Raw genomic sequence first — 122,000 nt, 5'->3', positions numbered from 1 at the left:
TGGACTTTTGCAATTCAAACATCACATGGTTTCACATCACTTCACAAGGTTTTGGTTTGTTTACTTGTGTTTTACTTGATGAGAGATTCTAAAAAAAAATAATTAGAGAATTTGTGATTAATTAATCTCAATTAATCGCACTTTAGTGGTATGAGAATATTTTCACCACAACAAGCCACATTTTTCAATGGGAATGAATTTGGTATATTACTGAATCAAATGATGGAGCCATACATACATTTAAACATGTTTATTTTGCATCAGTCTGACAATAGCACAATAGATCACAATGATGTCTATATTCAAGTTTTTATATCACCTTATTTAAACTAAAGCTCTTTCAATGTCTTGAAAATATTTGTAAAAGAATTAAGTTTTCTAAGAATTTGAAGTCCATTCAGAGTAGTGGAAACCCTGGCCATTGTGTGGAGAAAACCCTCCCTGATCAAAAGCAAACAGATGCTTTTGTTTGCTTTTGTTCAGGGATTCCTCCATGTTTGTTGTTGTTGTTCTCATCCTAGCTGCCACGTGTCTTGTGCATCAGTGGGATCGGTGGAGCAGGAACTCCTGCACTTACAAAGGTTCCCTGTTGTCTGGAGAGCAAACTGTTAAATGTCATTTAATTTAATTTTACTGAACACAAATGGAATTCGTCACTGTAATGAATCAGTTCTATTCCTTGAATGGGTCCAGAGTTCAGAAAGGTTAAGAACCTCTCTTCTACTGTCCATTTTTCGTCCCGGTTTCCCACCATTTATGAAGTAGAAAAAGTAATAATACACCTCCTCTACTGCCCAGCAGGAGGCGCTAGACCACCCCGTCCCCATATCACAAATAGAGGATGTCCTCTCGCCTGGTTTTCCATTTGTGTCTTTAGAGCATGTGGAGCTGCAACCCTGATGCCTTGCAGGTAGATGGTGTCTTCAAATAGTCGCTGAGATGTTTGTGACTTTCTGTTGCGATAACTACAGCAGAGGTGCACGGCAGGGAGGCACCCTGAGAGGAGAGCGCTGCAAACTTGTGTCTGCAGCTCACCCTCGATCGTTGTGTATTTACTCATGAATGTTTAATGGCGCTGCGAAACTTCTCCTTGGGCAGGCAGCCGAGCCTCGTCCCTGTTCGGCCTCAGCCCACTGCAGTTGGGTTAGTTCAGGACAGGCCTGAGTGATGGCGGCGATTTAGCGATGAAGGAAACCCCAGACCGCCGCGGCACCTCGATGAACGTACTCGTGCCGCATGCGGTAGCCCTCTGCCGGGGATTACTTTGATCTGCTGCGGCCTAAAGTCTGATCCACATCCCTCCATCCAAACTGGCAGCATCAATATGTGGATTTGATTTAGCCATAAATACACGCGGCTGTGTCGAAGCCTTTCAGCGGATTTTAAATCGATCAAGCTGCAGAAAGCTTTTTTTTCTTTTTTAATCTGGTGTCTGCTGCAGCGTTTATTTTGCTTTTCATCAACATTTGATCAGGTTTAGCTTTCATCTCCGGACTCCAGCGCGGTGGATGGGACACAAGCTGATCAATTATTTATCCCCACTTCTGTCTGGAATCAAATCATGATGAAACCACCGCCATGTAATGCGCGTGTCAGCAAGAACTGAAGGGTTAAATTCAGTTTCCCCCAACATGAGCTCAACGTCCTGCTGCCTCTCACTTCTTCAGTCAGTCGGTGAGTCATCTGTTTTGATCATTTTGGGCCAGTACGGTGCGCTCACTTGTTAATCTGCTCCTTCTCTGACCAGGTCCAAGTACTGGAGCGCTGGTAAGGACTATTTAGGTCCAGTTTCTCACCCTAACACTCGGTTTTGACCCTGGGTTTTGTGCGTTCACGTGTCAGTGTAGTGTGTCCCAATGCTCCTAAGACTGAGGTCACCACTTGAAATGATCCCTTCAAACTGAGGGAGCTCCGGAGCTGACTTGAAACCAAGTGGGAATATGAAGTGTGGATAGATTTCCAGGACACCAAAGTACTGTATTTAAAAACAGTGGGCTAGCATCCAGGCTAACGTTAGCATCCTCGTGCCTCTAACAGATCTATCACCGCAACATAGTGGCGAGGCTAGCTTTGGCTCCGCCCATTTCTTCTCTGTTGCTTCACCAAACCAAGTGAGATGATCAGCGCCGATGCAAGAGGTTGCAAAAACGTTGGAGCTGGCGTTTACAAAACGTCTCCAACACTGGATATGCAGGTGGAGGGAACTCGAAACCAAGTGCTCGTGTTAGGGTGCGATATGGGACCTTTATCTCCGACTTCTGTCGGTTGTCCATCCCTCTAATAAGGCTTTCAGTTTGGCACTTTGACATCTTTTTGCTCTTGTCAAATCACGTGGTCAACTTGGTTTCATTATGACCTTCGATTGTCCTGACTTTGAAGCTGAGGGATGAGGATCAGCTCCTCAAACATCTGCTTCTCAGTCTCTGTGCCGTAAGACATAGCTCTGGACTTTCCCATCGATCCTACTCTCACCTGTCGCCCTGAGCTTTATGCGGTGACTAGAACAGCCGATCTCAGGTGAGTAGCATCCGCTCTCCCTCAGAGAACTGGTAGAGTGAAGTTAGAACCTCTACAATTGATACAGATAGGTCCAGATGGGAGAGACTCAAAGTAGAACTCTGAAGTGAGTGAAGCTAGTCCTGGCTTGTCAGTTTGTGGTGAGGTATTCTGGGTATCTCCAACTCCGTGGAGCTTCTGGGAATGAGCTAAGCCCAGCAGGAGAGAATAGTCAGTGTATTCCCCCTGACCAGAACCTGAAATGGTTGATGTGATGTAAGTCTAGTTGCCACGTTTCTCAAATGTAACCTCAAGTTTAAAGGTCCTTTTTCAATCCCATCTATCCACATCAAGCTCATCCGTCCGTGCGCTCCTGACTTGTGCTCTCCCTCTGTCTCTCTCCCCCTTCATTTAGCCAAGCTGACACACTCCTCACTCCCCCCCTCCACCCCTCCTCCACGTACGCTCTCTCTCGCTCCCTCTGAAGAGGATTTGAGCCCATGGGTGTGTGTGTGCTGCGGGAGCACACACTCTCCACTTCTCTTTCGGTGAGTGTTTTGGAACTTTCACTCTGAGGCCAAACTGTCTTGTGGATGTTATTTTTTCCTGCTGGGATGGAACAGCATCTCTGAGGAGGCGCCGCCTTGAGGTATGTTGTCTCCTGCCGTTGCACTAAGCTGTTGAGTCCCGCCGCTGTCAGGAGGTTGAGCCCACGTCTCTCTATTAGACTGCTCTTTCTTTCCTCATCTGTTCTCTTGTTGCTGCCTGGGATCAGTCTGTCGGATCCACACGTAAACAGCCTGCTACTTCAGCTGGGCTTGGAGATGTCAGCGGGGAAATGATCTCCGTTTCAGAAAGTTCTTTTCATTCCGGCGATCTGTGGAAAGAGCCTTGTTGGTGGCTGCAGAAGAGGACGTTTAAACTCTGCTTTTGTCTCCCGCGCGCTCACAGATGGCCCCATTGAAATGGCTGTCCAAACAGTACAAGTGAGCGTCTTTAAGTCAGGAATCCTTCCGCCCTTGTCACATGATCTACTGTGACACCAGGGCTCTAAACTTTAGCTCAATAATGAGCGTCATCTTTTGCTCAGCTGTCACGTTCCCACGCCAGAGTGGCACTGTTCAGTTGGTCCATGTATTTGCAGCCTTGGTATTTAAACGTGAAACAACTTTTCCTTGGTGCTCAGTCAAACACATGTCCATCATGAGAAGAGGTGATCACATGGGCTGCTGTTTTTAGGATCACCTGACCCCACATCCACCCTGGAAGATCAGGACTCACAAGACGGCCACTTACTGAAGAGCTTTTCTCTGCAGGAGCAGGGGTTTTGATGGATCTGCCGCTATCGAGGCTCCAGAGGTGCTCACGCCAAACTGCAGGCCTCCTGCTGTTCCACCAGAGCAAAGTATCACTACTACACCGAAGCCCCGTGGCTCTTGGTTTATGTCATATCCATTATGCATGATCACAGAGGACAGGAGCGGGAAGAGCCGTTCCCGCCGCCGCCGCCGCCGCCGCCGTGTGAAATCCAGAAGGAAAATATGCTGACTCGCCGACTCAACTCAAGGAGAACATGAAACTTTTTAAAATCCTTGGGTTCATTTGCTCTACTTCAGATGTTGTATTCTTTTGCCCTGAATTCTGTCACATGGTGCTGCATCGAACTAAATAATCCAAATTTAAATCATCCATTTTTTTTCATGGCTGCAAAACTAAATGGAACTTTCCTGCCCAACATTGTCATGAGGAAGGGTCTTTCTCAGACCGATCCGATCTATTGTTGGGGCCACAATTGGGAAGGAAATTATTAGTTCTCTGCGATGCGCTTCGATGAAACTCAGTTTGATAGTGAGACACTGTCTCTCCATGGTGCAATAGATCTCAATAAATAGTCAATTGAAAGAGGAACTTGCACCTGTGTTAACAAGCTCAGACAAAGAACTGCTGGATGTGTTTCTGGTCCCTGACATCAGCGGGCAGCAGACAGCTGACTGGGCAGATTGGAGTGGGGGGTGGGGATGAGTGGGGTTACTATTCATCTGGGAAGATTTGTTTCAACTGAAATCTAATTAGAGAAAAGTGTAACCCACACCAACAGTGGTTTTGTTGAACCGACAGGGGAGACACACTTCATGGTGCTTCATTTATTTTATCCCAGCTACTTTTGGGTGAGTGAGAGCCATCAAAGCTTTGAAAAATTTTACGTGGCCCAGCAGAGCTGAGAACATGAGTAGTTCATGTATATTTCCTTGAGAATAGAGGGGAAAAGTGAGATTTGAAAAAGGATGAGCCTCCAGTAATTACAATGTAATGAAGGCTGTTTTGTTGTAGACCGCTCCGTAAATAGAGGTTTGTACCTCCCGTAGCTAAAGCTAGGGTTTTGGGGGCAAACTGGAGAGGCCAGCAGGAACAAGGACAGGGAGGTCACACTAGCATTGACGGGACGCAGGTTGACTGCCTGGTTGGTTCTCCTCTGAATCATATGAATATTTCCCAAACATTCTGTTCAAGTCACTGTATCGCTTGCCCCTTTTAGCACGATGGATATTCAAATGAGCTGGACATGTTGAACCCATCCTCGGATGAGGCTAAAACCCCAGACTGTTCTTCTGAGACGGACCCTCGGGACTGAGCAGTTGGCAAACTCCCCCAGCAGCTCACACTCGTGACAGGTGGTGTGGAGCGAAGCTGGCATCAGCAGCAGCAACATGTCAGTCTGGAACTCGTCCAGCTCGCTCACATTGAATTCAAACCTTTGCTCTGAGACTTCAGCTCCCCCCCTCCCTTATTCTCCTCAGATGAAACCAATACCAACAAACCTAGAGTGAGAGCCAGTACTGGACAGGTGTTCCAGCAGACAGAAGTCAGTCTTTAAGGACGACTGTCTGCGCTGGGGTTTCGATGAGGCTGTTCGCTGTGTGACCTCTGAGCTCCATAGAAAACTTCCCCTGGCTGTCGCTGGCACGCGGCTTTGCTTCCCTTCATGATCTATTATTGGACCACATTGGAGAAAGGGGGCTTTACGTCAGGGTATCTGGACCTGCAGCGACTTCTGCATAGGATCTACCTGTTTGGCAGTTTCTCTTTTAAAATCTGCTTCAATAATTCTGCGTGCTAAGTCAGGGGAAGGTATCCCACACTGTTGTATGGCCGTCAGTGGGGAGCACGCTCCACCATTAGTTGAGCAATGCCGCAGTAAGTCAGGAGTTCCTGGAGCGAGACAATTCTTGTGGTGGAAGTCGGTACTGATATCAGTGGGTGAAGGTCTACAAGTGCAGCTGTGGGAAGCAAGCGGAGTCGTGCTGCTGAGAGGGAGAATCGGGGCAAGTAGCAGATAGTACACGAAAGAAGACCCAGCCAGGGGGGAGTCTCTGTAGCCCAGACACAAGATGACAAGAACTCACTAGGTCAGACGGGGGGGTGGATCCTCTTGATGTTGCACAGCGTGATCCAGTTCTTGGTCTAGTTATATTGGTGTTCAGGGAGTAAATCGCACCCAGATGGGGTTGTGAAGCGGGATATGCTCCTCCAGATACATATTCAAACTCAGTTATGATACAGCTCGTATTTGTCACGTTGGAACACATCGAATTATGTCATTCCAAGGCCTCACTACAGTTCACTATTTCTGAAGATTAAAAAGTTACTACCATGCATAATAACCACCAATTTAAAGCCAGTATCAATGGCAGTGTTAGTGCAGTGTAAAAGGCGCGCACTCTCGCAGGGTTATTTGGGGAAGAGGAGCTGTTTTCAGCTCCTGTAGCTCGTCCACCGACCAGTGTGTCTCGCCTGCAGCTACAGTTGAATCCCAGCTGCGTAGGATTTGAGGAGGAATTGGTTTAGTATTCAAGAACCGACACTTTGATCTGCGCGAGGCAGTGGGTGAGAGATGATCAGTTCTTGTGATGTTTGCTTTATGCACATCGTAAAGTTTAGCATCGACGCCACTCTAGCGTTCCTGCGGCTAGCCTGGAAGTAACGCGGTACCATCCCACTTCCTGCTGTTTCGGACTGTGAAGTGCCGTCAGGTGAGTCAAGAAGTGTTTTTTGCTGCCATTGATAGACTTCGCTTTGGTGGAAATGAAGTGAGCAAGTCAGTGTCTTTGGTGTGTTGTTGGTTAGGTACTGGGGAGAGCTTAGCTTAGCGGAAGCTAATTTAAAACCAGCGGTGATTTCACTATTATCTCATCTGTCCATAGCGTTTAAAGGTCAATGGCATCATCAGCGCTGCTCTCTATGGAACCGCCTTCTCGCAGTCATCAGGTGAGGTCATAAGATTTATATGACCTCCACTGACTCACTGGATCAGTGTGTGGCAGATAAAGACTTGTATCTTTTGTTTCCACTTGCAGTGATTTGTTCTGCTCTTCTACCATTCCTGAACTCAACATGGAGATTAATAGCAGAGAACTGAAGATATAAAATATTCATCGCCTCGCATGGTTTTGTCGGAGTGGAAGTCACATCTGTTCTGTTTTGTTTTTGCGAGGAGACAGCTGGTCACAAGCTTGTTCCCTCACTTGTTAGCAGGCTCTCTTTGTCCGCTAACAATGGAGCGTTTGACCCCCAAACTCCTGAGGGCAAAGGTGAAGACTGTGGCTCGGAGATCGGGGTGTAACTGTACCTCCTCAGATGGACGCGGGCTGAGATCACCAAGGGTCTGCCGAGGGGGGACGGGGGGGGATGCAGGCGGAGAGACCAGAGTGGGAGATGCCGCTCCAAGCGGGAGGGTTGCTATGGCTACGGGGAAACGGGTGAATGAATGACATCACATTGGCGGGGAGGTGAGCGAGTGTGAAATTGATTTGGTGGCGGAGCGCGGGGAGGCGGCTCTTCTTGGGCTTCTGGTCGCCCTTCCAAACATTTCCTGCTCCGCCGTGGATCCGCCGCGACCGGTAAGAGCGTCTCTTCTCATCATTTCGACTGGTCCGCCTGCCTGGTGTCACTCATGTGGGACAAGCTTCAGGGGCGTAGATGTCAGGGGCGAAGCAGATGTGCTGTGCAGTTGTCACTCTTCCAAAAATACCACGCGTCGCCCGCTGTGGAAGAATGTTGGTGATTCTGTCCAGGAATGAACAGCTGATTCTGGCGGCGGGACTTTGGACACATTTGTTGCTGCTGACTTCAGAAGTGTGTCCGGTCAGTCTTGTTCACGCGATTCTCGCACGGTTTTCCAGACTAGAAAGTGTTTTATTTCCTAAACAATAACACAATCTCTCGGGAAATGGATCGTGCTGAACCCAAATAACAGCAAAGGCGCTGTTAATAGCCACTCCAGAGAGTTGCATATGTAAAAGCAACAACACCAGGGGGTTGTTGGTGGGGGTAAATCGGCCCCTAAGTGCCTAATTGTTTGTGCTAGTTTTATAATGGCAACATTTGTATTCAGGTTATATGAAGCAACAACTTGGTAAAGTGACATTTTTTTCAGTCCGACCGAAATACCCTGCTAGTTCCGAGTCAGTGCAGAGCAACCTGCTGTGAGCCTGCTGGCATTCGTCGGGCTGCGTGATTAATGACGGGGTTGACCTCTGCTGACCCCTGAGGGACAAGCAGCGGGAGTTGAAGGGTAAGGGCAAAGGCTTGCAGTGAAGGCTATCGAGTGAAATCCCTGAATCGGAGGAAAGGGAGTCGGAGTAAACGGATCAGATCTGTGCTGGAACTGCTGGTAGCTAAAGCTGCGTTTGATACAGTGGCCCTCGCCGCGCCACTTTTCACTGACTCAGCACCGATTTTATTGTCAAACTGTGTTGCAGACTTTCCATTCTGTTGAGTATGTGCTCTTGACAGTGGCATCAGGATCCCGCCTTGGTCAAATTCAATTTCCTGAGGGGCCAGGTTATGTGTTGTGACCATTGAGAGGGGCCGTCAAACCCAAGAAAGCAGGGTCAGAGAACATAAGAACTAAAAATTAAGTGATGACAGCATGTGTGATTATGAAATGACACTTTAAAAATGCACAGAAAATGTTGGTTTGTTGTGTTTAAACCGCATTCCATTTAAAAATTCTCGATGTGACATTTCAAAATGGACTTTCAATTATGATGTATTTTAAGGGACAAGAAATGCTCCTAAAATATCCAACGGAAATGACGAACACTGAAGAAAAATAATTGTTATGTTTCATTTGCATCTTAAAGAACCAAAAACAATGTACAAGACAAAAATGTCAGAGAGAAAAACCATGTCATGTTTAGTAGTTTAACTCCGGGAGGGCCACATAAATACAGTCGAAGGGCCGCATTTGGCCCCCGGGCCGCACTTTGCCCCGGTCTGCTCTCCAGAGTCTGGCTCTGCAGTGTGTTTCAAAACCTGTGATGACAGTCTCCGTGATATGTTGAAGGAAGGCAACATACAAACGCTGTCTCACTCTTAAGGTCAAAATACTTTGAGACCTGAAGATTTCCTTTGAAGATTTTATTCGTCAAGTGGTTTTTAGCATCCGAGGGTGAGACAGGTGAGGCAGGTGAGCCTTTCCCACATGTTACATGTTGATGTATTAGGTCAGGGGCTTCAACTCACTGTTGAGGGTCGCGTTGCAGACCCCTGAATTTTTTTTATTATATTTTATATATAATTTATTTATTATATACACATATACTAAGGTAGCTTCCAGCTCAGGTGGAGAACTAGTGGCACTGGTTGTGCGACCCTTTCCACCAAAAATGTTAGTGTTTTGGAACAAATAACTTCTCAAGAGTGATGAGGCTTTTGCTGGAGGAATCTACACTTGGAAAATACGCTGTGCTGTTGGAGCTCTCTGGCGGTTTTTATCAGCTTCTGAGCAGATCAGGCTGTTTTATGATGGACTGGAAATTAACCCCCGTGGGTAGGAAGGTGCGATACACAATTCCTGAGCTGTTACTGATGATTGAATTAGGTTTTTGGGACTAATTGTGTTTCCCTCAGCGCCACATTGTGCCTCGGATAATACGTGCCTCGACTGAATTCTCCCCAAAATATGTCACAACAAAAATCTCACTGGATATTCAGGGGTTGGACAAAATCTTGGAAACACCTTTAAGCTTTTTTAGCTTGAAGGTGTTTCCATGATTTTGTCCAACCCCTGTATCTTCACTATCACACTTAACACACTTAAACTGCCCAACGTCACTCTATCATGCCCCGGGAGTGAGGATGGGTTGTGTATGGTTTAATACCAACACCCCGTTGGTGGCTCCTACCAGCAGAGCAATGTGCACACAAAGCTCCGTCGCGTCAACTGCTGCTGTCTATTCTTGCTACTCAATGTAGACAAGACAGCCACGACATGATGTATAAGTGATTTGGTGACATGATATAAGTCTATGTGAGCATCTCCAAGAACGGACATTCAGGACACCCAAGCTGTGGCGGACCCCTGTGACAGGCATGTTAACAGCACCGGCTCGTGTCTCGGGAGACCAGAACAGATCCATTTACATATTCATTAGCATGTTGTCGTCGAGCCGTCGCCCTTTTAAAGCTCGATCCAGTGAGAAAATAACACGAGCTGGAGAGAGAAAACAGAGATTCTCGAATGTAAGAAAGGCTGATGCGTTTTATGTTCAAGAGAATTCCAATCTTTGGATAAGTACGTTTTATTGCAGATGGAGGGAGACATTTTTTATGTCAGACGGATGTTGAATTGGAGAAATGTTCCCTGGGTGGGCCACGTCTTTTTAAAGGGGACTGAGAGGCAATCGGAGTCAGGACGAGCTCGTCTGGTGAGTTGAGAGGGTCATGTGACGACTTTTTTTGTCACTGAAACGTTCCTCTGTGACGGAGATATGAAGCTTCATGAAGCACTGTCCTCATTTTCAGAGCCCACTAGAGGGCACTCTCTGCTCCACAATCTTTGGGCTTCATGACAACATCATTGTATTCTTGCGGTTACATAAGTCACCTCTCATCTTGCGAGTGATCCGCCTCTTTTCTTTTCAGTCTGGCAAATACATCCGTCTGTCCCATGAGGTGTTGTCTATCACTGCACCGTCATCAGAACTAACATACGCTTCTTTTAGAGAAGCTTTAAATATCGTCCTCACCTAGACTTATAGAGCACAGGTTCAGTGGTCTCCTGCCAAGACTAAATCCAGACTGACAGCTGGGAGGCCTGACCTACAGCCATGGACATTATGTCTCTCCAACATGGGCAGCTAAAGCTGTATACACTTGTTGGGAGGGAACACAAACAGCATGTTTTGGATCGACAATCGAGAAGACTTTTTAAGCGTCTGATTTAGACCCCGCAACATGGTCGCACACTTGATGCTGCGTGCTGGTGTGGAATTCAGGTCTTTTTTTTCGGTGGCACAAACCGAACACCCACTGTCCTCTCTTTGCATCTCATTCTGAATAGAGGCTCTGAATGTATTCTGAGGTCTTTAATGTATCAGGAGAAGGATGGTTCTGAGGCGGCGGTGGAGCTTCAGTTTGCAAACTGCACTCACCACAGCCTCAGTGGCAGCTGCTCGCAGCCGGGAGGTGGAGGAGCCACGCGGGCGATGAAGACAAAAGACGGAATAAGCCACGAACTCTGATCCAGGCTGGAAGATGTCACGCTTGTCAAGTCGCATGCCGCACTAACTGACCCGCATTCAACACCAAGAACTGCAAATCATCTCGTGGATGATTTTATTTTGAAGCATCCCTCTGCGCCCCCCCACCCTCCTCCTCCTCCTCCTCATCTAGGATTCCACTCGGTGCTGGCGGTACTCAGCGGTGATAATGAGCTGAATTAGTCAGCCGCTGTTCCTTGTGAACCACAGGCTGATGATACAGATGTCACCTTGCCTTTCTTTCCTCCTCCGTACTCACTTGCATCAGCGGCTCTCTGCTGCACAGTAGACCCACCATTGCTTACCTCACTTCCTGTTTGGGAGTGGGTCAGCTCAGGTTTGAAGTGCTGGTGCGATCACGGCCACTTGACAGTATGATGGAAACCTGCAGCACCTCTTGTCCTGTTCGCTGTATACGTTGTTGGAAATACACCTCTTGTCTATCTCCACGCGTGAGAATGACTCCCAAGGAACCGAGAGGGTTTTCACGGCGCGTCATAAAACCCGGAAGCCACCATGTTGGAGCTACTCACTGTGCAACACAGAACGGTACTGAAGGCGATTCTGTAGCATTTCCTCAAAAATATGGGGAATTACTGTCGCGGTTTGGTCTGTACGAATCGTTCCGATCGAGAAAAACGTCTGGATTTTTTATCAAGGAGAACAATGCCAGAAGGTGTCGGAAGAAAGGAGGAGCTTCTGGTTAGCGAAACTGACCCAGGAACGTCATGGTAAAACTGTGGATACCATCCGAATATTTTGCTCATTAAAAAAAAGAAAAAGTATAGCCTAAATGACTATTAATATACAGTCGAGTAGAGAGAAATACGCAGAACTTTTATCAGTTGATGCCAACCCACACAGTTTTCAGAATGTTCCCTTGAAAAGGTACCTCACACACACACACAATACTTGAGCACAAAATAAAATAGCACACAAACTCAAAATGAAACATCAAAATAATTGAATATGTCACATGCTCATATAAGGTGCAAATGTCATCGATGACTTGGTATAACAGTTCCATCACCCCTCCGCACACCATCTGGTTATACGCCTCCAAACTCCGGTAGCGTTTCACGTCCTCTGCAGTGTATGGAATAGCCGAAAAAAACAGGTCATTGACAATATCAGGATGTTTACAAAGAGTATCTCCAACATGGCGGCTTCCGGGTTGGAAGACGCGGTGATGACGCGCCGTGAAAACCCTCTATATCCAAGAAATGTGTTCCCTGAGAGTCTAATACATAGGCAGAATTCTGGGTCAGCAGCTTTAGCAATAGTCCGGCAGTGCCACAAAAAACTGTCTGATGTCTTGACCCCTTTATAAACATAAGTTCTCCTCATGGGCTCTGGATTGGTCCTCAGCCTTTGACGCCAGTGCCGGTCGCTGGCTGCCTCGTAACCATGGCAACGATCACAAGACGCGCTCCCCTCCTCCGGACCCAGGTGGCTCTTATCAGGACCAGCTCCATTCAGCCCTGGAGAAGATACTTTCCAGCCTCCTCCGTCTTGACCTTGGACCCACCAACAAGTCACATGTCTGCTCCATCTGTAACTAACTGTCACGCACACTCGACCACACTCTCCTAACTCATTCAGCTTTCCTCCCTCTGAGAATAACGTCTGTATTGGTAGCACAAGCGATTCCAACAATATTAATGTCGTATAATAAAAGCACAATTGCCTGTGTAAGAAGAAAGGACGTGTCTGTGCTGGAACACCTTGTGGTGCAACACGGTGCAGTGTCGCGCTCTCCTGTGTCCGTGCTTGACCCAATTTAACAGTTGAGGAGTCCGAGTTATTAGGACGTGACTCCACCCCATTATCCTTGCCGGAGATGAGCCAAGCTCCCTTCCAGCCAAATGTTTCACGCCGCGTTGGTGTCACCTTGTAGTCTCAGAGTTCCTCACTGCCTTCACTGCTCTGCCTGCAGGCGCAGATGGGAAGTTGTGGATTGAGTCGTTCATTCCTTGTGACATTTTGATGGAGAAGCGTGACATTGTCTGCCATCGTGGGCTGACATGGCGCCAGATGAAACGACTGTGTGATGAGGAGCAAAGAGACACTTCAGCGGTGGTTGTTTCTGCCTGTGCAGTTGTGGCAGGTGCATGTCATGAAGCAGCCATTAGCCCTGTCAGCCTTGGTTTCCTGGCTGGGATTTGAACCCAGCACTTCCTGCACTGCAGCGATTGTTGCCGTGTTTCTGTCATGATCAGGGACACTAGTATAACCAATGTGACTCCAGTAGTAGAATGTATCGTGAGAGTAAAAATATAATAATAAAATAAAAATAAAAATCATTGGATGTTGTGGAAATGCATAAAACAAACTCATTATGATAAAATATGATCCAAACACAAATTAATAAACGGTGTTCAAATAAATAAATAATACAAATATATATATATGATATAATATGAACACCATATATCATACTGTAGTATGATATATACATATATACATTGTTCTGAAATAATCAGGTGTCAAAAATAATGAGTGTATGGCCTCTGAAAAATTAATGAAATTAATTATATATATATAGTTATTATTATACAGGTAATAAAAATTAATGGTCATAAAATAATAGTAATATGCTGTAATAATAAGACAATAATTATAGTTATAAGTTGTGTTATATAATAATAATAATAAATGACATAATTGTTTAAACCACTGAGTAAAAAAAAAGGAAAAAATGAAAAAGAAATATGACCAGTGTATGATAATTAATTTTAAAAAAGTATCTTGATGTATTAAAATATATGGCTTGAATGTAAATTATATGGAATATTTGTGCTTTACTTGAAGTGCAATATTACTCCATTCATAAGACACAAGATCTTATGAATGTTTGTCATCATGTCACTTATATTATAAAAAGGTTTATTGAGTATTATACGCTGCAGAATTTGAAGGAACAGTGTTGACTTTTCTTATTTCCAATGATGTGTTACTGTATCGTGTGGTTAGGTTGAGCTCTTCTAAGAGCCCCCGCCCCCAGAAAGAAGTCAACGTTTCACGCCCCCAACTCTCTGCATAACATCGGATCCTTGTTAACATTAAAGAAAAGAAAAAGGAAAGTAATAAAGATCAAGTTACAATAAAGAATAACTTTATTAATATTGTTTTTGTCACAAGAGAAAAGGCTTAAAGTGCATCAATTTGCCTGAAATAAAAAAAAAAAATCATGAGTGGATGTGCAATTACACTTTCTTCTAGTACGGCAATAAAGAATGTTCCGAGGTCACATGTGCCCCCTCACCTACCTCCACACCCCCACAGAGGGGCTCGCCCTACTATTTGAGAAGGTCTCACATAACTGGATGAAGTTAATCCCCAACTTATTTTAAGAACCATGCCATGTTACCTGATTATGAACATGCTTTATGATGACTTATGAATGGACTAATAATGCATCGCATCGATTGGAATCAGAAAATGACCAATGAAAAACCTTGAAAAGTGATTATGCATGTGATAGTAATTCTTAAAAACCAGCGATGTTTGAGGCCCAGCTCTGTTTTGAAAGGCTGATCACGACCATCGTCTTGCATCAAGTCGTGCAGTCGTCTGGCATATTTAGCAGCACACGTGCGGCGCATATTAATTTCAGACGTGTCACAGTCTCTGCACCGGTGTTTACCCCGACATCACACTCATCGGAGTCATGATGTGTCTCAGGTTAACACTGTAGCAGTCGCAGCTCGCTCTCCTGACCTGATTTCCAGTGGCAGCAGTTACTCGAGCATCGCATCTGCGCTCTCTTCCTGCTCACTCCATGTTCGCTCACCTGCTTCCCACCGGCTCTTATCCTGCATGACGTTCCCGTGTTTGACAGTGGGCTCAGAGTATATCTCCATCAGACTGGCACAGATTCAAACCAAGTGTGTCAGCGTGTTTCAGAGACGCTATGTTTCTACCTACGCTCAGCCATTTTTGATGATGGCACGTGCAGAGTGCGGATGGGTTTTTGTTCTTTACTCTACCGACGCACAGCTAGAAAAATGTTTTGATTCGGCCCTAAACATTTTACCCAACATTCTGATCTGCGTCGATTCGTCATAACATTATGACCACCTGTCTGATCTTAAATAGTGCCCTCTTTTCATACAGGCTTTTAGCCAGGACTTTTCCCAGAGTGCACCCCCTACTGGTGTATCTTGGAGACGCTTTGTTGCTCTCACCCTCTCACAAAGCAGCAGCGCTCCTCCACCTCATTGCACGTCATTTTGACCATTGAAATGAGAGATGCTATTGGCAAAAGAACATGGCGGCGGCGAGGAAGGCTTCAGTCGGCTAACCTTTTCCTACAACAATCACTGAAGCTACTGTGGAAAAGAGTGGAGACAAAAGAGGGTATCCTCCAAGTAGAGCGCCCAGATTTTCCTGGAGCAGTGGTCAATACCTATCCATGACAAAATAATGTGTGTAAGTCTAAGAAGCCAGAGTTGACCACTGCTGCTCCAAGTTATTTACCGAATGTAACCTATTTTCTCGGAGCATGGCCACTGGGCACTTCCATCTCTGACCTATGATACGTTTATTTATTTTCATCTACACTCAAAAAGCAGCAGAACCCATCTGTTGCAAGTCACCACTGATGTCTGCAGGATAATATATACTAGATTGCAAAAATATTTACTTTGAACAAACAATCAGCAAACCAGATTCAACTTAAAGTACAAGTGAACACATCATTTAAGATGCAGCATGTCAAATGCTGTGAAAGTGATAGATAAACTAGAGGAAAAAAACAGAGTGACATTTAAGACAATATATGGCATATACAACAGATGAAAATGGTACGATAAAACATTAACATGAACAACATAGGCAGTATTTTATATTGTTTTTTGACTGTAAACGGAGAAAAAAATGTATCATTGCCAACATCTGCCCGGTTGCCGCACCAGTGGAAAATAACCTGTCAGCACGGTCTTAAGTACCAATGTGGCTGAGACGTCAAACTACGATACGTTGATTAAACCTTGAGAAGGTTGTACCTGGGAGCTAAACTTTTGGGCTCAAGGACGGTTTATTGACATTCCAGTTCAGTAAGAATGGAGCGATATGAGTGCCTGAAGCTGATGATGACAGCAAAACAGCAGCATAAACAGCAAACTACAAACTAATATAAGTGAGTAGCAAGTAGCAAATTGGCTCAGCTGGTCCGACAATTGGGCTGTGTCCCATTTCTCGCCCTAACACTGGTTTTTGACCCCAACACTGGGTGTCACGTGTAAGTGTAGTGTGTCCCAATCCTTAGGGACGTCAACAGGCTTTTAGCTAGGTGGGTGTCAGGGCGTCTGCAAAACATAAAGAAATGAACGCCCGATTCTCGACCATAGCTTGGCCGGCAGATTACGCCAACATATGAATTGGGTGTCCAGTTTTTCATGTTTTGCAGACGCCCAGACGCCCCCCTAGCTAAAAGCCTGGACGTCAATCACTTCACTTGGAGGGCACCTCATAGCGGAGGCCACTCAAAACCAAGTGCTCGTGTTAGGTTGAGAAATGGGACACAGCCTTGAACGTTGGTAACGTGACCACACACTGGCAGAGCAACAGAAGCGACGGTGACAATATTTTACTTTCTTTGTCATTTCTTTTTACGCTCAAACAAAGACACATACAGCATTTACAGACTGTTGTACGGTAATTCACTTCTATTAATTACGGTTTAAAGTGTATTTTGCTGTCATCATCGACATCAGAGGCAGATTTCGCTCCTGAACTGGAATGTCAATACATCAGTCTGAAACAATTTGTTTTGCTTGATGATGAACTTATGCCTGTTTTAAAACTTCGACGTCGTTGGACGTCATCGTCGACGGTCGCCCTGCTCTTTTCTGACCAGCCGAGTCCATTCAGTTCTCACCATGCCGGCGTAATTAGCTAGCATTAGCTGGCAACCACCCAGAGCACCATGGCCTCCGACTGGAGCCTCACAAAGACAGCCGCCTCCTCGCTCTCCATTTCTGCCTGCTGTTGAGTCATTTTCTTCCTCGCACGGATCATTTCAAACCCGACGAGTCATGCATGCAAATGAGGCTGAGGAGCGGAGCGATGGCCCACAGACACACTCCAGCACGTTACATCACACGCTGTGACTGCGCTCCGACCTCCGCAGTCCACGCTAACACTTCCACTTAAAAGTGTCGCTGCACCCAAACCGCACTGCAGCAGCGTCCCACTCCTCCTTCCTCCCTCCTTCTACACAGTTTCACACCCGCCTCTCGCCGCTGGTTCGCGCTTCTCTTGCTCCCCCTGCTGTATCCACGCTCGATCCCAACTCTTCAGTTGACGGCTTCGTCTCGTCGGCGTGGACTGAATGAGTCTCCGCGCCCTGGTTTCCTCCGCATGACTCACCGTGAGTGTGTGTGGAAGGTGAAGAGCATTGCGTCATCGGGGGGTGTGTCGGCTGGGAGGCGGGCGCAGCCGCCTGTCAGTCAGTGACGCCAGCGGAGCACGTGCGTCCGTCATGGTGCAGGGGGCTGCAGGCGAGGACAGTCAGCGCAGCCACCGCGGGGAAGGGACGACTGCAACCCGAGCAGCCGGTGAATAATGTAGAGAGGAGTTTGGATGGCGCGCGCGGAGCCAGATGAATAATGCATCGTGCCGGGATCCAGTGGAACCTGTGGCTGCCAAGCGTCTGACTCGCCGCCTGCATATCTGCGCGTCAACTCCCGGGGAAAATGTCTCAGTATCATTTCATCAAATGCTGTGAGTAGCCCTCCGTCTCCGCCTGGGTTTCGCTCCTAGCATGTTCGCGTGTCGACCGCCGAAACTTCCAGCGTGAGTGCGAGGTGAGTGGGTGTGTGAGCGCGCGCTGCGGAGGGACGCTGCAGATGCGGGAAGTTGACCGGTGGATGCGGCAGGTAGCGGCTGAGTGTCAGGTGGAAGGGACGGAGGGGGGGGTCTGAGGGAGGGCGATGCAGGTGTGCAGATGATTGACAGGTCAAGAAAGCGCGGCGAGGGAGAGAGCGCAGCAGGTAATGGAAGCAAGCAAGGTTTCACTTGTGTTGCAGATTCACAAGCCGACTGTCAGTGCAGCTCGCCCCTCACATGCTTCACCTCCAGCCGCGACACTAGCCGATGGAAATGGAGGCTTCAGTTCAAACCAGCAGCGGATCATCTTCAGCAAAGTTTCCCTCGCCATGATCTCCATCTTGTGCTCCTGCTTTCCCTGAAACGGTTCCCCACGTTTCCCTGAGGAACCCAGTACAAACACACCCCTGAGAATCGAGTTAGTCAATGATGAAGTTGTGAAAAAGGTTTCCTTGCAACCCAAACCATCAAATTCCAATGTTGTTTATTGCACTAAATAGAATTATTCCCGTGTCATGAAGATGAAATGTTGGTCAGTGAGCGGCTGGTGCCTCAGCTTCGCAGCTAGAAGGTTCGATTCCAGTATGACTTTGGTGCAAAGCTGTCTTTTCTGTGTCAGTGCTTATGTGCTTGTATGGTGTCCTCTGCCGTCCAAAACATGCTGAGGTCAAATGATCTGTCTGTGTGAGAGTGGGAGTGGTTGTCTGCCTTTGTGATGGACTGGCCGCCTCTCCAGGGTGTCCCCCGACTCTTGCCCCAAGTCGCTGGGATAGAATCCAGCCCCGCACATAAAACATTGTCCTCATTTTCAGAGCCTAGTAGGGGGCGCTCTGGATATTAAAACTGACACATAGATTCATTGGAAATGGTTGTTAAAATCCTAATATTATAGGACATTGAGTGCCCTCTAGTGGCCTCAGAAAATGAGGACACTGTTTCATGAAGCATCATCGGCACTCGTAAGATAAAAGCCATATTTTTATCTCCTAAATAAGCAACAGAATTGTGACGAAAAGTCTTCATAACTCAGAATATATTGGAGACCACCTTTTGCTGATTTTAGACCACAACTTTTCAGGTGGTTTTACTCAGCTCAGTCCCGTCCACAGTTCTATAAATCCAATGTGCTCTGTGCTGTCGTTCCTTCAATTCATAATAACGAAATTGTGCTCCTTTCTCGTGTGAAAAACGACTTGGCTCCACAGGCCAAGTTAATAACTGTATTTATATGAAAATGGAAATTGAAGCATTTATCGACCGAACGCTATTGATCTGGCCTGTCGGTGCTTTATGTTAAAAACAGGACCGCAGGAGGCTCAAAGCGAGTTTCCTCTTCATCACGTGACATGGTGAGACCCATTGGAAGTGGTGCTCATTCCCTCCACCCTGGTGTGAAAGGCCCCTCTGCATAAACATCACTACGCGTGTGACATCTGTCATGCGCTTTATGTGTCGACCAGAAGCCTTGACGGCAGAGAGGAGGTGAAGGTCTGTGTGTGGATGGCCCAGCGGCGACATGAGTCAAGGCAAATACGGAGGACGGGAACTCACCTTTCACATCTGTCAGCTGAAAGGACAGATGCCTTATTTATATATAAATATATATATCTATATATATATATTGGAAGCGTGAAGCGCATGGTAAAGAGTTAAAGTGTCTCCCACAATGTTGCTGTGTAATTCAGAAGGTTTTGTCGCCTGCTTCAGTGACAGGATGGATTTCCATTCTGCCCCACAGATGGAGTAGCGAGCATTGATGACCTTGCTGATCCCCTGACATTCACTCGACGGCCACAATTATAGTGAAATATGTATTCCCTAGATGTTTTCCATGTCAGATGGACCATTGTAAATAAAAATACACTCGGCTCCAAACCACCTCACGTAAAACCATTACTGCTCTCTACCAGTGTTTATCAACTGGAGGCCTGGGAAATAGGACAGTGGCAAAGATTTCTTGGCTTTTATTTCATTGAACTGTTGTACAAGTTCAAACTACACATTCATTTCTTTAATACTGTTTTAATGAGGAACAGTTACTTTTTTTCATGGCCTTCACGGTGACGGGGTCCCTACTATCAAGTCAAAAATACCATGTAAAAACATGGGACTTGGGGTTGAATGTGTGGCCAGGTTACTGTGTACAGAGTCAAAATATCACGCTCAAGTGTAACATGACTGTTCTATTCTGCCTTCTCTCCAGCGATTTAACACTGTAGGGCCCCATACAATGGGTTTTTGACTGCCTACCATGACTTTCCCAGTGTAGTTTTCTGTGGTTCCCATCGCCATGTAGAGAGGTGTAGCTTGAAAATGTCAGTGCTTTCTCACCCTCCACCTGGAAGGTAGACCTTTAAGGTGGACGGTTAAGGATGTTCAGCCCCCACCGCAGAGACCCTCTGTATGCTGAGAAAAACTGCAGGGGAGAACCCTGCTATTTTACTCAAGAAAAGCCTTGTTGTTGATATGTTTCCCTCAGAATCCTCTGGGAGAGTATGGAGGAAAAACCTTAAGACTGGCCGACTCATATTATCTTATTTCATATGTATGTAACTGTCAATACGACATAGACCGTCCTGGAGCTACATGATATAGTTTGGCATGAGCTTTGAGCTACATGCTAGGGATGGGCGATAACTTGTCGTACACGGTATACCGCCAAACACAATCTCCACGATGACAATTCTGCATCTCACCATAAATCCGATAAACACGCGGCTCACTCGCTGCATTGGACCTGCACAGGTGAACATGAGGAGACCGTGACGGCGGGCCATGCTCTCCAGCTCCACAGCGTTCCACAGTTGTGGAGAGTGTGGTGGTTCTAAAGTTAGTAGTTTTAAACTTATTGTTAATACAGGGAACGTTTGATAATGACACTGGTCGGCTCTAAGCCTCTGGTGTTTATTTTATTAGATGGAGTGGTCCTCATAGGTTCTCTGACGCGGCCGTCTACCTTGGTTCACATCAACACATGCAGGTCTCCCGCTGCCTGGCGCCTCGGTGAAACACCCTGGTGAAAATGGTTGGATATTGGACGGAGCGCCGCTCTGGTATTGGCAGCAGCGTCCTCTTCCACGTCCAAATTATGGTTCACTGACCGTGGAGGCGTCAGTTAGGGACCATCAACAAATTCTAAAGCGGTAAAGTATTAGTGAAATCTTCAATAAGGTAATTGTGAAAAGGTTTTTCATCACTCAAGACAAAGGACTGACAGTTTGTATAATGATTTGGTGAATAGAATATGACTAAATGATCATTTATTCACATGATTTCTAATATTCCTTCAATAGCATCTAGGAAATGTGTCCAGACTGCTCCATGTTTCAAGTCAACTGTTCAGAGACATGAGATACAGCAGGCAGACGGCTCAATTTAACCCCCAAATAAAGCTGGCAGAGCAGTCTGTCGGACACCAGCGGCTTCTACCAGAGACGTGAACCATTGAATTTCTCATCTCTACACTGAGTTCACTATTATATTTAAATACAAACAAGTAATGGTGTTGGTGACAAACCCCACTTATAAGTGAAAATGTCTTTTTCGTGATATTTATTGTCATCGCCGAAATTACATTTTTCGTCATAACTTTTTTGGTCCATATCGCACATACCTACTACATGCTACAGTAGCGACCGGAAGATCACGAATATATCAGCAGATATATCAGTTTTCCCATCAGTGTCTTGACAGTCCCTAAAAGAGAGCAGCCTGATGGAGCTTCACCACATTGAGAGAAGTGAGTTGAGGTGACTCGGGCTTCAAACCAAATGGACGCCTCCTTCATGAGGTGGGTGGAGGCCTCAGCTTTAATCCATGCTGTCAAAACACATCCTGTTTTTTAATCCTCAGTTAAGGCATCAAGACAATGCAACTTTAAAACAACTTAAACAGATTAAAATGCGCTTCAAACAAGGGAGCAGAATGAAGACATTTGAACTTCCTCTCTCTTGATAAAGACATTTATAAATCACAATACCTGATCGTTGACATCACCGGCTCTGAAGCACTAAAATAAATAGGAAATTGACGCAGTATATGAAGATGTTCCGAAGCCATACATTCAGATTGAAGGGTCAGTTTTTTAGTGTCCCATTATCATTCTGTTGAACATGAGAGTTATATTTTACTGCTGCCTCAGAGTGCGACTCTATCCTCATGAGAGCGACAACCACTGCATTATTTAGCATATCAGCGGAGCGCAGGTAATAGGGTTGTCGCCCAAAGAGTTGACATTCTACTGACACGAGTTGATTCCACTTGGAGGTTTTAAATGTGTTTGCTCGCCCCAAAGTGAAGTTCTTCAATCAAAACGCGGCGCGATTGAAACACCTGCTCCCAACAACAGCGACTTCAGGGCCTGGAATCTGAACACAAAACAATGTTTGTTTAGTAAGAGCAGATGGTGAGCCGAGCTGGAGCCGTGTTTCTGTGTTAGGTGTTAGACAGAGGGGACGGTAGCAGTTTACTGATTTGTGTTTACACAGATTCTTTTTTTGACTGAGATGTATTTTTAGTTTGCGATTGTAGCTTCGACTTCACCCTTCCTGACTGTCGTCTTCGCACTCCCTCTGAGGCCACCGCGGTTCTCTGAGTCAGCTCAAGTTATGTGAGGACACAGAGTGATGGAACCTAGCGCCTCCCTGGGGATGCATTTTTTTCAAGTTTAAATCTTTAAATTGAGCTGTTATGCTACAACGTTTAGCAGAAGGGAAGCCTGCAGTCGCGGCCGCACGCTTGAATGAGAAGCTGGGATTTGTCTCAAGCAGTGAATCACAGAGCTTCCTGTGTGCAGATGATACTGTGGGGATTGTATTAGAATGTTAAATCTCTATTGTCGCCGACAAATTAATTTGCTAAAACGATTTTGTTTTCCTCACAGTGACTGATTTTATTGAGAAAAGTGTTGTTAAGAAAAGAAATCAGTCGACAGACAGGAAGGTCACGACCATTGCAGATGTGTTTGAGGTGTGAGAGCGTTTGGAGACGCGCCAGTAAAAGAGACAATACGGCTGTTATCCTCTCCAGGACAGTGGAGCGGGACCGTGATCCTAAGAGCCAAAGTTGTTTCATATTGTTGTGCTTTCAGTGAGCAATGTTTTCATACAGATTTTAATTTGAAGGCCATTGTTGTGTGTTGTAGTTTTGTTGATTGTTCAAAAACATTTGAATGCACAGGTTTTCATGAGACCCTCAGAGTTTGTAACTTAAAATAAAGAAGATTATTGCATCGAGTTCCACAGGAGGGGATTCAGCGTAGATCACATGGATTCCTGATGGAGAGACATTGAGGACAATGGTAGCGTCATCCACGACAACACGGTTGGAAACTATTGGAGTTTGCTACTGCATGTATGAAAGATCCCGACCTTGAAATTGACCGGATACAATCGGCTGAAATGAGTTTTCTCCAATGTGTGGCGGGCGTCTGTCTCCCTTAGAGATAAAGTGAGGAGTTCTGTCACTCGGGAGAGACTCAGAGTAGAGCAGCTACTTCTCTGCTTTGAAAGGAGCTAGTTGAGGTGGTTCGGGTTGATGATGGATATGAAATGAATCGTCTTAAAAGGTAATGTACCTTTGAGCCCTGTATTTCCAGGGGAGGATGTATCTGGATCTGAACTCTTTTCCCCACTGTGGAGTTGCCCTCCACGGAGGATCTCCAACCCTGTCCTACTGGTCAGACTCCAGAGTGGCCCCAAATTCCTTTATTGAAAGCAGCAAGTATTTTTTTTAGATCAAGACATAAAGGAGTCAATGGAGGTGAAGAGGAGAGTGCAGCCTGGGTGGAATGACCTTCACGTTATGGGACAGTAGAGGGAGCTGCTATGAAAGATGGTTTGGAGACCCAAGAGTCAGAGTTAGAAGAGTTGGAGAAGAACATACTGAGGTTGTCTGTGGGAGGATGAGGACAAGATCAGATACCAGTGTTCCAGTGGGACACGTGGAGACGAAGGCGGTTGGGACGCGTGGAGAGGAGAGAAACTTGGATGAAGAGGAGGACAAAAAAATGAGGATATCTGCGGCTAGGGAGGCTGCACAATAGGCTGAGATGGCTGACTTGCTGTGACTGAGACTTCTGATGGAAAAGAATAATGTGCTCAAAATGACGTGTTACGTAAAGTTTTGCAGGATCCCTCTGCTGCCAACATGACAAATATAACTGTAAATCTCGGTCCAGACCAAAAGGCTAAAGAGGCTTCTGATAAAGTTTGATGAAAGATATGAGTCTGGCTGCAGGCCCTGGAGATCCTGTGAGTCAGATAGGCAAACAAGTTATGTGCAGTAGCGATATCATGTCCTGGAATTTCTGGGTCACGAAAGCGTCTCAGGCGGTGAAGAAGCACTTTTTCCTCCAACAAATATAGACACAGCCTTCCGATAACGCAGCACGCCGACTCCAGCGACACCTCACATGTCATAATTCTTCTCTTTGTAAAGTCTTTGTTTTCACTTCCCTGCAGCGGCACCAGGCTCACACTAATCATCCCGGCAGACTGTAATAGGTTTAGCTGCTGCTGAGATATTTTGGCTGCCATCCACCGCCAGCACCCAGTTTGCCGAGTCAGTAGAGCCGCTGGTGGGACTGAAGAGACAATAAACAAAATGCTGCCTCTATAAACTTGCCCTGGGGCTCAACAGACACGGACGATATCCGTTAGGGTGGATGCGCAGCGCGTAACTCCAGACGCTCTGGATGAATGTGCGCGATGCAAGAGCACATTTGTTTAAACTGCAAACTGCCTGCAGCTGAAACTGTACGCCACGTTGGTTCAGCAGGATGTTATGTGGAGAGGTAACAAGGAGGGCTGCCTCCCTTTCAACCCCTTGTTTACATGCAGGTTCTGTTTGACCGCAACAAAGAAACGCTGACGCAGCGATTTGATCAAACTGCCATTTTTTTCCTTCCCAGGTTGTTTCCAGCTATGTAACGTATTTCGGCAGAACATGGAGATAGACCAGTGTCTGCTGGAGTCTCTTCCCATTGGCCAGCGCCAGAGGGTGGTCAGGAGGATGCGCTGCGACCAAATCAGAGCCTACTACGAGAGAGAGAAGAGCCTTCAGCGCCAGCCGGGGGGAGTCAAAGCACGGGCCCCTGCTGCCAATCGCAAGAAGCAGCAAGTCAGATTCAGCCCGGCGGATGTTTTGCAAGACGCCATCATTCGCCATGACGACAAAGAAGGTAGGAGACGTTTTGCATATGTTTGATGTTGGAATGGAGCGATTGCAGCCACTATCCTTAAACTTGACATGGTGCTTTGGTCCTGGTGGGAGAGGTGGGGTGCAGATGTTCGTCCCTAAGGCTACTTGGAGATCTCCAGGTCGATCAGAGTCTGGGCGATGCAGGACCTGTCAGAGACTGTTGTCTGATGTCTAAACTTGGCAGGAACTTCCTGAGACAAAAGGGGGGTAGCCCAAAAAACACAGTGCAAAACTGGGGTGATACTACTGTGTAACCTGGAAACATTGTCTTAAAAGATGAATTGCCTCTGACATGGTCTACTCCAAATATGTTCCATCAGCGCTGAAGCTTTGTGAATTACAGAGTGCCGACAGAGTGCTCGCGGCGCAGGCTTTAAAATTCTCCTGGCGTCTCTCAGAGATCAGACAGTCAGCTCACTCTGGAGATCCTTGGACTTGTTTTTGAAGGGCATTGATTTCCTTTTAGGCGAACCGCCTCTTAGTCATTCATGCAGCTGTCCCGGTGCATCTGTGTGAGTTCTGCTCGCACTCTTTGCGGGTCACTGTGCTAATCTCTGTTCCCCGGCTGCCAGCGAAGTTCACCCGGGTCCGTCGGAGCAGCTGGTGCAAGACTGGAATCAATTTCCTCCAGTGGCTCGGATCATGTGTTCTGCCCCATCAGGCTGATATTGTCTCGGACTCCGGAAGTCATTTTAAGCGCGCTGACGAATGTCACCGATCGATTTTCCATCTTTGATATTTTGGATTGGCCAGATTAAGTTCCTCAGCCAGACAGTTCTCTGAAGGCCAGGTTGAACCAAGGTGACTCATGATTATGTTAATATCACGTGGCTGTGATCGTCTCTATTTCTGCTGAGATCAGTTGGAAAAGGGTGAAATGTTCTTTCCTGGGATGAGACCCTTCCCCATGTCAGGCTTTTCATGAACAGGGAACACCCTGTACTGAAATGAGTCACGCTACCTGCAGCCATAGAAGCCCGTCTACTCCTCCCTTTCCCCATAATGTCTCTGTTGAACGTCATAAAAAGAAGAATCTAGCAAAAGCAGCTTCACTACCGAAGCACTGCGTCGCTTGATTCGTGGCTTGTTTCTCCACTTCACACCAGGATTGCGACATTGCACCATAGTTGGTTCACTATAGCCATGTAAAGGCAACAATAGCGTGAGTGTTGGGTGTCTGACATGCATGTTCTTTCTTCGCTGTAGTGCAGCATGTCTGGCGGAAACGCCCGGAAATTTGGGATGCACCGATACCGATATGAGTACTTGCATTTGAGTGCTTACACCGTTACACATGAAGTTACCGAACCTGTTGTCAGTGGCTATTCTATGAGTATGAGTGCAAGTACTCAACCCTGGTGCATCCCGAGCCAGAGAGGGATCTCTGCTCTCATTGGTTCACCTCACAGTGGCATCACATCCCCTATTCAATAGATAAAATGTTCATGATCTACAGACCATGTGCGCGGTGAAATGAAAGGCAGAGAGAGGGATCGAAAGAACAAGCAACTGGAATGAGTTCAAACCCTTGGACCCCGGAGTGATCAGGTCTCGGGGTTGACCTGGCAATGCCTTGCCTGAAGAGCAGTGGAAGCTTCTAGTGAGAGTCAAGTCAGCACCATTATCATGGATGACTGAAGACCAAAACGTCAGTGCAAGTCAACTTGCTTTTGCCTTTGCACTCTGATTCACTTTGTGGTCATGAGGTGACTGAGCTAACAGAGTGATCTCATCTTCATAGGTCAGTCATGGAATTTTGCAGCCACACCCCAGTCAAATCGCACAACACTCTGTTTTATTCCACTGGAAATGAACAGTGTGCAAATCCTAGGATTTCATTTATGGATTGTGTGACAAAAGAGCGAGATCTGCGCGAGATATGTTTGGGTGACTCATCCTTCACCGGAGAGATAATGAGAAAGTCTTTTTCTGAGAAGTTGCTCAAGGAAGCGGAAGGGAACAGCATGTGATGGAAATAAAAATGAACATCTGCTGATGAAGCAAAGTGTGTACACGCCGGCGTGTTGTGTTGCAGTACCCGAAGGAGAACAGGATGAAGAGATGCCGGCAGAAAAAAAGGTGACACTGTGACAAAGGAGGAGAGCAGCAGCAGGTCAGGGAGCAGCGGGAGGTGCGAGGAACGTCGTCCCCCTTCTCTGTCACTGCCTCACACTTCCACTGGCATGTGACCTGACGGAGGCTCTCTCCAGTTTCCCTTTATATATTACGTGATTTGGAAAAGCAAGTAGGCAGACTTGCTTATGAGCAGTCTGTAGTCACGATCGCTCGCTGATGGAAGCGTAATGGTTAGACTGATATTCGCCAACAGCCATTAGTTTGTCAAATGATGTAAACACGGCAAAACAGACCGCCGCCCACACCTTCTGTTGCATCGCTGCTTGTGAAAGCAACAACAGCTTTCCAGGTTGTCAAAGGTGGGATTTTAATCTGCAGGGGCCATTATCACCTTTGTGCATTCTCATGTCGAGTCTGTCTCTTGCACGTAAAACCGCTCGATCCCTTTCCCCTTCCCTCTTGTGATGGACGATACGAGAGGATACGTGAGCTCGATTGTTTGTTGCACCAAGTGAGTATGGATAACAAAGTTTTCCAGGGGGTTGTGATGAAGGGAAGGGGTCCAGGAAGCGTGCTCTCCTGAATGACTCCGCTCTCAGAGAGAGTCTTGTCACCCTGCAGGGGCAAATCATTCTGGCTCCATCACATATCGATGTCATCAAGCGGATTTTTGTGTCCCAGTTTGACTCTGAAATCAGCTCTCTCTGCTCCATATTGCTGCATGAGGCTTTCAACTAAAGCGTGTTTGCCGTCCTGTGGCACTTCCGGCCAGTTTTCCTTACTGGACTGTCCCGCACGTAAAAAACAAGACAGTGCTTGGGGTCATGGTCATGGGTCATAGGTTGTAACAAAATATAGATCCGCTCAAATGTCCCGATACTTGATTGAACGATATTGTATTTTTCCTGAAACATTGCAATACTTGGTTGTGAGATTGTTGTGATATTTTAAGTCGGCTTTTTCAATATTTCAAACTTAGATACTTGAATATGCTGCTGCATTTGTGACGCGTTTAATACTAATCACATTTTTGTCCGCTACAAGTCTAACTGGACTGAGTTCAAACTTGTTTTCATGCACAAAATATTGATCATTTCCTCTTTAAAATTATGCCTGTTATCAACAATAAACAATATCCTCCCATGTATCGAGATACGTATCGTACAGTGGTATGAAAAAGTATCTGAACCTTTTGGAATTTGTCACATTTCTGCATCAAATCACCATCAAATGTGATCTGATCTTTGTCAAAATCACACAGATGAAAAAACAGTGTCTGCTTTAACTAAAACCACCCAAACATTTATGGGTTTTCATATTTTAATGAGGTTAGCATGCAAACAATGACAGAAGGGGGGGGGATAAGTAACTGAACCATCACATTTAATATTTTGTGGCCCCCCCTTTGGCAGCAATAACTTCAACCAGACGCTTCCTGTAGCTGCAGATCAGTCTGGCACATCGATCAGGACTAATCTTGGCCCATTCTTCTTTACAAAACTGCTGTAGTTCAGATTCAGTCGGGTTCAGTTACTTATTCCTCCCCCTTCTGTCATTGTTTGCATGCTTATGTGTCAACATTGGACCAAGAAGTCCACTTGACAATAGTCAATATGTGACGCCTTAGGAGCGAGAATGTGTTGTAGCTCATGACTGACAGTAGGAATGTAGATTGACCCGGTAAAATGAGACCCTCATGACTGCAGACACTGCTGACCTGAGGTTCCTCCAACTCTTTCAAGTCTATTGCATGGCAACCGATTTTATATCTGAGAGTTCAGTTTGTCAAAAATAAATAAATGTGTTGACCAACCCCTTCAATTCATTGTATCTATAAAGTGGGGAGCTACTTTTACAGCGAACTTGAAACAATGTCGGGATTGAAACATCATATTTCAGCGTTAAAACACACCCTGCTAACACTTGGGGACATTTATGTTCAAATCAAAAGGCCGGCATTTAGGTGAAGACAAAAGCAAACCGATGTGGAATACGTTGCATTTTCTACTTCTACACAGCGAAGAAGCGGTCTGGGATTACAGGCGTGTCAAGACTAGTGTCAACTGTTTGACAGAATGGGGTCTAAACCCACAGAGGTGTTGAAGATACACCAATATATTTCACAGGGATCCAATATAAAACCTCATTCCAGCAAAGTTTCTCATCCGGGAATGTGGAACTTTACCTTATTTCTAAGAGTAAAGTACTGAACTGCAGGTTTTAGTCAAGGGCTAAAATATGTTCACACGTGTTTTATTTATTTCAGAGTGTAATGATACTGTCGCTGTAAATATCGCCGACCCAGCGGGAGAAGATTGATTTAAGCACATTTCATCACTGTGGCGGCGGAGACCCAGAACATCAGTCAGAAAAATAATGGAGCAGATGAGTCTTCCATGTAACAGAACAAATTCTGAGATCTTTTATTGCGTTTTCGACTTCAGAGCTCATCGCAGAAACATGGATCAGCGACGGGTCACGGGGCCCTGATTCTATGACTGTGAGATAAGGAGTGCTGCGGCTGCAGGAGCGTTTGTCAAAGTGATGGATTTACAAGCTTTGTGTTCAGAAATAATGGCTCCCACGAAACACGATGGAGAAGGTCGTGCAGCAGAGCGACTCAAGGAATGGATGAACGGGTTAAATAATCTTTTTATTGTAACTATTATTATTTTATTTTTATTCTTTTGCGCAGCCTGGACTGGACCTGGGTCCTTTCACCGGCTTACTCCACTGTCCTCCTTCAGTCCAACGTTGAACAGAGATTCATTCTGATTCTGTGTTTGCCCTGTGATGACATGAGTGTCCCTCGCCTCTGTCCCCGTGTAGCTGGGATAGTCTGCAAATAACAGATCAGCCAGCGTGTTAAGGTGGCAGGTCTGAAGATGGAAAACCAACACTTTGTTGTGCATCTTTGAGGTGGATTTACTGCCTCCCTTGATATGTCACTCCTTGTTTAATCCTCCTAAACCCATTTCTCATCAGGGCTACTTTCTTACTCCACTCGAGCTCCGGCTGCCTTCCCCTCATTCCTCTGCCGGTTCCCTTCCGGTTGCCATGGCAACTATTCATATATCTCCCCACAACTGTTTTGCAATTCCCCTTAAAAAATGACAGCCCATTTAGCTTTGCGCCGTCTTCCCATTTCCCCACGCGCAGTCTGCTGATGAGGAGCCGGTGTTGAACCAGCGTTTGATATGATGGCAAACAGGAAATCACGGCGCAAGATCAAACACCGCGCGACAGGTTGAATTTCTGCGCTCAGAATGCGTTGCTCATTTTGCTGTGAAGCAAAGAGATCAACGAGAGCACTGCTACACCACCAAAGGTCAATCCGAGGACACTGGTCGGAAGATATATATATATATATATATATATATATATATATATGTATATATATATATATATAGATAGATATATAAAGCTTTCCTTTGTGTTTACAAAATGGGATTAATGGCTTGCACTGTGTTTCCATCAACGGCTAACCTACTTTTTGTACTGGTGCTTTTAGAATAAAAGCATGGTCCTTGATCTGACCCCTGCTGAGGTGAAAGACGCGTTCTGGAAATCTCTATAGAAGAAGATAGAATAGAAGAGGAGGATGAGATAAGATGCTGAGGTAAAGGAGGTCAAGGAAGACGATCAAGAAGTGGAGGAGAGGAATAAATGGATAATAGAGATGAACAGGTGGAAGAGAAAGACATGGTCGGGGACAAAGGAGAGATATGAAAATGAAAAAGGGTGGAGGGGAAAGTAGAAGAAAATGAGGGCAAAGGAAGGAAAAGGTAGATGAAAAGAAGAAGAAAACGGAAAAAGGGGAAACAATGAAGGAACAGAGAAAGCAAAGGAGAAATGTCAGATAAAGACAAGGAACCTGAAGGAATAAAGGATGTGTATTGTTGAAGGAAGGAAAATGTAGAAAATGTAGAAGAAAAAGGGGTCGGAAAAGTAGACAGAAAAAAGAGTGTAGTGGTAGAAAGTGAGAAAAGGAGGAAGTAGTTGCTTAAAGAAATAGTTGTAGAGGGGAATTAACTTGGAGAAAAAGAGGAAAGCAATGAACTGGAAAAACTTGAGATAAAGGAGAAGAAATATAGGAAGGAGGAGGATAAAAGCAAAAGAAAGACAAATAAAGAGTGTAAAAGATGAAGGAGAAAGAGAGGAAGATGGCGAGGAAGCAGGTGAATTAGATCCAGGTACCAGGTAGAAAAGACGTTGTAGAAGAAGAACAAGTATTCGCTCATGTTCCTTGCAGAGACTATATGAGATTAGATTAGATGGTCTTTATTAGTCCCACAGTGGGGAAATTCAATAAACAATGATAAAACAAGGGTTCAGGCTCATTGCTGCCCCCGCCTGGATGGGAGGATATCCCTCAACCACTGTCCAGGCTTCCACCTACAAAGTATTTAAAGGAGACATAACGCTAAAAAAAACCTCCAATTGAGATTTATGTCTGAATTGTCATCTGTCTGGCTGCGTTGTTGCGTCCATGTCTCGTAATGTGGTGCGTTATTAGCTTCTCAGACCTTGCTATTGCTTGGACCTTAACCAGCCAATGTTCTTTTTATTTATTTTATGGCGTCCTGATGTCAATATGAGGTGCTTGACCTTCGACCTCCCTTCAGCTACGATGGGAAATCTGCTCTAAACCTCCGTCAGGTTCTTCTGTCAGAGACTAAATGGCTGTTTACTGGCTGCCTCCAGTCCGTCTCCAGCTTCCAGACTGGCTGCGTCTTCTGGCGACTATTTATGACTCTTGGGCAGCACATCAGCCTCCGTGATATAAAGCCTGATGGGCAGGGAAGCCGGGGCTTTATCTATTCCCTGGTAAGTGCTTAGGCTCCAGGCGAGCCTTAATTGGAGGTTTACAGTCCTGAGCCCTTCAAGTGTATGAATGAGAGGGAAGTTAATTGTGCAGGATGACTTTACAGGCTCATTAAACCATTACGGAAGATGAAGCCGGTCTGTGTAGAGTTAAGGGAGTGTGAAGACTATGGTGGTGAGTTCATGGCTGTCGATAAGAGAAGGTGATTTCACACCGCCGCTCTGTTCTAAAAAGAGATGCAAGAACAGCCTGGTAATATTTTTGTGGTTTCTTAGAGGCATTTAACTTTCATGAGGGAGGGGCAAAGGCGAGGACTCTCATGTGATGTCAGTAGAGCTGAGCTTGAAGACAATGTTCTCGGCCAGCTGTGTTCCTCTTCTGTCTTTTGAGAGCCAAAACTGAAAGTAGTTTTCTTCAGGGTTCAGGATTGGCTTTGTTGTCATTGTATACCACGAGTAGTTACAAGGAAATTTCATCACTCCCGTCCGGTAGACACGCATGACATACAGGGGGGACGGAAGCCGCGTTCAAAGACAAGATGAAAAAGAAAACACCCGGCAGGAGGGAGAAAAAAAGCAACTCCCAAACTAGGCTCCTGTGAGCGGGGCACAGTGTGGGATTTGGAAAAAACACCTCTGCACATGAGCAACATTGAAGACATAATGTAACTCAAGGACTGCACATACTGTATATGAGAGGGGGAAGGTTGTTGGGATGGGAGTACTCCCAGTGCAGATATTGGTGGGGGAGCTGCTGCCACACTGGGCGCCGCCAACCAGCCTGCCATTCCACCCTGAGAGGGAGGGAGGCACACTAGGGGCCAAAGAAGGCGTTGAAAACGAGGATGAAGAGTCACGGGGATCCTGACTCTCTTTGAGAAGCCATCCTGAATAGACTCAGAAGAGAGTCATGAGCTGTTGAGGTGACATTTTCAGGTCCTTTTTGGACCTCAAGTCCAACTGTTGAGTTAGTCCTGGCCAAGTCTGTGTGTCAGTCTTCAGAGCTGCTCCGTAGCTTTCTGGACATGGTGACATCACCTTCCCATTAGTCTTCTGTGTGCGTTTGCTCATGCTTCACAGCGCCACGATCCAACCTTGGGTTCGCAGCTGAAAATGGAAGCTAGATTGTATCATGAATATAACATATATGAGATGCTTGAATAATGAAACGGTGTACCTTCCCTCGTATCTTCTCTGAACTGAGGACCTGGTCAGCGACCTGAATAAACAAGAGCCTGCACAAACATCTCCATTTAAAACTCACTGAACCGCAGTTTATCAAGTACAAGTAAGAGCTGAATTGCAACTGTAGACCTCGCTGTTGTTTCCGTTTTCTGTCTGCTGGGAACTATTTCTGTGTGTTGGCATATAGCTTTCAGTCTGAGAAGCACTCAGCCGTCTCTGCCTGCACTATCTGTGCCAGTGTGTTAGTGGGCTGTGATGTGTGACCCAGAGGCTGTCTGGGCGTCTGCCAGAACAAGACGCTGATACAAACACATGCGAAGCTTTAACGCTGATCCAGACTGACGTGTCAAGAGCAGTGGTAGGACACCGGGCCGCGATTGAGTGTGATGGAATGTTTGAAACGCTATTATTGTCGAAGCGTGTGGACGTCCGTCTTCATTCTGGAGCAGCAGGTGGGAATACATGTAAATCGATGTTCTTTTGTTTTGCAGTGCTGCGGCTTTTGAAGGAGGGAGCGGACCCCAACAATCATATTCCGTCTGGGGGTTCTTTACTGCACTTGGTAAGACTTGCTGTACACACCAGCGGGTGAATCGTTTTCATGGCCGCCATGCTGAATGCAGCAGTGCAGATTTTTTTAACGGACACCACTGTTTCTTCACAGTGCGCTCGGCATGACAACGTTTTTGCGGCAGAGGTCCTGATCGAGCGGGGTTTCAACGTCAACCTGCAGGATGAAGATCAATGGACGGCCCTGCATGTGGCGTGCGTGTGCGACCATGCTGACATGGTGCTGTTCCTGCTTTTGGTGAGAGACACGTACCAACACACAGCTTCCGCACATAATATTTTCATGATCAAGTCATGACCACGTCATCCGAGTCCAAGACCAATGAAGGAGTGAGACCAAACTTTGGAAATGCATGAGGATCACTTCTAAACAGAGTGCAGCATCGGGTCTGACTCATGAAACAAACTCGACAATGTTCTGAACTTGAATGATGAATTCCTCATATCTTTTATTGACATTAAAGCGCTCAAAATGTGCTGTTTTCGGCCACATGTCTGAAGTTCTGACACCACAGCCGGTCTCAGCTGCTGCTTCTCGTCTCCGCTCCTCCAGGTGATCAGCTCTGTTGGCGGAGCTGCAGGAGAAAACAGTGCATTTTCAGCCCTTTAAGTTAAATAAAACACTTAGCTTTCCTGGCGATAACCAGTAAAAATCCATATATTAGTCACGTTGTTGTATAAAACACAGGGTTCAGACTGCGAGAAAAAGTAGCGGCATAGTCTGGAAATTACGGTAGAAAAGACCAAAGTTTGGAACAAAATTATACCTTGCTCTGTATTCAATTTGGTCTCTGTCTTGGTCTGGCCTCCCTCATTGGCGTTGGTCACTGTATAGTAACTCTGGTCTCGGTCGCAGGGTTGGTGGTCTCGACTATCACCAACTCTCTTGCAACCTCCAGAGATAACATGCCCAGTAAAGTAAAGATGCAGGTAGTCAATACTTTGGATTCAAATTCTGAATTTTTAGGGTTGAATTTCAGACAAAGTGACAATCCAGACTAGTTCAGGTTGTCAGTCCTTTGTCACTGGCCTAAGTTGCCAGGGATTTTTAAACGTCTGGCCCCGGCAGAAGCAGTGCTTATTAGCTCCGTAAACAGCTGCAGGGGAGGAGTATCACTCACTCAGGGAGCCGGGTCTGGAGGTGTTGCCGAGTCCCGTGCAGCTTGGTACGAATGATTGGGTCCTGAGTGATTGCCGGCTGCCAAGTGTGGTGCTGGGAAGCTTCCTGGGAATATTGGAAAGGTTTGAAGGGCTGCCATCAGACGGCTCACGCTAGTTTATGTTCACTAAGTGCTTTTGGAAAATCACACTAGATCAATATCAGGAGTTTCCTCTCCTCCACAGATTTATCCGGCAGTGCGTGCAGCAGCACTGATTTATGATGTTGCTATTGAGCGCTTGGAAATAAAACACATGCCCATAAATCTGTTAAATTTAAATCATAGTCAGTAAAGAATGCAGATAGCCCATTTTCAGTCCAAAGTTGGAGCATTTGTTAACCTTAAATCCAGTTTATGAGTGACCGACACTTTACACTTTATGAAGAACCGTTGCGTAGTCTAGTAAAATTTTATAAAAACAAACGTAAGATGATGATTAAGATGGTTTCATCTTAAACCTAAATAACCAGGTGGAGTGAAAAACACCTGACACACGCGAGCGAAATATTTTCAGTCCAGATGCCTACACGGTTGAATAAGCCACACTTCTGTGAGCCTCTGTGATATTGATCCTCCAGTGCCAGAATCTTCTCCAGGCACCACTTGTCCCACACCTCTGACCTCACTCATGCGGCTAAAATAAGCTCAATAGGGCTGCAGTATCGGTCTTAACCGGGATTTCTGACTCAATCCACTCTCTGGTATCAGTCCCCTGCTACACGGAGGTCGTCGTGGTCAGTGTTCCTTCAAAACATTCTCTCTCCTGGCCTCAGTTCTCTTCTCAAGTCACCGTTCAAAAGTCATCTAACTGGTTAAGTCAGCAGTTGAATTTGTCAAAAAAACGGAACATCATCATGATAACACTTTTGATAGGAAAGGACTTGTATATGATGCACAGATTCTGGGTGATTTACTAAGATGTCACGTATATTTAGGAACAGGTGCAAAGTTTTGGAGGCTATTTTAAAATGACATCTTTCATGGTTTGAAACGTGGCTATTTTCGACAATATTTAAGTCATGAAAATTAACTCCATCATGTCAGAGTCCCTCCCACGTACGCACTGTTCTTGGCGTGACCATCATTTAGTCATAAAAATTCTCCCAAAACATTTGAAAATTAAATGTATTTTTTAATTGCATGGCTATGACTCATGAGTCCGTTTTGTTCAGCATAATCCAGCTGGGTTTGAAGAAGGGCTTGAAAAGCCTTTAGTTCTGTGATGCAGCGATGAGGAAGGACACTTGCTTTTTGTCTTTCAAACGGTACAAAAATAACTCCACCTCACCACAAGGCTGTCACCTCCTGCGTCACTCCAGCTATCTGCTCGTATCCGGTCTCCCACAGATTCCTCATTCGAGCGCTTATCGGGGCGCCCACCTTCCTCTGCGTATATGTTGGTGTCTGAAGAGAAGTGTCCTCTCTGTGGAGCAACTCTATCTGTGATCAGCATGTATGGACGTGGAGCCATTAACACATGTCCAGCTTTCTCCTCCTGGCTGCCTCTCATTGTGTCGTGCGCCCAGGACTTTTTGCTGACTGATATATTCCGCTCATGCAGACATTAAAGGGATTGAGGGTGGGAGTACATTATCTCCAAGTGTTGGGGTTAGCAGAAATGTTAAGTCTCTTATCATGTGACTCCAAATGCCTCCAAAAGCCTTTTCTCAACCCCATGCTTCGCTTTGTTTCGCTGGATTATTTGACAAGCTGTTGATCCGAATATGAAAAAACACAACACAGAATTAGGATTTCACCCCATGGGAGGCAAAATGTCTGCCCCCCTCTGACGGAAGAGTGAGCAGAAGAGTTATTTGTTTGACATTTTACTATGATCGCTGGAAAGAACAATTCCACTTTAGTGTGGAGATCAACAAGCTCAAAATGTCTCTGTGACGAACAATGAAAAAAAAACAGTTACACTTCATATACACTGACATATATTACCATAAATTATCCATTTATTCATGTGTGCATTAGCAGCATTAAGCCATTAATGAATGCTTATACTGTAAAACCCATTAGCGTCTGGTTAAGCCATCCTACTTATTTCCCAGGAAAGGTCACCCAAAGTTCACTGTAAATATCACCATAACTCCTATAACAGTAAATAAGCAAAAAATCTTTATTCATGGTTAATATGTGCTTCTCGATCTCAGGTGTCGGCACAGTTTCCCTTGCAGTTTTTACCCTGACCACATAGGGGCCACATAAAAGGCTACATTTGGCCCATGAACACCTCAGCCTTCTGGGTCTCTTTACTTTGGCTGCTGCCCCCGTGACCTCTCTCTGGAAGAGCCAAATGTTCTGGCTCTTCCACCCAGATGCTTAAAGTTATGTGTCGAGATCCAGCTTAAATTTAGTCTCTGTGGAATCCTATATTTTAACATCATTAATCGTGTTTAAATATACCTCTCTGTGCACCACTGACCTTTCTACGGTGCAGACAGCACCGCTGCACCCGCGGCTTATAGACCACTGCAGTTTATGCATGAACAATATCTATTTTCCTTCTTAAATTTAGTGGGTGCGGCGCTCTGTAGTGCGGAATTTACAGTGTATTTATTTTGAATTCCACCACAAAGCTTCTGTTTTTTTCTTGACCACATCTTATCATTGCTGCAGACCTACTAGCATCCAGCTCAAATGTTTCTTAACTGCTACTTTTCATGCTTTAAGTGGGCAGAAGTGAAACAATTCCTCCTTTTAAAATAAATGTTTCCACTTCTTTTTAAGGCGTAAACCCACACACTTTCTCTTGTAGCGTTGACCTACTTCCCGTGGTGGCGACGATGAATTTTAAACGTCTGAACTCGCTGGTTTGAAGTTAAAGATTAGCCACCAGCTACAGGCTCCACTCTTTCCTCCTTGCTGTTCTCACGCTGCGGTGCTTCATCCTCTAAATGGCCAAGAGTTTATTACACACACGTTTTGCTGGGTAAATAACAGTCTCACTTGTATGGTCCGTATGGTTCAGAGTCTCGTAGTCGTAGTGTCCTCAGCCTTCCTTCTGTGTCATGAAAAGAGCAGGCTGTGAAATGTCACCAACCAGCATGGAGTCCTAATGGCAGGCTGATGTGGAGAGGTTTAGTCAGTACGGGGGAGAAATGTTATGACAAGGTCATGACATGTTCATAACCTCTGGAAACGGAGTTGGGATAGAAACTTGGTTAGCTGGTCGGGTCAGGGAGCCCAGGCGAGTGTGGCAAGCTGACCGAATAGATGGAAGACAAGGTTGGTTGCAGGGGATCAGAGGAGCCGAGAGCAAAATAGATGGGTAAGAATGGGAACAAAACAGATGGTCAAGTGATGGGCACCTTGCATGTGGATGACGACATGAAATTCATCAGAATGTTTGGAGCTTTTATGGGAAACAACGGGTCATGGAGGGGCTGAAGAAAAGACATGGGCAATATAGCTTGCCTGATCTGTTCTGGAAAATACTTTTACTACCTTAACAACTTGGGAAAACTCTGAATTGAAAGCTAAAATAAAACACCCACTCAGTGTTTTTTCAGAAAATGTGTTGCCCTCTTTTCAAGCTTCGACAGCTTGCTAAACTGCTCCCAATAAGTTGCCCCACTTGTTCAAATGACTTGGAATGAGTGTTATACAATATTACATTTGTGTTTTTTGTACAACAAAACTACTTGTAATCCAGTTTATTTCAGATTTATTTCGGTTCGGTCGTCAGGCGGAAGAACCTCCCTCTATTGGAGAGGCGTCGCACATTAATCACGCCGCGATGCCAAGCTTGTCTGGGTCAAGAGTCAACTTGTTCAGTCCAGCTCGAGTTGTGTGTGGCTCCCAGCCAACGCCAACCTATTTATATTTGTCAGCAATTCTGGTATGAGTAATATCCACGTACGACCGTCATCAGGCTTTCTGAGCCGCCATCTGTCCGCTGGGTCTGAGATGAGCGCAGTAATTACATCTCTATCAGATATATAAGGGAGTGAGTCATTACTCCAACGGCTCTTTGTTAACTTTTGAATTATTCAAAGCTGTAAATCACGTCAGCAAGGTGAAGGAAACGCTGCTTATCTCAAGTGGGTTCAATTATGCTGCGATAGAGACAGTCGAGTCGTAATATTCCTCATTATGACAGTGAAAAACAAATTACCTAGGGATCAAACCGCATCATTCATCATGATGCAACTTGGATTTTTTGTTATTTGGATTTATTCTTCTAATGTTGACCTTTTTAAATTCAAATATCTTTATGAATTTTAGACATAAGACATGTATGACAAACTTACAGGACATACATGACCAAGGCTTGCGGAGTACAGAATATAAAGGTCTATACATAATTAACTACAACAAAATTAATGAAATAGTTTAATAATAACAACAATAATAATAGGTGCAAAATGGAAAAATTCAGATATTAACCCTTCCCTTACCAGTGTTGACCTTTTTGATTGATATTTTTCGGCTAAAAAAATGTCTTCCACATAAAGGTAGCTCCTCATTGTAACATTTTTATTCAACATGAATGTTCTAGAAAATATGTTACACATTGATAAATTGAATGTCTAGATTTCGACTTTTCTTTTCTCAAATCAAAGTGGGTTTTTTTTTCGACAGTCAGATAATAAACATTTCTCTTCCCGTTCATTTCAATGCATACGTACATGTTTTTTTTTATTTACAGGAAAGTCAATATCCATTTAAATAAAAACATGTTGGGTTATCAAATTTAGCAAAAGTAATATTCTTTCTATGTGTTTAGCTAAATAATAATTTTACTTTTATTTAATGACTTTTTTTACATTGTGTTTAGTCTTTACAGCTTCTCTTTTTTAATATATATATATATATATATTTTTTTTTACAAATTCTACTGTCAGATTAGCTCTTATTGTTCTTCTTATTTACAGACAAAACCTTAAAGCTTTCTTCTTCACTTGTGGAGTCCACCCTCTTCCTTCTCCTCATGAGTGACGGCGGTCTCCACCAAGTGACTCGCTGACGGATAGATCCAGACGCATCTGTCTGTCACTTGATAACTTCATCAAACCGGACCTTTATTGACTTCCACTCGCCGACTTGTCTGAGCGAGCACGTCCCATGTGTGAGAACCAGACCTCACCGAAACAAAAGCGGCGGCGGAGCTGTCTGCATTGTTCGGTGCTCATGATGGGGGGGGGGATGGTTGTGCAAATATCAAATCGAGATAAATATAGCGGGCTAAATTTAACATGAGAAGGAAGTTGGGGGAGGGTTTATCGAGTGCGTGTGCAGGTATTTATGTGCTCTGGGCTTAATAATACATTTTCTGAGATAATGAATTTTAATTAATTTCCTTTGTTAGCACTAAATGGTTGCTCACGGTGGGAGCATCAAGATTGGAATGCTTTTCTTATTCCAGTGTAATTATTCCATGCAGAAGAGCTGACTAAGTGAACTGGAGATAAACCTCATCTACTGTAATGACAGCCATTAAAATGATGCTGGTTGTTTAGCTCACTGTCTTCTCTTTCACCTTCACTTCTATTCACTCAATGGTGGTTTAGCTATTCCGGTCTCTGACCTAACCTTAAGTCTGGTTCAGCGAAGGATTGTGCTGGTGCTGGAGCTCCACAAATGCTGGAATTGAGTGAGTTAAAAATCATGTACAGCGGTGCCTCGGTTTTCAAACGTCCCAGAGGTCGAACAAATCGGAGTTCGAACAAAAATTTCGAGATTTTTTGCTTCGGATTTCGAACGAAAATCCATAACTTGAACGGCCCCGAAGAAAGCCAGAAAAAACATAACGTGTGCGGACTGATCAGCTGACCCACGACACGCTTTGTTATTGTGTATAACACAGCCTCTGTATGCAGACGTGTCCCGTTACCTACATTTACTGACTGTTTTTTCCTCATAATGAGGTGTAAAACCTTTCCTGTCTCCGCACTGGACCGTGGTAGAGTGTCACAGGGGAGGTGCTCGCTCTCCACACCTCCGAGGCTGGAGCGCTCACTCCAGGGTTTGATGTCCTGTTGTGGGCTGGAGCTGGGACAGGGATGAGGCGAGTCTGGGACAGAGCGTGACTTGGTTTATGACTTTGTCACAGCCAAACTGCACAGAAGCGCACATTCAGAGCTGGACACGCACCGGGCACCTCTTCACTTCTGGAGAGACGTCACTCACTCGGCAACCCCTCCCACATGCAGCGGCCACACACATAGAGGAACAGCCACCTGCAGCAGACACTCTACATTCACTCCTACAAAAGCCTATTTTAAGGCTTGGAACGCATTATTTCTTTGTCCATTCATTGTCATGGGAAAAATGGAGTGGGAGGGGCATTGCAGCTCTGGGAATCAGAAAAAAACCCAAAACTTTATTATGCAGCGACCAGCATGACTCCTTCTCTCCGACAGATTAAGTTAAAAAAAGGAGAGGAAAGCCTTGGCCTCCTTCCTTTTCCTGCTGCCCCCGTGACCCAAATTTTGTGAAGAGGAATAAAATGGAGAGAATGAGTCCATCTTCATTTTTTTTTTTTCAAGGCTTCAAATACTCGAGATCCGTATGAACGGCTCGGCATTCCATCGGAGCACTGAGGTTAACTGCTTTTCTGTTCCTCCGTCAGCTGGTAGCCCATTCTCGCGTTAACACCCCGCCGCCTGTTTTCCTCTTGTGTTCCCAGGCTCCTCTGTCTGCCTCAAGTCCAGGCCATAAATCTTCTTGCCTCTGCAGTGGGGTGGTTAGGATTCTATTAGCTGTAAATATTCAATAAGGACCCTCACGTAAGGTCCCTGTTATCAGGCCAGGTCCAGCCTCCACTGCTCCGCCGCTCTGTCTCTTGTGCGTCAGTCACACCATACCATCTTTATTTATAAAGAAAACAACAACACAAGTGTAAAAAAAACCTATATATATATATATATATATATATATATATATATATATATATATATATATATATATATACTTTTTATCTATATAGATACTTTTGTATTATATATTACTTTTATTTAATATCTTACTTTTATTTAAATACATTTTTTTACATTGTATTTAGTCTTTACAGCTTCTCTTTTTTAATATATATTCGTATTTATTATATTCTTTTTTTTTTTTACAAATTCTACTCTCATATTAGCTGTTATTGTTCTTAAATGTATATATATATATATTTATATATATATATATATATATATATATATATATATGTGTGTGTGCTAATGCTAAGACTAAAAACTGCGCGAGTGCTGCGTTTTAAGAAGTGTTTTAAAAATTGTGGCAGAGGGAGGACATTCCATAGCGGGGGCCACAGACGGAGAAAGCCTGGTCTCCACCCATCGTCCTCTTAGTTTTTGGCACCTCCAGGTGAAGCTGCTCAGGAACATAAGGGGTTAAAAGAGTTAGATACTGCTAGATACAGTGGGGCAAGACCATTTAAAACGAACAGAAGAATCTTCAAGTCAACTCTAAAAGTCCCAGGCAGCCAGTGGAGAGCAGCTAAAGTGGAAGTGATGTGCTCAGCCAACCAAGAGGTTTATGAGTCTGCGCCGGACGGTAGTAGTTTAGCTTTAAACCAACACAAATTGGCTTTCCTTTTGTGCTCTGCTAGTAAAGCGTCACAGCGTTTGCGCAGATAATGAGCATGATGGAGTTCCTCGCCGGAAAACAATCCATCATAACCAGGTTGTGAGCGACGACTGTTGCTTCAGTCATTAACAGAACATGTGGCGGGGTCTCCTGGGTGTCCTGCGGCGTCACACACGGCTGCTCAGGCAGACTCCTCCATGGGTAAATACGCATTCATCTTGTCAGGCTGGCGCAGACCCTCACCCCTGAGCCCAGGTTGGAGTTCCTCTTACAGCCCCCCCCTCCTCCGGCAGTCATTTAATGAGATCTTTAATGCACTCTATTATCACTAAACGTCTGGGAGATTCCTCTCAGGTAACCCTCTGGTACCCTGAGATAATTGGCCTCACTTCATCATTGATTTGTGACGGATGAGCCGAACTCAAATCATTCCTCTTTCTCTCTCTCTCTCTTTTTTTTCTGCTTGTTTTTGTCCAAGGCTGGGGTTAACGTCCTCCTGCAAGATGTGAACGGAAACATTCCCCTGGACTACACCTCTGAAGGAACGGAGACCAGCTATATCCTACGGAAGCATCTGGAAGACAACGGTACGGAGCGATGCTTCTTTTAGGCCGGTCAGGATTAGATGATGGGAGAGGCCGGGGTGGAAGTGAGTTGTGATTTCATTTCCCCTGCGCTGCTTATGTGCTTTAAATTCTCTTCATATGCCATTTATTGCCTTAACTTTTAAGGCTTCACAGCTCTTGACAATTAAAGTGTAAATCGAGAGGGGCCAAAAAATATGTATGTATATATATATATATATATATATATATATATATATATTTGACAATAGCACAATAAATCACAATGGTGGCAAAATTCAAGTTTTATATCGCCTTATTTAAACTACAGCTCTTGTTATGTCTCGAAATATATTTGTATAAGAATTTCAATTTTATAAGAATTTCAAGTACATTCAGAGTAGTGGAAACCCTGGTCACTGTGTAGCGAAAAAGCTCCCTGAACAAAAGCAAACAGGTGCTTTTGTTTGCTTTTGTTCAGGGACGATTCCTCCATGCTTGTTGTTGTTGTTGTTATCATCCTTGCTGCCACATGTCTTGTGCATCAGTGGGATCAGTGGACCAGGAACTCATGCACTTACAAAGGTTCCCTGTTGTCTGGAGAGCAAGCTGTTCAATTAAATTTAAATAAAACGATTAAATGCGATTAAAATATTTTAATGCTTTAATAGCTTGCTAACTAGCTTAACTTGTTAAAGTCCCACCACTAATATATATACCACTATATAATATACCACTATATATATATATATATATATATATATATATATATATATATATATATATATATATATATAAAATTCTTATTATTGAAAAAACAAGGACTGTATAGGGATAAAAAATAAATACTTTTATAGAAAATTCTGGCTCTCAAAACAAGGTACATAATTGGGCAAAATTGAGATGCATTGTTTTTTCCTTATGGTTTTTAATAAAATAAATACGAAGGACAAAAAAAAGTGAAATGGCAATTTTTTTTTTTATTAAAACGAAACAAAATGGTGAATAAATACACAGATATAACTTTCTGGGGAAGAGTTAGCGCTAAAACAGTGACTTTAGGCATTAATATGTAGAGATTTCGGAATGAAGACGTGGGAAAGAATCCCCTTAAGCCTTAGTTGAACCAGTAGTATAGCAGGGTTGCTGCATACTAAGGAAATGTATGACTCTTTCAAGTCAAGTGTGCTACCATTAATTGTAGCGGAGCTAAAGCCGCAGGGGCTGGATTATGTGTGTGTGTGTGTGTGTGTGTGTGTGTACACGTACGTGTGCGTGTGTGCGGCGTGTTGGAGAAGGGGAAACACACCCACAGGCCTAATGATTTCTGATAGTGATCCAACCACTTCCTTCCCACTAAGCAAGTAGGAGGTCAATTCAGGAGACGGGACTGTAAAGGTTAAAGGTGCTGGGGAGTTCAAGTTACACAGGATGTTGGAAGAGGAGACAAAAATTTGCCCGTAAGTCCTTAGATAGCAGAAATGCTTGTCTGAAAGTCTGGTTGTAACATGCTCTGTACACAACATATGACTATACAATCAAAACATATATATTTAAAGCTACACAAAAGATCTTATAAACAATGTGCAAGAAACAGAATGAACAGAATATTGTGCCAAAGAATCATTCACTGTTACTTTTTCGGGGAAGAATTGTATATTTTTATTGCCGCGGGAAGAGAGGATCTCATGTGGCGCTCAGTCTTTCAGATGGGTCGTCTCAGTCTCTTGGTCCTTGTGCGTCTGTATTGGACCAGCAGCTGATGGAGGGGGTGGGTGAAGTTGTCCAGGATGATCCTTAGTTTCAGGAGCATCCTTCTCTCCATAACCGTCTCCAAGGAGCGGGGTTTCCCTGTAACCACCTTGACACTTCACAATGAGGAAACACAAACACCTGGCATCCGTGTCCTCTGTTGCCATAGCAACCATTACTCAGCGAAGTCCTCTCCGTCCCATCAAGTTTGGGTGCTTATGGGAACCAGTCCACAATCACTACACGATGTTTCAGGTGTGGACGTGTCATCCATGCACGCGATGAAGACGCAGCGACCAGCCACCATGCTGTCGGACGTCAGGCAGCTCATTGCCGCAGGGGGGACCCTCGATCAAGCCAACGATGATGGGGTCACCTTGGTAGGATCCCAAGGATTATCTTGTGGCTTCAGCACTTCAGTGGCTCACCTTTAAACCGGCCTCCCCGCAGCTCCACATCGCCTGTGCTAGCGGATACCGGGACGTGGCGTCTCTCTTGCTGGAAAACGGGGCGGATCCTCATCCCACATGCAACAACTCCTGGACGCCGCTGCACTTGGCTGCCAAGTACGGACAGGTAGGAGACTTCTTCAGCTTATGCTAAAAAACGTCGACCCAGTTTTGAGTGTATCGACTCACATGGCTCTGCTCTAATGAGGGACTATTGATGCGGCGGGTCTTCCCTGCAGGTACGCTGCTCACTCGCTGATAAATTGGCTCCATTGATGAGCAGTGGTGCGGGACACGTGTTTTAGATTAGCGGTTTGATAATCTCTCTTCAAGGACTGAAGGGATTCCCAGGGATGTTTATTACAGAAGCCTTGAAAAAAATAGCTGTAATAGTTTTATTCCTGAGTTTTGAAGACCAATTAAGGTACATGTGAAGGTCATCACACACTTCCAGGGTCGGCCCGTGTGTAGCTGAGTGCTGCTGACTTCAGAGTGGCAGCCCAGAGGATTGGATCATCGATTGGGTTTCCCAACAGGGCTTAGCAATCAGGTCGAGCTGGTGCCGAGGCGCCGCCGTTTGCATACCAACAACACCCAGAACAACTTGACACTTCCTTTCAACTCCTGTTTGTATCGACGCTGACTCTGACCCGTCATTGGAACATGATGTTATTGGATGACAGGGCGTCGAAAAGGGTGGCTCGCTCTGTGATTCTGCGGGTTGTTTTACCTCTTAAATGTGCAGTGGAGACCATATCGGGAAGATGGTTTGGGGAGACTGGAGAAGGGAGGTGGCAAATGAGGACATACTGTAGGTTAGTGGTCCCCAACACCCGGGCCGGGGACCGGTACCACTCCGTGGATCAATTCAATTGGTACCGGGCCGCACAAGTAATAATGAATGATTTCCGTTTTGTGTGTTATCTGACTCTGAAGGATTTTTAGTTTGAAAAACCTTTTTAGGTGAGGTGTTCCGGGCATGTCCTACCGGGAGGAGACCCCGGGGGGAGACCCAGGACTCGCTGGAGAGATTATGTCTCCGATCTGGCCTGGGAATCTCTTCCCGAGATGGAGGAGGTTTGTGCGGATCGGGAAGTTTGGGCTTCCTTGCTCCGAATACTGCCTCCGCGACCCAACCCTGGATATGCGGAAGAAAAAGGTGAAGGTGACGGTGAAACCTTTTTATTTTGAAAAGTGACCGGATTCTCTAGGTTAAGCCGAGGTCACTTCAGAGCCAAAATGTTACCCACAAGCTCGCAAAATTAGTCAGAAACAGACGTTTTTTGCAAAGGGGAAGGCAGGAGAAGTGCCTACGACTTCCAAGAAGAAAAACAAACAAGTTTGAAAGTATTGAAATATGTCACTCCCAGATGGGACCGTCTCTGGGCTCCCATTGATTTAACCATATGGTGATTTAAAATTTTCATTATATTGGATTTGGTGGTGTATCTGTATGCTATTTTGAAGGCATGTTTAAACGTTTCCACAGCGACCAGAGTCAGTGAGCGTTGGGGCAGGAGGAGGAGAGTTTGTGAGTCTTAGTGGAACGTGCAGAGGCCTTATGTGACCGTGGCACCTTCATACCCCCCGGGCCACGTTCCAATGGTCAAGTGCTGACTGGTCCTGCGGTGATAAAAGGGTTGGGGACCACTGCTGCAGGTGAAGGTGGACAAAGCCAGCTAAAGCGGCAAATGTGCGTGGTGATGGACAAAGCTACCTGGACTCTCCCGCATGTTAAATGGAGGAGTCCAGGCTATTAATCATCATCTGCCTGTTCTGCTGACGTGACTCAGACTGACAAACTGTTGCCTGGAAACGGCGGGCAGCAGCTGTAACACGAGCCGGAACATTAAACCCAGAGACCCCTTGTGCAATGTGGCATACGTGCGAGATTGACCCCTTAAGAAGATATATGACCCCATTAGCTCAGCTAATTAAGCTGCTCCCACTTGGTCTCCTGATAAGTTAAACCTTGGCACCCGAGCTCGAGTCACGGTTGTTAAAGTTGGATCCCTCCGAGTGAAGGCGTTTTGAATCGAAGGAAGAGGATGAAGAATACAGCCTTCATTTAAGAGGAGTTTTTTGTCTGTGTGTGTGTGTTGTGATCATGACCTTTCTGTGATGTTTCCGCTTCTCTGAACCGTTGAAAGTTTCCCAAATGCCCTGTCAGCATTAATGTGGTGCGAGTGCAGCAGACAGGAGTTATGTTCCTGAAGCAGCAGCTGGTGCGCGAGTGGACCGGCTGAGTCAGCAGGTCTGGCAGGTGTCTTTGCTATCAGAGGCCAACAGAAAAATTAAATAATGCTATAGAACTGAAGGCCTACCACATGAGTCCAGATGGAATATTCCCATAGTGCACTGCAACAGTTGAAAATGTCTTTCATTTTAATCTGGAAAATGGAGGAGAAGTAGGCCTCAATTCCACATCCTGTCCTTTGAATCAGTAGTTTTTCAAGGTCCAAACCTCAGTCCAAACCAGACATTTGAGACTTCTAAGTTGAGATGCTTGTTCAAAAATATATGCAAATGTGGCCCCCAGTTCTCCTCGCACATTACGGCAACGGAGGAAATGAGAAGTGGAGCGTTTATTAAGACGTCTCACAGCCTCAGTGGATTTTCACATCACATCATTTGGCACTTGAAAGCATCACTTTCTCCTGCATTTTGAATTAGAATCCACCAAGTGGGAGTTCTGAGGATGGAGAGGGAGGTGATGGATGCTGTCAGCCGCTACATGTCACCGTGAAGAAGGGTGCACTTTAGGGGGCTCCCGCCGTGACACGTGACGCCCATTATTACCGAACCCCCACAGTCCGGCGCCGACACTTTCTGACTCGGGTGTCAAATCGCAGTGTGTGATATGATAATGTTTTGCTTCACGGAATGGATTGAAGAATGTTCCCTTTGTTCCGTATTAAAATGTTCTGAATAGCTTTTAACAAGGAGGCGCTTTGGTTAGATGAAATATGCAGCTCATAACTGAGATTTTCATGGGTTTAATTAACACAGTCCTTTATTCTCTGGCAGACGAGCATCGTGAGCAAACTTCTCAGACATGGAGCGAACCCGACTCTGCTCAACTGCCATCAAGATAAACCAGCCGGTGAGACATTTCTTTACTTTCTTTACTTACAGTTGTGCTATGTATTTAAGATTATATACTGTAGATATATAGAATTCTTCGAATTCAATCGCGCCAAAAAAAATTCTCCCGAAGTCTGCAGTCTGACTCCACCACCAAACTGGCTCATACTTGAAAATAAAAATACAATTGTTGGAGGGTTGAGAACAAAGACAAAATAAAACGAGGGTTCAATAAAATGTATAGACACACTCTAATGTCCTCAAAGTAAACAAGTGCGTTTTTGAAGACTGAATGTGAATAAACACAACAACACAAAAACACACAACACGGCTCCGCTGAGCTTGCTGGTGAGAGTCACCGGGTCAGACATTGCCAGTGGAGTGGAGGTAACCAAATAAGCCTCTCTTGAGCGTGTTGATATTGAATGGTCTGAAAGCATTTACTCCGCTGGCTTCAGTAAATCACTGCCTGCCTCTCTCTCAGCGGTAATCAATAACTGCTCCAAGCTCCTGGAAAATGTGACAACCCCTCAGAGGCCGAGGCCATCCCCATCACTTGTGCTCCCCCGTCCCTTTTCCAGGATGATGAAAGAAAGATGAGAGTCTGGGGGCTTGTCACCTTCCATGAGTCCGTTCCCTTGTTTTCCAGTGTCGGGGTCCGACCCTGCTCACTTAACGCCGTCTCCATAGCAACCAACAGAGCGGTGAGGAAATGCCTCACGTGGCTTTGTTTCATTTCTCCCCTCCAGATGTCGCTGCTTCAGAGCCCATTGCTGAGCTGCTGCAGAAAGGAGAGGAGAGCTGGCTGCTGAGACTCAAAGACCCCTCAACTCCTCTTCCCTCCACTGACCAACGCTACGATGGAGGTTCCCATGACCTCACCAAGCCTGCGAAAAACTTGTAGGGTCACATGCTTGTGCCCATCTTTGACAATGAACGTGAATTTACTCCTAAGATATTTGACTGCAGGAACTCCCACGGCATCTCGATCTCAAAGCGGGACAGTCTGCTAGAGAAGTGCGCCATGTTCCGTGAGGCAGGGGGAACGCTGACTCATCAGCCCAGCTTGGAGAACGGGCTGGACGGCCACTACAGCTCTGGAGCCAGCAAACTAGAACAAGTACCTCTTGTTTATTTATCTTAAATATTATCATCAGTAGCAGTAGTAGTAGTACTACTACTAGTAGAAGTAGCAGCAGATTGGCTTCCACCATTGAACTCCACTTCTCTGCCTCCTGTTCCACCCTGTCTGCACTCTCTTCTTCGCATCCCTTGCTCTCTGCTTCCCCCTAAAAAGAAGGCTGATATTAAGTCTAATAATCTTCCTTCACAGGTCAAGTTGATGCCACCTGCGCCCAATGATGACCTGGCGTCGCTCAGTGAGCTGACAGACAGCAGTCTCCTCTACGAGATGCAGAAACGCTTCGGCAACGACCAGATTTATGTAAGTTTTTGTGATCAAATTAAACTACTGTGGAACCGATATGGATACAAAGACAAAGAGAAATGCTCATGGGTGGTTGGCTGAAGTGGGGGGATGTTTGGCTCGCAGTTAATTCCAGGCTTGGCATCACATCATAACTGTTTTATACTCTACAGTGCGTTTCCCATTAGAATATATAAAACACTTGACACCAGAGAAATTATTCACAGAATTTTTAAAATTTGTTTTGCATATCAAGAACAAGTTCTATCTGATACAAAGGAAGTCAGGCAGCGGGTTCTGACCCGCCGACGCGGAGGCGTGCTGACCATTACCAAATCAATAGTGCTCAGTCTAAATGGTAAGAGTCAATTCACAGTCGTCTTCAACTCCAAAATACCTGCAAATCAATCTGGCTTTTTCTTTTAATAGATGTCATTTTCCTCTCCTCTTGAGAACAGTTTTCCACCGAGGGCCGAGCTCCACAAAAGACTGGAATCAGATCAATGTCCTGCTCTCAGCGAGCAGGCAATATGACTGTTATTACAAAAAGCCAGATGGCAGTGAGGTTATCACAGCAGGGTGCGGGGATAAGGGGGTTTAAATAAAGGCATGTAAAATGGCCAAGGAGGAGTGAGAAACAAATAATGCGCCGAAAAATGGTTTTGAAGAGAAGATGGAGAAATCATTGAGGCTCATCGTCGAGTGTTTAACGTGAGATTTAGAAACAGATAGTTCGGGAGGAAAGTTATTTTCATTTGTTTATGTAGTAGTATAAAATATTCCAGATCCATCTACTGTCTTTTGCAGCTTCAAGACCTAAGTCACACAGAGCTTTTATATAAAATGTAAATATGAAGTCAGACATTTAATATTCAACAGTGGAGCCTGAAATATGACAATGAAAGAGGAATGCAATCTAAAAATACAATTTCAAATGAAGACCCCTGAAATGGATAACGTTACACCTGTATTGAAAAAATGTGCTTTTAAAGAGATTTTTTTCTCTTGGAAAAAAAAATATATATATATACATATATATATTATTTTATATATATATATATATATATATATATATGTGTGTGTGACACCATCATTGGAGATTTTAAAAAGTGCCTTGCTATGTCTTCACATCCTAAATCCACTTCGATGATTATTGTATCACTTTTAAATAATCATTAATGAAACACTAATTCAGCACATAATATATCCATTACTGTGGTGACACTGCTTCACCTTTACATATTATTTACATTCACAAAGAACAGCTTATCTTTATGTTGGAGATATTTTTTTTTTTTTGGCAGAATTTTATTTGCTTTGGAGATTGGCCTTAAAATTAGCATTCTCCATCTTTAATTTTGTGGACTTTCACTTGGACAAATTTATATATTTCGTATTTGTTTCTGTTTTGCTGGTTTATTTTTATTTTTATTTTTATTGCTTTTCTCTTCCCCCCCCCAAGAAAATAACTAATATCACTTTATATATATTTTTTCTCTTTTTTTTAAATTACTCTGAAGCAGGTTTCTCTGGCAGATAAAGAAGTGTGAGGTACAGAATGGAAACCAGGGCGCTACAGAGGCAGTCGATATTCCATATGTTCCCTGCAGGGTGGTCAGAGGTGGAGCTTTGATGAGGGTTCTTATCCATTCTGTCGGGATAGGTGAAGGAAAATGTTAGACAAAGAGGCTAAAATCTTAACTTAATCTGCAGTAAACACTGGCGAACATCGATTAACAATATCTTTTTACAACACTAGTGGTCAAAGAGCTGATACGATGTTGGATTTTGAATTAAAAACAGTCATTTGTTGGTGTCATTAACCTCAAGTCGGGACCTCGGGTCACGACAGCATGTTACAGAATGTTAGCAAGGCCGGTGCTCTCCCACAGGACCAGAGGTTAGAGCTCCGGCAGCCTCGGGGTTTTGGGTGAGAGACAGGAGGTGGGCAGTTGGGGGGCGAGGGGTCATAAAGTGTGAGTGGGTTATTTTTATCTAAAAGCCCCCTGGGTCCGTCGGAGCGGTGTGTAGGAGTGCGGGGTTGCTGGTGTTCTTGGAGAGAGGGTCATTATTGTGGTGAGAGTCGATGGTGACGAGAGAGCAGCGCTCGTGAATGAGGATCTGCAGAATTAATGAGAGCAGCTTCCACGGCAGAAGTGTTAACAAGTGAGAGGAGGACCTGTGTGGTTTTTGATTTTCATCTGGATGTTCTCATCTCATATGTATGCTTTTTATTATTATTGTTATTTTTTTTGTTTTAAAAAATATTCTTAAAATATTTTTTCAGATTTTGTTTTTCATGTGACATATTGGAAACATGTCAAAATATACTTCAATCTTGTGTGTACTTTGGTTTTGTCCATAAATCTTTCATATATTCATTAAAAAAATATGAATTGCTCATGCTGCATCACTGTAACGCTTTCACCAAATATTTTTTTTGAATGTATTAGGTCATCCATCTTTTTCCAAGTTTCTTTCCACCAATATTTTGATACATTTTGTTTTCCTCTACTTAAATATTCTTTTTTCTCATTTAAATGTAGTTTTCTTTCATTTTGTTTTATTTATTTATTTTTACATGAACTTTGATTTTCTCGACTTTTACTTTAACATATATTCTTTTTGTAGTTAGTAGTATCTTTTTCTTCATTACATTGTCCTTTCCCTATTTTTATTTTTATTTTTATTTTTTTAATTTTTTAAATTTTTATTTTTTTGCGTTTTGCGTTCATCATCTTTTTCCCTACTACATGCGATTTATCTATTTATTCATTTTGATCTTTGTCATGTCAAGCTTATTTTTTTATACTGTTCGATTTCATATTTATGTACATTGAGCTTTATTCTAAAGTGTTCGTCATTGAGTTTCATTCATCTTCTTAACTTTGATTTTTCATCTGATTTTCCGGACGCACTATTTTGCCGTTCTGCTTCTGCTGTTTTCTCTCAACATGAATCCTAACTTATCTCTTGCAGACGTACATAGGACACATTCTTCTGTTGGTGAATCCTAACAAAGTGCTCCCCATCTACTCCACTCTGGTAAGAGAAGCGCTTCCTTCCTCGTAAAAACAAACCCCAAATGTTTGTTGATCCTCGCTAGAGCATCTTGTGAAAGTCAAAATCTAACGGATGTTGTCTGTAAAAAGGACGGATGAAATGCACCCGGCGATAAATAATTAATGCAGACTTCCTGTCAGTGATACGCAGCACAAAGCTGTGCATCACAGGAGCAGCAGCAGGACACAGAATTGACTCGATATTTAGTTCAGTTTTGCTAAAAGCTCAGAAGTCATTTTCACCCTCACTGCTGAATGAAAACCGTGCGGGCTCCTGTCGACAGGATCAAAAGAGTCACTGTGTCGTGACAGAATGAAGCCAGACACCCCTCGGTCTGCCCCCTTTTTTCTTCAGCTGGACTCTCTCCAGGTGTCTCTATTGAAGGAGGAGCGTGGAGCAGAGAGCGGGTGATGTGAGCGAGACATATGTCACGGCATCTGTCATCTGCTCCACTGTCTGTCACCTCCTCTGGCCTGGTGGGACGACGCCCGTCCTGCTTCTCTTTTGTAGAGCTGCAGCTCATCTGTGGTGCTGCTCGCATGCCGTGTTCAAACTCCTCACTCACTGGCCAGTTAAACTTCCTGAAACTTTCAAGGGTTATGTAACTCAAGCTGTCTGCTTCTCACAGGTGAGTCAGCTGTACCTGAGCTCCACGGGCCGCCTGTGTTCCTCTCTACCTCCTCATATCTTCTCGTCCGTCGAAAGAGCTTTTCACATGATGCTGCAGGAGAGACGACCCCAGTGTTTTATTTTGAGGTACATCATCCGCCCGCCCGCCTGTCTGAGCCAGGACTTCACTCGTGTGGGCTGCCGAGTTTATTCAGGTCGGCTCTCAGTTGTGGCACACATTTGACTAGAGAGCACTCGGAGAGCGCAGACCTCCTCCAGGCAGCTCACCCCTGCCCACATTGTCATCCATTGTTATCGTCCTACATTCATTTTATCTGTTCCTGATGCTATTATTAGTCATTAATATGAGCTCAAAGGGACAGCAGGTGGTGGCATAACCCAGTGGGAAGCAAGCAAGAAAGTCGGGCTCATGCTACTGACCACGGTTATTATAGTTAACGAAAACTAACGAAAAAAATGAAAACTAGACTTGTACATAATTTTCAATAATTAAAATAAAATAAAAATGAAAGTTTTTCATAAAACTGTAACCAACTGAAACTGCATTGTCTCTTTACAAAACTAATCAAAATGAATTAAAATTTATTTATTTATTTATTTATTATTTAAGAATCATTTTGAGATGATTTAAAGTCTATTTATTTTGGCTTGGCTGGTTTTATGACATTTCATCTTTTGTTTTTATCACTTTTTTTTGTGACTATTTTTGCAACTTTCTTCTATCTTACTTCCATTTTGAAGGAAAGAAAAACAAAAAACAAATAACAAAAACTAATTAAAAACTAAACTGAAACTAAACATTTGAAAAAATGTAAACTAATTAAAACTGAATTTGAAAGACAAAAATTCAACAAAAAATGAAAACTAATGAAAAATCTCAAAGTATTAGAACCTTTCCTACTGAGTGATGGTGGCGCTACATATTGTCTCCACAATGGAGTCACCCATTCCTGAACCCATGAGCAAAGAATTTAGATTCTATTTCAGTTCTTTTGCTTCCTTACAAACAAGTCCAACAGTTTTAGACGTGCAACTGTCTGACATGCTTTCCAGCGTGTCCCTCCCTCAACCTGGATTAAGCTAGGTTTGCATGGAGCGCTGTGAATCCCTGCCTCCTCAGATCCGCCCCTCTCTCAAATGCTGACGACGACGAAGTGTTTCTGAGCTGCCAGACGTCTCGCTCTTCGTCCTTGGCTCTGCTGAGGCAACTAGCAATTAAATCTAGTTCCAGTCCTCCAGTGACATTCCTGCTGAGTTGTAACCAATCTGGCAGCGTTAATGCACTCGGGCACTCCATCTCCGCCTCACACACACAGGAACGTCACTCTCCCACGCAGAAACGCTCCCGTCTTCTCGCACTGCTCGACTGGACAGTTTTTTCTGTTTGAGAACGCAATCCGTGGTTAATCACCGCGCTCCCTGGAGGATTGGCCGCTAACAGGACGCCCTTGAAATCTAATAAAACTGCTAAATGAAAAGGCCTTTTGACCTCATCACAGCAGTGAGCTGGGAACGATACACAGGCTGAGCACCTCGTCGCCGGAGCTGAAGTTCCTGACCTTCTACAGCTTGGGGCTGTACCACCTTACAAGTCCTAATACTACTGTAGCAGCGCCAACAAACATTACATCCACCGAACTGAACCAGTCAAAATGGCAACATGCGGTGTATATTATACTTCCTGGTCTATTACTAGGTGGGCCACGTCATAGACAGGTCAAAAATTATATCCAGGGAAGCTAAAAACCTTCTGTTGCTAACAACATTGGCCGTCATGACTGAACTCTGACTTTGCAGTGGCCCCCTTACCAACCAATGGCCTGAGTTGGCTCGGCCATATCGGTCTCTTTTGGCAGTGGAAACGATCTTTATTTCCGTTACAACCAGTATTGCCACGGTTACCGATTACTCCCTTAGTTACTTTACCGATTGCTTGAATTTAAAAGTAACTAAGTTACATTACAAGTTACTTGTCAAGTTACATTTAGCATCGGACGACACCTCTCATTGACTAACGATATTTCTATGTCAGATTCGAGATTGAGTTCTTGAAACAAGGTAACCTAAGAACAAACATGAACTGAAAGGGGCCCAGCGTTTTGATTTGTACCTTTAAGCTAAACTGTTTCCCTTGCCATGTTTGAGGCACAATCTCAGCCATATGATTGTGCAGTCAATATTTTATTTTGTCACGCTTTAACCCATTGGACATGGAGTCAATAGCTTCCCTTAAGTGATTGCTGCTGTGACTCACGTCTCTGGAGGAGCATTTTATTTTTGACTCTTGAGAGAAAGCAGAACATCACATCAGTAGTGTTTCTTCCTGCACCAAATCCAGAAAAGCCTAAATCATATCATAAGTGTGGTTTAACTTGACTTATGAAGGGGATTAAAAAACTGCTTCATAGGTTTGAGTCCACACTTTTGACACATTTGCGAGGCACATTTTCTTTTACTGGTCATTTCTGCACGTTGGTGGACAAAGCACTGTTAATACTGTCACCTGTAGCAGACACCAATTCAAAGTAATGGATGCGTTTTCAGGTATAAACACGCATCTCTTTCCTCTGTTATTTACTGCTGTGTCTCCGGCAGCTTGACACGTGACCTGCCTGAAAACGTGCCTGGCATGTCTCGCATATGATAATATTTCGCTTCCCAACAACGGCAACGATTGTAACACACTTAGATAAGTAGCTTTAATCTGAATACTGGGTTTGGAATGGTAACATGCTAGATTACTGTAACTGAAAATTAATAAGAGTAATGCGTTGCTGGCACCAGTGGTTACAACTCGAGACTAGCTGATCCAGACAGCTCAGTGGAAAACACCATTATTAGGAGTGAGCAGCGAGGATCAGAGCAGGAGTGTATCAGAGTGGAAACCAAGAATGTTGGAGACGGAAGAGGAAGAAGACAAAGAGGTTCGAGGGTGTGGTGAATGGTGTGACTTGGGAAGATGATCAAGATAGGTGAAGGTGGATCACTTGGTCAGGTGCTAAAGAAAGTTCAATAATGATATTGTTCCGTGTGTGTGTGTTTTCAGTGGTGAAAGTGGTTCTGGGAAAACAGAAGCCTGCAAACACATTGTGCGCCACCTGACAGCCAGATCCACCTGCAAGGAGTTTGCTCTAGAATCCATGATGAAACATGTAAGTGTCACCCTCAGTGCTTACTGTAAAACATCCCCATCTTTTCCAGTTGCTGAAAACATGGCGTTGCCTATTGTGCTGTCCACAAACACCGAGACACCTGCACTAGTTTCTTCTTTTCACTGCCTCCCTTTTGATCCCGAGACGCGATCGCTGCTCTGCTGACAACAAGGACAGATTATAGATTTGCTCCGTCGCTGAAAAGCTTTTCATTCGTCCGCCTCGATTTCTCAGCGATTAAACGCGGTGCTGAGAATCATTTGAAAATGTGTGGAGTTTGGAGGGAGCAGTGAATGGTCGACACAAAAGACTGGAGTCGTACTTTTTCCACAATGAGAAAGAGAGTTTTTTGTGTATGAAGTATTTTTACTTTTTGTGCAGTGTCTCGTGTTGAATATTTAGATACGCGTAGCTGTTGCTATGTTGCCGGACACAACAGGCGTGCGGTGCTAAGCAGCAGCTCTGCACCTCCACGGCGAGGAAACACAACAGTGTGTTGCCTGGAGAACAAACGCGGATGAGCTCATTCTTATTCGCTTGATATCTGGGTCAGCAGCGTCAGCCTCATAAAACCGCTAGCTCGGTTGCATATGGACATCTAGTGGCGGCAAATGGCATGGATTCGCTTAGACTGACGGGCCGCTGTGACACGCAGGTGAACTGCATCCTGGAAGCTTTTGGACACGCGAGGACTCCGTGGAACCACAACTCCAGTCGCTTCATAAAACTGCTGACCGTGCAGTACTGTGACAAGAGGAGGACGCTGGTGAGAGGTACGGAACACTGGAGGGCCTTACTTTCACCGTTCTTCTGTTCCTCACACGAATTCAAAAAGATTGGAAATGTGAGAACCAAATAATCCGAACAACACATCAATAATTCACCGTGGATTCTGAAAAAATAATAATTGGAATTGACTTTTTCTTCACAAGAAGGCGCACTGTCGAAAACCACCAGCAGGGGGCGCTAAGCGCCCACATCTGAACATGCATCACTGCCCTGAAGAAGTGACACTGTAGTGGTGGTGGGATCCAAGACTGCGGTCAGGTCAACAAGCAGGGCTTGCACAGAAATTTGAATTAAAAAAAAAAAGATCCTTCTTAGTTGACAAGAGACAGAGTCGATATTCTTGTTCAGCAGGTCAAGTACTATAAGTAAGCAAAGTTTCATGCATTTTTACTTGAGAAAAATAGATTTATTGTACAGTAAGTGCGGTGGATCACTGTTGTCACATGTGTATATTTTAAATAATAAAAAAAGATCCTTCATAGTTGACTTTCTTCTTTCTGTTTCTTGTCAACTAGGAAGGGTCTTTTTTATGAATAAAAATATGCACCATAGCACGTGACGAGTGATCCACTGCACTTACTGTACAATAAATGATTTTTTTCTACAGTAAAAATGCATGGAACTTTGCTCATTGATAGTACTTGACCTGCTGAACAAGAACATGGACTCAGACACTTGTCAACTATGAAGGATCTTTTTTTATGTATAAAAATATGCACCATAACTCGTGACGACAGTGATCCACTGCACTTACTGTACAATAAATCAAATTTTCTTCAGTAAAAATGCATGAAACTTATCTCATTTATAGTGCTCACTTGACCGCAGTGATCCACGTCACATCGTTTTTCAAAACTACGTGCTTATATCCACCGTGGGCTACTATAAATATCGACCTACTAATCCTACAGATGAACGTCATGCATCTGTTTTTGCATGTATATATACGCTAGATCGCTGCTATGTCTCTTACTTGTGTCTAGCTCGAGTGAACACGTTCATGCTGGAGAAGTCTCGCCTGGTGGACTCGCCTGTTCACCAACACAACTTCAACATCTTCTACCTAATGGCTGAAGGCCTTTCAGCGGAGGAGAAGAGCGCACTGTACCTCAACAACGTCCTGGCTCATAGGTACGAAGGTGCCAAGTGCTGCGACATTACTCATCTTGCTTCTTTGAATTGTAATGATGAGTCATCCATCATTTAAATTACACCCACTAATGATGTCAACATTTTAAAACGGCACATGAAAAATGTATGTAAATGGTCTCATTCGTTCCTTTGTCAACATATGTGTTGCACATTTGTCGGCTGAAGTGACAGCACCAACCACCAGTGGAAACACAGGTTCTGAAGTCATTGTACAGCACAGCTTTTGATGCGAGAGCTGAAGCTAAGAAGTAACCCGAGCAGTGGAGACAGATGTTTTCTTACACCTTAGGTGTACATCATGTTTTTATGAAGCCACTCTCACATATCATGTATCTCCTATCAAATTAGGAACCAGATAAAGAGTAAGTCTGTGTCACTGCAGACTCTGACTCATCTCCACACACGCACACAAACATGTTGTTTTGGTTGTGTGTGACATCAGAAGGTTCATTGTCTGGTCAATATTTCCGTGGCTCATTCCTGCCCGGAAAACATCCAGTGATATTGATCATTTGTGTATCTCACGGGTAAATTAAACTTCAGCTTAATGCACGTTTATTAACCTAGATTTACATGTTCTAAAAATAGCTCATCAATAACCAGGTTCTGCAGCTCTAATCAATGACCGCAGAGGCCTCCGTTTCTTCATTCCAGGTATCTCAGGCAGGGACCTCCAGGGGAGAATCCTCCGGTAGCTGCAGCCTCCACTCAGAGCAGAGACCGCCTTGCTGCTGTTAAACAAGCCCTGAAGGCGCTCAGCTTCAACAAGCAGGTATCGATTGTTGTTGTGTTTTTGAGCCTGTTTGTTTGAAGGTTATTGACACCAGGAATCATTTGAAGGGCTGATGTTAGAGATTCAAGAGTTTGCTCTCATGCTGGACCACTCTTGTTTCTGTGTTGGAGTCAAGTTCACGTTGCACAATTTGTAGCTTTTTGATTGGTGTGATACAAAGCATGATGAATATGTGGATCTAGAACTCAAGGGTCGTTTTGAATCCGTCTCAGAGGGATGGTTAGATGTTCTGGAATGTGCTTGTTTGGGTGTGGAGACAGTGCAATTGCGGTGTTCAAATTTTTACATCACATACTGCTTATCTACTCTGGGTCACAATGTCATTCTTTTGGTTCCTCCACTTGACACACCCTGCTTCCGACTACCATTTTACATGACCATAAAACACCTCTGTTTGGATCTGCATGTAGACCTCACCTTGAACCCATGACCTCCTGCTCCACTTTTATTGTTGCTATCCAGTGAGCTAACCAGCCGTTTGTCATTTTGAGTCCAGACTATGAAACCTTAGCAATAGGCAAAGAGCTGACTCCTTTGTAGGGCAGTCTAAGTTTTGTGACAGCATCGATGAGGTCTACTCCAACATACTTTTTTTTTAGCATCTGTCAAAAAAGCAGCTAACCTGGTCACTGATTGATCACACACATGTCCACCATACATGTGCACGCATCCGCTTTTATGCTTAGACTCCTAGTCAGCATCTACCAGCAGCAAGTGTTGGTCATCTAACCTTTTAATCCTGCTCTCGTCGATACCCCCCGGACGACTGCAGCGTTAGTCTCACTGGCTACTTGTGTCCACATGAACAGGCCGAGTCAGCGGGGAAATGAATTCAGTAACTGGTGGTAGATAAGGCCGACCACCCATTGGTCTCTGTCTCGGCTCTCGTCAGGGATGATTCCCAGTTCGCACCAAAAGGTCAATCGTCATTAACGCTTGTTATCTTCCGCCTCTTCTCCCCTGGTTCCACTCTGCTTTCTCTTTAAGTGGTGTGGGATGGATCGCGTGTCATCTGGGGAGGGGCGTCAAAGATCAGCTGTAACTGAACCCACAGCCTGCTGGACGTCTTGAAGAAGTGTGTTGTGCATTTGTGTATTTCCTTCGAAAAACACATTTTTTTAAAGACATATTTTTCCTTCACATACGATAATATAAATAAACCTCTACTCCGGCCGCTACCACTACCTCCAGCGTTACCACTACCTCCTTATGTAACACTGCTACTAAAGCTCCTGAAAGTATTGATGGTTGCTGTCTAATAATATCAGTTTAGAACCTCCTCTGCAATAAGTACCTGAAAACTAGTACCACTACTACAGTACAGTACTTCCACTAGTGGTTCAGTAAATTACTTGTGCGTAATGTTTTAAGACAAAATGTCACTATAATCACTGTATTTATACAATTCTAATGAGTGGTACCACTACACATTAAAAACAGATTACACAACCGACACCTCACTGTGGGGACAACTTCCCGGGAACTGCTGAAGAAGATCGTCATCATTCGACCTTGACTGTGCTCCTTAACAACTGATGCGGTTGCGCTGTCATTGTGAGTCACACTTGACCATAAATCAACAAAACAACAGAAAACAGCCTGACCCTGACCACGATCTGAAGGACGCCACCTAGATCAGGAGAGAGGTGCTCCTAGGTCAATGAGAGACGATCTCTTCAGCTGGTCCTGGGTCTGCCCTGGGACCTCCCGTTACACAGGCCTGGATCACCTCACCAAGGAGGTGTGGTGGTGACATTCTGTCAAGCCTCCTCAACTGCCTGCTCTCCATGTGGAGGACCAGCAGTTGTACTTTGAGTTCCTCCCAGATGACTGAGCTTCTCACACCATCTCTGAGTCCAGACTCCCTTGGTTCTTGTTCTTTTGGTCATTAAACATTTAGGTAAACCTGAGAATCGAGATCTTTGTCTTGTGGTTCAGCTCTTGTCCTCCAGTATGAGGATGTCGCCGGACACATCGGTCCCTCACTCACTGCCCAAGAAACTCCAACTCCTCCACCTGTCACTTGATACCAATGTTATCAGTCCATCGAAAGTCCATATACAGTTGCAGGCCAGTAGGCAGCTCCTAGTTGGGGGCCATTGGTTGGGGTTATCCGAACCCATAACTCTAACCATACACTAAATGATCCATAGAAAGAAGGATCTGTCCACCAGCTCAGACAGGAGATTCAAGCAGGTGAATGGCAGGAAGGAACCGATCCTCACACAAACCCAAACCCATACGAATCGCCTTCTAATCTGGAAAGAAGTTTATTTTTGAATCGTCGAAAACATAGCTAAGCACACACTATTTGTCACAACAGGCGGTAAAACAACCAACTCATTACAGTACAAATTAACGGCTCCTTTGAGCCAACCGGAACTGTGTATTCAGTTTCATGTCATCACAGCGATAGAGCTGGCTTTTATTGTCAATATGGGGAAAGATGAGAAGAACTAGAAAGCATGTTCCAGGAATTTTAGCTTTAATAGTGATGCATGTACAAATAAAAGAACCCTGGTATCGATAGTGGTATCAATAAAATCCGACCCACCCGGACCGCCAGAGACAGAGTAATGCTTCTGTTTATCGCGCACATATCCGCTCCTATTTCCTGCCATGAGCGCACACACACACACACACACACACACACACACACACACACACACACACGCACTGAATGTCAAACCCAAACATCCCCCTCCTACAGATCCAGAGCAGTGGGTAATGGGGTATTCCATTAAGCGTCCTCTGCTCAAGGGCAAAGACGAAGGTACGGAGAGAGAGAGAGAGAGAGAGAGCAGGAACCGGCCTGGACTCTGCTTGAGCTGTAAACATGAGAGGTGCTGCCCCCAATGGCTCGACACACTTTATATTTGAGTCAAGAAAGCTTTTTAAAAATTTGAGATCATATCTTCTACTTAGCTCGTGCTTTGATAAAGCTATATTGAGCAGGGTACTCCTGTTTGCTCTGCCGGACACACACCATGTTGTACCTTGTTGATCATTTATGTGTGGAGAGTGGAGGCCTCTGGCACAACAAGCTAAATACAGCAAGGAGGTGTTGACTGAGCTTTTATTGGAGAGCATCTACTCTTCCCAATAGCTGGGAAGAAGAAGTTTGAGGATGTATGTCTTGAAAACAATGACGATATTGTAGGGATGTTTAGAGTAACGCAGTTGCTAGTTGAGTGAGTCATATGGGTGAAAGGTGCTGATGCTTGAGTGATTTTTCTTTCTGGATGAATGGGAACCCAAAGACTTGGAGCAGATCATTTATGGATGAATATAACTTGTGTTATCAGTGCCCAGATGGTCTTTGACCTAACGGAGGAGTGTGTGTTGCTTTCACTTCGAAATGTACTTTAATATTGATCTCTTCAATTTTCTCCCTTTTCTTTAGTTTGAATATCAATGTTTAGATTTCTTGTCATTTGCCATGGCCTTTCCCCCTCTTGGGGTTGACCGTGCTGGAAGGGGACTGGAACCCTGTTCAGAAGAGGCGGTATTGTGGAGTTCATCCTGGACTGGTTTGGTGCAGGGGTCGAAGACTGCCGAGGGGGTCGCACGTGGTGTCGGAGTGTGACGACTTGTGTGTTTGAGAGTTTTATTTGTGGGTTAAATTGCAGCTGTGTGTGACAGTGAATGAGAGCAGAATAACACGCCCGAGGGCTCCAAGATGTTTTTAGCTTTGCGTCCATGGACGAGAGATGTGTCAGTACTTCCAGTAAGATGAACACTTGTTGTTATTGTAAAGACCGCGACAGTGCCTCATTGGTCCATCTCTCTTTCCACGTTCCCCTTGTCTTTCAGGAGGTTGATTCAATATTCATGCTACTCTCAGCCATACTCCATATCGGGGATCTGCGCTTTACAGCGTTGACCGACGCGGAAACAGCCTTCCCATCTGACCTGCAGCTGCTGGACAGAGGTCAGTCACCGGTCCCATGACCAGTGCTTACACACCTTCCTTGTTTGCTTCACGTCCCCTTTTAGTTCAGCATGGCTCACTTATTTGTCTGGACAGCTTTCAAAGGTCGCCATGGCGACGACAGATCACGGTTGCGCCCATGTTTTTTTTTTTTTTTAGGTCAACTCAGCTGGCTCTATTATTATGTAACCAGAACATGTGACCCCTGACTTTTGTGAGGAGGTAAACACATGACATAAGAAAGGTGACAGGAATAGGGATGTGGTCATGCTGTGATGTCAGCAGAGGGAGTCACCTGCTCTCACTTCTCAGAATAATGACTAAGATAGCTGATCAATTAAAGTGAGTGGGTGATATCACTTCCAGGCACTGAGCCTCCTCCTGGCGTCATCAGCTTGTTTTTTTTTTTTTATTTCATTTCTTCTGCTGTGCAGTTGCTGCTATGCTGCAGGTGTCCTGCAACGACCTGAGCGCCGCTCTCACCTCCGATGTCCAGTACTTCAAAGGTAAGATGCCTCACTTTGAATCACAATACATGTTGGCGCTCAAATCTCCCATCGACAGGTGATGTCATCACTCGTCGCCACACTGTGGAAATGTCCCAGCAGCACAGGGATCAGCTTGCCAAGGCGATCTACTGCCGACTCTTCAGCTACCTGGTCAACAGCATCAATGATTACCTACAAGGGCAAGAAGAGGCCGTGAGGTACCAATGTTCTGTTTCTGATTGACAAGTGCTTTGCTAATGCTCAATTCTTTACAAGACAATGAGAATGAGAAATGGGTTAGTGCAATTCAGCAGACAGGAAGTTGTTAGTCTTTAAAGCCGTCAAAGGAAGTGGACGTTTCTGATGGTCGTAAATTATGGTCGCTGCCTGAGGGTTAAGACATCTACAACACTTGCAATGTGATGTGGACCAGGCTGCTCTTGGTATTTGAGTTAGAGGCTCGCACATTGATGTGTTTGAATTCTGCCGCTGGAGGACACACCCAAGGTTTGTGTGAAGGCCTCACGTTTACACACAAACACGCAGGTGGAGGCCACAGGATCTTGTGTTATTGATGCTGTAAAGTCTTATCTCCCAGCGTACAACCCCAGTTTTTATCTCAGGACGTGTTTGTGCTCGTCCTTTGTGTACACTTCACTCAGGATGTAGTAAATGTGTCAGCCTTGCAGGTCATAAAAAAAGAAAAGGAAAGAAAGACAAAATGCTTCACAAATGTTTTTCTTGTCTTTACCAGCGACCCTGCCTTAGAAATCGCAGTCCTGGACATATTTGGGTTTGAGGCCTTTCAGAAGAATGGATTTGAGCAGGTGAGAGGGCGATTGTGGTTTTCCCTCATTCAGAACAGGCGTCTTCAATGCCCTGTGACGTTGCCGACCAAGGTTTTCATGCGCCGCTCCAATGTTCCCAAATAGAATGTGGGGCTGTAATTTCTATCAACATTCATCAAATTGATTACATAGTTGCAGCCTTTTTTCAACATGAGCATTTCGGCGCACTTGAAAAGTGAGGTCGGCAGTCCGCGCCAAGGCTCTCCGTCGTCCTCAGATGACCTTGTGTATCGCACAATGTTGGCCTTTGTTCTTCTGCCAGTGTGTGTGTGTGCGTGTTTACAACAATTCCCTTTATGTAAGCATGACTTGACCACTTGAGCGAAAGGACCCTCTGTTTTTCAGAATGAATCGCCACACTCATTCAGCAGAAACAACACGACGTCATAATCTCATTGCAAAACCAATTGACTCGGATTTGTGAATCAAAAACAAACCACAGTGACTAACGTGTTGTTTTGTAATACTGAAATGAACGTGTTACAGTGGAAAAAAAATGAATATTTTTTTATTTTTATTCTAGTTACGATTAAGTATGTGAGTAGATTAAAATTTGAATCTCGATTAATCGCACCAAAGATGAGTTAACTCACGGTTAATGGCAAATGAATCGCACATTTTGTGTCTGTTCTAAATGTACTACATTCCGAACTGCACATGCTTCTTATTCTTCTGACTGTAGTACTCATTGCTTTGGTCCTGGGGGGTGGGATCAGGGGGTTGGTATACGTAAAATACCAGTGTGGGATTTGGGGACATGAGTGAGATAGCGAGTGTTCTGGTTGCGTAGGAGTGCTGTTGGACCAGAAGCCTGAGACTGGGGTCATAGAAGACATGCCTCAGGTTTGGAGGTTCTTTGGAGGCACTGGGGCGGTTTGCAGCCGAGTGCGAAGCGGCCGGGATGAGGATCAGCACCTCCAGGTCTGAGGCCATGGTTCTCGACCGGAATAAGGTGGTTTGCTCTCTCCGGGTCGGTGGAGAGTTCTTGCCCCAAGTGGTGGAGTTTAAGTATCTCGGGGTCTTGTTCTCGAGTGTGAGAAAAGGGGAGCGTGAGATTGATAGACGGGTTGTTGCAGCGGCAGCAGTGATGTAGTCGCTGTATCGGACCGTCGTGGTGAAGAGGGAGCTGAGTCACAAGATGAAGCCCTCGATTTACCGATTGACCTACGTTCCCACCCACACCTCTGGTCACGAGCTTTGGGTAGTGACCGAAAGGATGAGATCACGGATACAAGCAGCTGAGATGAGTTTCCTCCGCAGGGTGGCTGGGCACACCCTTAGAGATAGGGTGAGGAGTTCGGTCATCCGGGAGGAGCTCGGGGTGGAGCCGCTGCTCCTCCACATCGAGAGGAACCAGCTGTGGTGGCTCGGGCATCTGATCCTGATGCCCCATGGACGCCTCCCTGGGGAGGTGTTCCGGGCATGTCCTACAGGGAGGAGACCCCGGGGAAGACCCAGGACTCGCTGGAGAAATGATGTCTCCGGTCTGGCCTGGGAACGCCTCGGGATCCCCCGGGAAGAGATGGAGGAGGTTTGTGCGGACCGGGAAGTTTGGGCTTCCTTGCTCGGAATACTGCCTCCGCGACCCGACCCTGGATAAGCGAAGGGAAGGTTTCCAGAGAGTGAAGGACAGGGAGAAGCCGTGTTCTGTAGATGAAAAAACCTAGTGCGGGTAGTTTGTTTTGAAGGTAAGGCAGCTAAATGAGGAAGTGGTAAAAGACGATTTCCTTGATGAGCTGCGCTGGCTGATACAGAGAAGGAAAATCAGATAAATAACACGACAGTAAAAGCTCGTTTATCTGATCTAAGTACCTTCAAATCAAATTGAAGAAAGAGCAGCCACTACCGAGTGTGTCTGCGAGCTGCTTCTACAAGAAGCTCTTCAGTCACAATGCGTTCAGGAAGATTTTGACTCTTGACAGTGGAAGGTTTCACTTCCTGCTCTCGTCTTTGTTGACATTGTCATTCTACTCTACGGCACTTCATTCAGCAGATGCGTGTCACTTCGCCGCGCCACACTTGATTTATGCAAGTGTGTCTTGTTATATGCAAAGTGTATACTTAGTCACACATGTGCAGCGTTCAAGCTCACCTGTTCTGGGCTATAAATCTGTCGAGTGCTCATCAAGCGTGCTCCGCTAATAGGCCCCTCCATTGTCAAGGATGCGGCTTGGTGTGTTAGCATGTATATCACTTATAGCCATGACGACCAGAGGAACATATCCCCCGTCACATGGAGACGTAAATCTTTCCTCGCAGACATTTCCTTGATTCTTTCTGGGCTCAGTCTCCTGTGACAATGTTAAATGACGAGATTTTGACACATGAATTATGGAGCGAGCGGTTAAGGTGAAGTGTGAGTTATTTTCTGAATGAAGGAGTTGTGTTTTGTTGTACTGTTTCTACAGCATAAGGATCAAATATGTATCTAGATTATATAATATATATCCTCTATAATGTCTTAAATGCAAGGATTCTCCAAATATTTGGTGGCCGAATATATATCGCTTCCGAATCGACAACATGATGAAATAGAATCAATTTTTCAAATTCAAAAAATGCACAGCGGAGGTGAAACAAGCGCTACGAAAATCTGGTAACCCGCTCCACCATTTTCAGAGGCACTGTTGTGTCTGGCAACACAATCCTCCACTTTATCTGCGACAGCACCGACCCTCGGACTCACTGCCAGCTGCCACTGTCAACTGGTGACCGGACAGGAGCGGTTCAACACAAGTCAAAATTATCTTGACAGTCCGACCGTCATCATGGCGACGCTTCAGTTTGTCTTAAATTTCTCAGATATTCTCAGACAAGTGTTGGAGTCGCAGTTTACTCGTGTTCTACAAGCTATCTAGAGCTTTCTGTTTACACTATTAGCTTGATCACTGTAGCTAAGATAACTTGTACCAAAAGGACAATTCATTTGTTGTGTGTTTTTCTACTTCAATGCATTTTTGGAATTCCTGTTTTATTTGAAGGAGTAATTTAAATTATATTGCTTTTTTATTGTCGAAAATCTTCAATTATTAAATTAACATTTACTTTATTTTAAAATATAAAAAAACTCTACTGCATTTGATATTCAGTATTTAGTATTATTCGATGTTCAGCTAAGCGTTTTATATTTTATTGGTTTTCAAATTTTAATTTTGGTGTATCCCTACTTTAATGTTTGATGCTGTGACAACAACACTATCCCCATTGTGAGGGCATTCTATTCTTATCTGATCTAATCTCATAATAATAATAAAATATTATAAGTGCATGACCAGATTGTTAATATAGTTTTGTTTGACGTGTCACCTTTGACCGAGACAGTGACACGAAGAAAGAGGAGCAACGACTAGACAAACAAGTTCCCTCTACATGTGTACACTGATGACAAGTAAACTCTCACACGCTGACATATCCGTGCACACTTCACCCGCGCCACATGATCGGGGTCATTAGAGCTTGTTAATAAGTGTTTGTGTGCATGTCGGCTGGCGACGAGGCTGTGTGTTGTACCTGCTCAGCACTTTGCTAATGAGCTAACTCAATCAACCACCTGCTGGGACTCAGCGTAAGTAGACGTGCCGCACATGAAGACAAAGGAAAAGACAAACACTAATGGGTACAAAACAAGAGGGGTGTTACAGAGCCCTGCGCTGGAGTTGAGCGCTCCGTCATATTAGTGGTCATCCTGCCTTGCTGTATTGACAGACTCAATACAGTGAGTCAGATCTAAGTCAGTAATGTCAGTCTGCCGAAAATGTTACTTCCTATTGATCGTGACAAACAACAGCTTGGTTGGACAAACTAATGCGTCTCAAGTTCCTCTCTGATACAATAACTTTGCTTTTGACTGAGAATGAGTTAAAAGCTGTGCACATTGAAACTTTTTGTGTGTTGATTCCAGCTGTGCGTGAACATGACCAACGAGCGACTGAGACAGTTTGTCTCTGAGGTGCTGTTCCAGCAAGAGCAGACCGAGTGCCTTCAGGAGGGCATCACCATGGAGACCCCCACGTCCCCCAGCAACCTGCCAGCTGCGTTGGACTTCTTTCTGATGGTATTGTTGATGACTGCCCCGCGCCAGTCTGGTCCTGTTTGCCCTTTTATTATGTAACAGGTTATTTTCCTTCCCAAGGTTCCGACAGGAGACTTGAGATCAAATACTTTATTGTCACATTGTTTTATGTTCATTCAAGAAATACAAAAGAAAGACACACAAAATCAGACCTCAGGCCTCGGTGTTGCTTACTTGCTCTGGAGGAGACTGTCAGAGTTTACTCAGTTGTCAGTATGTTGGTGAAAAAAAAAAAGCAGGGAAGCAGAAAAACACTGTAAAAAAATGTATGATGTCTTAACTTCGCCCCTGGGGGGTCAATATAGTGTCAGCCTGAAATATTTATGACCCCTGTCATCAGGGATGCTTTGAAATTGTGTGTTTTGTCACCCTTCCAGAAGCCCCAGGGTCTGCTCTGTATGTTGGATGAAGAGAGCCAGAGCCTTCGGTCAGTGGAGCAGAGCCTGTGCAAGAGGCTGTCATCTCAGTTCGACCCTAACCCCACTCTGGGCTTCTCCTTCACCACCAAAGACGGCAACGGGAACCCTCCACCGAAAGACCAGGGCCCGACGTTTACTGTCAGCCATTATAGTGGGCAGGTATGTTGCTATATGTGTGGGTGATTAGTAGTGATGGACTGATGAAGCTTCATGAAACAGTTTCATTTTCTGAGAGGTTTCATTGAAATTGTTGTTTAAATGTAAAGACTTTTGTGGTGAGACTGCCATCCACTGGGCCCCTGAAATGAGGACGGTGTTTCAGGAAGCAACTAGTGGTTATATGGTATATGCTGTGAGGAGATGTCCCGCCTCCAGGAAAGTCAACCGATCTGAGGACAGGAAAGTCAACCAATCAGAAGACAATTGAGAAGAACCTGCCACCTTCCTGGGAGCACTATTATATACCAAACCATCATGCATGCTCATATCATAATACCTTAAAATAATAAAATGAAAGATGGGAGGAGTTGATGATTCAAGTTCAGAACATTGTTGAGTTTGTTTCAAGACTCACTCTCCATGTTGGAGCCTGTTTTCAAAACTAGTTTAGAAGTGATCCTCATGCATTTTTAAGCCGGGTGCACCACTGACCTTTCTACGTTGAAGACGGTACCACTGCACCCGCGGCTTATAGACCACTTCTGTATGAACAAGATCTGTTTTCCTTATTAAATTTAGTGGATGCGGCTAATATTCCAGTGCACTCTACAGTCCTGAATTATTTATTAGAGATATTAGAATGAAATAATTGCGATTAATTACGTTTTAATATTTTTACCTGAGTGATATAATTTGAGTTGAGTCGGTACACATAAGCTAAACATCTGGGTGGAAGATCTCCAGCGATGAGCGAACATTTCTTGGGCTTCCATCCATCAGTGCATCCATCACCCTCCATTATGAACGGCTGTTTTGCCGATGACATCACTTTATGTAATGTGGTGCATCTGGAATTGGTGCAGTGGAAAATGTTCCCTGCAAAACAAAGTTCACACTCTATTAATCTATGGTTTTTAAAATCCTTTTGTCTGCATTTAATTAATCAAAATGACTGTGGTAAAGTCTCATCCCATTTCTAATCCATCACCATTTAAGTATCGGAGAGAAAACGTCTCATGTGATACTCCAACGTTTATCTTGGCTATTACAAGCAAACCACTAATTTTGTTTTAATTAACACGGCGTTAATTATAAATCTATCAGTCCTTTATCAGCTCCATGTTCCGCACTCCCTGCTAGTCTTGACGTGTGTCTCAAAAGGCCGCCCCAAGCATGACTGAATGTGTGAAATGAAGTGTAGTTTGACATTCATCATAACCAGTCATTTGTAAAAAGCCAGTATTCAGCCTATTACTTCTTTGAAACATGTCTATTTTATTATTACAGTGGAACTGCTTTTGTAGTGGCAGTGGACCATTGAAGCTCCTCTGTAGCTAGTTGGCATTGTTGTGTTGTACAACCGTGTAGTTTGTAAATTGTGAAATGGAAATGATTTATCATGGGTCAACTTCCGTTTTGATTTGACGTGACTCATCCTTATCCGGGCTTTTCTTCTCGCTCGAACCATTGAAGGAAAGGTCAATATTTATCTATGGAGATGACTCGATGAATATTCCTTTATTTTTATTGCCAACGGAACACATTACACAGCTTCATTTGTCTTTCCGTTTTTGGATTAAAGCCGGACCTGATGGTTGACAAAAAGGACAAAGAATTGTTAACAAAACCACAGAGAGCGTTGCTCAGAAATGACTGAAGTGATTTTATGTTTCAAACCGGCAGTCGAAAGTAGAGTTTGTTTTTAAGGTGTTTGGATTTCTGCCACTCTTGCATCCAAACACATCAATCGTCCGTCTGCTTTTCTTGTTGAAGTCCCAACATTCATCTGCTTCTCTGTCAAAATTCCTCTTATCTGCATGAATGTTCATGAATTTTCAGAATGACATCTGTCAAATCACTTGCTCGGCTCTAGAAGGGCAAAACTTGAATGCAAATCTTTCTAGGTCATGATGCTAACATGCTTTGTTGGTCATCTATTTTCTTTGTTTTGTACACTTTCATATCAAACCTAAGCATTTTGTGGTGTAAAATGACACATTTGGCCCCTGGGCCTTGGCTTTGACATGTGCGTCACGTGAACTAGAAGCTGGTCTCATGGTGTGGCTGTGGTGGAGTTGTATCAAGTGTACTAGAGCTTGTTCATCACGCTCTCAGTTGTGGCCTTCTCTCCATCCCCTCCTCCGTTTTGTTTAAGAAGAACCTCATGTGATCTCTCCACCACTCCTCTGAACCACACATGGCTGTTCTCAGTAATGCAGTCCTCGATGGCGCCAATGATCTTTGAATTAAGGTTTATTTTGTTACAGAAGTAGATTAACACCAGCACTATTTGCTGCTCCATCTCAAGAAACTAGGACTGAAAATGTGTTCTCACAAGAGTCCAGAGCAGCAGAAATAATTGGCTTTTGTTTTTCAGATTTCATATGACCTAAGTGGGTCGGTGGCACGGAACAAGGACTCTCTCCCTCAGACCATCTTGTTTACGATGAAGTGTAAGTACTCAAACTGCGTGCGTCGTTGCGTCAATCCATGAATCACAAAGACGCTCCCTTGTCTAAACCAACACACTCAAAACCACTCTTTGTCCCATGTGTTTGCATTTGTGCGTTTCATCACGCATGCAGCGCACAGCCGCGTCTCTGTGTACATATTGTGTTCCGCCGTGCCAGATGTAGGGTGCTGCGGTGTGTCGGACACAGGCAGTCGTTGTGTGACTGCCAGGCAAGCTGTGCGTCCAGCAGTTTAATTGCTATAATTTCCATGATGAGGCTAATCTTCTGACGGCTAGACCTTCATTCACACTTGGCTGTTGTCCCTCTCACTGACCAAGCCGTCGGCTACTCACACCGCACACAGACTCGCTGTGTAAACAATGTGTTGCCCTGCGCCGACGACCAATGCAACGTAAGCCGCCTATAATGTTAAACACCGCCCACATGAAGAAACCGTGGGATGCGCCTAATATTGCCAGAACACCAGTGCTGCTGGTGGAATTTGCATCTCCAGCTTTTAATGCAGCGGATGCAAATATTTTATCTCCAGCCAGGAAGCCACATATGTGTTGCAACTAATCTACCATGAAATTGCACTCCAAAGAAATAGATTGAGGTGTCGTCCTGGATAAAGCGATGGGAGACATTTTTGAATGCATCGTAAATGCTGAGTGAACGAGGCAACGATTAAGCTGCCACTCGATATTGCAATATGAAAACCATATTTAAAATAACCTTATAATAATAGTGTTCGCTCATAAGCTTTGTATGTCGCGTGTGTGTTAAGTGCCAGGCTCAGTCTGAGAAAAGTGTCGTTTGGCGTCCATGACTGTACGCAGTCTTGCCTCATGTGTGCAAAAGGAGTGATTCAAGAGTCACTGAAATAACAAAAACTCACGCTGGTCGTAATTTTTTCCCAGTTTTGTTGAGACGAGGGCTGCACTTAAAGGCAGGTCCATATCTGAATGCAACTAAGCAGAATGGCAGAGGCAGTTCGGAGACGAAGAAGAGAGTGCGGGCAGGGTGGAACGAGTCGAAACAACTGACTTCCAAGTAGCAGCAAGAGTGAATGTGAAGCTTCTTTGAATACTGGTGGTGATCACTGCTATCATGTGTTTTTTTAGAGACGTCATGTAGGCTGTACATTACTTACGCGGGTTTATATTAATTCAATAGCGTAGTCTTGAACTCTGCCCGGCACAGAGTGAAAGATTGTTCTGTCCTTCGAAGTGAAATTGAACATGTAATGACCGTACATTTAAAATCAAACCCTAAACACGCAAGGATATATTGACTTCCTATTATGCTGTCCATTGTGAGCAGAAGTAATGTGCTGCACTGATCCTTGCCACTGTAAGCAATGAAAGCTTCAACAGGATCAAGAGACGTGTGCGGCTAATTGCTTCGGATTGAAAGACAATTATCGCCCGCGTGCCGTTAAGTCCTTAATTCATTGAAAGGTAATTGTTGTTTTTGCTGTTAAAGGACTTGCTGTCCCGAACATATGAACCTTCGCTCCTACTTCTCTTCGATTGTTGTGCCACTCAGCCTTGTCTTTCACGGCTCCTTCATTGTTTTCTTCCATCCCGCCGCCCCCTCTCTCCTCCAATCTGCTCGCTGCTTCTTACACTTACTTTTTTTCTCTCTCTCTCTGTTTGCTTTGTGCCCGACAGCCAGTGAGAATGTTTTACTGCAGCAGCTCTTCCAGTCCAAGCTGACTCAGACTGGTTCACTGGTGCCAGCTCAGGCCGGGGTCAGACTCAGGGGGCCTAAAGCTGCTTTGTTGATCCACAAGATGTCATCGGCCTCCTTTGTCGGTGCCGGCGCTCGGCCCGAACAGCAGAGGAGGTACCACGACCTAACCAAGGTACACCCACTGATGTCCTGCTATAATAGCTGTTTGAGGCCATTGACCCCCACCATACAAATATAGAGATGTATTGACGGCATGTGTCGTTCCAGTTTGAAAAAATAAAATTTCTTAGTTTGCTGTTTGCTTCCGTGGCGGCAGGCAGTCACAGTCAAGTGTTCACATGGCCCCTTGATCATAACCTTGCCCCACCCATAGTACACTGAACAAAAGGTGTTTTTCTTTGGCACTTTTCATTGTCTAAATTTGTTGAATCAACTGAATATCTGGTTTATTTATGGTATTTTCAAACTCACAATGGGTTTTTGTGAATTCAAACATAATGTATTTCAGAATTGGGTCTGCGGCAAAGGTTCTGTTATCATCCGTGTTGATCTGTGTTTGCAAAATAACTGGTTTTGGAGAAATGTATGTACATGAATTTGCCTATCAGCTTAGCTCTTTTTCACCAAGACGTGCTGATGCAGTACTCGTGGCTCCATTCTTCCATTACTAGTCATCCCTAGATGAGTTTTCCCTTAGACATTTGGTGAGGTGCTCAGTCATCTGCGACGGTATGGTCCTGCTGTGGGTGCCCAGGGTGAGACCTGGAACATGGGTAAAGATTGTGTTTCTTCTTAACCGCCCCAGTTTCCTCTAGTGGAGGTTTTAGGGCATTCTGGGCCTCTCCACTTCAAGTACTGCCCCCGTGGCCGCTGGCCCTCCTCCATTCCAAGGAAATCTTCACGCTGCTGTTCCGATTTATTGAATCAAATTTCATAATCTTTTCCAGAATAATGTCATTTCCTCATCATGAGACAATGTCTCCTTCAATCCAAATCCACATCCATCAGATGTTTTTTTTAAGCAATACTAAATCAGCCCCTCTCTCGGTGAGGATCAATCAGAGCATAATCAAAAGGTACATTTCCCACAGTGAGTGTGCGTCTAAAATAAGTTCAAGCCAGGCCACTAACTGCTGTGCCAATCATCGGGAAAACACTGATTGTATTTTGGGTAAAAACAACAGTGTGATTTAGGCCTTTTCCACCGCATGCTAAAAATAAACCCCTGGGAATTGTGTTTGTTTGCACGTCCCAGTACAGTCGCAGTCCCAACAAAGTCAAATGAACCGTGAGCATGGGTGGATGACAAATAAGCACACTGTGAAAAGATGGTTGAGAAAGTGATGCAGTTGGACAAGCTAAAATGTCTTGGATCGATTCTCACTAAGTCTATGGAATGTTGATGTTTGCTTAACATTTGGTGGTTGTGTAACCTCTCGGCGAGTCTGTCTGTCCTTCATTAGCCTTCAAGAGACTTGCGTAAGAGCCTTTACCTGTTACAGAAGCCCTGCGCAGTTTTGGATTACTGCACTCTCAGCAAGACCCTGACAGCCTGTTAATGCTGTGTGTTTGTGCGAGCAGCAGATATCCAAAGTCATAAAGGCAACAATGGCTGAGTAGCAGTTTCAGTTAGAAATGTATGGATGAGAATTTCTCTTTGTACATGCTGAGTGGTGATTCCGAGTGGTCATAATGACGGTTCTCTTTTTTCCCATGGCTTCCAGGGTTCAGATATGACTAATGTATTGTTCTCTCCATCCTTTTCAATTTGAAAACGAAAATGAAATGACCAGAATTACAATCCTTCAGTGGTGACTGCTTTTAAATTGGGTTATGCAAACAAAACAATGCGCCATGACATTTTGTAATTGTTATAGGTCCCAATATCAACATATTTGGTCTTGTCTTTAGTCCACATCAAGTTCTTTTGGTTTTAATTTTGAACCAGCTTTAGGTCTACAGAATGTGGGCACATCCTTGATGTGCAATGAGAAAGCAACAGAACAGCTACTGACTTACATCGAGCTGTGGTTAATGGTACTGCTGTTACCTCCTACAGCCCCAAAACATACAGAGGTTATTTGGGGTCTGTGAGTTGTGCCTGTGATGGATTGGTGACATGTTCATGGTCGATCAGGTCGTACACAAAGAAATGGATCTGATTTCGCAGACATGATTTACACACTAGTCTGGACTTATTTGTAGGTCTAGAAAGACAGCCAAAGGGCCACATCCAAATGCCTATATTTAGTTCCCTAAAAGGTGCTATCTGTGTGTTTTTGAGTCGAGAACAAATGATGTACTGACATTTTTCTCTTTGTGTCATTTCCATTTTCTATTTGAAATGGATGTGCAAATCGCCATGGACATTTGTTTTCCTTTTGAAAGTGAAACCAAAATTGAATGATGGCTGCCAGTATAGAACCAGCTACTTTGCGTTTTTCTGCATATTGTTGAAGAACCATTGTATGTTTCACCAGCCTTTTCCCTTTCTCCTCAGAGCTGTTTCATTTTCACTCTGGAGTGATTGTTATCAAACAAATAGATTCCGTTATGAAACAGTTTTTGCGTCATTAGATAAAGCTGATTTCATCCTGATATTAGGATGCAGGCAACTGGAATGTGTCTTCAGTATCGGTGCCGCCAGTGAAGCTTGTTGAGAGCTGGGTCTAGATTTCACAATATAAACTGATGATATAACCATATATGGTATACCAGAAAAAAAAAACTATGGTACTATACAGCAACCATTTATGTGGCTCAGTCATTTAGCTACAGTAACCCTTCTCTACCTGTCAACAGATTTTGAAGAAGAAAGGTTCAAGCTCTTTCCTCCAAAGGCTGGAGCGATGTGGCCCCATCACTGTGTCCATCCAGCTGAGGGTAAGTCAGCCAGCTGCCTGTAGTGCTGCAACTGCGAACGTGGTCATTGCATGTAAAACCTTTGAGGTGAGGTGTGCGTAACCTCATAATGGAATGCGAAATGTTACATTTAACATGTACATGTTACATTTTTGGTTGGTGTTAGTCTGCTGTTATGTCAAAATGCATTGTTTTTATTTTTTATTTTTTTGTAAATAGGCCATGAGACCCGACCGAAAGGCTGGTTACAGAGACGAGCTATGTCACTGAATTATTGAAAACACGATCCACATAAACAAGCGCCGTGGCGCACATACCACCCAAGCATATAAGGGTGACTGTGTTGCACAATCAGAGTTGTGGGTTTGCGGTCGACGACTTCCTCAGGGGGATGGAAGCGGAGAGAAAGGGGGAGGTTGAAGAATGATGCTGTTGCGAGCCAAGTATGGAGTGCTGCACATGAATGAATGAACAATGGACAGCAACTACTCTGTGACGTATGTTAGCAAGTGTGAGCTTTTAGCAGACTGTGCTTTTTTTCCAAGTTGTTTGTTTGGATGAACAAGATAAACATTATTATTTTTTATATCAAACGCGTGTCTCGCCGCCACATGTTTGTTATAATTACTTTTTACATAACTTCACCATGAATGTAAAGTTTGATCAAACAAAGAAATCATTCTAATGTTTTGAAATGAATGCCTCATCTTCTGACTGGCCGACAGTGCTGTTGGTCAGCCATTGTGTCTTGCGTTGGATGCACACCAGAGTTTGTTTGGCTGTGTCCAAAGGCCACTTAGTACTTGGCTCAGCTTAGCGCGACCTTGCTCGGTCGTCCATTAACACTATTACTGTCTCCACCGGGGAGGTATCAAGGCTGTGATCAACAGTTTTGATACCATTTTAATGCATGTTTCCCACTTCAGCAAATAATGGCAGATGTCCAGGCCAAGCTGCATGACGTGCAGCTCAACTCCGATCAGAGGTCGACCATGCTACCCATCTCTGCCATGCAAGATCAGAGAAGGGTGGAAGAGAATAGGGGGAAATCTAGAAAAACCGAGCAACGATTTTCTCCACCGATAATTTGTAGTGAGCTGCGTATTTATTTATTTGTTTTATTCATTGAATTTCGGCACAGTCAGATGATGAATTAGATAACACTTAAAATTTTCCTGAGCAGTTCCTAGATTCATTGTTTCCAGCGGTAGTGGTTTTCATGCCAGAGCGGAACATTCATGCTTCAATCCGGACAACCAAATTAGATACAGTCTTTTTAAGGCCTAATCTTGGTCTCAGCTTTTATCAGCCTCGACTTTGGTCTTAAATCCGTAATATTTTCTCCCTTGCAAGTGTCCCTGTAAACACAGCGGCCAATTTCTCGGTATCACAATTGTCTGAGTGAATATTTGTTATTGTGGATGCCTGTGAACCGACTTTGACCTCAGGCTTGGAGAGAATCAAGTAATGGACTCAGAAGCAGCCCTCTCGCTCGTCCATATTTATGTGCAATAAAGCAAAAACACCTACGGGGCCCTTTCACATCAAGGCCCAGAAGAGCCAAACATATTTGTCTTCTTTGTTCCAGCGTGGAATCGCCGCAGCGGCTCTTGACCGTCCACTCTTCTGTTCTTCTTCCAGAACTCGCTGTCAGAGATGATCAGCAAGCTGCAGGCCTGTACGCCTCACTTCGTGGAATGTGTGCGCCCCAACACCAACGGTCAGCCCGACTCCTTTGACAGCTTGCATGTGTCCGCCCAGCTGCGGCACATCGAGGTGCTGGGGATGGTGCGCATGATCCGGTATGGATATCCAGTACGCCTGTCGTTCCAGGGCTTCCTCAACAGGTCAGTGCAGCTCCCATCATTCTCGCTATGGCCCTCCTCATGTTTAAGAGTGTTCTCTCCATGTACTGATCAGGTCAGCAATCCCTGTTACAGAAAACCTCTGGTATGTTCATTGAAACAAGATTGTTGTAGGCTGTATATTTGAGAAATCTTCATGCAAGGAATGTCCCGTGAGTTTCCATTTGAGTTTGACTGGGGCGACAAGCTGGCTTGTTAACTTTTAAAACATGGCCTCCATTTTTTATTTTCATGTTTGTTAAAAATAAATAAATAAATTTTAGATGTTAAGGAATATTGTAAGTGTTAAGGAATCATCAAACAGTAGTGTTCACTCGGTCTTGTCTTGGTGTCGGACTGGGCAGACTCCAGATTTCTTTTCAAGACTGGTCAAGTCGGACAGAGAAAACTGTATATTTGGTAATAGAAGGACTCTTGCTTTTTGTTCTGTTTTTTATGTATTTTCTTTGATATCTAGCATGGGACTGATACTGATCCACAAAAGGGCCACAGTGGGTGTATTTATTTATTTATTTTTGCTTGGCTTAAGAGTCTAATAGACAACGTCTCACTCACACGCACAGATCATTTTAGTGCCAGAAATAAAACCAGTGTAGGTGTTTGTGCTGTGGGAGGAAACCAGAGTTCCCAGAGGGAGCGAACAGTGACCCCTGGCACTGGTGAGCCGGCAGACAACACAAATGTGATCAGGCTAGTAACAGAGGGTTCTTCTCTGTGTAACTCTCTCGTCTGTCTTCTCCATTAAAGTATAACTCTTAAATATGATGGAGTCACTGTCTCACCGCCGCAGGTCACTGTGTCCCGTCCAGCTTCACATCCCCTGCTTCCTGCAGACCAACGCCAGGACACTTCCTGTATGGATCGCACGCTCCCGTATTAACGTTGACAAGTCACGGTGCCCCTGTATTGTTCGCAGCGGCACAAAATGACCTTGAAAAGGCGTTCTGGTCTTTGATTGGAGTCTGTTGTCGCTAATGAACGCTTGGATCACATTTCTCATGTCAGCATGACTCACAGTTTCATATATAAAAGGCCTCCCACTTTTCAATGCTCATCCTTGCGACCTTTTTTTTTTTTTCTTAAAGCACTTCCTTGTCTCATGTGTCAACAGTGAGAAAATCACAGCTTGGCTCCGTCTCGCTCGAGCCTCGTCTTGGACTCGTCTGCCGTGTTCTCATGTCGCTGATTCTTCAACTGCCGCTTTCCTGATAAAATATCTCTTTGTTCACTCGCTCACTCATTCTTTACGTATGTAGCTGCCTTTCCTTTTGGGGACAAAGGGATTAGAACGAACATTCCCTGGCAGACCCAACAGGAGAGGAAAGCTGATCTTATTGACCCCCCAAAGTTTCCATGAGCCTGCGGCAGATGTGGCTTCTCATCTCCCCTGTTTCTACCTGAGCTCTGTCTTATCCTAGTTTTGATTTAAATTGCTTTTACGTTTGTCCGCTTTTGTTAGAAACTCCATACTCAAGCGCCTCAGTTGTCCTCAGTTAAAGAAGTCTCTATTATGTAGATGTATTTACTGAAGGTTTTCATGTGTTAAAGCATACAAACCTGCTGCAAAGTGAATTTAAAAAATGCACTCAAAAAAAAAAATTGTTTGAGTGTGCATGAATCATGTGACTATGGTAGTATAGGTGGCGTTGCTCCACTGGAGAATGGAGAACTCCTGAGTCTCAGCGATCTCTTACTTGGGCGCTTCCTTTAGACTTTTTGCCTCAGACTGGAAGGTTGGTTGATCTTTTATGCTTCTGTACCATACTGTTGTTAAGGCCGTTGCAAACCTAATGGCCACCACTGCTGTAGAAGCCTCTTTTCATTTCTATACTCAAGAGTGTCGCCCACTTAGCTTTGAAAATGAGGTTTCATGAGGCCATCTAATCTAATCATCCATCACTATAGCATAGACTCTTCTATTTATTTCACAGCTAGAAAACATGCACTATGATTCAGATATGCTTTTTGACACTAATACTAGATCATAGGACATTTCTTGGAGGAAAAATGAATACTAAAATACAGAAGCTGAATTGTCGATTCCTCTACGTCCCGGATCTTGCAACTGAATTTAATCGCACATTTTGTTTTTTTTATGCATTTCTTGTCAATGACATTCACTATTTTAATGATTAAAAGTCAAAGGAACAAAAATCAATCTTAAGAATTAAATTGTGCATCATATAAATGACTAAGTCTGGTGAGACAGATTTGCTTCCACACATTGAAATCAATATGTATTTTTTTATATATATACTAGTGGCGTTGAAATGAAAAGGTTGATGCTTGGTGTAGCTGGTTTCACTAGTTGGAACAATCTTCGACAACATAATGTGATTACTCATAAATGTATGATGAATGTGGAGGTAAATGTGGAAGGAGATTTATCTCCCAACGCTGCGACGCAGCTGACACCCTCAGCCTCTATGTGTGCATCAGGAGCTAGGATTTATGTAGAATTTAAGATGAACATGGGGATTAAATCAGAATATATCAGCGTGAATTCAATATACATCCATGCTGCTTTTTGTATTTCAGCTGCTGTCATGTCCCAAGCCGCAGCTTCCTGCATTCAGTTTGAAATTGAAAAAAATGTCTTTGTCGATGCTTGAAAAAAGCTCTATTGTGTGTCCGCGTGTATGATCGGCAAATATGAGTCATTGTGGAATAGATGGGAGGATTTAATCTCTGGTTGAAATTGGGGGAGCTGGCAGATAAGTGACTATCACAAGGAGCAGCTGCTGGAGCCCTTTCTTGTGGGGACAGTGACACACTTTTGAAAGTGTGCGTTTGCTTTCTTCCATGCTGTTTGTGGTTAATATTTAAATCAGCTATTCAATGGCGCTCAGGTGTCCGTTGGCAATGACAGAGGCCAAACATGGGGTTGACCAACAGCTAAGACCACCTCTAGGCGTTGAAGGAGATCAGGGGGAAGGTTTTCCTCCAGCCATTTTTTCATCCGTTCAATCACTTTAGGAATCTGATAAACATTTCTCCCTCAAGACAAGTTGGGGTTGCTGGGGACTGGGGTCCCCGGGTTGCGGCCACTGTCACCTGCTCCTGGCTAAGTGGGAGTTAATGGATGATTTAGAGAGTCAAGAGCCAAGTGTGTTCCAGACATGTGCCCATAAGGACGCACCTAAATCAGTCGGCCCGTCATTTTCATTCATACGCATTGTTTCGTCGGTTATAGAATGCGACCTTTGGTACGTGTGCCACTTTAACCTTTACCTCTGTGGCCATGGTTGATTAGATTTAATAATGACGAGGATCAGGGTATTTCCTAAACGTAAATCCAGGTCCGTAAATGCCCTTTTTTCTTCCTTCAATCCATTTTAAAACCCTTATTTGATTTGTTTGCCATCATGGTGGTATGGTTTATCCCATTACTTCAAATGTCAATGCAATTTTATTTGTGATATTTGACCCTCATTATTTCTCTGGAGAAAAAAAAGAAATCTTTCAGGTGATAATTAGCAGTTTTTTTTCCTTTTAGTTGATATTTTTCAATGTTTGAACTATAAATATATGTTTTTAGTGTCAATAAAAATATATATTGGAAGTGTATTTTCCTTTTTTATTTTACTCAACAGAAAAAAATGCTTAAAAAAAATAATATTTTCATCACGAAAAAGCGCTCTAATTTATTTGATTTCATTTACAAAACATTATTATTATTATTATTATATTGTATATTATACTACTATATTATTATTTTTTATTTAAATAAAGAATAAATCATAAATATTTTATTTTTTTTCTCCTCACCGCCGTTGGGGCTTGTTGTAGTTCATTTCTTTTGGACACTCTTCCCAAGGCAAACTTCCCTGTTATTTGATGACTATTCTGTTTGTGTGCATGTTTATCTGTCCATTTGTGTTGGAAGAGAGGCTCTGACAACATGGTGGATGAAAAAATAATTTATAATACTAAATATAATGACCCCTAATTTTTTTTAGAACTAACAAAAACCCGGTGTTTAGTTACTTGTATTAAATGCACAGCGTGAGGTCATAGGTCCACTCTTCAAAAGAGCATTGTGACATCAAGTGCAGCCCACCATGAACGTACACCAGCGTACAGACCTATTTATTGTCGGTCTTTTAGTACAGAAGCTGGTCCCCCAACTGGTCAAACCGAGCGCTCGATAAATCATCCGTTCATTTTGCCCTGTTCTCCAGTACACACCAACAAACACACAATCGCTCGGGGTGGCCACGCCGGCGGCCTCACGGAGTCACGGAGGCCGTCAACTGCGAATTACATTAGTGGCGCGGAGATTTATGAGGAAATCTATTTTACTGGTGCTTTTATTTGTCTTTTATGATACGCTGTGTTTTGGGGCCAGATTTATTTCCTCGCAGCATCGGAGGTCAAATGTGTTGTTTCTGTAAATCTACGTGTGTGAAATCCCGCTTTAAGGTTTATAAAGTATCATTTCAACATAAGTGAGTGTCGGAATGCAGTGACTCTCCCTTATAAGACTTTTTCTTAGTATGTGTCACAGTGTGTTGTATTTGGTTTGTAACCTGATTTATTGGCCGAATCGGAAGCCGTACTTCTGTGGCGTCGACATACAAGCTTGTCTTTGTGAGCGGTGTTTTAAAACCTTTTTAACAACCATCCCCATTAGCACTTCAATTGGTGTTAATTGCGGCATAAAAGTGGAATGACTGTGCCGTTGAGGGATTTCACCAGCTCCAATCTTGTGCCACAGTAGACGGGTGCTAAAACCAACGCTGCACCGATCCACCACTGAATGGGTTGATGCTCTCCTGAAGCAACTGTTTTGGGAATAGGTTTTAAATATCGAGGCCCACAAACTGTTTCAGCTAAATGTTGCTTTCAGAGGAGCTTGTTATTTCCATCCCATCATCTTAACTGCCTTTGTGCTGCTCAATGACAGTGGCCGGCCTCATGCTAGACAAGTGGAACTGCTTTGTATGTTTCCATTTAAAGTCTTATCAAAGGGCCTATTTCACTTCTTTGACTCTGCGTGAAGCCCTCACAGGTCTTGTAAAAGCAGGCACCGTCAATAGTTTTCATATCCTCATAGGAGAGGTCATGGGTTTACACAGTTCCTTTGTGTTTTATGGGCCCTGCGGGGCGGCGTGTGTTGTCTGCAGGACTGGTATTTCCATACAGAGAGAGGGTGAGCGAGAGTTCAGACCGACTCCTCTCCTGCAAATCAAGCACATTCCGCTTCCACGCTCGCTCACTTGCTCGCTATTGACAACACAAGTGGTTTATGTTTGCAGCCATCTGCTGGTTTTATACGTCGGGTAATAAACGTGACATCATAGGCCGAGGTTATTAATGCGGAGATCAGATGAGGATATGAAACAGGCAGGTGAGCTCAGCTGGCCGTCACAAAAGTGTCAGTCAAGAGTTACAGCGTTGATCATTTTCCAAATATAGTCAGTCTAGCTTTACATCGAGACGTATATCACACCGAGCAAACACCTTCGTATGGCTCGGGATTTAGTTTGAATCGATGTTCAAACTCTGCTGCCCTGCAGGAATCAAGGTCAGAACGAAAACTGTGTTTGATTTGCTGCCGTGTCTCGACTCTTTACAGTAGCTAGACGTCATCACTCCATCTTTCTTCATTTTTAAGTTGCATTTGCTGATGGAACAAGCAATTGTGACACAGTCAAGAGCAGAAAATTTGAGGTTAATCTATTTTCAGATTAGCACTTGAGGAGCAGAGCTGAAAGGGAGGGCTCTAATTCAATCATAAGCTTGTGACTGAAAGAAGTAGCTGGCAAAATGAGTCACCTCTACAAGGTATCTGGACTCTCTTTTAGAGATGTCACCAGCTCTGCGATCAACAAGGAACTCAAAGTAGACTTTTCTCCTCCACATTGACCGAAGCATGGTGAGGCAGCTGGAGTCTTACTAGTTTGTCTCCTGGACGCCTCTTCAGGAGGTGTTTTTGGGGCGCGTCCCTCAGACAAGCTGGAGATGTCACTCACTTGAGCAGCAAACACTTGCATAGAGCTGAAGGAGGGAAGACAGAGGTCAGGCTCTCTTTTATTGCACTGCTGCCCCCACAACCCTCGGATGAGTGGTCAAATAAACAATTTCACCTTTACTCAAGATCACTAAGTTATTAATCCACCTGTTTAGATTGGTACCCATTAAAAAAGCTTTTTTTATTCTTTGACCAGTGACTTTTACTTCTTTGAAATATCTAACCCTCAGCAACCCGTGGACAAGGAGACGTCATTTATTGGTTATTGATCACATTACGGACAGATTAGCTGGTGCTGAAAAGAGATACCAGGGGAGAGATAGCTTACTGTGCTTATTTGCAAAAAAAAAGCCAAACAATGGTTCAGTTTGAGTTCCGACACCTTCCTTATTCCTTCCTTTTGAGCGTTATTTTCTCTGACAGATCAAACCACAGGGCAGTTTCTCATGTCTGCCTGACTCATGTGTTTTAAATGCCAGTTATTACATGTCATTTAGCAAGCAAAGAACCATGCCGGCCAAAAAAAAGTTTTTTGGGGAGTCAGACCTGAGAAAGTTTGCTCACTGACGGTAACAATTATATCTTGTTTTTTACATCTTTCCTCAGCTGTGATATCAGTATTGCTTGTTTTCGCTCTCCACCCCGCGAACCCAGACACAAACAAACCTCTGTCTCGGTCCAGCTGACCATTCAGGGTGAGCGTTGCCAAGGGTAACACCAAAGGAACAGATGCTGTTGAGCTGGGCTGCCAAATGACCCCTGTGACCCTCCAAGCCATTGTTTTTCCATAATGCTATATCAAGAAATCCGAGGATATTGTGTTTGTGTGACACAGATACAAGGACCTGGTGGTGCCGACTCTTGGGGATAAGAAGAAATGCTCACCAGAGGAGAAATGTCGCTCTGTGCTGCTACACACCAAACTCCAGGGATGGCAGGTGTGTGCGCGCCTTTTTCCGTCCGCATCGATAACAAAAGATTTGGCGAACGACTTAATCTCTGACCCTCGGTTTGAAAGATCTCTTGGAATCTTTGACAACTTGTTCCAGCTGTCCTGCCTCATCATCATTCTTCTCTCTCACACACACACAGCAGCCTGGACCGCCCCCCCCCCTCGGCCTGTCTGCCAGACTGCTGTTGTGTCTGAGTGCATGACCTCTGAGGTCACGGCGGCTCCTGCCTCACACATGCGCGCACACTCCTCCACTATGTCCAACACACTGATACTCAAAGGCCTAATCCACGCACACACAAATTATCCTTGCAACATGTGTTGGAGTGAATAGTGTGTGAAAGCATGTCTCCCCCTCTGCGCTGTGCACCTGGCATGGGGTAACCCGCTTTGCCCCCAAAATGAAGGAAGTGAACGCAGTGTCAACATGCAAATGCACACCCCGCCCACCCATGATAGATCAGTTCTCTTCACACCAAGTTGGCCTCAGTGCCAGCAGAGTTTCAGGGAGCTGATGATGGAAAGTGTGTTGTTAATTTTGCATTTGCTGTGTGTAGATCGGCACCAGTAAAGTGTTTCTGAGATACTGGCAAGCCGACCAACTCAACGACCGCTGCTACCAGCACCACCGAAAGATCATCACTTGTCAGAAAGGTAAAACATCCAGGTTAAAACTTTGGAAAACATCAGGATTTAAATCTGTTTTGCTCCTGCAGTTGTGCGTGGCTGGCTGGCCCGAAGACAGGTTCGCCGTAAAGTGTCGTCTCAGCAGAAAGAAGAGAGCAACGTGCAGCGTTTCCTCCAGGGGACGGAGGACATGGGCCTGCGGACCTACGACCAGTTAGTTATCCAAAATGCATCTGACATAGCTCGTGAGAGTGATCGCCTACGTTGCCATGGTAATGGCCTTCTCAACAACAGCCCACCACTGGGGGAGAGGCCTGAACCGGTGGGCAAGGAGGAGGAGCATCCGGCCAGAAGGTAATGATGCAATAAAAACAAACTCAAGAGTCGTGTTTAGCTGACAGACTGCCTAAATATTTCCAAACAAAAGGCTTAGAAAACTCCTCCTCGAGACATTCTTTTTTCATTCCAGAAACACGAAGCTCTTCAAGTAAAAAAAACAATAGAAAAACTAACATCCAGTAAAACCTTGGTTGACAAACACTGCTGTTTAAGATTTTTTCGCACTCTTTAACTATCATTAATTCTTCATGAAAACTTTCATTTGCTAATAAGTCGCAGAAATGACATCACTTGTTTGTTTTTGTCTGCCCCTCTGTTCACCATGTTGTTTAGCACGTCAGCATTTGTTGGTTTTTCTTCCTTCATTTACAAGGAAAAGCGCTATATATTGTGTTATCTAGTGATCATGTGATGGGGAAGATATTTCTGAGTGTAGATCGAAGGTTATTTGCTCAAAATATGATCAATTAGTTAGTCCTGCAGCATGTGATAGCAGGTTGTTCTTAAGGCCACTGCTGAAAGTGGCTGCCTCCTGTTGTTTTTCACGTATGTCTTTATCTGATGGTGTTAGTATTACGTTGCACCTATGGAACAGTATCCCTATCTCTGCTTCATCACCGCCTTATATCATATACTACACGAGGGCCGCGGAAATGGAAGAACCGAGAAGGCATCTGTTGGAATGGTGAAGCTCAAAGAGACACAGTGGGGGGAAAAGAAGAGCAGCACTTCTAATAAAGAAAGCATGAGCTAACGTAGGAAATAACTGCAACAATTCGATTTGTGGTTGAACTGTTCCAGGAAGCTGCTCTCAGCTCATGCAGAATAGCTGTGAGAATAAATTGTCACTTCGGTTGTTTACAGCGCCTATTTCAATCATGACGTCAAATACTCAAATGATAGATACGGGGCAACTTCAAACTGCAGCGGGGCTGTGTTTAAATCTAGGTGAACTTGCCATGAGTTTCACGGTCCCTGGGTCAGGGATGGACTGCCATATATATGTGCCCACCTGACTCCTACATTTGTGAGCCAAAAATTCAAAGCAAATTTGTAATGCTGAGACAGAAGATAGAACCGGGATCCAGAGAATCAACAAAGGAAGTCAAGTTGGGTGACACCCTGGACTGGACACCGGGCCATCACTGGGCACATATAAACTGACAACACTCCACAAAAACCACCATCTACATACAGAATCTAGAGTCACCAAGAGTTAGCTTTTGGACCGTGGGAGGAAACCGGAGTGTATGTTGGATTCCTACTACGGCACAGGGGAATTTTCAAATCCCACATTGAAAAGGTTTACGAAATGAGATCGAAAGGCCAGGGAAAAGCTGGGAAGGAAGGAGCCCAAACTTGAGCCCCAGGAGTGGCCAGCAGCAACAGATGACTAATACGAATAACCAAGTGAGTTATCGGCACCAGGTGTGTGGGCTCTCCCTAAGAAGAAGCTCGTAGAAACTTGGTCATCTGGTAAAGACTGTGAGCAGCTAGCAGATATACTTTGGCCATCTTGCCGTTTAGATTCCATACCACAGCACAACAGTGTTATTTGTAACTTATCAAGATCTCTGCGTCCTCCATATGTCCTTCCATGTGTAACATATGCTGTGTGGATCTGAGACTAATCTGCATGCATGAAAGGGAATCAGAGACAAGAGATGCATTGTTGCTTTTTGTATACTTTCAACAACATGCCATCACATCTTCACATCCTCCCGAGTGAATATCTTCTCATTTAATACCTCTCATGCCGCGTCCCTCCCCCACTGCATATGTATGTAAATCCAATCCGGGTCGATGGAACTGTGGGGCCGACAGATGGCTCCAGATTAGCAGGGGAAATATAACTGCACATGATCAAATTCCTCTGAGGAGATCGGATTTGAAGCTTTATCTCTTTGCTCTTTAGCCTCAAATTGGCCTCTTAGCTGACGTTTATGACATGAGGGTGTTACCCTAGCGGTGACTCTTTAATCTGGAATAGGATTGTGGATGAACTTTAATTGGGGTTTCTGTCATTCATTGCAGATTGGTGGAGAAAAATGTTAAAGTCCACGATGGAGGATGTCGAGTGATTCGCCATTTTCGATCCAGCTCAGTGCCCACGCCTCTTGTGATGGAGAGCCTGACCCACTGCTCTGGAAGCCCGCCCCTCAAGCCCTCCCTGCCGCAGGTGGCCAATGATGGAACCGCTCTCTCATCTCCTCGAAAGCAACCGCCCCCAAAACCAAAGAGGGACCCCAACACGCGCCTCAGTGCGTCTTATGAAGCCGTCAGCGCGGGGTTGGTGATGACAGCCAAAGAGATTCCCACTCCAGAGGGGAATGGGTCGCCAGCTGGAAGTCCTCCAAAGTCCCAGCTGTCCCCGACCGACCCTTCAGGTAACTCAACTGTTAATGTGACTGAGGACAAGAGATGACTCTTCTGGCGCTTTAAACTTGAGCTAGAAAATAAAGGCCTACATTCAATATCCATCACTCAGGTTCACTGAAGAGTGTAAAACGCCTGCAGACGTGAGTGTGTTTGAGTGGTTGTCTGTCTGTATGATGGATTTGTCCGTGGTGCTGATGCTGGGATGGACTTAAGAACCCCATCACAGAATCATCGAAAGTGGATGACTCAACAGCATAATAGAGGGGAATATTAAAGAAAAGATGCATGATGGATATCAGATGGCGCCGCCCTGGTGGTGGCAGACCACAGCAGCATTGCCACTGTACTTTCCCACATTTTGCATTGCATTCCATACTACAATGACATTTCTTTAATCCACATTATCTGTATTGACGGAGGCATTTTGCACCTACGACCTGTCTATTTAGCAGGTAATAAATAAATATGAATAAAAGTTTTGGTCCAGTTGAAAACACCTCAGTGTTTTAAGTTTCCTAAATTTCTAAATTTATTTTACCTGCTCATTTGATGAAGTAAAACATTATGTAATTTATGTTTAGTTTTGTGACATTACTCACTCACTTACACTCTTTTATGGATTATATTGATTATTGATTATAATCTGGACCTCCTCAGGCTCGTCCAAGCCCCGCCCCCACAGTGACGACTACACAACCATGAGGAAGGTGCCCCCTCCAAAGCCCAAACGCAGTCCCAACACCAAGCTCTCAGGGTCGTATGAGGAGATCAACGCAGTAGCCCCCCTCCTCCACCAGCTCCGCCCCGCCGATGTCAAGCTGGCGCTGCTCTCCCGCTCGGGGGGCTTCCTCCAAAAAGCAGCCTCCATCGATGCTCCTCAAGGTGTTGCTCTTAGTCTGTTCCCGGGTCAGGATGAAGAGGACATCTACATCGAGATGGTGGGGTCACAGCCCAGGGCTCACAGTCTCAAGGAGCCACCAGAGAGCCCGGAGCACGCAGAGGCAGTGTATGAGGAGATGACGTTCTTCCCTCCCGAAGATGGTGCTCTGCCCCCCTCCATGGTCAGTAAGGCAGCAAAGCTGGAGGCTCTCAGCTTGGGGCTGGCCGTGGGCTCTCTTGCTCCTCAGAGTGTGGAGTCCAAGAAGTCGGGATTGGTGTCTGCTGCCTCTGACAACATTCCCTCACAGATCGCACCCAACAGTCTTCTCAAAACCCAACACACAAAGGATGGAAGTTGTGACATTCCTGCTCCGTTTCCTAACCTGCTTCCTCATCGACCTCCGCTCCTCGTATTCCCTCCGTCACCTGTAACCTGCTCCCCTGCCTCAGACGAGTCTCCTCTCACTCCTCTGGAGGTGAAGAAGCTTCCTGTGTTTGAGACAAACCTCAATTATGCGACCGGACCAGACAGCCCGCTGTCACCTCAGTATTCCCGCCAGAGAGCCGACTCCTCTCCCAGCCTCTCCATCCTCCTGCCTGAGAAGAAGTCCACACCTCCACTGACCCCTCCACCTCCTCTCCCTGCCCCCAACGGTCCACCTCCTCCCTACCGACCTCCGTCTCACTTTCCGTTCCCACCAGAGGCCAACGTCTTCAGTCTGACCCGAGCGGGGTCGGTGAACAGCTCCGATTGTCCCAAACCCTCGTCCACACAGAGGTCGAATGTGGAGGCTCTGGGAAAGCCTCCTCCTTACTCCCCAGTGAAGATGACCCGGCCGGAACCTCGGAGAGCTCACTCCTGCTCCTCGTCGCCACTGCTCTTCAACCCGGCAAATGGAAGAGCCCTGACCAGCCCCATGGACGAGCTCAACACTCTCTTCAGTTCAGGACGCAGCCTGTTGAGGAAGTCCGGTCGCAAGATGAGAGATGGAGGTTTGTCGCAGCATTGTTACACACCCTTTGAACATGCACAAACACACTCACACTTACTCTGCGCAACAGCACCGCTAACTGTTGGGGCCAGCGTTGCTGTCACGATCCGATGTAGTTCTAACCAGACACAAAGAAGACATAACAATTGCAAAATTTCTCCAACCTCCAGTCGCGATATATATTTCTTCTTTTGTGCAAGAGGTACATGATCAATGCTTCTTTTACAGTCGCTGAGTTTGTCTTGTAGTTTGTTGTTGTCGTGGAGTTTTGACTCAGGGCTGCTCCTCCTGGTGGATATATTGATGAACAGCAATAATAACGTAATGAACCCATGGAAGTATGCGATCATGATGGAAACGTATTGTATATAAAAAAAGGTAGATATTCGTACATAAAGGGAGCCTTAAAAGTGTATCTTGCATTAGTCATACATATTATCCCCTGAAAATATTACTTTATCTTTCTATTCAGATTATTCACATATGAATAAGTTAGTTTTTGTCTATTATTATTATTTACTGTGCTGTTTTAGGCAATATTTGTGTTGCTCTGCTTTAGTTTTTAATCTTTAAAATTATTTTTTATCTATATATATATACATATTCTTATCACCAGTTTTCTATTTAAGAATAATTTTGTTGTCTGAACTAATGTTGAATGGTTTTTATTTTCCATTTTTATTTTCTGGCAATAGCTTGGTTGCAGGGCAGATGAATATAAATATCTAAGCATGTTTCATCTCACGTGTAGAGGCATGAAAGTTCTGCTCACAGTGTCCTCCCAGGAGGAGCGTGCACGTCTGTGTGTGAGCGTGCACGTGTCCATCATTTGTGGTATTGTGCCTGTGATGAGTTCATGATCAGTCTGGGCCGGCTTTGTCCGGTGATTTATAGTCTTCCATCCCTGCGCCCCGAGAACTGATCTGTAGGTAATAATCGGACTCGGTGTGTTTGTGCGTTGTGCACACGTGTGTCGGAGAGATGGGAGTGATGCGCCCCACTCTCATAAATCTGCTCCCCGGTTCCATGTTAGCTAATGAGCTAGCCGCTTTAGCCTGCTAAAGAGCACAGTGTACCTGAGCTATGATGCGCTGCTTCTGGGTGGACACGCTCGCGGACTCTGGGACACTGATACACTGGTTGACCTTTGTGAAAGGAGGACACATCTATTCATCACACAGAATAGAACTGGGAAGGGTCTTCGGGTTAATATTCTCGAAGCCAGCAGCAGATCGTGAGTCCTTTATGAAAATACATTTAGCTTCTCCCGCAGAGGCTTCAGAAATAAACGCGCTCAGCAGTTGAAACCAAACCTCGCAGCTCTTCAGTTTGTCCCATCTGGTTGAGCTCTGTGTTATTTCTAGTCTGGCTAATTATTTTACATGGAAGGTTTAGAGTTAGGAAGTTGTAGAAAGTGCCCTCGACTAGTGTTGTTTCTTAGCATGTGTTTCCTGAAGGAGGATTAGTTGTGGCTTCATTAATGATACATGAGCAGGAGAATGATGAGGTTGGGTATCAAATATTTAACAGCTCACTCGTGTTGTGGCGAAGACTACAAGGCTGATGGTGGAGGAGGACCAGAATGCTTTTCATATTTCATATCAATCCACCTCATCTGTTTTGTTGCCTTCATACATCTAAATACGAATTTGAGCATGAATTTGAAAGTGTTATTCATAAATAAGTCAAATTGCCTAACTCACAGCATCTTTTGTATTGTTTTTTCTGTTTAACATTTTACATATTTTGACATTGATCTATTTTTTTTCTTTCAAAATTGACCTACAGTATAATAATCTCCAAAATTATTATTATTACTCAGACATCAACTTCTACAGTTCTTACTGCAACTCTATCAATTTCTTCTACTTCTACTACTATATGATAATATAATGATGATGGTGATAAAGATTAGTAGTAAATATTTTTATCATTATTATTATCATTAGTAGTAGTAGTAGTAGTAATAGTAGCAGTAGTAGTAATAGCTTTGTTTTTGTTTTGCTCACATTAATCTATATATATATATATATATATATATATTCCCATGTATATCACATCTGTTAATATTTTTTCTTGGAATATATCCCATGTATTGCATTAAATATAGAATACACATACACAAAAATATTTCTAATGTCCTGATTTAAATATCAGCAAAAACACCCTTGAAATTGATTCCTTTAACACAGGATGAACATTAACACTACAGTAATGTGGTGGAGAAAACAATTCTATTTCAAACTGCCTAGAAAAGAATACAGAAAAAGTCATGTCCAAGTGAAATTTACTTTTTAAATTAATGTTTATAAGAGTGATAAGTAACAATTGAAATGTACGAAAAAGTGTTTTGCGATATGATCCAAATATTGTCCTCAGAATGAATGCTGACACCAGATCTGTTTACTGGTGTGTATCCCGTGACGCACTATTGTGTCATGCTTCTATAACTGGCCGGAGTTCAGAGGGCAGAACGCCGGACTCCTTATAAGCGACGGTATGAGAACAAGTGCACACGCTGACGCAAACGTTTCTTGTGACGTCTTGTACTTGGACTTTTTGTCCGCACCTGGACTCAAGCGGGAAAAGCACTGGCCTCATGGAAACTATGCGTCTGGTCACCAGGGTTCACAACCTTACTGTTATTTTGAGTGGCCGCGGCCCAGCGGCCCGCTCAGATCTGAGCGCAGGGGGATTCCATGGAGCTTAACGGGATGGTCCACTTCCGTTGGCGTTCAGCTGTTCGACGACTGAGTGCGATACGTTATGCTGTGGGCGTGACCAGGGGTGACTGTTGCTATCCCTGTCATCTCTGTGAAGAGCAGCTGATTCCTCCCCACCGACTCCCCTTCCTCATCCTCAGGGAATGAGTGAACCACAGGAACGTCGAGGGAAGTGGGCAGGTGGTCCTGGCAGGCTTCAAGGAATCGGTCACAAGACACCCCCCCGACTCGACCACATTAGGCAGCACTTTAGCTGATGCTGTGTAGACGCTTGCTAAAGGAGTCACCCACAAATTTAATAGTGCTGGACTGACAGGTTGGTTATGAAATGACATAAGCGGGACTGACTAGCTGGAGGTGTAATGACCTTGAGGAATTAGATACTTAAGATGAGTAACTTTGGATCCTGTTCAAGAGTGAGGGGGAAAAGAACTGTTCTCTTTTCAAGGTCACTCTCGTGTGGAGATGGGATCTAGTCTAGATGGACAAATGCCTCATGAGGCTGGGGCTCCGCCGAGGACCAGGCCCTGGGGCAGACCCATGACGCCTCAGGCAGAAGATGTGTTTCTGGCAGTCAAAGCCTCAGTGTGCCCATGGGTGGAAGCAAAATAAACCATCATGGCTGAGGGGTGTTATTCCTCTGCACCCCTCAGGAAGTGTTCAACTAGCATGCGCCTGCTCATAGCCTTTGGTTCTGTGTCATTAAGGATGTGTACGGTCATGTGGGTCGACTGTTTTTCAACACGGGACGGCAGCTGACGAATTCCTACTCACACATGCCGACTACTCAGACTGTTACTCATGCAATGTTGAGAGCATTTGAGTCATTAGAGGCAGCGGCCGTGCGGAGTCACCTTCGTAGCCGGAGGGTCATGAAGTGAATGTATCATATCCAAATGCAATTTTTTTGAACACTTTGTTTCTTTGTAAATGATTCAGGATTCAACTCCAACATCAACACCCCGGGCCGGGAGGACTGCGGGTCCGCACCCACGTCGCCGTCTCTGCAACTTCAGGACAAAAACGCCAACAACCATTCGCTGCACTCGTCGAGTCCTGCGCACGTAGAGAACGGCAACCAGATCTCCAACGGTAACTCTTGAGCTCCTGATTGGTCGGACCGAAAACCTGCACCCACAGGACCTTTTGGGGATTTGGGTGGACACCTGTGATTCGAGTGCTCAACCCGGTGACTGTGAATGAAAGTAAATAATGCTAGGTAGCTGAGGATGACGCAGTCAGTGTTGTCAAGTCAAGGACCACCATCTCCAGCACACAAGGTTTCTATTAACTGAACCCCCCATAAGTGGCCCAGTCTTCATTGGAAATACAAGTTTCTATTTGGCACATCATTTAGAACCCATGATGTGAAGTCACTCTGGATCCCATGTTTGGGGTGTTTGTTGTCTATATGTCTGTGTTTGTGTCTTGTCTGTGCTGGACTAGTGCCTTGTATAGCTAGCTGTTCACATATAGCTAGGGAGCTAGTCCATCGGGGGAGGAGATCCAAGCACCAGGAGTAATCCACACAGATAGGACCCTTGGTTCAGCTGTCACAAGCTTAACTAGATCTGACATTCCTCTCGCTGTGATGCTACAGTACAAGCCACAGCTGTGTTTTTGCCAAATTCTCTGTCCAAAAATGTTTTAGCAGAGTGACAGCATAACACAGGTGAGACCAAAGCCCGGCCTGGGGGCCACTGCGACTCAGGATGACAACAGTTGTTCCCCTTCAAATACACATATTGCTAAATGCAAACCATCCTACCTGTCTGTCCCTGGTCAGGTGGAACAGTTGGATCCCATGCATTTGCCTCTGAACTATAAATTGCAGCTTGACCAGTCAGAGCATGGAAAATCTTCGGCAGTTACTATTGTTTTTGGTCACTGATGGTCTTCATGATTTGCTCTAGGGTCTCTGGAGGATGAGAGTCACAGCAAGCCAAACTCTTCCACTTCTACCTCTCTGCACCGACACATGGACAGTCATCACACTCAGGTGAGCAGGACACCGTGACACACGAGATGAGAGGCGAAGTGCACACGAACACACCACAATAGCTACTCCACTCTGGCATTTTGTCCTCGGTTTGTTGACTCTTTTAGCAGGAAGGTACGTCCTCTACTCCCGACATGTGAGCTTCCTCCGACTCCTGCGTGTTCAGTTACAGGATTGAATTTACAGTCTCGCCCTCGTACATACGCACAGCCTCTCGCACGCGCGCACGCAGCACAACACACATCGTTTATCGCAATTGATAGCAATCTGATGAGCAAGTGGGATGAACAACCCTTCTGTGAACTGGAACATGACTTATGATGGAGCCTTTAATAATTTAACGGAGACACGCAGTCGTACAAGTATGTTTACATTCTTGTGACGGATGCAGCTCATGATGTTGTCACAACATTATCTGGCGAGACTGAAGAGACGCTTTCATGCAACCTTTTCTTTAGCGCCAAATACTGGATTAAAGCTATTGCACTTGTTAATTGGTACAAATAACTCAATGGAACAGGAGTTTTCTGAAATACATTTGAAGAAAAGCTGATATTTTAGAAGGGGAAAATCACATTCTATCACTATTCTAAAAAAATAATTGTGGAAAAAAGTGAAACTGACTTAAAGCAGAGAAATTATTATTTGAATTAAAATATCAAATTTATTTATTTTATTTTTTTTTATCATCTATAACATTGAATTACTAGTGTGATTTTTGTGTGTTTCCTGAATGAATGCAAGTAAATATGATGGAGAGAGCTAGCACAGGATTTCATCAAATTTATTAAAAATAACATAATTCTAGCTTGTATTAATTTAGATTAAATAATGTCATGTAGAAAAAAATGTCAGGAAAAAAAATCATCTCTCAATCATATTTTGACAGAGATATTTGGTTGAGAACTTGATATGAAATACAGCTAATGTGAAATAAACTGTAAACTGTCAACCATGTAAATATATGACTATAAAAGCAAGTTAAATAGTTGAATAATATTGTTGTACCAAAATTGATAAAATGTCAAAAATTAAACGTGGAAAAAAATGTTATCATATTTTGCTTATGATATCCTGAACATTCTTGACAGCTGAAGCAACAAAACAGCATTTGCATGTGGCCACAGTGATCCAGTGTTGGCAGTGTTGAGTTGCCTGATATCTCTAACTCCTCTGCCTCATGATTTCCTGTGACATCACGAACAAGTCTGGCTGATCTGACGATCTCATTCAAGTATGCATGTGTTCTTAGAAAGTTACTGAACAATAAAACCAACTGATCCCATGCGTGCCCAATAAAACAACTTTTCCCTCAAGGATTTACTCTCTGGTTTCAAAGTCTGAGGAAAGCACTAAGTGAACGTCTCGGGGCTCTCGCTCCTCTGCAGGGAAAGTGAGGGTAGTCGGTGTTCCCACTTTACAGGCCTCCACGTTCCCGCGCTGGCACTGTTTTAGGATAAATGTCTGACGTGCTGGAACGTCCCCTTCCTCCTGACTAATCTTATGGTTCCTTGATGTTCTGAGCGTGTGTGCTTAATCTTTGTCTTTTCTCTTTCTTTACTTTTCTCTGCCTGCGTCACCCGTCAGAGGGGTCATCTCAACTTTTCTCCTTTCGGAGCTGGGGCCGCTCTCTAAAACATAGAGGGGCCGTCCACGTGTAGGGACGTGGTGAGTGGAGGCCAGACGGCTACTTCAACCTTATAGGTGTCTCATTTCCAACATCATAGTTTTATTTGGTTTTCATCCCCACCATCGAGAGTTGAGCCCTCTAGATGAGTTCATGAGCTTCTCCAAGGGTTCTGAGCCGGAGGGAGGCCACGGGTCAGACCTAGGTCTAGTCCTGCTCATTCATCAGGCTCACCACCTTCATCACTGACATGGGTCATTGTGACCTTTGAAGAGCTGAGTGGAGAAGTGGCGCTGGGAAGTGATGCTGGCCAAATTGTTTCCTCTGCGTCGCCGTCAGCGCCTTGAGATGATCAACCTTTAATGATGTCAGCTTGACCACGGAGCTCCTCGCACAAGTCATTGACCTAAATCGCTCCCAATCTTCAGCCCAGTGTCTCCACATTACTGTCACGAGCCAGCGAGATTGATGGCCAGTCTCTCATATGAAAGTGTCGGCAGGACCATGGTCTAACGTTTGTGTTGTCTTTCTTTCAATTATGGGAGCTAAGAGGAGCGCGGTCATTAGCCTGCGGATGATGGTGGCGGCTGAAGATCACAAATGGATTTAATGGCCCGCCTCACTGTCAGATGTGTCCGGCACTGACTTGCTGTCTCATGAGCTCACTTTATGAAATCACTTTTAATTATCGGACTGACCCGGGAGGATCCCGGAACTCAACTTTTGAGGTGAAGAAACTTCCATCTTGGTGTGACCAGGAGTTTCAAACCCATACTTTTTTTATGTACAGCGGATACTCCTGATCAAAACAATAGTCATTTTAGCATGTAGCATTGATAGCAATATGTACAGTGGATACTCCTGATCAAAACAATAATGATGTTAGCATGTAGCATTGATAGCAATATGTACAGCGGGTACTCCTGATCAAAACAATAATAATGTTAGCATGTAGCATTGATAGCAATTTGTACAACGGATACACCTGATCAAAACAATAATAATGTTAGCATGTAGCATTGATAGCAATATGTACAATGGATACACCTGATCAAAACAATAATTATGTTAGCATGTAGCATTGGTAGCAATATGTACAACGGATACTCCTGATCAAAACAATGATGATGTTAGCATGTAGCATTGACAGCAATATGTACAGCGGATACTCCTGATCAAAACAATAATGATGTTAGCATGTAGCATTGACAGCAATATGTACAGCTGATACTCCTGATCAAAACAATAATTATGTTAGCATGTAGCATTGATAGCAATATGTACAACAGATACTCCTGATCAAAACAATAATTATGTTAGCATGTAGCATTGATAGCAATATGTACAACAGATACTCCTGATCAAAACAATAATGGTGTTAGCATGTAGCATTGATAGCAATGTGTACAACGGATACACCTGATCAAAACAATAATGATGTTAGCTTATAGCATTGATAGCGGCAACAGTTTTGGCATCAATGTGTTACCATGTCATGTGGTGGTGTTGTTGTGCTGTTTAAACCACTTGTTGTTTTGAAACTGTGTGTCCTGAATGTTCACCGAAACGACAACTTGATGCTAACGCCTGCACGTCACACTGTTTATCGCCAAACGCCTTCTCTGGGGCTATTTCTGTGCACATGTGCATGACCATGACCCGATTTTAGCAAAACATACGCCATCGTCCCCCGAGTGATAAGGGATCCTCGCCCCTTGAATTTAATAAGGAAGCAAATATAACGGCCAAACATCTCAGCTCTAGTTTTCCTCCCCAAGATAGTTTGCTGTGTGTGTGCCATCTACGTTGCGGCGGAACGCTGTGTTCCCACTTGTGTGCTGTTCTGGTAGCAGGCGTTCCTGCCAGGGGCTCGCAGTAGTGAGAACACGTTGGCAGGGAAGTGCAGAGGATTATGAATTGGGTCATTGAGTTCGGTGCCCTCTCACAAGGTGTATGTAGGTTTGTGGAGGTATGCGGCGCGTGCAGCGGCTGCTGAAATGTCATCCTCCGCTGTAGAGTCTTGAGAAACTCCAAAGGTTTAATGATGATTCTCCTTTCATGTTTAACAAGTCTCTTCAAGCGTTGAGTAGGATTACTTCAAAATGACTGCCATAATTCATATAAATAAAATTATTTAGATGAATTTTCCTGTATTTTAATTTGACATGACAGATGTTTAAGTATTTTTTTCAATTGAACTGCTGTTTTCCTACATATTTATTCATTTATTTTTAGTATTTAATTGTGCTACTTATTATGAAATAATCCCCTCATCTTGTGTTGTATATTCGCTTGTTTTTCCTTCTTTTCCCGAATGTTATTGCGCAGAAACTATTCTTACTATTTTGTTATTGTTTAAACCACAGTGACCCTCACAGCAGTCATGTGGCCCCTTTGCAAAGTCAAATGCCTGCTGTAGCAGAATAGTCTTGACCTTCTCTTATTTCTCCTGAGGATGTGTCGCTATCATAAACCTAACTTAAAGCAGGGAGGAATATAGCAGGTTTACGGACCCCGTGGAGCCGAGGACGGAGTACGTGACTGTTCAGTGCGGGGCAAGCCACTGGTTGAATAAGCAATTTGGCAGGTGTTGTCCAGCCCGCAGCGAGAGTAAACAAGATTAGTTAGACAAAATACGAGTCACACAAGCTTTAGATAAACAATTTTTGGAGTTTAAACTGCTCCAGCTGAAATAACACGTCGTCCCTGTGTGTTAGAACGATTGAGATGTGCCACTGAGTCAACACCCCGCAGAGTTGGACACTTTCAGGTGATACCTTGTAGCATCTTGGTGCCGCTACTGCATCACAGTAAACACTTGGGTAAATATGCTCGAATGATACCCAATAGCCCTTAATAAAGCCCTTAATAATCCTACATTTAGTTCCTCCTTGTGGCACTGGAGAAAATAGAACCTTTTTTGTTTTCAGATTTACAATGATATTGACTAAATAAGCCTTTTGAAATTGAAAAAGTCTTGCGACAACGCTGTTATATAGCAATAAGAGCTTATGCTAGAACTGCAGTCGCAACCCTGTAGACGCTGACAACGCTGTTGCTGTGGAGGAATTGCAGACTGATTTGGTCATTTCTGGTCATCACTCCCACCCTGATGTAGATCAGTGAGCTTCCATCCCTTCCTGGAGGAGGAGAATTGGAATTCCGGTCAGATTGATTCACATCGACTCGCAGATGACGGATAACCCGCACTGAGGTGATGGCTGATGTAATTCAGCAGCTCTTCATTGAGGTGATACATGTCAGGTCCTCAGACGTGCTATGGAAATAAGCAGCTGTTCGAGCTGTCAATCCCTGTTCAACGCTCTCATGAGGCGTCTCGGCACCGCGTCCGCATTCATCTCGTCTTCTGCTCATGATTCATGAGCCAAGTGTCCCACTGTAGAGTCGACGCTGAGCTGGGTGATCTGCTCCGTTTCCAAACCTTCTTACTCTGGAGGTGGAAATCTCAGAGTCACGTGGTTCACTCAACTGTTTTAGACTCTTTCATTCACTTTTTTTTACATTTTTTGGTGATTTAAACATTTATTTATACTAACCTTAATTTAAATGCCATTAAATAATACCACCAAAAAAACCTTCAGATAACTTTCATCCGAATGTGGAAGACGACTTCATGATAATATTAGCTTTGAAAATGTCATTATAAATGCACAAGAGGAAATTTGTGAAATTTTTCACCTAAAAATGTGTTGCTCTTCTATGCAAGACTTTACAGTAATGACAGAGGAAAGAATACTAAGAATCGAAGAGTCTTCCTCTTTAAATGTAAGTTTAAATATCGAAATGGAAAGACTACACGAGCACTAAATTTATGTTACGTTAAATCCATCTTTCACTTTCATGCACATTTGTTTTGAAAAGTCATGCTTTTGATTGGCTGATCCTTCTTAACTCCCTTCTTCTCTTTTGCGGCCGCAGGTGCTTCCCAGGCGACACCAGTCCATCGGGGACAAGGCCGCCACGATGGGGGATGTTCTGCGTTGGAGACGGGTGCAGTGTGAGGGGCGGGGCCACTGGAAGCCGCGTCCAGCTCAGACCCTTCCCCCCACACTGCTGCGGACCAGACGGAAAGCCTTGCCGTGAAACATCGCTCTGGTCGTCGGCGACCTTCGTCTCAACCAAACTTTATTTATTCTTCAGTGGACCAAGTGACCTCAGAGCCCAGAGGGGGACTCGGTGTATTTATTTATGGCACTTCTTAATAAATTATGTCAGATTAGTGTCTATGACTAGGTAGATTAACATTAATGCTGTAGTACACTTACTGAACAAGACTGTAGAGAGATGGTGGGGGGCATTTCTTATTTTGAGAGTCACACATATTTATATTTTTCATCCACTATTTTAATATATATTATTTAATGACATTTTATGAACATTTTATACACTATTTTTTGTATTTATTGCCAACCACTTTTTGTTTTAGAGCTAACAGTAAAAAATGTTGTTGGTTTTTTTCAACTTTAGCTTTTATTTATTCACATAAGTGACTTTTAAACTCAAATTGTGACTTTAGAACTAAGAAATCACCACCAATTTTCACTGACACTTTAAGGACTGGGTTGACTGGACGGATGTTTCTGGGCTAAAACACGGTGCTGAAAACACCTGACGTGCTCTTCGTGTGCGTCTCTGTCAAGGTTCCCACTCCGATGCCTTGGAGCTCCCAGCTCTCTGGAACCGTACACGCTCGTCTGTGTTCAGGTACACGACTCTCGTTCAGGCTCCTTAAATGCCGCCCTGGCTGTACGTCCCCAGGAGTCAGGGTGACCTCAGTAAAATCCCACGGTGCACGCTGCTACCACCAGCCTTGAAGGGAAACATGCACTAACCTTTACGACTGCTTTGGTTTTGAGAAGCCCTGACGGAGATAAAGTTCATGTTGTCATCCTGCAACTGTGCCAAAGCTTCACGACTGACGTGGAAACAAGATGCTATGAGAGAGAAGGAAATGTGAGGACAGTGTTTGTACAGACATAACCTGTTGACCCCTCGTGTCCTGACCTGACCCTCAAAATACTGGTGTCTCCTGTCACTCAGACATTTGTGCTCCACCCACTTTCAGAAATACAACAGGGGATCAAATTCATATTTGCCCCACGCTTTTTATAAGAGTGGATCCTCCACTTTCCCATTAGCCTCGACCCATTTCACTGCTACTTAACGTCAAAACCACATGCTTACTGTTAATGCTAATCATTTACATTATTCATTATATTCATATTCAATATTCAGGAACATGAATCGCCCAATTTCATACCGGAGCAATGTTTTCTGTTGTGATGAGGCTTCATGAAACAGTGTCCTCATTTTCAGAGTCCACTCGATCTCTGCTGTTATATTTGGATTTGAACAACCATTTCAATGAAACATCTCATCCTTTTTCAAAGCTAGAGCGCCACCTACTGGGGTCTGAAAATGAGAACACTGTTTTACGACGCCTCATCAACTCATCACTAGGTTTCAGTCTGTGGTACAGTATCATAGACTCGGAGTATCGCCAGCGTCGCAGATGAAAGGAATTAAAGCCAGTGTTGGTGCCACGACAACAGCCCAAAAGGTGGTTGAAGGTCTTGTAGTTGATCACAAAAAATACTAGTCTAGTCACAGTAGTGAAAAACAAAAATGTGAACGCCTTCAGTCTCTCATAGATGTGGAATCTACTGCATGGTATGGTACTCAAGAAGACGTTTCTAAGTCGTCTCTGCCGTCGTCGATTGCTGGAAAAACAACCCTCAAGCTAGTTCAAAAATGAAATACCATTTTACTCGACTGGACTTTTAAGGTGCTGACCTAATGTAACCATTGCAAACACCAAATTATGAGCTTCAATTTAGGATGTTATGTTAGTTCATCTTTGGTTGTCCTGTCTGTGAGCGTTCAGTATTTCCATCAGAGACTGCCGCGGCGAGTCAGCCTCCTCCAACTCCTCCACCTCAGCCAATATTGATCATTCCTCAAGTCACACCTGTCCTCGTCTTGCCCTTCTTAACCTCATCACTGAACCTCTTTGCTTGTTTTTTTTCCTGGTACCAATTTCATTACAGTCCTAATAAGCTTCCCCTTTGCTGCTGCTTTTGTGGTGTCCGCCGTGTCTTCACTCTCCTCTTCACTTCCCTTGCTCTCCGACCACTACACTAGACACGGCTGCTCTCACTACCTCCACACCCTCTATCTCCACTTCCATTCCCCTCCTTCCTCTCACTGAATCAGGTCTAATGTGACCCCAAACCAGTGAGTGGAGCACAAATGACTCTGACTCTGTAAATATGTTAAAAGCACAGTTGAAACTGTCTGTGATGGTGGAACTGAGATGGCGAATGTCTCGGGTACGATGCAATGACGGAGATGTTTTATTTTAAAATGTGACTTTACTTTGGGGCGATTTGAAATCCTCCCGAGTGTACAGACGATCTATTGCACAATGTTGGTGTCGTGTTGTCTTGTGCGACGGGCCGGGCCGGGCGTGTCTCCGCGAAAAGAAAATCACTCTCAATTGTTCCCAGTGTCAATATTCCCCATCGATCCCTCATTCCCACTGATCACCCGCGATGTGTGGGATTGATTCTGCCTGTTTTTGGATTGACGGCGCCATCGCGGATCAATCCCAGCTGCTGTCTGTGCATGAAGCCGCACAAATATCCCCCGGTAGAATGTACAGTTGTGTAGAAGTGATGTATGTACGCATCTTTAATACGAGCCTCACCTGAAGGGGGCGCTGGAGGAAGCATGGGAATGCTGCAATGCAGAGCGCCGTGTTTCCGATATTCTACAGCGAACCCACGTGTGATGAGAGAACTGACCTTGTGATATCAATGAAGGAGTATTTATAGCCTCTTTATTGTGAGCGGCAGCCTGGTTTTCTGTGAAGCAAGAAAGCCGTTGATTTGCTTTTTCTGATCTCACCTGGAACATTCTAACGTGATTATGTTGAGGAGATTTTACAGCCTCCCACTGCCCTGACTCACCGGCCGCCGTTTCCCATCTGGGCGCTTGTCATCGATTGACAGCATCAGCCCGTTAAACACATTAGCTGCCTCGATCCAAGACGACCGAGCTCAGCCTGCCAAAAACATTAAAAAAAAAAAGAACTTCTAGTGGTTGAATACCTGCCAGATATTATCTCCATAAGTGTTGCCATGTGACGTCCACGTGTCGCTGTGCGGGGTTCCACTGCCTTTTACACCGCTCTTCTTTGTATTTATTTTTTACTGTTCTGTACATAACATGCCGTTTATGTTGACCTGCATCTGTGTCCATGGTGATCTTTCATATTTGTTATGTTACCAATGTTTTATAAGTACCTGTACAGCAATAAAGAAGAACTGTGTCCAAGTCCGCCTCGGCTGCTTGAGTGAGTACGTGCTGGTTCTCAGGTGGTTCTCAGTTGGAAAATGTTGCCTTGTTCAGTCCAGGTGGGGTCTTGTTCACATGTGAGGGAAGTAGAGGCAGCATTTGACTGAGTCAAAAGAGCCCAACTCACTGTCACTAGCACACGATCAGCAGGTAAGATAAGTCGTCTGTACAGGGTGTGTATGGACCCCACTTCGGGAGAGAAGCTCCCAATAGAACCGCTGCTTCACCTCAGTGAGAGTCACCAAGTGGAGTTGTAGATCTCATCAGGAGTCATACTGAGGAGGCCCTGGGTCAGACCCAAGACAGATTATATCTCCCCCAAAAAAGAAAATTGAATAATAACCAAACAAACAAATGTTATATTATTGTGTAATTCTCAGAGAATATATGCAAAAAAATGAACTATTTCAAATAATACATTAAAACCCCAAACGGCATTGTAGTTTTTTTAACGGATAAAGAGGTACAATGTTATGAGACAAAGTTATAACATATAATAGTTTGGAAACACTTTAGATTTGCGTAAGACATTAACAATTCTTAAGATAGTTACTTGTTTATTATATACAGTTAGTACTTGGTAATTATGATGTTGTTTTGAGTGAACTGTGACTGTTGAAGATTGAATCTAGTCAGTCTTAACAAAACAATAACCAGTTTATAAACATTATAAACATTACTCACTGGCTAATTTGCAGCTAATACTGTACATGTATGAATAAGTTATTTATGGAAATAAATGGTCTCTAAGGTGATGCTAGCTAACCATCTGGGTCAATAACTGTCTGTGACAATAAAAAATGAAAATTATTTGCATTATATAACATTGCGTCCGATATGTTGATGGTGAGCTACATTTTTTCTTACAGTCAAGAGAGATGGAAAAAGAGCAGTGTGAAGCGCAGCTCTTGTATCTGTGGGATGTCCTTTTGTTGTGCTGTGTGTTGCTGTCAGTCACTTGCTTCTGATCTCTCAAGTCTTCTTCTCCAGAGTGAGCAGCTTCTGGGACACACACATTTTCTTGAAAACCCTCGTGTTGTTCAGGTTGCTCATTTCCACATTTCCTTTTTCTCAGTATGGTTCCTGCACCTGGTTGGTATCAGTCTCAGCCTTCTGACTGAATATGTTGGAGTTGGTGTCTAAATTTTCCTGAGTAGAGCAACTGCTTTATCTGAATGTGCTCCTTTTTTCAGTGTTTATCTGCGAGTCTGATGGTGTTCATCATAACAGTTGTTTAAATCTGACACTGTGGCTTCCATCCAACTTCACAGCATCTGGTGCTGACAGAGACCTTTCAATCCAAAGATTGTGTGGGGAACAGTGTGTCTGTGGCGGGTCGCTCACTCCTGCTGTAAAAGGTCCGCCACATGCCGACCTGCCGTGCTTTCAGTCGTCCATTAGGCCGCTGAACTATCACCAGGGAGAACAGCGTGTACCATGAGTGAGGAAGTGCCGTCGCTCTTTACAGTTGAAGAATATGAAGCTGTTGTTGTGGACACTCTCAGTCTCTGAAACTTCACTCACCTGTCATGGCTTCACTTCACCTAGTTCCCATTCATTCATTTTCTAGCACTCAGTCATATGGTGCCGCCGCAGTCTGTCCCAGCTACCCGGGACCCGAGGCAGTAGATTATTTTATTAGCTGCTTTCTAATGTCCGGTGCTCAGTGGCATTACAAAGACCAATGGAATACATTGTTTTATTTTTCTGCGTAACCATTCCATCTCCGGCGCGAGACAGCTTTAATGACAGTAGAAGGTCCAGCGGTTCTGAGACGCGGGGCTCCAGGTATTGATCCCAGCAGCTTGATGTAGTGTACAAGCTTCATAAACTCATTTGAGACACACGGCGCTACGCTTGCTTCGCTCTGAATGTTTGTCTTCCTTTGTGTGCTCCAGAATAGAGACCAGGAAGCGGCACGTTCGAAGCCGACGCCGGAGTAAACACCATTCCCACCTCTATTGATCACTGGAGGTCTGGCTGGAGGGGAGGTGGGTTGATGTCGACTTGTAAACAGCCTGGGGACGAGCTTCCTGCTCCCTGATTGATTCTGTTCCGGCTCAGATTGGAGCTGCTGTTGCCGCGCTTTTATTACGGCCAAAGGTTTAAGGTTATACTCACATGTACACGGCAGCCGGCTATTTTCCGAGCGTTTAAGGCCACATGATGCTCGTATTTCAAGCCCGATCCTGCTGACTCCAACCCTGTGTTCCCCGTCTCCCCCGCTCTTAACCCCTCTGGTCGTCCTCCTCCCCCCATCCTTCACTTTTACCATCTTCCTTTGACCTTATTGCTGTTCGCCTCTTACCTCTTCGCCCATTTCCCCAACAGCTCGCGTTGATTCTACACCTTGTGGAGTGTTAAAATCAATACGCGCATCTCAGCCGCGTCTCGGTGTCCAGTTAATGGCTTTGTCTCTCCAGACGGATTCATCAAGTCGGCGGACACAAACACATCTGACACATTTGAGTGACACAAAGCAGTCGAGGGGCTTATTTGAGGGCAAACTCTTGCTTGACCTCCGGATATCATCGAACTGCGGCGGTTCCTGTGCTGATCCAGGTTGCTTTTAATCCAGGTTCCAACATCCGGGTCATGCCCAGGGTTAGGCTAAACAGAAGGCTAGATCATGCCGATGTCCGGGCGTGGTCTCTGATCGAAAACCACTTTGGTTTGGTGCAAATATCCCCCTGGACCTGAGTCCTTTTTTCGCCTGCCACAGCACCAGTATTGTGAGCACGGCAGCCCATATTACTATTGTGTCCAGAGGATAGTGACGGCCTTGCAGAGTACAAAAACACAGCCCAGGCTTAAGGATGAGAAGTGTGGAGGTCCAGACTTGTCTCTCCACAGTACAAGTAACATCCGACTTACGACCTGCTCGACTTACATCCACCCATACTTACGACCACAGCCAGCAGATGCTTTTTTTTTTTTTTTTTTTTATAAATTCAATGTCTGGCACCGCTGCACGTAGCAGCCCGGCAACACGTACGACAGTTACCGCAGCACAGTATCCCAGCATCTCACTCTCACACAGCCATCACTACTATAGCATCTATAACCCTCGTGACGGCTATTTTGAATGGCATTCGACCGGTTGGTCGGAACCGATCCCGGTCGTAATCATCTTCCCTCTTCTCGGGGAATACCTGGGTGTTCTTAATCTTGCTCTCTCGTGCTTGTCTTCCCAGATCCTGTTTCTCTGGGAGTAGGTTCACGGCGGAACTGTCCAGGAAACCTCCTGAAAAGATTCCCAAGTCACTCTCCTAAATAGTTAAAATGTTGCTGACTTGGGAGGTGCTGAGTCCATATCTCAGGAGGGTCACACCACTGAAGATAAACCAGGTCGGTTTGGTCGCACAAATTGGGGCCAACTTCCCTCAAGATTACCTTCCAATATCGTAAAATCGCTGACTTCCTTCACTGCGCGAGGGGAAGGAATCACCTTGAAACTGTCAGAAGTGGGAAACGTCACGGTCTGGTCCGAGGGTCCCGGGGGTATCATCCCGGAGATTGATGCTCTCCTGCCGTACTCTGACTCCACAGCTTATGACTCCCTGAAGCCGCAGTGGGAGTGTGATGCGAGGGTAACAGTCTGTTCAGCAGATTGGAGCTGGATTTCAAATGGCTTCTTTCCGAAATATATTTCAATTTCGGCTCATGAATGCAATTTGACTTCTCTATGTTGCAGATGTTGGCCTCTTCAGATTGCTCTCCAACATCTGTGGAAATGTTGTGTTGCTCCTCTGTTCAGCCCAAACAAAGAGAAACATTTCAACTGTATTTATCAAGTTTCTTGTTTCTCCCCTAAAGAGCCCGAACGTAAAGGAAAACTGTAATCCACCAGAGAGCTAACCGTGGAGTGGGCTTGGAAATATAATCATTCCCTCACGCATTTTTATTCCCGGCACTGCGGGGTCACCGGGGGCTATAGCCGAATCCATCTGTTAGCGAGGAGAGGCTATGGACAGATCACAGCTCACTGCAAGTACACAAACACTGAAATGGAAACCACAGTCTTCAAGTTAGTAACGTGAATATTTATACTTGTATGCTAGTATGACATTTAAGTTTTTGCAGTAGGAAACAAATGTCCAAAAAGGGCACGCATGACATGGAGAAAGCCTAGCATTAGCTTACTATTAGCGAGCATCCATGTTGTCGAAAAACAAAACAAACTAAACAAAGTGGGAAACATTGAGCCTTGGTGTGTGTGTGGCAAAATTGTCGGGAAAACGCTTTTTGTTTTGCATTCATCTAACGTGAAACAAGCTACCGTCACATTAGCTTAGCATTAGCCTTTTTGCCCTTTTTCACTTGGGCATGGCAGATCATTCAGGCCTCCTTGCTTCGTGTCTACTTCTATTACTCCTACTAGTGGAATTACAACCGCTACATGTACTAACACTGTTCTCACTTCTTGTACAAACTGTGTCTACGTAACCCAGTAATTTGAAGATTTGAAATGTGAACACTTTAGAAACCTTTGGGCGTACTTTCAGAAAAACTACAAACAAAATGTAATGACCCAGATAGACAGGACATTGATTCAACATTGAATTACGGCGATTTTAGGTCGGAATTGGTTGCAATTTCAAGTTATTTCAATTGAGTTATTCATTATATTTCATGTCCTATTGTTATGTGGGCAGTCATTTTGCCAAAAGAGAGAAGTATGTGTTTACTAAAGTTGTTGGTCCAAAAGCTAGTCTTCAGTCTTTTCTCAGTTATATAAATCTTAAAAATTTGCAAAGAGAATGAACCAAAAAAACCCTCGAGTGTGTTTCCTTAAAGAGTAAACCTTTTGGTTTCACGATGATCACAAACCTGTCGGGAAGTAAAATGGATAAATTAAAGCAAAAACATGTGCTAATGCTAAGCTAACAGGCATGTGTGCTGGAGTCTCCGTCGCTAGTTCTCCTGTGATGGACCTTCAATCCCCGTAGTTAATAAGCTAGAATGGAAGCTGGATTCCTCGTCCGAAGACAGAAACTCTCCCAGAATCCAAGGTTCAGACTCGGCGATATGCTGTGCACATTCCAGCGATGTCCTTCCACAACAGCAATAAAGCGCAGCCGAATCGGAGCAATGTGAGGCATGAACTGAATGCTGTCTGACGTCAGACGAGACAAATGACTTTTTTCGGACGCGTCTTCTCAGACGGCCTTTGATCAAGTGTCAGACGGAGCTTGTTTATAAAGAATAATTGGGAACAAACGCTGCTTTACCAAGTGCTGCATGACGATAGTTGTAAAAAATGGATTCCAACCAGTGTCCATCTTGAGCTGAGTTCCTTATTTCTGCCCTGCCTGGAGAATAATCTGCAGAGTCCAGTCGGAGGCGGATCGCTGCCTGACTCCCCCCCCTCCTCCTTCCAATCCAGACGTCGGCCTCTGTCATCTCCACCCTCCCACGTCACCTTTGACCAGCAGTCGCCGGATCGACAGACGCCTCGTGGCCTGCGATGATCGAGATAATTAACACGGCAATTAACAAGCCCCGAGCTGCTGAGGAGGTCGGACAGACCGAGGCCGATCGTGTCTGTCAGGTGAGATATGCAGACGCACTCATTAGCCGTGACGGCGTCCAGAGACCCACAATTTCATTAAAGGTGCCAAAGCCTGGTGCGTTCACATGTCTGAGCAGGCGGTGAGACGGAGGAGGTTAGAATCCTGCTGACACCTACTGGGAGTCCAGCGGCGGCAGGAGAAGCACTATTGTTCACAGCAGACTGGCACGCGAACGGCTCATACTGTTGAGCCCGTGTTAGGTAGAGTCGCGACAAGTCCACACCCCATTACAAATGGTGTCAGGAGTGGGATTGTACCTGACTACATAGTCAAGCGACTGCTCGCGAGACAGGCCAGGGTTCGCTTCCCTAATGCCCCACATCTTGTCGCTCACTCTGCATTACTCCTTGAGCCTCTTCAACTCTGCTGCTTCTGACTCGGATAAAACTGGAGGATAGGATTTAATAAAGATCAGAATCATAGCTGTGTAATAATAATAATAATAACAATAACAATAATAATAATAATAAACAATAATAGGTGGGAGAAAATGGCTTGTTAACAAACAAACAAAAACGCAAAAAGATGAAATAATTCAATTTGATTTTGGGATCCTAATAATTTTTTTTGTATTTTAATGGATTCAAACCTGATGAAAAAAAAAAAAACGATACTGCAAAAATGTCAACAAACAAAGTGATACCTAATATTATTTATTGTTAATCACAATGATACAATTTATAATAAATAATAATAATAAAATAAAACAATAAATAAACAAATAAGGGAAATGAAATATGCTAAAAAGAAAAAAGAAAAATACTTTCAATGAAATGTGAGCTGAAAGAATAGAGATTATAGTTTATTTAAGGATTACAAAAACACAACTATGCAACTATTTCTGCACTGATATTGCTGTTCTTGCTTCTTACGCATATTTTTGTTTAACCCTCGTGAGCGTACTTCTTTATATTTGGTGACAAATACTTAGCATTTCTTCAGTATAGCAGCGTCGACCACGACATGACGCAGATTTCATAAATAACGTCTGATTGTTTATGTTGTGGTGAATGGAGGGAGATAAACAAACCTTGACCCTGTCGCCTTCATGCGTTTCTCCATCATCATTCCTGTATGTGTCGCATGGACGGCCAAAAAAAAAAATGTTGCTTATGGAAAATAAAAATTTGGACCCGGAAAATCCCAAAGTATCGTCTCCTAGGCAACAGGAGCCTTGCCTCCTCTTGGCCTTCTCTCCAAGGACCTTTCTCTTGGCTGTATGTCATGTTTACATGGTGGGTCTGCGAGGACCGCACGGAAGAAGGAGGAAGAGGTTGCGTGAAGTAAAAGTATCGATCTGCTCCTACGAGGTGCGATGAATGGGGCCCCGCCACGGATTTAACGCTGCAAAGACAAATCTGGAGATTATGCAAATGTTGGTCAAGAGAGTGTTGGGTGGCTCCGTCCCCTGGGCTCCGTCCGCCCGAGCGTTCCTCCGTCATTTGTCTCTGCTGTCAGTAGGGAGATGAGAGATGAGAGGAGAGAGAAGAGAGATGAGAGGAGAGAGGAGAGAGGAGAGATATGAGAGATGAGAGAAGAGAGATGAGAGAAGAGAGAAGAGAGATGAGAGAAGAGAGAAGAGAGAAGAGAGAAGAGAGATGAGAGATCAGAGGAGAGAGGAGAGAGATGAGAGAAGAGAGATGAGAGAAGAGAGATGAGAGAAGAGAGATGAGAGAAGAGAGAAGAGAGATGAGAGATGAGAGAGATGAGAGAAGGGAGAAGAGAGGAGAGAGATGAGAGAAGGGAGAAGAGAGGAGAGAGATGACAGAAGAGAGATGAGAGAAGAGAGATGAGAGAAGAGAGGAGAGAGATGAGAGATGAGAGAGATGAGAGAAGAGAAGAGAGATGAGAGATGAGAAGAGAGATGAGAGAAGAGAGATGAGAGAAGAGAGATGAGAGAAGAGAGATGAGAGAAGAGAGATGAGAGAAGAGAGATGAGAGGAGAGAGGAGAGATATGAGAGATGAGAGAAGAGAGATGAGAGAAGAGAAGAGAGAGAAGAGAGATGAGAGGAGAGAGGAGAGAGAAGAGAGATGAGAGGAGAGAGGAGAGATATGAGAGATGAGAGAGATGAGAGAAGAGAGATGAGAGAAGAGAGGAGAGATATGAGAGATGAGAGGAGAGAGGAAAGAGATGAGAGATGAGAGATGAGAGAAGAGAGATGAGAGAAGAGAAGAGAGATGAGAGAAGAGAGGAGAGAAGAGAGAAGAGAGAAGAAGGATGAGAGAATAGAGAAGAGAGGAGAGCGAAGAGGGATGAGGGATGAAAGATGAGAGAAGAGAGATGAGAAGAGGGACAGAAGAAAGAAGAAGGATGAGAGAATAGAGAAGAGAGGAGAGAGAAGAGAGATCAGAGGAGAGAGGAGAGAAATGAGAGATGAGAGAAGAGAGATGAGTGATGAGAGAAGAGAGAAGAGAGAAGAGAGAAGAGAGATGAGAGAAGAGAGAAGAGAGAAGAGAGATGAGAGAAGAGAGAAGAGAGAAGAGAGAGAAGAGTGATGAGAGAAGAGAGAAGAGAGATGAGAGAAGAGAGAAGAGAGAAGAGAGATGAGAGATGAGAGATGAGAGGAGAGAGGAGAGAGAAGAGATGAGAGAGAAGGCCCCAGACCCTCTGTCTGGGGCCTTCTCTCTTCTCTCACTCCGCTTGAGCAGGAGACACGTGTGGAGGGCAGGACGCCGCCAACGCCACACACACACACACGCAGCTTTTAAGACTATTTCATTGTACTCCCCCTCCCTCCCCCACTACTTTTTTAATCAGGCGTTGGTTAACCAACTAATCATCCATTCTCCAACTAATTAATTCTCATAATTGCCCCACTCCAGAGCCTGAGCTAATTCGATTAGCAGCGGCGGCTCCTCTTCGTTGGCCAGAGAGGAGCCGAGATGTTTCCTGATGAGCCTCTAGCTCCTTTTCTAATTCAGCCCCGTGTCACTTTCAGGCCTTTGATGTATGTCAGGAAGAGGAGGGGTTCGTCTGAGACGCCGCCCACGTGGACGCAGAGACATGAATATTGCAGCGGGCGTGGCTGGTGATATGGAATAAGTCTGTGTGTGTGTGTGTTTGATAACGGTGCTGGCTCCTCCTCTGTGTTAGAGACCAGTTGTAGCTAACAACAGCTACAAGAACTGAGTCTGATAGCTGAGGGGAAGAAGCTGTTCTGGTACCTGCTGGTCCAAGTCTTTGATGATCTTCCGCGCCCTTTTTAGACTCCGCTTCCTGTGGATGTTCCCATGGCAGGAAGTGGTAGTTCGGCCTTCGCGACGCTCTGCAGTCTTACGGTCTGAGGCAAAGCAGCAATGCTCTCGACTGTGAGGTTCAGCAGGATGTCTGAGGACAGGTAGTTCTTCCTCAGAGTCCTCAGGAAGAAGCAGCGGGTCGTCCAGTTGAGATCTTCTGAGATATAAACTCCAGGAACCTGAAGCTGTTCACATGCTCCACCCCCCGTCCTGGTAGTCAGCGACAATCTCCTTGGTCTTGTCGGTGTTGGCCTGTAGGTGGCCTCCCTGGGGGCTTTGGTGATGGCAACACCATGGTGTCATCTGCAAAGGTGATGATAGTGTTGGAGCCATTATCAGGTCTGCAGTCATGGGTGAGGAGGGAGTAGAGGAAGGGACTCTTTTAATGCCTTTTGAGTCTGACTGCCCGAGTGACAGCAGAGCTTAGCCAGTTCCTCGGTGGTCAGGAATTTCTGGTTGTGACCATGAAAACCAGAAAAAAAGAGTTTTCTCCACTGGGTGTCAGCTGTCAAAGATATTGGATGAAAAGCACAGACATTTCTGAGCTACTCAAAGTAGAACCACTGGTGCTCTGCGCCGAGGGAAACCTGCTCAAGCGCTCGGAGTTGGGAGTGATGTTACAGCCAAGCTGATTCGAAACTTCTAGATCCTGTTTACATTCAGGGAAGACATCTTGGATTGCGTACTCTTGGCGGTGTGGATTCTGCCACTTTCCAACTTGGATATCCAACACCAGGTGACGTCACGGTAACTGGGAATTTCCTAACTCTCCACAGAAGTGGAATGCGACCTTCGTCAGGGTGGCTCCTGGACATCCATCGAGGAGGAGACCCGGGACACTCTGTGTTTCATTTGACTTGGCTCCAACATACGATGGAAACAGAGGGGGAGGGCGACATATCTGAGATCACCTTCAGTGTCTCCGGCTGGATACATGGACGAAAACCAAGAAAGCTGTAAAAACATTGTCCAAAGGAAATCATCTTGAATCCAACCAATAGGAAAAGTGAGTGTGAGGTGAACCACGGTGAATGTCCTCAAAGTGACCTCGTCATGGTTGTAAAGTGATCAGTCCGAGACTCGGTCAAACAAAACAAGTCGCTTAGTAAAAGACGTCCAAACACTGCAGATGTTCAAGGACTTGAAAAGTGTGGAGTGCGGAGACGTCCTCTCTTCAGGTCACGTGACCTGGATGTCTCCTCGGATAAGAAGGGCCTCCGTGTAAGATCCATTACAGACTCAAAATTGAGTTTCCGAGTTCAGGCCAGGACTCGGTCTGTCTCCGCGTCAGACGCCTGATTGATTTAAGGCCCCTAATTGGACCAACAGACGTTTGATGTGTCGGAGATTTGACACAAAGAGGACCGATCCATTCGCTTTTCACACTTCAACAAGAGCATGATGGAAACTTGCCTGCAGTATTTACATGTTCCCCACGTTGGTCGCCCTCTTTCTCGACTCTCACTTCTGTCACATGATTCTTCTGGTGTTGGATTTCGGAACAAATGAGTTTCCTTCCTGAAAACGTCGTCTACAACATCAGTCTTTATCACATTCACTCCTCTGAACACTAGTAGCTGCGACCATAGCAGCAACATGTACGACTACCACTGCAGGTATTACATTTAAACTAGGACAACCGGAAGCACTACTACCAGAACTAGGACTATTACCTCTACTACATTTAAAACTACTTCAACAATAACAACTGTTATGACTGCAAGAAAAACAACTGCTACAAGTATTAATACTACTACTACTACAAAAACCTTTTCTCCAACTAGCACAGCAGCCACTGCTCCTACCACTGCTACTCATACTGGTACTACAAATGCAGCACCACCGCCAACAATGACTACTACAACTGGTACTGTGACTGACACTTCAACTACAATTACTACTTCAAATACCATTGCTAATGCTACTATTATACTAACAGCTAATACTGTCCCTGCTTCTGCCAATGCTTCTACAAATACCACAACTACTATCCCTAGTACTAGTACTATGTCTACAACTATGATATGAAAACAAAGCTAACCAAAGAGGTATTTCGGTCATTCTGAGTCTGGTTCCTAGAAGGTTTCTGCCTCACACAGTTGTGTTTTTCCTCATGTTGTTTCACCGTATGATCAAGTGAATCATGTTTATGCTGTTGTATGCGTTTAATCTGTCTTTTGTGTCTGGTGATCATTTGCGGGAGACTGTGTTGCAGACTCTCCTCCAAAGTTCAAAGTCTGATGCCTCTCAGACCAACTTATCCAGTTCACCAGTTTGTCCCGAGGCGACCCGGCAGCGACTCCTCCACTTCACTGGAGATGGCTCCTGGACAGGCGGCCACATTCCTGAAAGAATTAAAATACTTTCAGTATTTACATGCAAATACATCTGGGTCAGCCTGTCCGGCACTTGTTTTTGAGTCCGAGCAGCTGCATCCCGAAGAGCTGGATAAAACAGCCGGAGCAGATGTGAGTGAAGCGAAGGCTTGTGGAGGAATCTTAATGACATCAACTACAAAGGCTGCGCCGGCCGTCGGGAGTTCCGGGGGTTTCCACTGCTGAAATGGAGCCGATGAATTTAAAGAAACAAAAGGGGGTCGGAGATGAAGGGCTGGGCTGACGTGAGCCAGTCTGGAAAACAATAGTTCGGGCTTTTGTTTGGCAAAGTCTGGGAGTGAATGATCTGGAAATCCCTCACTTTAATGAATTACTGAAGAACCATGCTGCAGCTGCTTGAATAACACTCTCTCTCTCTCTGTACAGCAGGAAAAAAACATTTATTTTTCCATGGATTTTTGTCAGGTTATTCTGCTGTAAAGTTGCAAACATGCAGAGGCTAGTTGACGTCTTCAGAGCTACTGAGTTACAGAATCAAACTATCACTTCAAATTAGCCCTTTAAAAAAACAACCTAGCTGCACTTGTCCTTCCACATAAAATGTAAAAAAAATAATAAATGATTGTGGCGTGTGGAGCTCTACAGGGGTTGGTCAAAATAATGGAAACACCTTGAAGCTTCTTTAGCTTTAAGGTGTTTCCATTATTTTGTCCAACCCCTGTAGATAGTGTCTAGCCACATGGCGTCAAAGGTAGGATGGCCGGCTATTTAAGCGCCATATTCCCGGAGAGTTTTGCTCCGTACACACAGGAATCCAGAGGTGTCTGAGAAACGTGACGGCAACACAGAAAAGCATTTTCCTGAAATGGATCTTGTTGACTTATACCTTGGTGCCTGCAGCCAAGATTCCTCCGCCTCCTCCAAATACCAGAGATGTGATGTCATGAGATAAGTCAGTGACCCTTTAATCTTCAGCACCGTGAGTCAGTCAAAATGAAAAAAATGGGATCATAAAAATTGACGTTTTAAGGCGTTCAAATGAGACCAGAGAGTTTTATTTGTGCTTCTCTCTCCACGGCTGTGTGTGTCAGATGAAAGACAGAGGTTCCCTTTCTTTGTTTCCTTCTCTGTGTCTTGCGTGTTTTCTATCAAGGATGTTGCAACACAGTCTTGAGCAAGTGCCAGGCATGTCCGAAAAACACCTGTGTCAGACCAGCTGAGAAAAACAAGAGTGAAAAGAACAGACCCCCCTCCTCCTCCTCCTCCTCCTGTCTGCCCTCTCTGTTTTGCTCCAACCACAGCGCCCCACCTCCCACCCAAGATAGAGCAGAGCAGCCTTCCTGTTGTTGTGACCCCGGGGTCGGCTTGCCTGGGGGTCAGTGTAGCCTTGCCTCTCCGGTACTCCACCCTGACCTGCCACCTTGTTGGTGAAACGCCATCTGAACGTCGGCTTCTGTCGCTCTCTCACACACACACTGCATCTCGACGAGACAATTGACGTGCTGCTGAATGTGATTGAACTCGGTGACTCCTCCGCCCTTTTGTGTTCGGCGCTTGACCTTTCTGTGGTGAGGAGAAAACGCCGCGCTCGCCGTCACAGACGTCAACATTGTCACACGTGTAATTAAATCCGATTTGCGCCGTCGATCGAGAGGAAGTTAATAAGAGGCTCGGAACTGACCAGACAGCGTTGTGTCGGTGATCACATGGAAAACACTTCGGCCTCCAACGTCTCTACTTTGAATGAGGAAATATGGAAACACAAACGCCGCTGGACAGGTTTTCTTTTTTTTTATTTCCGCAATGTTTGCTCTGTCGATCACAATTGTATGGAAACTAAGTGTGGTGCAAGATTATCTGAGTCTGGAAACTAGTTTGCTTTGTTTGGATGTTGAATGTGTGAGAGACTTTCACTCCAACAATCACACTTTCTCAACAGAAAACACGAATGACACTTTGACACAGAGCTGGGCTGAAGCTTTGTGAGGAAGTCAATGCTACCTACTGTACAAGCTGAGAGGAAACTAATACAAACAATTCCTCGCTTTCTTTTTCACTCTCTCATGGTTAGCAGCACACGCTGAATAGGGCAGGATGTGGATCAGCTCCTCAAAGTCCAAGACCATGGTTCTCAGTCGAGTCAGAGAAGGATGGCCACATAACCGGTGTTGAGGTTTTGGACATTGTGGTCAGCTGATGAGGCTTCATGAAACAGTGGCCGCGCTCTCGCTCTAAAAATGATCAGGGGTTTCATTGAAATAGTTGTTCAAATCCAGATATTTTACGGCAGAGAGCACCATATAGTGGCCTCTGAAAATTAGGTCACTGTTTCATGAAGCCTCACCAGCCTAAAGACTCCCATTCTCACTGGTCGCTCAGTCATCGGGTAAAGTCTAAAGAAAGTAGGACTACGGCTTCTCCACCTCAAGAGAAGCTAGTTAAAAGTGACCTGCAGGGAAGTCCGACTCGGTCATGGGACAGACTTGTGACACACCGTAAAATGTTGCATGTCACGATTGACTGGCAAACACGTCAGTAATTCCCAGAAAAGCCTGAGGTTTCTGGGGCGATGGAAGGCTCGAGGACTTCGGTGTTGACCTTGTTGAATCTGAAGTTGAGAGCTGGAGAAAAACAGAGGTTATAAGTCCAAATGGTAAAACGTTCCCCATACTGCAGTCTTGTCAGCACCCAGGACCTCTGAAGTGACATCTTCTGCGAATGCCTATTGTACATCTACCAATGATTTAAAAAAAAAAAAAAGAAAGTAAGGAAGGAAGAAAAACACACTTAGAATTTGAGCCAAAGGCGCGATGGACTGCGTTTGTTCCGGAGCTCTCAGTGATACTGGGTCAGCTTCCCATTCACTTGTGTTGCTACACCTGCGTGAGTTGCTGGGCGGTCAGTGGTGGTCCCCACATCCCCGGGGATGAGGGGTGTTTGCTCTGGTGCTTGGAAACCAGCATAGATTCATGCGTTCATACCTCCTCGAACAGACTCTTTAATACATTCATTCCGTTTGCTGAAAACTAATAAACGCCTCAAGGATCCAACGCTTCCAAGAAAGTTTGAGTTCTCATCTCCTGAATGATCAAAGACGCAGCTCTCGACTTTCCCCTCTGCAGCAGGCTCCTCTTCTCTTCCATTCGCTGACTCCGAACAGGCGTCAGCCAGCGTTGCCATGACTACAGATAAGGTTGTGCGCTATCGCTCGCACACGACCGTGAGCCGTTGCACCATTGAGGACGGGAAGTTAGAAGAAATAATCCGTTAATCATTACGGAACTTTTTCATTGAAGGACGCGCTGGTATTTGCTTGAAGGGAGGAACACTGTGTTACTCTGCGATTTAATGGCTCCCTTTGTGTTGCTGAACACTCAATCCTGTTTCTGAACTCTGTTGACAGCTCCGGGGGAAAACACTCGCTCATAAAGTGGAATCTGCCTGCAGATGAGTTACACTCTGTTCCCAGGTCGGAGCTCCTCCGCCTCAGAACCAGGTGTGAGACGGTCGAATGTGTCAGATGAAAGTTGGGAGCGACTGACGTCTCTAAGCTTTAAGCTTAAACATGTCTCCCTATAAAGCGGAGAGGCTGAGTTGAGTTGGTGGGAAGGCGAGGTGATGCCTATATGTATTCACATCGTCTGGGCACTTTGCTTCCAAACTTCAGCCCGTAGTTGCACTTTGTGCGAGCTTTAGGAGTCTGGCAACCTGATGCAGCGCTGTCATGAACCAGTGTTGCTCTGGTCAGGTCGACTGAGTGCTATAGTCACATCACAAGATCAATGAATGATGTGTCAGATTACCAGATAAGTCTTTTGGGAGAAGAGAACACCTGCGTTCACTATCTGGAAAATCACTCTCAGTTCAGCCTTCAGCCCAAATGTGACTTGGCGACTCTTGTGTTACTGCTAGTGACGGGTGGACGAGGCTTCATGAAACAGCGTCCTGATGTATAGAGGCCACTAGGTGGCACTCTTTGTCTAGAAATGCTGTGAAGTTTCTTTGAAGTAGTTGTTCAAATCCAAGCATTTTAGAGCAGACAGTGCCATCTGGTGGCCTCTGAAAATCAGGACACTGTTTCATGAAAGCTCATCTGCTAATATATGGATTTTTACAGGCTGAAATCATATTAAATCAGAAGACGATGAAATCGATTAAACCAGAGGCTTTTTATTTACCCTTGAAGCAAAGAAACGCCGCCACGCAACTCTGTCAACAGAGTCGATCTCCTGGAGGTCTGGAATCAAGAAGCTTCCGCTGAGACCAGCAGTGGTGTCGGAACTTTGGGCACGCAGGTGTAAACGGCGCATTTTTAAGGCTTTAATGTGAATGAAAGCTGTGAAACGCTGTCTTGAGACAAAGTGCTTTAGGCTCAAACGTCCGACGTGAACACAAGCGAGTTGGGTTCTGGCCGCGGACTTGATCCCAGCGGGAGAGCTGAACCTTGTCTCTGGAAAGTCTCTCTCCGCAGGGAAACTCTTGCCTCAGGTGACTCTGCGCTAGATGCCAGAAACTCTGTGTACAGTGAGACTCCATACAAACATGATAAATGCCACGCAGTAAAGAACACATTGTTCAAAAACAACTTCGTAAACTCCCTGAGCACTGAGGTGAGGTGCTGTGGAGGAGCGCAGCGCAGTGGTCCCTGACTGGAAGATCACCAAATCCAGACCTCATCTCTGTTAGGATCCAGTGATCTTCAACACGCTCCGTATTACGCAGCTTGTTTCCGCTATTTCTTCACTCTCAATGTTGGACCCTATTTTCAAAACTAGTTTTGAAAAGCGTTTTTAAGCCGATACACCACTGACCTGTCCACAGCGCAGACAGCGCCAATGAACTGGCGGCTTATAGACCGTTGCGGCTTAAGATCTGTTTTCCTTCTTAAATTTAGTGGGTGCGGCTAATATTCCGGAAACGACGGTAGCTGAGTGTGCTACCGAGGGCCTGACGGAAGCCTGATCACTGACCGCTAGTGCTGACTTGACCCCAAAATATCCTGACTGCCATGAAGGGGATATTTAAAACTGCTTCCGAGTGACCTCTTCGTAACACCACAAGCAGCAGTGCTATCAGACTGGCCCAGGCGGCATAGCTGCCATTGTTTGTGCAAGGGACCTCAAATCGTGGCGAGCAACGACACTCCGCTTTACAAGACATGTCCAGGTCAAGAGCCAGGAAAAGCAGCGGCCATTAATGACACGATTATTGCTCCCTCAAGTCCTCACAGAGGATGCTGGTGTGATACTGGCTCACATAAAAGCAGATTGTAAGAACGGCCGGTTTATTGGGGGGCTGTTAAACTCTGGCCTTTTTCATGTGTCCTGTGTGTGGTATCAGTGTGAGATCACCAGGCCGAGACTGGGGCGACTCCAGTGGCGCTGCTGATTCTGAGGAAGATAAGGTGGTTCACGGAAGCGTTATCAAGCCCCCACCCCACCCCACCGATGTCATGCCTCCCAGCCTGCAGAAGGCTGCGCTGCATGGCTGCGTTATATTGAAAACACTTGAACTTCTCTCCCCACAATCCCCCAGGTTTTTAACTTGGTTGTCGTCACTTTCAGATTATTTTTATACCGTTTTCTAAACAAGGCCATTGCCCTTCATTGTTAGAGGCGTCGACCCAATATGAAGCTCCTTTTACCTGAAGATTCCTGGAACGCCACACCAATCCACGTCCACCTCCTGATGCTACAAGGAAGAGGTGTGTACTGTGACGGTGAAGCTCTGATGGTGGGAGCGTAGGACCAGGTGTTAAGAAACAAGGCTGCATTGCTCGTATCTGACTCAACGCTGTGTCTGCCTTCCACGTTACATCGAGTTTCACGTTTTGTCATATCACGTTCCATAACGCACCACAACAGTTGAAGAGTTTTCAGCCCTCTCAGTTGGCGCCTATGGAAATGAACTAGTTGTTTATCATTCTCACTCCTGAGCTGTAAGATATTTACAGTGGTCAAGCAGATCTTTGAGCCCAATGTTGAGGTTATCAGGTGTTGAATCAAATGTTTCTTTTATGTTCACGAAGAATGGTTGAGGTTAGGATGAGGATCTTGAGCTCCAATTGTTAGCAAACGTTGTGGCCCTTTGAGTCATTATATGACGCGGAAGGTGCACTCAATATGTTACTCCTTTAGAGTGAAAATGTTTGAATTTTCAGTATTTGCAGTTTTGTGTCAAGGAAGGATCTTTAGAATCATAATGAATGAGTTAACAGAACAGCATTATTAAATGGGAATCAATGTAAAGTCCTTGTTGTGTTACCTAAAACCTCCAGAGCGTAAAGATAATGTGTGGAAAAGTAGGCATCAAGTGTTCATTTCAATGTCGTGGACGGGTGTGAGTGGAGTGCCTCAGCCTCACTGGCGCTCGGGAGTGACCAGTGGAATCTGTTGACTTCTGTTTTGGCAGAATAATCCTGTGCACGAGTCTACGCTCATACATAGTCCCACATAGGTCGCGCACACACTTACACACACATATCCTGCTGCCAGCCGCAGCCAGTGTCGGATACAGGAAAGAGATTATTGGCTTCCTGAGGAGTTGTGGGACTGGTGGTGGGGGGAGCAGCAGACAGGCTGGAGGACAGAATGAGGTCAGCAGGTCTATGAATTGACCCTCAGCAGCTTGTAGTATCACTTTCACCCAACGTTGTTTACAAATAGTGAGTCCAGGGGGTTTTGACGAATGTTATGGATGGATAAAAAGGAGGATGAAAAATGGCTATTGTCAGCGCGGAGGTGTTGGCACTGGAATCCGTCACAGTCATCGCCGGAGAATGGCGCGTGGCGTGGAGGAGGGGAATGAAAGTGATATTGTTCCAGACGGGATGGAAAGGTCAGCGGGGTGTCTGATCAAGGATACGCCACGGCCAAAACACTCCATTAAAACTGCACTGACCTTCAACCCAGCC

General features: G+C 44.7%; 1 protein-coding gene across 4 annotated transcripts; it reads left to right on the top strand.

The window, feature by feature from the left end:
- Positions 1-3,024: 3,024 nt before the first annotated feature.
- On the top strand, positions 3,025-103,929 carry myo16 (myosin XVI). Of its 4 annotated transcripts, XM_053876808.1 has the most exons (36): positions 17,378-17,765; positions 24,781-25,050; positions 33,647-33,717; positions 33,820-33,963; positions 42,906-43,014; positions 44,998-45,122; positions 45,193-45,318; positions 48,219-48,294; positions 49,025-49,175; positions 49,245-49,395; positions 49,609-49,719; positions 52,681-52,746; positions 53,393-53,520; positions 56,441-56,546; positions 57,202-57,319; positions 58,319-58,466; positions 59,142-59,259; positions 63,094-63,211; positions 63,646-63,717; positions 63,776-63,917; positions 64,454-64,526; positions 68,449-68,601; positions 68,997-69,197; positions 71,575-71,650; positions 73,324-73,517; positions 76,148-76,228; positions 77,849-78,054; positions 84,882-84,984; positions 85,556-85,652; positions 85,715-85,979; positions 87,999-88,351; positions 89,001-90,215; positions 93,877-94,029; positions 94,851-94,936; positions 96,524-96,604; positions 100,503-100,652. In XM_053876808.1, exons 1-35 carry the CDS (start codon positions 17,738-17,740, stop codon positions 96,569-96,571), a joined length of 5,682 nt encoding a protein of 1,893 aa, XP_053732783.1. In that variant the 5' UTR covers positions 17,378-17,737; the 3' UTR covers positions 96,572-96,604; positions 100,503-100,652. The 4 variants fall into 4 exon arrangements, with proteins under 4 accessions (XP_053732781.1, XP_053732782.1, XP_053732783.1 ...); XM_053876806.1 differs by lacking the exons at positions 17,378-17,765; positions 96,524-96,604 and adding an exon at positions 3,025-3,145 and having other exon boundaries at positions 100,503-103,929; XM_053876807.1 differs by lacking the exons at positions 17,378-17,765; positions 96,524-96,604 and adding an exon at positions 6,447-6,527 and having other exon boundaries at positions 100,503-103,929.
- The last annotated feature ends 18,071 nt before the right edge of the window (positions 103,930-122,000 follow it).

This window comes from Synchiropus splendidus, chromosome 10 (assembly GCF_027744825.2).
Source record: "Synchiropus splendidus isolate RoL2022-P1 chromosome 10, RoL_Sspl_1.0, whole genome shotgun sequence".
Taxonomy (NCBI): domain Eukaryota; kingdom Metazoa; phylum Chordata; class Actinopteri; order Syngnathiformes; family Callionymidae; genus Synchiropus; species Synchiropus splendidus.
The sequence above is the reverse complement of the archived record's forward strand: the minus strand, read 5'-3'. Positions and strand labels throughout refer to the sequence as shown.

What these genes read in the sequence shown, in the direction of transcription:
- myo16 (XM_053876805.1), top strand. Translation starts at nt 17,738, where the DNA reads ATGTCTCAGTATCATTTCATCAAATGCT. An exon ending in GTCCCCGACCGACCCTTCAG is followed by an intron (nt 88,352 to 89,000) that starts GTAACTCAACTG and finishes GGACCTCCTCAG; the next exon opens with GCTCGTCCAAGCCCCGCCCC. An exon ending in CGGCAACCAGATCTCCAACG is followed by an intron (nt 94,030 to 94,850) that starts GTAACTCTTGAG and finishes GATTTGCTCTAG; the next exon opens with GGTCTCTGGAGGATGAGAGT.